This window comes from Acipenser ruthenus, chromosome 50, assembly GCF_902713425.1.
Source record: "Acipenser ruthenus chromosome 50, fAciRut3.2 maternal haplotype, whole genome shotgun sequence".
NCBI classification, from domain to species: Eukaryota; Metazoa; Chordata; class Actinopteri; order Acipenseriformes; family Acipenseridae; genus Acipenser; species Acipenser ruthenus.
The window spans coordinates 2,644,090-2,788,268 of NC_081238.1; the positions used below are offsets into that span (position 1 = coordinate 2,644,090).

Genomic DNA, 144,179 nt, shown 5'->3' on the forward strand with positions numbered 1-144,179 from the left:
AGCATGTCTGGACTGTAGGGCTTGGGGCTCCTCACCTATGATAGAAGCATGTCTGGACTGCACAGCTAGGGGCACCTCACCTCTGATAAAAGCGTGTCTGGACTTCAGGGCTTGGGGATCCTCAACCTCTGAAGATAGAAGCGTGTCTGGACTGCACAGCTTGGGGCTCCTCATCTCTGAAGATAGAAGCGTGTCTGGACTGCACAGCTTCGGGCTCCTCACCTCTGAAGATAGAAGCGTGTCTGGACTGCACAGTTTGGGGCTCCTCGCCTCTGAAGATAGAAGCGTGTCTGGACTGCACAGCTTGGGGCTCCTCACCTCTGAAGATAGAAGCGTGTCAGGACTGCACAGCTTGACACACAGGCATGCAGGTGCAATAATGAAATTATCAAAGCTTTCATTTTTAAAGTTTGTGAAAATCCACTGTCAATACAGATAGATATATGTATATTTATAAATAATACACATTGTAATATAATGCAATTCAATAACATTATTTAGGTCAATTGCATAATGGCATAGACCATTATGTACAAGACAATCTGTAACAAACTAAATTGGATCTGAGTATCTCTGATTGTGTATAATGGCATGTATTTGCAGGTTATGTAAAGATCTTTAACACAAGACTGATATGTTGAAGATGCAGACAAAGGTACTGGATAAGAAATGTAATTAGCTGGAAGAAATTAGAAATGGGCAGACTCATGGCAAATTACATTTAATAGAGAAAAGTGTAAGGTACTGCACGCAGGCAATAAAAATGTGCATTATAAATATCATGGGAGATACTGAAATTCAAAGAAGGAATCTATGAAAAAGACCTAAGAGTTTGTGTTGACTCAGAAATGTCTTCATCTAGGCAATGTGGGGAAGCTATAAAAAAGGCCAACAAGATGCTCGGATATATTGTGAACATTGTTGAATTTAAATCAAGGGAAGTAATGTTAAAACGCATTAGTAAGACCTCATCTAGAATATTGTGTTCAGTTCATTACAAAAAGGATATTGCTGTTCTAGAAAGAGTGCAAAGAAGAGCGACCAGAATTTTCCCGGGTTTAAACGGCATGTTGTATGAGGACAGGTTAAAATAATTGAATCTTGAACAAAGAAGACTACGCGGTGATCTGATTCAAGCATTCCAAATTCTAAAAGGTATAGACAATGTCGACCCAGGGGACTTTTTCAACCTGAAAAAAGAAACAAGGACCAGGGATCACAAATGGAGATTAGATAAAGGGGCATTCAGAACAGAAAACAGGAGGCACTTTTTTACACAGAGAATTGTGATGTTGTTGAAGTTGACACCCTGGGATCCTTCAAGTAGCTGCTTGATGAGATTCTGGGATCAATAAGCTACTAACAACCAAACAAGAAAGATGGGCCGAATGGCTTCCTCTCGTTTGTAAACTTTCTTATGTTCTTATGTTCTTATGTTATATGCACTGACATCTTCAGCATTTGATCAGGAATATATTGTCTGAGCTTATAAAATGTGTTCTTTTATTTAATACATGAGGTAGGAACCTAGACTGTTATTCATGTTCTTCAGTCAATAGTTACCATCCAAAAACACTGAATTTAACGCATTCACATTTGTGACGCATATTTTACCCTTATTTTTATCGTTTTTTAGTCAAATGAAGACAATATTATGTATTGGGTCATAAAAATGCATATTGTTGCATTTGTTGTTTTACAAGCAGCACATTCATGCCATTTCATTCTCACATAGTAAGAATTCACAAACATGATCCAAATGTTAGAGTTACTTGTAATGTGGCCATCTGTGCCTATTCTACTAGAAGATGGAAGACTTACAGGAGTCACTTAAGTAAGAAACACACAGGAATAATAGAATCCACTGATAGTGCAGATGGTGAGTTGTGTGAAGATGAAAGTCCTGGTAATTGAGACAAATGCTGCGATTCTGATGTACCGAGTGAAACAGACACTTTAATGCAGCTTTTGCATTAGCCTTACAAGCACAGCATAAACTTTCATAAAGAGATATTCATGAAGTTCTCTCATCTCCATCATTTCTTGAAGTTGAACGTCTTTCTTTTTTAAGACAAACATTGATTAATGAACTTACATGCACTGTGCTGATACACTGACAACCTCATAGTTTAATGAAAGAAATACAAAAAAATACCCGAACTGAAGTTATTCTCAGAGTTTATCAGCACACTTGTTGTATAAAGAAAGAGAGTCTCATGGCATTTAGTATTTAAAAAAAAAACTTACAGGGCAGAAATACAATAACCCAGAAAGGAAGAAAGATGTGGTGTGCTCGAGCTGGCTCATGACATCCAGTTCACAAACTATATTTATTAACGTGGAGGGCAGACACGCGTTGTCTTTGGACATAGCTGGGATCAAAAAAAGGACGGGAATTAATTCAGTTAGACATTGTGTTTAACTTTAGCATAGTTTTTACAGCAAGGGTATTCTCAAACAGCTGCTTTAATACTATAACAAGGGCATAACGCAGTTCATGGTAAGTGGTTTTATACAGAAATGTAAACCCACAAGAGGTATACAACATGACAGTCCAGACATAGCAAAAAACAATAATAAAAAAAGCCCCCCGCATTATCATTAAGGTGAACTACACCACTGCTAACCATAAAATCCCCCATCAGCCACTTCTTTCTGCCATCTTGGAATCCACAGTAACAACTGACCTGCTCCCTTGCAATACTTATAGTTAAGGATGAACACGCTCATTAACATTTACTCGAGTAAATGAGATTTACCCAAACGTGCACGAGCATCGCCATTTCACATGTAAATTGACCCAACATGGAAAACCCATGATTGTCTTTCTGCTGGAAAATTTCATTTGTACAGATGATAGTCAAACATTTTGCATATAGTATGGCAATTCTGTGTACTTTTTGTTTGGCAAATTTTGTTTGTAGCATTATAAACATATGCTGTTATTACCTTTTAGTTACTGATAATAATAATAATAATAATAATAATAATAATAATAATAATAATAATAATAATAATAATAATAATAATGTTGAGAAGCTGTGAAAATTGTTGTCGGTCAGAATACAATAAAAAGATTCTACTGATGCTGAGGGCTTCAGGGGCCCCCACGCCTTCTGTCCTTTTTTTCTGCCACCCCACTGTTTTTGGTCAGCAGCCGCCACTGAATTCCACTGCACACTGTACTTTGGCTTTTACCAAGATGTAACACCGTAAACTTTCAGGCCTCTTGCTTTTTTATTCAGTACCAGCTGTCTATACCTTTTTGTACAGGCAGCCTGCAGCGCTGCTTCACAGTGCCTTGCTGCACAATGGTAAGTGCCAGTGTCTTCAATGGTAAGGTTTCTGATTTGCAGTGTGAACTGGTTTTCAGAGCTGCTGTGGGTCATTTTGAAACGATCTGCAAAGCCTTGACCATAGCTGGCAAACTCATCACAAATAAACTCAATTGCTTTCCCAGACTGCTGTTGTTTGTACCATAGCATGGTATAGCTGCTCATAGCAGCACCCTTGACGCTGCATTGGAGGACTGTGGAATTCCATACAGGTGCTAAGATTGCCTGTTGAGACTGAAGAACAAGCTGGTTGGCCAAAAGGTCTGTGAAAACAGAAAGCAAAAAGGAATTGAATGCATTGTTTTTTTTGTTTTGAATTAAATATTCCAGGATGCACACACACGCACATAGAGTATCACTGTATAACCAGAGATTTAAGAATGTTTAGTTAATTATGTTTTGTTTAGTTCTGTGTATTTCCAGCATATTACAAATTGTTTTAGAAGTGGTAGCTTGGCACCGTTTAAAGCAAAACCAGAACCAGGGTCTGAAGAATGGGGACGTTATGTTTTTTATTTGTTTTTTGGTGGATAATTTGTTTCAGAATTATTACCAATAGTTAAATCTGTCACTATTGCACTGTACATAATAATAAAAAGAATTAAACAATGGCTACATTGTAGTGCTATTATTCCTGAAAAGAAAATCCCTTGATCCTGTCCTTATTTATTATGACGTGCGTTTACAATAAACTTTTAAATGCTGCTCCAGAGGGTCATTTTATGATAATTAAAGAGGCACTGTGCTGATACTTCAGAGATCATGCATCACAAGAACATACCAATAATTAAACACGCTCTGCATTAAAAAGGGTGTTTCCAAGGACTTTGTAAGATTTTAGAATTATATTCCAGAACTTGTATATTGCATTTCTAATGTATATGTGCAGTATAAATAGATTAACCTGATTAATAATCTATTGCCCTTTTTCTTTCCTGAAAAGATATACTTACGTGATAAAAGATTAAAAACAGAAAGAAGGATCAAAACTGTGTGCATGTTTTCAGAAAGATCTCCACAAAGTGCAGCTGAGGCAGTCTGAGGGGAAGCAGTTATCACTGTGGGCTGTTTTAAGTTAAACAGGAAATTAGCAGGGTGAGCATGCCATTGGTTCACTGTCAAGCACGATAAACAGATCCTGTCAGATTGCTCTGAAGCAGGCCAGCTATGAATCAGAGCGGTTCAGCACCTCAGTAATCACGGTGCTATAACTGATCAATCCTAGCACCAGCAGCCGGGAGGGAGGAGGCACTGCAGTGAACTGCAGACACTGAAGCACATAAAGTGACAACATTACATTTCAGCTGTGATGCCGCAGAGGACTTTGACAATCATTGAGGTTTGTAAAACTGCAAAAGTAACCACCTACTCTGAGCCAACACCAACCTGGGTCACAAAAGAGTAAGCCAATACTGTGATGCTAGGATGTAATCATACCTCACCAGGTGCAACACTATACAGGGAGTTAAACTGAACATGTTTATGGCCTCAGTGCTTACGCAAGCTGCCTACCCAATGTGTTCACTATGAGCACTGTGCTTTTCCATTGATTGCACTTCCTTTGCTCTGCATTAAGCAAGTTCATCCAGGTCTCAGTATAGGAGTGGCTGATGCATGCTGAGAATCAGACTGAGGACTCAGAACAGGAAAAGGGGTCAAAGTTGTGGCTACAATTTTTAGTGGCGTTAGAAGGGGTTTATAGATCTGTGATGAGAAATTTCTTTCAATTCGGCTTAGCTCTCCACCCCCACCTATTGGTCATTTTTATACATTACACTAAATAGAGACAGCAGTCCTGGAAAGTTCAATAAAATGTTACTTTTAAAACCAATTTTGCACTGTGTTCCTTAATTTACCATACTTCGCTAATTTGCCACACCCGTCGGGGTTTTGCAATTCTTAACTATACTTTACCATGCTTTCACTATTCTTTTTTTTTACTTTTTGTGTTGATAAAAACACTTTTTTAAATAATAGCTGCTTCTATCACTAGAAAAACTGGAAGTTTAAAGCAGAGTGGATTTAAAAGTTTTGAATTTCCTGTGCGTCTCTTGATTTCTTACTGCCATTACCTTCCAAATGGAATTCAATGATTTCCTCCTGAAGATGTGCGACCAAGTCCCGTTCTGAAGGATTTCCTTCTGGGAGAGGCAAAGGTGTGTGACTACAGGAGAAAGGAGTCTTCTCCAATATTGATAAGAGACAACTCAAATTTCCTAAATCACAAACTAAGAAAAAAAAGTTAATCAGATCATGTCGGCGTTCTGGGTTGAAGCTGCCCTTTTCATTGTGCTCACCTGTGCTCGAGTTTACATGACATTGCATTTTAAGAAAGCTTGCCATGGGTTTAAGTTAATTCTCGAAACTCACATGTTATACTACAAACTATCAGCTCTCTCAGATACTGGTCAAATGCAAAAAAACTATAACTCAGAAGTCAGATTTTACTTAGGTACAAACTTGTCCTTATTGGTCTTCAAAGGCAGCACTGCAAATGTGGTTCAGAGTGGTTTGCTTGTTTCAGCAATGAATTGACAGTTTGTGTTTTGGCATATTAACAAGAATAAACACATGACTACATTAACATGTGCACTATAGTATGGGTATGTACAGCATGTCAGCCCAGGTGGAGAGATGTGTTCTCATGTTAACATTTGCTGTGGCTTGGGAGAGTTCTTGTACAGGAGAAAGGGGATCTGCAGCACTGTGCTTTGCTGGCTGCACAGTAGTAAATGCCGCTGTCTTCCTTTGTTAAATTAGAGATGGTTAAAAAACCCTTCTTTGCTGCTTCTCCTCTTATACTGAATCTTTCTTTAAACTTCTCTTCAAGGGATGGAGATGTCAACTGAAGATATCCGATCTGTTTGAAAGCTCCCTCTCCTCTTGATTGTTGATACCAGTACATGTAGTTATAGCTGCTATCATCATGATGGCACTCAAGCACTGCAGACTGCCGAGGTCTTTCACCCACTGGAGGGGACTGCACAATACTGATGCCCTCAGAGGGATCTGTGTACAGAAAGGGGATTGCAATGTTACTACTAATTATAAACCAAATCTCACCCAAGTTCATGTAATTTAAAAGCTCTTACTTGGAAGCCAGTGTAGTAAAGCAGTTAATACAATGAAAACTCCTGCCATTGTCATGTCTCAGTGCTGGAGACAGAATAACAGCAACGCTGCACTGCCCTGAACTTTCCTTCCTATATACTGAGACAGGAAATGACATCAGAGCAGGTGTGGGAGTCAATAAATTACATTACATGTTCCTGCACATTCCCTGGAACTTCATTCCACATTCATATTAAAAAATACTGTCTTTAGCATCGAACCTTAACTTCAATTCTGTAGAATTAGGGGTGTTTTAGTGTGGGCCCCACGGTGATTTGCGTCCAATGGGACCCCCAAAAAAGCATTTGTTAATGATGTTACTACATTGTATAACTTGCACTGTAATGCAGTATTTGTATATTTTACATCATCTATTAAGCATCTCTATTTGTATGAGTAAAGAGCTGGTTGTAGATGCTTAGGTGCAAGAGGTTCATTCTTTTCAGAAGCCTGATTCCCTCTTATTTTCTTTCCTGGAGTTAGTGCCCTCGCTGTCACCATGGTCAGTTATTTATTTTATTTATATAGCATCTTATGTCATAGACCCCAAGGTGCTTTACAGAAAACATAATACACACAGCAAAATAAAACATTAAAATAGCATAAAGATAATAAAACGTCTATTTCAAATAAAAGTAAAGACATTTCCAATCATATTTGTTTTAAAAAAAACAGTAATAATAATACAAACAGCAATTAAAAACAGCAAGACTCTGAGCTTCTCTGACAAAAAATGCAGAGCGTTCCATGATGCAGGAGCCTGATAAGAAAAGGCCTTCCTCCCATACTACCCTTGCAATAACCAAGAGTCCTGCATCCTGAGATCTAAGATTCCGCTTAGGAATGTATGGGATCAACAGCTCTTATAAATAACGGGGTGCTAATCCATTAAGGGCTTTACAAGTTAAAAATAAAATCTTAAAATCAATTCCAAACTGCCAGTGTAAGGAGGCCAAGACAGGAGTAATATGTTCACCTTTTCTGGTTTTAGTTAGAATTCTTGCAGCAGCATTCTGAATAAGCTGCAAGGATGAAATGACCGCTATGTCAGATATTCATGCTTAATTCATATGCAAAGCTGAGACAAAAGAGCACAGGTAAGATATCCTGATGGGGTGACTTCATTTTCATTTGTTTGGTGATGTTTCCGCCTGCTGGTTACTGCCTTTACTACATACAAATCAACCTGCCTGGTACATGAGACTGCATACAAAACTTATGTGAACGCTGGTAAGGTTGTAGCTTGGGAGAGTTTTTGTAGAGGAGACAGGTGATCTGCAGCACTGTGCTTTGCTGGCTGCACAGTAGTAAATGGCGCTGTCTTCCTTTGTTAAATTAGAGATGGTTAAAGTGCCTCTCTGAGTTGTTTGTTTAGTGAAAGTGAATCGTGTTTTAAAATCATCTTCATTTGTTGCTGGTTGTGTCTGAAAAGCATATCCGATCAGTTTGAAAGCTCCTTCTCCTCTTGATTGCTGATACCAGTACATGTAGCTATAGCTGCTATCATCATGATGGCACTCAAGCTCTGCAGACTCCCCAGGTCTTTCACCCACTGGAGGGGACTGCACAATATTGATGCCCTCCGAGGGATCTGTGTACAGAAAGGGGATTGCAATGTTACTACTAATTATAGAAATAATGTATCTTTTGTTAGCAAACCAAATCTCACCCAATTTCATGTAATTTAAAGGTTCTTACTTGGAATCCAGTGTAGTAAAGCAGTTAATACAATGAAAACTCCTGCCATCGTCATGTCTCAGTGCTGGAGACAGAATAACAGCAACGCTGCACTGCCCTGAACTTTCCTTCCTATACACTGAGACAGGAAATGACAGCAGAGCAGGTGTTGGAGTCGATACTGAAGCACATTTCAAAAGAGCTGGCAGCAGATATTGAGAAAGTCTGAATAGGAAAGGGGGAAGCGGTTACAACAGTGAGCTGGAATGAATATGGAGTCAGAAGGATAAATATGACAGGGTCCCTCAGTTATATGCTTAACAACAAGTGACAGCAGAGGTCTCCCTAGTGTAGCTTTAGGAGGAGGTCATGTGACTATCAGGAAAACTCATTTAAACATTCTTTTTTTAATAACATACTTCTTCCCACATTGTTATTCTCTGTCCAAAGGCAATCATGTTGTGACGCATGACCAGCACAGGAAGTCTTGTTTGTGTATTGTCATCATCACTGCTGGTAACATTGTGATAGTCTTTTCATATGTACAAGAAGCCTTGATGTTCCTTTGTGAAATGTAGTGGGAAAGGCAGGATCTGTGGTACTTGGCATCAGAGGTAAATCAATGTGAGTAAGACAGCATTCTAACCAGCACTGCTTCACCAGACCTCTTCTCTGCAGTCTCCAGGGCTTTTGATCTTGTTGTCTGCCCAGTACCAGTGCTGATTCTGTCAGTCTTACTCTGCGTTTGTCAGGAAGTCGATGGGCCACATATGAAACAATGCTCTTGTATGTTGAAGTTTGAGGTAACATATCTGCTCTAGTCTTTGTGGCTGGGAGAAAGAGGCCTCTTCTCTGATTGGCATTGATAGCTTGTGATGCTGAACATTACATTTTGCTGCCCTACATGCTTTGTGATAGCAAATTTTGCATTTTATTATTATTATTTTATTTAGCAGACGCCTTTATCCAAGGCGACTTACAGAGACTAGGGTGTGTGAACTATGCATCAGCTGCAGAGTCACTTACAATTACGTCTCACCCGAAAGACGGAGCACAGGGAGGTTAAGTGACTTGCTCAGGGTCACACAATGAGTCAGTGGTCAAATTTCAAAATATCACTGTCCTGGTCACAACAGCAAAGTTTGTGGGGAATAATAGCCATTTTCTATACTTTTGAGGCATAAGCAATTAGGAAATAACACTTACTACCCAGGAACCAAAAAAAAAAAAAATTGTTACACGGTGTAATCAAATACAACATAACACAGGGGCGGAGGGGGACCCCGTTCTAAAATAAAATAAACAAATCAATGTACAGGGCACCTCGTGTTTTAACGTGAACTTCCCTTTCCAATCAAATCCTTCTAGATTACTGTATTTACTGTTAAAGTAAAACCCCAAATACTTCCATGGTCAGGCTCTGCCTCCAATACATGGCTGAGAGATTGTCTTTGTAAATGTGTCTTTGTTGAGCTATTGAGTGGAGAGACAGAGAGACTGCCCTCACTAACCTGGCACTTGTGGATTATTAGTCTATCCATTATACAGAGTGGGTTGCCTTTGGCAGATGTCATTTTTTAGCTGTGGTTAAAAGCTGTGGTTATTCTTAGTGGCTTTTAATGTTTATCTCTACATGATTGTAAGTATGTCCTAAATTGTAAAGGCTGCTAACCCAATGCGGCTAAGGGTAGGGCTTGTTAATGTCATAATCTTCAGATCTTTCATTCACATTTATGCAGAGCTAAAAAAAGTCATTCTTTTTTACTTTACTAATTGAAATAATAATTTCAAATACTGGACTCATAACTGTATAGTAATAGGAAACTAGTAATAACTAGTCGCCTGCAAGGTACACAGTGCCATCTAGAGGAAGTTCCAGCAGTAGCATTTGTTTCAGCTTCATTTGCTGAGATGCACTCATTAACTGTAAATTTAACTTCACTTTTTTCTTCATTATTTTACTGCTTACCCCTTTTGGGGTGTGTGGAAGTGGGGGGGGGGGTATTCACTGACACGGGAGACAGAAGATTTTAGTTGCAAACACTACACTGTGCCTATACGCCGGGGTTGGCCTGGGTTCCCCGTACTTCTACACACGTCCCCTCGGGTACGTGTTTATTTCTATTGCTCTGTGAAAATTAGTTTTGGTTTTTACGAAAGGCTGCCCCTCAGCCGGGCTCGCCTGCTCCTTGTTTCACGCTGGCCTCTTCTGCCAGCGACACTGTATTTCCCCCAACACAGCCACCCGAACGCATAACCAAGCCAGTTCTTATGAGCCGAGCAGTCTCCCAAGGCCCGCCCCTCAGCCACTCAGAGAGAGGGAAAGCACACACACCCTCTTCCCCACCTCTCCGTGTCATCGCCATGACCGACAGGCGGATCCCACGAGACTGCTGCCCTCTACCTGCAGTAATACGAATGTGCCAGACAGTCAGTCCAGATCTCCCCTGTTACAGGGTGCAACCCCCAGTTTGACAAACACTGATATAAATGTCATGTTTTTTGGTTGCAACTTTATAGTATCAAAAGTGTAAATGGTGCTGCTGGGTGCATTTAGTAATTCTATCAATTATTCATTTCATATCCTACACAAAACCAATGTAAATGGTCATTATCAGTTTTAACATGGAGACCAAATTGCCTCAAATTCAGATCTACATGTGGGACAAAATTGATTGCCTGTATAGTGAATTGTAACAGGGGAGATCTGTGCTGACTGTCTGGCGCATGCGTGGTACTTCAGGAAGGGGGCAGCAGCCTCGTAGATCCGCCTGTCAGTCATGGCAGTGACACGGAGATGTGGGGAAGAGGGTGTGTTGGATTTCCCTCTCTCTGAGTGGCTGAGAGGCGGGCCTTAGGGGATTGCCTTGGGGGATTGCTGACCCAATAAGATAACACTCTGTTGTTGCCTCAGCTGTGCCTCTCTAAGATGAAAAACAAACCAGCGGAAGCACTGCTGCCGGACCAAGCACAGCCGAAGTGGAACGAGAACAAAACAAGATAAAAAGAAAGAAAAGGGATTTTTTTTTAGTATCAGGGAAAAAATTGGGCAGACCCCAGAAAGTATCCGCATAGCAGGGTGAGGGAACGGGTGAGCGTAGGACGGAGACCCGGGCCCTGCGGATAGCAATGGTCGGGGTAACGCTGCAAAGTGCAGCACCTTTATTTTGTAGTTTGTTAAAAGTGTTTTGTTTTCTCCTTTCCCTTTGTACCTTCTGTTTTGGATGATTTATTTCTGACACTTGCATGTGCACCAAAGGTGACCAAGTAACCTGCTAATACCATCGTTGGTAGAAGCAGTACCACAGTGCCACCTTGTGGTAAAGAATAAATAGGGCATCCAAGTTGTGTTAAGAACTCCAACTTTCTGTCTCTCGTGTGTGTCAGGGAATTGCCCACCACCCTTCCACATGAATGAATATTAAACCTTGAAAATAATCATGGGTTCATATCTTGGTGAAAGACAAAATAAAATATTTAAAATAACAAGTAGTAGCTTGTGATGGAAATATAATGAGTTCTGGTCGTAAATCTCCCTTTGGACAGGTTGTCCTGACAGTTCATTCCCTGGGTCGGGAAGTCAATCAGCCTGGAAAAAGACGAGACTCCAGTGCGAGAATGTATTGACCTGGAAGGTAAACGAGGTAGCAGCTGCAGGCAATAGAGTCAGCTGTAATCGTTTACCAAGGGGTCATGCATAATTGCATAAAAGGGGCTGGAGAATTGTAAATCTTTTCCTTCGCTTGGGTTTTGACGTGGAAACTGGAAGGACCGGGAGATTGCCCAAAATAATTAAAATAATTAAATAATTCGTGAGTGTTTTGTTTGTTTGTCTGTTTAGTAATTGTCTGTGTTTGTTATCACCAGACGGCTAAACACAAATCCGGAGCTGTCACCAAGGGCCAGCACGAAACCGGATCACCACTGCACCACAGTCACGAATAAACATTGTTAGCAGCACCTGTTTCACTAAAAGCACGTATTATATAGTACTTCACCACAAGCACTGAGAGCACTCACTTTGGAACAGTGATCGTGTGTGTCTAATTGTGTGTGTTTTGTACCGTGTTTTTCATTTGCGGGACTGCAACCCTTTGTTTCATCACTGCGCAATACACATTGTTGTGTATTGCCAGCTCTTTATTATTTACTGGCAGGTCATCAGACCATTGGATTATAAACCATTAAAACATTTTCACCCGTACTTTGTTGTCTGTGTGATTCTTGGAATTACGGTGTCTGCACTGCACCTGCTGTACACCTGCTACCACTTACCACTTTGCCACATAGCTGTACTTTACTTTCATTTCATTTTATTCCGGCATAACCTATTTGTATTTGCATGAACATACACTGTAGCTAAACAGTGCCTACTTTTCCCAATTAGACATACAAAGTTATAAAAAGGGTGTTTGTTTTATGGATGCTAGGATTTTCTTTGATTACACATAGATGTAATTACTAAAATGTTTCCTTGGGTCCAAGTCTTGATTGTTTATCTGTTTACTTTGCTTGCTTACTTGCATAATTTACTAGATGCTCAATGTAAACAGTTTTAGTGAACTAAAAGGTGCATTCATTTAAAGGTGTTTTTTTCTTAACACAGCTAAAGTTTGTTTAAATGGATTTTGTGGTCCCAGTTCAGTGCGATATCCAGCACTGATATCTGAGAGAGAGAGGACTGATTTGGGTCCATGTTGTGGTTAACAGAAGGCAGAATGGTGTGAACAATATGTAAGGCTCCCAGCCCTTGGGTTTTGTATTCTCTGTTCCGTTATTATATATTATTTTTTGTGCAGGTGTCTATGTGTTTTGATCATCTTTGCCTCCATCCCATTAAAAACATGTTTAAATATGTTTGCCTAAATGCAGTGTTTATTTTGTGTCAATAGATGGCAGCTTTAGTTTAATGTATTGCAGTGCACTCATAGTAACCTGTATACAGCACTATTTGCAGGTCTCAAATTGAATCATGTACTATAACATGACCTTAGCTTGTATTATAACATGTTAATACTCTCCAGAAATCTGCAGGTACAAGTCAATGGGACACATTTGGATAAATGTGCAAACCTAGCAGCACTTGCATTGCATTGTGCTTTGCTTCCCGATCCTTTCACCAAAACTACACAAGATGACAATCTATTGTGACGACTCAGGGGCGTTGCAGAGGCAGAAGGTGAGTTGCCACAACCCTTGGCCGGAGGAGAAGGTGGTCTTGGGGCGAGCTGATGGGGAGAGAGCTACCTGCCAATATCTGCTGCGGAGATCCAGCGAGGAGAACCACCTCGACCCTGCGACCAGGTCCAGCGACTCGTCGATGCGGGGAAGAGGGTAGGAGTACTTTGCAGAGGCTTCGTTCAGTTGCCTGTAATTGATGCAAAAACACCACTTGCCGTCTTCCTCACTATCACGACACGGGAAGACCAGGGGCTGTCAGACGGCTCGACGATCCCCACGGCTCTCATTTCCTGCATGATGTGGCCTGCAGCCCCTGGCGGGCAGCAGCATGTGGCTGGGGTGTTGCTTGACAGGTCGGACGTTGTCGGTCTCAATCTGATGTTGCACCAAGTATGACGGGAACCTGGACGAGAAGAAGAAGAAACAGGGTCGGCCTGGGCCCGGGTGAAGGTGGGTGGGGCCCTGTGGTCCCTCGGTGTCAGTGGCCCCAGCTGAGGCTGGGGGTGGTCCCCAGGGAGGGCTGAGGTCCCCAGGTGACGGCAGCCCTGGTGAGGTCTGAGTTCCCTGGGGCTGTTACATCAGAAAACAGGGGTCGGGGAGGCGTCTGTCCCTGCTGAACAGGGGTGTCTCACTCCTGACCCCCCGGAGTTAAAAGGGCCAAGCTCAGGCCCCCCATTAAATGCGATGTCCCAGACTGCAGGTATCGTTCTCCCTGCCACCTCTATCGCCAACCTCCCCTCTCCCTGCATGGGAGCCACCTCTCCTGTCACGGTGCTCAGGTGTACGGTCATCGGTTCCAGCTTGGCTCTGGCAGGCAACACATCGGTGCGTACTAGTGTGACCGTGGACCCTGTGTCTATCAGGGTGTTGCAAGGAACTCCCTCAATCTTGATGAAGGCGTGGCAATAATATCCTACAGAGGTCTGCCACACTACCAGTGCAGGCCTGTGAGGGTGGCTGTCGGAAGCTCCTGGATGGGGCGTGGTCCCATCCCCTTGGCTTGGCGGTTGGACCCGAGTCACAGGCGGATTGAAGGCCTGGTGGGTGCTGGTGGAACTGTCGGAGGGGCCGGCGGCGTCTCTCTTACCCCGGCCCCTGTTGGTTTCCCTGCTGCTGGGAGTTCTGGAGTGGAGAAGCGGCCCCAGCCACAGGGCAGAAGCGCTGGATGTGGCCAGGCTTGTCACAGGCCCAACACAGCCGCGTGCGGGGCTCAGCCACATGGGTGGGTGGCCTGAGTGCCATCTTCAAGAGCGCTACCATTTCAGAGGCATGCAAGAGTGACATCGTCCTCAGCTCTTTCAGAGACCTGTGGTCTGGCGTGCATGGACCTGGGGAAGGCTGGGTTTCTTCTCCCACTTGCCCTCCTCTAGCATGGCCTCTATCCTTTGGGCGTGGGCCAGGGCGAGCTCTAGGGAGATTGGAGCAGCAATCCGGACCTGTTGGCACAGGGCTTTAGGGTTAAGCCTCGGTTAAAGGCCTCGGTGGCCAGTTCTTCCTGAGCTGCAGGTGTAAAGCTGGAGTATCCCTACCGGGCAAGATTATTTATTTCTTAGCAGACGCCCTTATCCAGGGCGACTTACAATCGTAAGCAAATACATTTCAAGTGTTACAATACAAGTAATACAATAAGAGCAAGAAATACAATAACTTTTGTTCAAGCAAAGTACAAGTGTGACAAACCACAATTCAATAATACAGCAGATAATAGTGATAGTTACATCAGGATATGATTAAATAGTGATAGTTACATCAGGATATGATTAAATACAAAGTACTACAGGTTAAACACTTGGCAGATTACAGTATTCTGAAGTACAGGATTTAATGCAGTAAAATAGGGGGCAGATAAGAGCAAAATAAAGCACATTTACATGAAGGGTGATAGTGTCCCAGGATACAAACAGAGGAGTTCTACAGGTGCTGTTTGAAGAGGTGAGTCTTAAGGAGGTCATTCCACCACTGTGGAGCAAGAGTGGAGAAGGAGCGGGATCTGAAGGCAGGGGAGCGTAGCGGAGGTAGAGCTAGTCTTCTAGTGCAGGCGGAGCGGAGAGGTCGAGTGGGGGTGTAGGGAGAGATGAGGGTCTGGAGGTAGCTGGGTGCAGTCTGGTCAAGGCATCTGTAGGCTAGTACAAGAGTCTTGAACTGGATGTGATCGGAAGATACCGCACGTCTGCGACCAGCACACCCAGCTTCTCTCCCATCTGCCAAAAACGAGTTGCCATGGTTTGGTGCAGAGCAACAGCAGTTTCAACCCCTCCATAGCGGGGTTCCAGAGCAGTAACAACAGCCTGGTAATCTGTCAGCTCCCAGGTCTAGCAGGACTTGTAGTGCCTCCCCTTCTAGCACTGCTTCCAGCTGTCTCACTGCCACTCACTCACTCACTCACTCACTCTCACACACACACACACACTCACTCTCACACACACACTCACTCACTCACTCACTCTCACACACACACACTCACTCACTCACTTACTCACTCACTCACTCACACACTCACTCACACACTCACACTCACTCACTCACTCTAGCACAAAATTGTTTGCCTGTATAGTGAATGAATATTGAACTGTGAAAACAATCATGGGCTAATATCTTGGTGAAAGAATCATGGGTCAATACCTTGGTGAAAGACAAAATAAAATATTTAAAATAATAAAAAATCCAAAAGCAGCTGTACTTGTCTTTCATTTTTCAGTTTATTCCTGCATAACCTATTTGTATTTGCATGAACATACACTGCAGTTAAACAGTGCCTACTTTACACATTTATACATAAAAAAATTATACAAAGGGGGGTGTTTAAGTTGTTTTATGGATGCTAGGATTTTCATTGATTACACAGATGTAATAATTACTAAAATGTTTCCTTGGGTCCAAGTCTTGATTGCTGATATGTTTACTTTGCTTGCTTACTTGCATAATTTCCTAGATGCTCACTGTAAACAGCTTTACAGTGAGCATCATTTAAAGGTGTTTTTTGCTTAACATAGCTAAAGTTTGTTTCAATTGATTTTGTGGTCCCAGTTTCGTGCTGGCATCTCCATTGCGATATCTAGCACTGAGGGAAAGGACTGATCTGGGTCCTTGTTGTGGTTACAGTTTTTCTCGATTGCTAAGTCATTGTGAATAAAACTGGTCCACATGACCAACACCATAACCTAAACAAGCAGAACAGTACACATTTTTGCAAAACAGTAAATCATTTATGGTTGCTTTCACACAAAATGCAAATGCCAAGCACATTTTTGCAAAACAGTAAACACATCTCTCTACACATGATACAAAAATCAATTGGGTAAGTCTTGTCAAACAAAATTAGATCATTTGTTCACAGCAAATAGCACTTACTCCCAGAAGTATGAATCTCTACTGCACATGTCCAAATCCTCATTGCTCAATTGTTCAATCAACAATCAGTCCATAATCACATATACAAGAGGGTACCAGTGAGTTGGTGTTGGCGAGAAATGGTGCAAGTCAGAAAGCAAAGACAAAGGAGAGAAAGAGGGGAACCACAACCAGGAGCCCATAGAGGAAGAGGGGTTTGCATGCGCAGTGGTACAGCAGCTCAAAGGGGAAGACGCAGAACAGATGTTTCCAATGACATACGTGCCACTATCGTTGACCATGTGATAAATCATGGCCTTTCAATGCGAGAGGCTGGGCAGAGGGTGCAACCCAATCTAAGCAGGTCAACTGTGGCATCAATAATTAGGATATTCAGAAATGAGGATAGGTAAGTGACCATATATTACTTCACTGTATTACAGTACTATACGATATACATGTAAGGAGTTTTTCCATCATCCTCCTTGACCATCAAAATTTCATTATATCCATTTATAGAATTGAAAGACAAGCCGGCTCTGGTAGCCGAGGAAGAGTCTTCAACGCTGAACAGGAGGCTGCCATTGTAGATAGGTGGTTGCAAACAATACGTTTGAGGGAGATCCAGACTACAATTATGCAAGACTGTAACAGGGGAGATCTGGACTGACTGTCTGCCACATTCGTATTACTGCAGGTAGAGGGCAGCAGTCTCGTGGGATCCGCCTGTTGGCCATGGCGATGACACGGAGAGGTGGGGAAGAGGGTGTGTGTGCTTTAACTCTCTCTGAGTGGCTGAGGGACGGGCCTTGGGAGACTGCTTGGCCCATAAGAAATGGCTTGGTTGTGCACTCGGGTGGCCGTGTTGGGGAAAATACAGTGGCGCTGGCAGAAGAGGCCAGTGTGAAACAAGGAGCAGGCGAGCCCGGTTGAGGGGGCAGCCTTTCATAAAAATAAATAAATAAATAAATAAATACGCACCTGAGGGGATGTGTGCAGAGGTACGGGGAACCCTGGCCAACCCCAGTGTATAGGCACAGCTGAGTGTAGGACGGAGACCCGTGCTGACCGGCTTAGCGGCAGTGGGGGCACTGCATAAGCAGCACTTTTGTTTGTAGTTTTATTACTGTGTTTTATTTCCCTTTTTCTTTCGCCTTCTGTTTTCATTATTATTTTTGAGCACTTGAAGGTGCACGGATTGGGATACCTGTGTTGGTAACCCCGTGGTCCTGGTTTATTGTCGGCAGTATCCAGACCACGGACAACAGCGCCCTCTGCGGGCTAAACTAAATAAAAATAAACAAGTAAAATAAATAAATCTGGGCACCTGTGCAGTGTTTCCAAATAAAATCTTCTGTCTCCCGTGTCAGTGAATACCCTCACCCTTCCACAAAGACCATAACATTTTTCAGAATGTATATAGTGTCAGTCTGGCAACTATTGACCGGGTCTTGAAACAACACCAACTAAGGATGAAACAGCTATACAGGGTGCCTTTTGAAAGGCATAGTGAAAGAGTGAAGGAGATTAGGTTCCAGTATGTACAGGTAAGGGTTCATCACAGTAATATATTTCCTTACAATATTTCATTGCAGACAGTTGGAATGGCTACCCATATTCATTTTGTGTTTCTCTCAGAGAATAATGGAGCTTGAGGCATATGTGTTGCCACATGTCTTCATATACGTGGATGAAGTGGGATTCAATTTGTCCAAAGTGAGGAGACGTGGGAGGAACATCATCGGTCACAGAGCCACAGTCAATGTGCCCGGCCAAAGAGGTGGGGATATTACCATGTGTGCAGCCATCTCAAGAGAAGGTGTTCTTTCCCACATCCCCACTGTTGGACCATACAATACAGCACACCTAATTGCAATGCTTGATGTCTTGTACAATAGAATTGTATCCCCTGAAGAGAGAGAGCTGGTGAGGCCTGATATGCCAAACTTTGTGGTCATATGGGACAATGAAGCATTCCACCACTCTCGTCTAGTAAGAGAATGGTTTGAAGCCCACCCACGCATTTCCGTGCAATTCCTCCCTCCATACCTCCCTTCATACCTTTTCTTAACCCTATCGAGGAGTTATTTTTGGCCTGGCAATGGAAGGTGTATGACAACCATCCATATGACCAAATGTCGCTTCTCAATGCCATGAATGTGGATTGTCTCTGCAGAAGATTGCCAAGGATGGCTCCGACATGCCAGGAGGTTCAGTGTGATGCGGATGAGAATATGTGGCCTGACAGACAGCAAAGAATGGATTAATGAACAATTACACTGAGGTTTTTGTTGTTGCTTTTTTTCTGTAATATTTTTTTTGTCGTATCTACCAGCTCCGTCCTGAGTATCTTCAGCGGACTTGATTTATGTTTACTGTAAAGTGTTTCCAGCATCATTCCATGTATCAGGAACACTACTGTAACTACAGTTTTTCTTGTTTGCTTCAGCACATTTGTCCAAACAGAATTCACTTTTTCAAAACAATTAACACGCAGCCCCAAAACTGAAACACGTTGGCCAAAATGACACATTTCATTTGCAAAATGCACTAAGACTCTCAAAACATTAAATACATGATACAAAATCAACTACCTCCATCAAAACATACAACTTGTTATCAAATGAAAAGTTATTTCAATCAGTCGTTACACAATGGCCCAATAAAAACTAACTACAACTATCAATATACCCTAACATGGTTAACCCTCTTTTATGAGTCTGTGCCATTTGTTGATACTATAATTATAGTATGCACCATAAAAGGCAAGTAAACATATTATCACAGCATGGGCTGTATTCTTTTTTCCTAAAATGATTTTACCAAAGATGACCAATGCAGAAAGAATGTCACTCAAGAGCATGAATATCCAGAAACAAAAGGCTTTATTTTACCTTTTTCCATTTTGTCCTTTACAAATTCAATGTTGGTGTATATACAGAGAAAAAAAATAAAATACACCAAGCTAACAAATCACTGCAAAAACAAAGCAATGTCAAAAAAGGCAACACAAATACAGTATACACCACATTCAGTTTATTAGTTCTTGTCGATCAGACCACATGTTTTCATCAACATCACACTGGATCCTACTTGGCAGTCCTGTACAGTGATTGCCAGACAACCGGCATTCATTGCATCTAGGAGGGACATCTGGTCATGTGGACGGTAATCATAAACTTTCCACCTCCACGCAGACAAGAATTCCTCGATTGGATTGAGAAAAGGAGAGTATGGCGGGAGAAATTGCATCATCATTCGTGGGTGGGCTGCAAACCATTCAGTAACCAGACAGGAGTGCTGGAAAGCAACATTGTTCCATATGATGACGAAGCGGGACATGTCAGGCCTCACCAGCCCTCTCTCTTCTGGTGGTACCACTCTCTGGTGCAATGCATCAAGAAATGTGAGGAGACATTCTGTATTGTATGGGCCAATTGTAGGGATGTGGCAAAGAACACCATCGCTGGAGACAGCGGCACACATGGTGATGTTGCATCCCTTTGCCCTGGCACATTTATGATGGCCCTCTTACCAATGAGGTTCCTCCCTCGTCTCCTTACTTTTGAAAGGTTGAAGCCGGCTTCATCCACATAAATGAATGTATGGGGTGTTGCGTTTGCTTCAAGCTCCATTATTCTCCAAGATAAAAATACAATAGAAACACAGTATTTATGTATACATAAAGTAAATACATTGTAAAATATTCCAGCTGCATGCAATGCAATGTTTTACTGTAAGAAAAGGCATTACAGTGACAAACCCTTACCTGTAAATACTGGAGTCTAGTCTCCTTCACGCTGTCACTGTTTCTTTGGAATGGTACCTTGTAAAGTTGTTTCATTCCCACTTTGTGTCTTTTAAGGACCCGATCAACAGTAGCCAAACTCACACTGTTGAAATTTCTGAACCCCTTTGAGCTACTCCACCACCACGCATCTGAACCCCTCTTCCTCTATGGGCCCCTCTACCTCTCATTTGTCCTTGCCTTTGCCCTCTTACTTGGTCCATTCTTGCAAACAGCAACTCAGAGGTGACCTCTTTTATGCATGAATAAGGACTGATTGCTGATTGAACAATTGTGCAAAAAAGTTTTGCACACGTGCAGAAGAGGTTCACATTCATGGAAGTAATTTGTATCAGCTGTGACCAAATGTTTTAATCTTGTTTGACATGATTTACTCAACAGAGTTTTGTATCTTTTGTAGAGAGTTGTGTTTACTGTTTTGTAATGTGCCCAGCATTTGTGCCCAGCATTTGCATTGTGTGTGAAAGCAATGAGAAATGACTTACTGTTTTGCAAAAAAAAATACTGTTGTGCTCATTAGGTTATGATGGAGATTAAGTGGACCCCAGTTTCATTAAAAGCGTCTTAGCAATCGAGAAAAACTGTAAATAAAGTAAAATCTTTTGTCAAAGTATTTTTTGCTGTTTAGTAAAATTCTTTCTACTTCGGTGTTCTTGATATAAGTAAACTCAGAGAACATGAATACAGCTTATGCTGTGTACCATTTGCGATTATATTACCAACAAGCAGACCATAGACACAGAGAGCATGTACTCAGGGTCGACCATGTCATATTGATGCTCATACTTAGTATTTATTGTGCCATTGTGAAATGGCTGATAGAAAGATACTGTTTTGATGGACTTATTTGATTTTGTGACATGTATTTGCTGTTTTGAGAGTCTTAGTGCCTTTTACAAATGAAATGTGTCATTTTGCAAAACATGTTACAGTTTGGGGCGTTGTATTAAATGTTTTGAAAAAGTGGATAATGTTTCGAGAAATGTGCTCAAGCGATTGAGAAAAACTGTAACAGAAGGGAGTGCGATGGGACCAATATATAAAGCTCCCCAGCCTTGTTTTTTGTATTCTCTGTTCTGTTATTAAATATTACTTTTTAATGAAATACTATTTATTGTAGCTCTTTGTGCAGGTGTCCATGTGTTTTGATCATCTTTGCATCCATCCCATTAAAAACATGTTTAAATACTATAACATGACCTTAGCTTGTATTATAAAATGTTAATACTCTCCAGAAATCTGCAGGTACAACTCAGTGGGACACATTTGGATAAATGTGCAAACCTAGCAGCACTTGCATTGCATTGCATTCTGCTCTTACCCAAACTAAACAAGATGACAGCGTATTAATAAAAGATTATTGTTTAACATTGCTGCACAAATATTGTTTAATCTTTTAATTAATTTGCATTTGTTATTTAGTCATTAAAAACAGTATAATGTGTAGAATGTATCTTTGTGTATAAATGCACTGATTTAAACTATAGATTGCTATAATAACAGACATCTCACTGGTATGTATGTTCTCATCACTTGATATAACCAGCATTTATCTAAAATGCTGCATTTAAACAGTTCATCTTTTCATTCCTTCTGCCGTTCAGCTGCACACTGGCAATGGGAGCAGTGGAGATGGGTCTGGAGCTAATAAGTTTAATACAAATATATCATTGTAGATTTTACAAGCACACGAGAAACACAACATATACTATATACAGTCTATCTAAACAGCTTAAAATGAGTTAAATAGCTTCTCATTAAAATATCTTCCACAGGAATCGAAATATGCATCATATCTGTAGGACCTGCACCACTTTCACCTTGACTGAACCAAGTCAATTAAAACAAATTATTGGTCAATATATATATATATATATATATATATATATATATATATATATATAGTTTTTCTTCCCTTTAATGACTTATTAATACAATCATGAACATATTATAATCAGTCCAAACTAGTTCAGTTTCAAAGTTCAAAAGTGTGTTTTTCACCATTATCCAACAGCTTTTTGTTTCCTTTTTGAATCTGGGAGTAAATGGAGGCACACAGTTTGCTGCCTGTATGTCAAAGGCACATTTTTACATGTACATAGAGTGGATATACCCTTTCTGTCCACTTTATTAGCAGCTGTCTGGCCCATTGGATCTGGCATCGCCATGATGTAGGCCATGTTCTCCTGGTATATCCTGGATCCCTTGATTACTGAGCAAATGCTGTAGGTTTCTTAAACACTGCTGCAGATCAAGTGCACCCAAAAATGCTGCACTTGTACTTGATGCAGATGATAATGCACCCATGCACCGTGCCAGAAGCAGGGGCAGGAGCATGACAGAGACTACAGACATCTTTCATGGCCACCACAATCCCCAGATCTCAATCCAATTGAAGAGATTTGGTGGGAGCTTGAATGATGCATTCATATGTCACGTCAAGTCAAGGCTGTGATTACTGCAAATGTTTTTGCAACTCGATACAGGGTGCAGGTCCTAATAACATGTCAGGGTGAAGTAGGTCACAGTGAGAAACTTTTCATGTTACTGATGGATCTCATTTTAAATTTACATCCGGTCATGCTTGTAATTTCTGCAGAAGAAATAAAGACTACATTTTCTTAAGACCACAGTAGCGCTTCAATGCACACTACCCTTGCAGCTGTATTTTCAGCTTTAAACCACTTCCTGAGGTGGTCTGAAAACAAGCCTGCATTGATGAAAACAGGTAATTAATGATTTTCTTATATATATTGTAACAAAACTGGTAGTGTGACGCTACTCGTCACTGATTTTTCGCTCCCACTGACTGGCATGGACTCACTGAGTTTTCAGGTAAGTGTATTTATTTTACAATATGTACACAATAAAAAAGTTTCTTCCATAGACTGTTGCCCAGTACGTTCCACTGACTGACTCACTTCTTCACCCCTCTCTAAGCTACTTCAAGACTACCACAGTACTACAGGCTTTGGTCTGTACAAGTTCCAACTGGATGGCACCAAGTCCACAGGAGTGTAGAGGTTCCCTCTGCTGGAGTGAGTCAGTCCGCTGGTAAATGAAGAACCGTTCCCTCTGGTTGAATGATCCTGTAACACAGGTAAGTGCATGACAGGCTCCCTCTGGTGGAGTGATCCTGTAACACGGGTAAGCGCAGGACAGACTCCCTCTGGTGGAGTGATCCTGCAACACAGGTAAGCGCAGGACAGGCTCCCTCTTGTGGAGTGATCCTGCAACACAGGTAAGCGCAGGACAGGCTCCCTCTGGTGGAGTGATCCTGCAACACAGGTAAGTGCAGGACAGGCTCCCTCTGGTGGAGTGATCCTGCAACACAGGTTAGCGCAGGATGGGCCCCCTCTGAAGAAGGGATCCAGGAACACAGGTAAGGTGTCCACAGACGCCAAGAGAAGTGAACAAGGATCTTATATAATTGTATCCGGGCTGTGGGGAAGGGTCCCCTGCAGCCAAGTCCCCTGACGTCCACGGATGGAAGTTGAATCCCTAAACAGAAGCATGGTGCCCGTACTTCCCGTGTAAACTATATGCAATATGAGTCTTGTCCATCCCACAATAAATAATGTCTTGAAATAAAGTCTGGTGATTCAGTTATTTCTGAGTACAGTTCGCTGTTCCTGCAGCGCGTGAACAATCAATACACATCCGGGTCCCGCGTCATAAAACACAACACTGAAAAAGAACTGTTGCTATGACAGCGCACAACCAAACACCGCGGCACTCCGCGGGACCTTTTTAACTTAAATACTGTACAACTAGTACGAACTCCAGCTAGAAATCACTTCAGAAAATAAATAAACTTAACAAAACAAAAGACTACCTCACCAAGAGGAAAAACACACTCGGCTTTAAACTGAATACTGAACTATTATTGAAATGCAAGCGTTCACTTTACCTTACGATATTTTCTGATACCAAACAGACTTTTCAGGCTTCTCTGAGCAGGACAATCAGGTGGTGTTCCCCACGACCACACATCGCCCCGATTGTTCTGCCCTGCTTCCTTATAAAACCAGTAACCCCTCCCTACCAATTGGTGCTCGGGTTTCTGGCTTGTGTAGTTTCATCAATGGCGCTGCCATTTCTTAAAGGCGACGCCGCCCTTTCCTCACAAAATATATATATATATATATATATATATATATATATATATATATATATATATATATATATATATATATATATATATAAAGATTTTTTTACATTATTGGCTTAGTATTTGTTCCCACTTCGTGACATTGCAGAGTTTATTTACTTTTATTTTATTGATATAGGGAGTGTCATTTATTTTATTGATATAGGGAAGATAAGCGTTTTACATTTCGACGTTAACAATTCAGTCACAGACAGTTCCACATACAGTGGTAACGACTGTTGGGATGATAATCAATAATTATATAATATAAGGCTGAAAGGGTTTGAATTGTTATATTATTGCATTTCTCTTTTTTTTTAACTTGTCATCCCATGTGTGTAATAACCAAAAAAAAAAGAAAAGAAACCCTGCAAACTCCACGGGCAAAATTCCACAAGTTCATAATGCTTAAAGTAGTTGTAATATTTGGTTAATTAACTCCAGATTTAGTATTCTCAGTAGGTTGTTATAGGTGTTCATAAAAATATACTCAATTTATCACTAGCATACATATATACATACACACGTGTAACACAGCCTCACTCTCGGTCGTTCGTTTGCCCCTTTAAAATGATTGCTGTGTGGAGGCTGTGTGGTCCAGTGCTTAAAGAAACGGGCTTGTATCCAAGAGGTCTCCGGTTCAAATCCCACCTCAGCCACTGACTCATTGTGTGACCCTGAGCAAGTCACTTAACCTCCTTGTGCTCCGTCTTTCAGGTGAGATGTAATTGTAAGTGACTCTGCAGCTGATGCATAGTTCACACACCCTAGTCTCTGTCAGTCGCCTTGGATAAAGGCGTCTGCTAAATAAACAAATATTAATAATAATAATAATAATAATAATAATTGCGACCCGGCACAAAACTGGAGGTTTAGTGCTTTCGCACACTTTTAAAATAAAACAAAACAAACAAACAAAAACCTAACTCCCACTCGGAGTACTAACTGAACAATGATGCAAGTCCCTGATTAGCTCGAAGGACGACTAAGCTATTTACCTGACATAAAATAAAAAAAGTTTTCACACAGTACCTTGATGCGATTGAGCACACTATCAATCACACAGAAGAATGAATGAACTAACTCTGGGGTTTATATGCCAGAGAAACAAGTATAAGCAGCTGGCTCTAATTTATAAATAATGGGGCCAATTGCCAAGACAATAAAACAGTAAAAACAAATTAACAATAACACGCATTTGCAAGCCCTTAAGCTTGCCCGAGGTACTCAAAAAACCCTCCCTCGACCCGGCTGACTCATCTAATTTCCGTCCCATCTCCAATCTCCCTTTTCTTTCAAAAACACTCTAAAGGGCTGTAGCCAGCCAGCTGATGCCCTGCCAGATACCTCCATCCTATGCACAGCACACCTGGCCGCAAACGGCTCCCTTCCCCCCACTAAAACACCAACCCCCTCCCCTCATTTCCATCTTTCTCCATGACTTTATGGATGGGTTGGAGGGACGGCTGGTCCCGACCCCAGTGCCTCCCCCAGAGACCAAGAACTGGTGAAAAGGGACCCAGCAACATGGACAGGGCACTGGGAGCGCAGACCAGCAACCAGGTAGGTGCCTCAGGCAGCAGAGGTGTGAGCCCCAGCGACCGTGGAACGACGTCTGGGCCACCAGGGTGAGTGAAACAGGAGACTAGGTGACTGCCTGTACCTGGTGATGCAGCAACCTGGGAGCTAGGATCGAGTGTTCCAACCCACCAGCACTGGGTCAGGACATAGAGGTGGTGGTCAGGGCTTTGGTGGAGGTGGTCCCCTTGCCTCCTCCTCCGGCAACGGCAACATGACAGCTGAAATGCTGGCAGTGGCGCGGGGCACTCCAGCAGTGACCATGCTGGCAGAGGCAACGCTGGCATGACTCCCCCTTCTAGGGCTCTGAAGACGACTTGTCCTTCTTTGGCACTCGGGCAAGCAGCTGATCCTCCTCTGGGAGGGGTCAGTTAATCACCAAGTGCCCCCACTCCTCGCAGATGAGGCAACAACTTGAGGCCTTGTGTGGCCTCTCAGCTGACCTCCTTCTCTGGCTCTTGGGCAAGCCGCTCCTCCCTTTCTGGTACTCAGGCAGGCAGGTCAGTTGTCATATGATGTACGTATCCAGAGTTCAGACTCGCATGTATCTTGTGCCATCAGTTGAAGCGAAACAGGCATGTTAAGCTTATAAAATTGTACTGTTTATTTAGGGTAGTAATGAGCAAATGGAAGCAGATATACGTTTAGTTTAAGGCCTTCAAAAAGATCAAACATCTCTCTTGTTCTGATCCAGAATCAGTTAAAGCACCGAACCGTCTGTTTCTGGCAAATACGTCAGCGGCATCAAATGTTAGTACCGTACTACTGCATGAGCTAAATTCTGCTGCTCTTCCCGGATTCAGCACGGTACGTACATATTTGAAGTTTCATTTGTATTTTAATAAAATGCTGACGGTCCAGGTAATAAAGGAACTGCCTGATTTGTCATGTGTAACTGTGACAGAGAAAGAATGATTCTTGGTGATAAATCTCCCTCCTGACCTGTGAGGGCGCTGTGTAAAGGGAACAGAGTGCCCTGGACTAGATGGCGGACCTACGGTACACAAAATCATTAACCCGGAAGGGAAACGATGTGGCAGCCGCGGATTGGAGGAACGCTTGGACTCGTTAACCAAGGGGTCATGATTGATGGTACAAAAGGGAATGTAGAGAAGTGATCTGTTCCTTTGTATGGTTAATGCTGAACCAGAAGGAGAACCCGTATTGTTATCATGAGTGTTTTGTTTGTTTTTGTCGTGTCTAAAGAATTGTTTGTTGTTATTAGACGGCTAACACGACCCAGAGCTGTCGCTAAGGCCAGCACTTACCCAGACAACACTGCACCATTGTTCATGATTAACTGTATTTGCACCACGAGCACTACAGCACTCACTGTGGACTTGTGATTGTGTTTTGTTACTTGTGGGTGTTTAAATTTTGGGACTATTAGTCTATTTATACTATTCTATTTATACTATTTGTCATCAGACTTTGGATTATAAAAATAAAACAGCATTGCACCTGGATTATCGTTGTCTCTCTGTTTATTGATCACCGCAGCACAGGAGGCTGTGTGGTTCAGTGGTTAAAGAAAAGGGCTTGTAACAAGAAGGTCCCTGGTTCAAATCTTGGCTCAGTCACTGACTCATTGTGTGACCCTGAGCAAGTCACTTAACCTCCTTGTGCTCCGTCTTTCGGGTTTGATGTAATTGTAAGTGACTCTGCAGCTGATGCATAGTTCACACACCCGAGTCTCTGTAAGTCGCCTTGGATAAAGGCGTCTACTAAATAAACAAATAATAAAAAAAACTTGTGCAGATTGTGGCCGAGGAGTAATAGAATAATTGCTAGCTAGTTAAACCCCACAGCCACAGTATAAAAAGCCTGCAGCTCTCCAGCTCAGGGTGGGTGTTTAAGAGGAGGAACGAGAGCGGAGAGAGAGAGCGCGAGCAAAAACGAAACTAAACTAAAAACTCTAGGAACAGTGAAGGCAATTGCCCAGCCTGTGTGGTTGTAGTGTTCGTGATTATCTTTTGCGATATATTGCCCCCACTCGGGTTCGATGCCCCTTTAAATTGACCCAGACACAGAAATTGGGGTTCAGCGCTTCCGCGCACTTTTAATAATACAAACAGAAACACAAAACAAAAACAAACACCTAGCTCTTTACGAGCACTAACTTAACTTTCAGGAACACCCTGACTACAAGTAGGACGGCTAAGCCATTTCCCCACCAAACAAAACCCAACAAACTAAAACCACACAGGTTTGACACAGCACTTACTTCTGTATGACTGCTTGGAAGCAGAGCACACCTTCCTGCCTCCTTCTAGACAGCAGCCATGAGCAGACTAGCTGCCTCTCTTAAATACCCTGCACCTGGTCCTAATTTAACAATAATTACCAGGTGCAGGGGATAATTAACAATTAACACAATGTGCATTCGCACATGTTTTCTTCTATGCAGGGAGGATTAACCCCCTCCCTGCTGTGTTACACTTTGTTTACCTTTTTTATTTCGCTCTGTGAGTTCAGTCTTTTTGTTTAAACCTTTGATTTATTTTTGTTATTTGAAAATAAAACAGCGCGCCGCATCATTTACTTTAAACTGCAGTGCCTGGTGTCAGAGTTCTTCCTTCCTGCTTCTGCCGTGACGTCACTGCCCAGCCACCCTGCCACAGTTATACACATGTATATCTCCATATATTAATGAGCAAAACAGTTCAATATTCTACACGTGAAGTATGGAAAGGGTGCTCTCCCTGTCCTAAGAAGTGGGGCGGGGCGCTCCCCCCGACCCCCCAGCACTACACCTCTGGTTTTATGAATATAGCTGGTATTACCAGGTAGGGCTGCAATGCGTTGGTATGCTGGTCACTGATCATTGTGTAATTCAGTCCCTGGTCTCACTACCTTGGTGATGATCAGTAGGAGTATTAAAGAGTCTCGCCTCTCAACAAAGATAAAGCACCTGAGCTGGATATCTGGTTGATAAATGTCGTTTTATGGGTTTTTCTGGAAGCAGTAACTGACACAGACAGAACGTTGTTGGCCCCCTATTATTCACAAGCTAAGTTGCTTGGCCCCTTATTCTCCACCTATGCCAAAAAATGCTTAGGGAATGAGTAATGATAGTTGTAGCGATTGTGACAGTAAAATGATTAGAACTGCAACTAGCATTTGTTAGCTAGTTTTTGACCCAACTTAAGTTTTATTTCAAATAAGTTTATTTGTAGCTTTTATTGTTGTTTGGCTGTCACTGTAGTTGTTGTTCTGTCTTGATGGCAGAGCGCTGTGTTTATTGTGTGTTTTTAGAAAGGGAAACAGTGATGAAATTTGATTGCAGTTTTCTAATGTGACAATGTAGGTGCTGTGAAACTCAGGAATGAATAAAAATGCATCACCTTGATTGGCTGAAACACTTTCCAGCATGGTGCTGCAGAGTCTTTATGAGCATGAGAAAGGATGTTGGTGTGGTTCAGTTGTGGGTTATTTGGGGGCGCTCCTGCGGAGAAGTCACAGGGGCATAAACATATTTTTTTAACCTACCAGACATTATTTTATTTCCGAAATTCACCTCAAACAATAGCTGCTGTATGCTGAACTATAAGCTGGTATAGATTTACCGCATGGAAACCCCATGAATTTCAGTTAAATGAAGTTGCTGTTCGGTAACGCTCCCATGTCTAGCACTAGTAGTAGGTTTTTCAGTTTGTACTCCTGTATCTCTACTATATACAGTCTATATAAACAGCTGAAAAAATGAGTTCAGTAGCTTCTCATTAAAATATCTTTCACAAGAATCAAAATATTGATCATATCTGTAGCACCTGCACCACTTTCACCTTGACTGAACCAATTCAATTAAAACAAAATCTTGTTCAATATATAAGCTTTTCTTCTTTTTTACTCACTTTGAGTGAAATTGTTAATACACTCATGAACATATAATAAATTGGTCCAAACTAGTTCAGTTTCAAAGCTCAAAAGTGTGTTTTTCACCAGCATCCAACAGCTTTTTGTTTCCTTTTTGAATCTGGGAGTAAATAGAGGCACACAGTTTGCTGCCTGTATGTCAAAGGTACATTTTTACATGTACATGGAGTGGATATACCCTTTCTGTCCACTTTATTAGCAGCTGTCTGCCCCATTGGATCTGGCATCGCCATGATGTAGGGCATGTTCTCCTTGTATATCCTGGATCCCTTGATTACTGAACAAATGCTGTAGGTTTCTTAAGCACTGCTGCAGATCAAGTGCACCCAACAATGCTGCACTTGTACCCTGATGCAGATGATAATGCACCCATGCACCGTGCCAGAAGCAGGGGCAGGAGCATGACAGAGACTACAGACATCTTTCATGGCCAGCACAATCCCCAGATCTCAATGATGAATGATGCATGCATCTCTCCAGCTTGTTGAGTCTATGTCACGTCAAGTCAAGGCTGTGATTACTGCAAATGTTTTTTCAACTCGATACAGGGTGCAGGTCCTAATAACATGTCAGGGTAAAGTAGGTCACAATGATCTACTTTTCATGTTACTGATGGATCTCATTTTAAATGTATATCTGACCATGCTTGTTATTTCTGCTGAAGAAATAAAGACCACAAGTACATGTCTAGACCACAGTAACGCTTCAATGCATGCTGCCCTTACAGCTGTATTTTCAGCTTCAAACCACTTCCTGAGGTGGTCTGGAAACATCTTAAAATAAGCCTGCACTGATTGGTCTCAATGTGTGAATGTCAAAGTCAGAAGGAACAGGGGCAGCTCTTCCTCTCTTCATTAGAGCACTAGCTATGGAGATGGAACACATTTACACTGGGCCGCAGACACCAGACCAGGATATCCACTCTGACGTCTCACCAGGGTTGAAACAGCCTGGAAGACACACAGGTAATTAATGATCCTGGATTTTCTCATATATATAAAAGTGTTTAATATGTATATCTCTGTTTCCGCCACGTGACATTACACAGTTTATTTATTTTATTTTATTGATACAGGGGAGGTCATTTTTTTATATATACAGAAGATAAATGCTTAACACAAGTTAACAATTCCGTCACAGACAGTTCCACATACAGTGGTCACGATGATGATAATCAATAAATCATCAACCTGAAGAGAGATTCTGTGAATCTATCCCGCTGACAAATAGACCAAAGCCAGGAAACAACATAGCCGTGCTAGTATCAGATGCCTCACTATTTTCAAAATCTCAATCTCACCACTTCTAGCTCGACTCCACGTGTTTGAAAACCAAGCATGGAAGCATGGATGGGCATGACCTAGCAAAGCTTGTTTTAATGAATATTTTTTATTTGCCTTCCCATGTGTGTAATAACCAAAAGAAAATACCTGCAAACTCCACGGCAAAATTCCACAAGTTCATAATGCTTAAAGTAGCTGTAATATTTGGTTAATTGACTCCAGATTAAGTATTCTCAGTAGGTTGTTATAGGTGTTCATAATGTAAAAATATTCTCACTTGCTTTATCACTAGCCTGTTTATACACACACACACACACACACACACACACACACACACACACACACACACACACACTGTATTTGCTTGAAATAGCCAGGTTCTTATTTTCTCAATCTTCTCTTCTCTGGTTGGTTATTTGGAGAACGGCTTTTGTTTGACAGTAGGTGGTAATTGACCACTGTGAAATTATTGCTGCAGCACCACTTAAGTTTTGTGTTACAGTTAATTTGTAAAATCAGTAAATCTATAAATTATCCAGTAAGACGTACATTTACCAGTCCATCGGGAGCCGCAGAGGCAGGAGGGACATCGCCCCACCAGCTCTGAGTCTCTTCAGACATATAACAGGTGTATCTGTATATTAAAGATTGGATCGATTTCCTTTAACCTGAAAAATACCAAAATACAGTATTTTCTTTTATGTAGACTTTTGTTCTGCTTGATGAAAGAAAATCTCCGTTCTGTACACACCCTCTGAATGCTGTCTGTCAACGTCAGCAGCAACACAGTAATCCCAACAAGAATAACAACTAGTCTCTGCTTTGAATGACAAGTTGTAGAAATGCAGACTGCAGACTGATTACTTTGAATACACTTTATGTACACACTGTAAACAAGTTACTGAACAAACAGCATGATCACCACTAAGACACGTAGACTACTAGATATTTTTAATTACTAAAACCCTTTTTTTTCATTTTACTTTCGCTAATAAATGTTAGCACCTTCACAATATTCATTCAACTCCTGATTATAAAATAAAAAATCACCGGTACTTTTATTCTTAAAAGTTCACAAACCATGTTCATGTTTATGTAGGAGGTACCTGAACTGAAGTGAAACGCTGTTACACATATTTGGGTACATTTATTAATGTATTATTTACTTTTCTGAAGCTTGAGCCTTAGTTCTCTTTTATTATTATTATTATTATTATTATTATTATTATTATTATTATTATTATTATTATTATTATTATTATTAATAACTAAAAGGTAATAACAACGTACACATATAATGCTACAAACAAAATTTGCCAGAACAGATATTAATACAGAAATTTGAATCTTTCTAAACTTTCTTACATCCCTTATTGCAATATTATTATTATTATTATTATTATTATTATTATTATCATTATTATTATTATTATTATTATTATGGTAGTCTGGCTAAGAGGACACCCCTCGGGAAGCAGGCAAAGTGTTCTCTTAGCTCAGAGTTGACCACCGTACACAATATGCCAATCACAATATGAATCAATAAATACAAATGTATTTATTACTTATGTCATGATACACGTGCATCAATATATGAGATGAACAGAATAAATAAAATAAAAGCAATAGACAAGTGTATGTTAATAAACCATAATAACAAGCTAACATTAATAACAATTATTATTATTATTATTATTATTATTATTATTATTATTATTATTAATAATAATAATAATAATAATAATAATAATAATAATAATAATAATAATAATAATAATAATAATAATGTTTTGTCCCCTAATATAACCTAAGGAGGTATAACTGAAGTGTACACAAATGAAGCAATTTTTTATTGTATATATTTGGGGAATACTGGGGAAACACAGTATAACAAATTAAAACATCCTTTTTTGCCATTGAACAGTGAATTGTATTTTCAATTAGTGATACATGATTCAATTGAATTATTTGACAAATACTGTACCCTGTGGAATCCTTCGAACATATGAAAAGGTTTATTTTTTTGGATGTGTGCAAAATGTTTAAATCATTTAAAAAAATATCAGAAAACAAATAAATGATTTTTTTTAAAGTGAAATAATATTTTAAATATTAAAACCTTGTATGTACATTTTAAAAAAAGAATCAATAATTCACTTGAAATTGGACCACAAATCTCAATTTCGATTATTGCAATTTATTTGTATTGCCAAAAAAACCTCTTGTGTTAACTAGGCCTGCAAGAATACAATCTTCTTTGACACAAATACAGTATTTTTCAATATTAATAAAATGCACATGTAGGACTAGAACCCCATGAAAGTAGTAAAATATAATTCACATTAAAATGACTTCAGCTGCCTCTCAGTGGACAGAAAACTATGTTAAGCCAAGTACAAATCAAAAAGGGTTTGTTTTAGACACTCAAATATGAGTTTTGTACCACTTTGGAAATACACGCGCCAAACACAGATTATAATTCTCTAGCAAGCAGCCAGCCTTAAAGAGAAAAAGGTTATTATCACATTTTGACCAGGTTCTCACATTCTGCACCAGGCAGACATCTGTGTACACCTGATGTAAACTTAAAGGTTACCATGTACATAAGTGGGACTAACTGCCCAAATAGTGCAAATTTTAGGGAGTGTTTATTAATTATTCACTATTCTTTGATCTGCATTGTATCGCACCTCCAAGAGACAACTGCCCCGTAACAAGCTACGAGGCATAGCCAACAGAACCACAGGAGAAAAGCCTTGATGACTTCATCTTATCTTTTGATATAAGTAGCAGGAGTGTGTATATTTCTTGTTCATATTATTTGTTTAATCTCTTTATAAATATGATTTATAGTGTTACAAAACACCCTGCAAAGTTTATAAGAAACACATCACATTACCTTTGCTGTGTCCCGTTCCTCAGCGCTATTGCCCACTCTTTTAAAAATTGAAGTCACATCTCATAGATCATACATCAAATGGGCAATACATTTAAGAACATAAGAAAGTTTAAAAAACGAGAGGAGGACATTCGGCCCATCTTGCTCGTTTGGTTGTTAGTAGCTTATTGATCCCAGAATCTCATCAAGCAGCTTCTTGAAGGATCCCAGGGTGTCTACTGGGGAGTTGGTTCCAGACCCTCACAATTCTCTGTGTAAAAAAGTGCCACCTATTTTCTGTTCTGAATGCCCCTTTATCTAATTTCCATTTGTGACCCCTGGTCCTTGTTTCTTTTTTCAGGTCAAAAAAGTCCCCTGGGTCGACATTGTCAATACTTTTTAGAATTTTGAATGTTTGAATCAGATCACCACGTAGTCTTCTTTGTTCAAGACTGAATAGATTCAATTCTTTTAGCCTGTCTGAATACGACATGCCTTTTAAACCAGGGATAATTCTGGTCGCTCTTCTTTGCACTCTTTCTAGAACAGTAATATCCTTTTTGTAACGAGGTGACCAGAACTGAACACAATGTTCTAGATGAGGTCTTACTAATGCATTGTAAAGTTTTACTAGTGCACTGTGTCAAGAGACTGTTGCATGATCTTGGTTAGTTGTTTGTAAATAAATTATTTCATTTCTTTGAGTACTATTGGGAGGATCACATCTGGCCCAGAGGATTTGTTTATTTTAAGAGCTCCTAGTACCTTTAACACTTCTGTCTCTGTTATGCTAAAGTTGTTGTCCGTATCCTCCTTTGTAAAAACTTGTGAAAAGTAATCATTTGATATATTTGCTATTTTTTTTCTTCGTTTATGGTTTTGCCATTTGTGTCTCTTAGACATTTAACCTCCTCTTTGAATGTTCTCTTGCTTTTATAGTATTGGAAAAACATTTTGGAATAGGTTTTAGCCCACTTAGCAATGTTCATTTCTGTCCTTGGCCTTTCTAACTTCCTTTTTGACTTGCGTTTGCAGTTCCAAGTACTCTTTATGTGTACTTTGTTTTTAGTCCCTTTTAAATGCTCTGTAAAATGTCTCTTTTTGTGAATATATTTAATATATAATATAGATATTAAACCATTTTGGCCATTTTGTTTTCGATTTGTCAACTTTTGGGATGTAATTGTTTTACATTACATTTTTTTAAAAAAACAGCCATCCTTTTTCTGTGGATGTGTTCTCTATTTTACTCCAATCTACTTCTGTTAGTCTCTGTTTCATACCGTCATAGTTTACTTTTCTAAAATTGTAAACCTTAGCTTTAGTCATTACTTTTGGGGTTTTAAAAATCACTTCAAATGAGACCATGTTGTGGTCTGAGTTTACCAGTGACTCTCTGACCTCTGTTTTAGTTATTCTGTCTTCGTTATTTGAAAATACTAAATCAAGGCATCTTTCCCCTCTAGTTGGTGCCTTGACAGATTGCGTTAGGAAGCAGTCATTTGTCATTTCCACCACTTCAATTTTGTCCGTCATGCTCGCCACCAGGTTTTCGCATTTTATATGGGGAAGTTTAAATCCTCCATTATTATGGCTTCTCCTTTGCTACACGCATTTCTAATGTCATTGTATAACAGATTATTTTGCTCGCAGTCTGAATTTGGCGGTCTATAGCATGCTCCTATTATTATGCCCTTTAAATTTTTGTCCATTATTGACCAATATTAATTTGCCGTTGTTTTCTTCATCCAGATTTAACACCTAGGCTTCAAGACTATTTCTTATGTATAGCGCTACCCCTCCGCCTCTTCTGTCCTGCCTGTCTTTCCTATACAGTGTATACCCACTAATATTATATTCGTCTCCATCACTCTCAGACAACCAAGTTTCTGTAACACCTATCACATCGTAGTTACTTGTTAGTGCAGTGGCTTTAAGTTATAACATTTTGTTTCTGAGACTTCTAGCATTAAGATAAATACATTTAATAGTTGTCTTACCTGAGTTGTTGCCCTTGTTTTGATGTGGACTCCCTTCTGTTTTTTTGTTTTCTCAAATGAAGATGAAGCCTTCCTGTGTGCACCACGATTTCAGTCATGCATTTTGATTTTGTATTTCCAGCTGTCCGTATGCTCGTTTGCAAGGTGCCGGCAGTATCCCAGAAAATACCACAGTTTTGGTCTTATTTTAATATCCTTCCTAACTCTCTGAATTTGTTTTGCAGGGATCTTGGCCTGTCTCTCCCTATGTTGTTTATACCGATATGGACGACTACTACCGGGTCGTCTCCTGTTTGTTCTAGGAGCCTGTCCACGTTCTCAGTGACGTGCGTGACAGAGTCTCCTGGAAGGCAGCACACTGTTGTAGTAAGGGGGTCCAAACTGCGAACTGAACTTGCTGTGTTTCTCAATATGGAGTCCCCAACAATCATGACCTCCCTTCTTTTTGCTGTCTGGCCAGCACTGTTTATAGTGTCCTGGATGTTGTTCCTTTCGTTCTCTTGACGTTGGTTTTGATCATCTAAATTTTGAAGTGGCTTGAATTTGTTGGATGATTTCTGGTGGTTGTGTTTGACGAAGTTTCTTTTTTACCTGAACCCAACTGTTTTGACCATCTTCCATCTCCCTGGTGGCTTTCAGTCTGCTAGGGGTGCTGACTTCCATTAATTCCATGAATTGTGGGTGTGCTAGCTCCTCAAGCTCCTGTTGCTGTCTCATTTCCTGCAGCTTCATTTCTAGCATACTTACTAGTTTAAGCAAGTCCTGGATCGTGCAGCACTTTACACACACTTGGTTGAGCTCTGCTGGGTTTTCTTGGATTTCCCACATCATGCAGGTGTTACAGATTACTGGCTTGAAGACCATGTTAAATTTTCTTTTTGGAAGTTTAGTTTAGCTTCTGCAGTTGTCAACCTGCTTTCAAACTGCTTCTAACTGCTCTGTACTTTTCCACGACTGTACTTCTCCCATGCTGTCGCTTCCTAAAGATCTCAATGTATCTACATTAGCAAAAAATAAATACAACTCAATTTGTGTTTCTTTTTTTTTAATGTGCCACTACCAGACCAGGCAAGCACCATGGCTTCACATGTAACAACAGCTGGAGGGTTTGCTATTGTTACTCACGCTTACCCCCTGAGCAGTGCTGGCCAGGCTGCACCAGGAACAGTGGCAAGCCAGCTGCCAGGGCCGATGCAGACATTTCTACGAGGACAGCCCAAAGCTTTGGGGGTAAGTCAGCAATTATATACACATTGTGTGCAGCGATTTCTTAAGCTTAGAGAGCACACTACTGTACTGTAGCACTGTATATGGTATGCAATGGAAAACATTTCTTCCATGGGTTGCACAGCAGGAAAGCAATATATTGAAATGTTAAACTGCATGTATAGTACAGCAAATGTAATGTTCTCATCTCTGTGAATTCATTCTAGTTGAATAAAAAGTCACTTTAGATGTTTTTATTTTTGTTATGTTTTTTATTGACCAATAAAACACATTCTCAAGAGAGTTCTATAAGATGCAGTACTATAATACTATAGTGTATATGTGAAGAATACAGATCAAACCCTTGTTAACAGCTGTTCAATAACTCAAACAGTGCACAGCAATCCAGTTGGCAGCAGGTAAGTCAAGCACAGGAGATGAAGGTGAAACTGATTTGATTATCGGTGACACAATGTGCCCCAGTCTGTGTCTCAGGTCTTCAAGAGCTATGAATCTTGAGCCTTTCAATGTCAGTTTCAATGTTATAATACAAAAGCTTGAATTGGAATTGGATAAAATAATTATATTCTAAAACGCGGCCAATTCTACTTTTAAAAATCCAATTCCCAGATGCCCCTTTCACCCCAAGTGCGTCACGTCAAAACATCAGCGTCCGGCGCAACACTCCTTCATTAGGATGTCATGGAGGCTTTCACACTGGCCACATGGCATTCATTCAACATTGTACAAAACAGATCTGTAAATGTATTTCTCTAACCAATCACAGTCCAGCACGCTACCCCTCACATCATCGTCACGGCAATGAACATCATCATGGGCACCATTAGAAGTGATGAATGTCCAACTGAGCAGTTTTCAAAATATCAAAAATGATAAAGATATAGAGAGAAAAGAAGACTGGGGTGAGATCAACACTGAGGTTTTAAATCATGTAAAACCGTTTTAATCTAGTAAACAGTATTTCAAACAGTGGCTTTTGGTATTTAGCTTTAGACCCCCACTCCCCTCTGAATAAATCATCTTCATCTATACAAATGCATATATATGATGGAAACACTACATTTTAGTGTGATGGTACATTTGTTACAGTAGTCTAGTTAATTAAACATATTGGCTATGGCTTGAAGCAGTTGTTGCAGTGCGCAGTCACTGTTCCCAGTCAGTAGACAGCTCTGCCTTGCACACACATGGAGCACAGACTGGCAATCAGAACACGCTGAGCCCGTTTAGGGTCAAGTGCTTGCTTTTCATGAAAGTATACTGGTTTGCATTGATTTAAAAAAAAAAGTTTAATAAATGAAATCCAGAGCTTGCATTAGAACTATCAAAGTTAAAAAAACAACAAATTCAAAATGTTGTATTTAATTTCAGTACATATATTTAAAAATGATAGTGGAACATTGTATCTTTAATAAAAGATGTGGTTACACTGTAAGTAGACTTGTATTCTATAAGGGGGTGCTACAGAACACTAATGTGCCGTCGACTGTGTAAATATGTATATGTATATGTGGCAAAGTGGTGAGTGAATACAGGTGAGTGCAGTGCAGAGCAAATATGAAACAGACAGACAATGATTTCCAGGTGCAAGGGTGTTTATTGATTTAATTAATAATGTCCAGAGCCTTATGGCAAACACCTGTAAATAATAATGTTGGAGTGATACAGCGGTGTGTATCACTCGGTATTTGTAATTCCCCGGGTTTGACCCGTAACCAAAAAGTCCAGTTTTACACACCAACACTAAACACAGAACACAAACACAGTATTTAGTGATAGTGAATATGTCCAAGTGGTGTAATACAGTTCTCCGTGAAATGCAGGGGTGAAAGTGATGTCTGGGTTTATGCTGGCTTTCGCTACAGCTCCAGATCGTGCAACTGGTAGTCTATTAAAAACAGACGACAGTTAACAAAACACTAACAAACACAAGACAAAACTCACGGTTCACGAAACAGCACAGACTCCTTGTAGGTTTTCAACACTAACCATTTACCAAGGAACAGATCACGTCAGCTATGACTCCTATTTATATCCACGCTCATGACCCCTAGGTTAACGAGTGCATCTGCTCCTCCAATCCTCAGATGCCACACCGTTTACCATCTGGGTAATTGAGTTTGGATACCGTAGCTGCACCCCTTTCCTAAATGACCAACTTCCACCTACCCTACGGAATAAATTGTCGTGCCATTTAGTTAAGGGTACTCTGTTCCTGTTACACAGTGCCCTGACTGGTCGAGAGGGAGATCTAACACCCAGCACCATTCGATCTCTGTCACAGTATACTACTCTCCTCAAGCAGATGGACAGACACTGTCTGGACTGACAGTAGTTAGTATTTATTTTTGTTTTTATGTTTGGCCCAACCATGTCAAGTTGCTCAGCAAACCTGGCTCTGCTCATTCTGAAGAACGTAAAAAAAAAAAAAACACATATCATTGTCCAGTTTCAGCTCCTGCACAGGCCCTGCTATTCACCCAGCATTTTCGATGTTATAAACCACAAAGACACCGACACCACTGCCCCACATATAACAATAATGTCTTCATCGCTGCCTCCTTCTTGATCTCTTGTGCTTCACAGATTTACCTTCTCTTTGCAATACAACGATTTTAACGCATTTGCCAAATGCTGACGCTTTGACACTTGGTGTGAAAAGTCCTTTACTCTCAAGTTGCAAGGACACAGAAACAGGGCAGACTTACCAACACAATTCTAGCTGATTTGCTGGTTTCTGAGGACCAGCTGCAAGATCTGAGCAGATCTTCGACTATGCTTGTCTGTAAAATCTTGGAAACAAGTGCATTTCACAGTCTGAGTGGACCCTAGAGTATAGATCCTACATCTCTAATACAATCTAAATCAACATTTGAATTCATCGTTTATCTCTACGATTTATACAACAATATGTAATACCAATGAAATGTTTTATTTATTTGCAAAATGTGTGAAATGTTAAAATTCCTGAGTTTTCTTATCCTGAAATCTGCTTTTGTTTTGTAAGGTCGTGCAAATAATAATTGGGATTGTGAGTCTGCTGTTTGGTCCTGTCCTGGTGAATGCGTACACGTTTGCAGGAATCATTGGATTACCTTTCTGGACTGGTGTATGGGTAAGGAAAATAAGTAATACCTTTGTTTCTTCATGGATTTTACCCCAGATTTTCTTCACAATTTGAAATGTCCAATTCAAATGTCACAGAGTATGCTCCAAACAGGGCAGAGAAATAAAATACTCCTTACATCCAGGATCAATTCCAGAGGAGACCCAATAGTCCATTCTGTACATTTCTAGAAGATTGCTGTCAATTTACTTGAGGTAGGCACAGAATATCCTGCATCTTCAGAAGATTCTCAAGATCCAAGGGTAACAGTCCCATGCATGGCTCTCTGCAGGATCTTACCTTGCTAAATATATTGTTTGTCTTTCATGCAGCCTGCTTTTAGGGGAGCTGAAGAAGAACATTTGTGCACACACATTTAGCAAGTAACAGTGTTTCCATAAAAATAAACAAACACTTTTCATTGATATAGATTTTTTTAAACCTTAAAAGATGGAAACCCAGTTAGTGGTACTTTTCCACTTTAACCAAAATGTACAACAAAAATGTCAATATAATGCAGATAAACTTGTCTAATCATGTGGCCTGGTTTTCCACTGTGGCAAATTGCCCACGTACCACATTTACTATGACACTGGCAGTTTGCTTGCATTTTGGCCACAGTGGAAAATATAGGCCAAGGACTTACTCAGTTTGGCAGAAGTAGCAAATACTGTGTTCTGTTCTACTTGACTTCAACAACAGACTAGAACAGTTTCACAAATATCACATTCATTATTATTCAAAAAAAAACTTTGAAAAATCAACAAATAATTCCAGAGTTAACACGTGTGGAAAGGCTCCTGCTGTGGTATGTTGTGTTTTTAATAAATACATGTGTGTTCACTTTATGTTTTATAATTTCACTAGTTAATTCATTTTGGTAATGTTTACATGTTCATATTTACATTTTAGTGTTGGCTTGTTTAGTTGGTAAGATACTATTGCACCGGAGGGTAAAGGGGCTGCACTGCAATTGACTCACTGATCTGTTTGATAGTTCACAATTGTCTTAGTGGTTGTCTTATTTAAACTGGCTTGGCCCAATCACTCCAGGGTAAAGAGGGGAGGGCAGAGGCTGAAGCGAGGCGAGGCGAGGCGTAGGCTCTGCGGATTTGACCCAGATGGTCTCTTGTCTATTTGGACTGAGAGTGTGGTTCTGCCATGCTGTATTTATTTTTCTAACTACTTTAGTGTTTATATTTAAATCTCAGCCATTTGAATTAAATCTATACTTCTGGATCTATTTGAGGTTAAATTGGAGAGAGTGTATATTGTAGGGAATCGTATTTTATAACCTACGATTCAAGTCCAAACGATGATTAAAACTTAAATATAGTTCCCTTTATGGTGACACACATATTAATAACATTATCATTAGCAACTAGCCATTACAGAAGTCGGGTATTGATCAGTTTGGCCTTTCCCTCTGGGGGCACTGGCACACACCTTCCAAGTGAACAGGATGGACTTGGGATGCATCTCAAATAGACATCTGCTCTGCTGGTGTTTATACCCAGCTATCCCAGAGCCTACATGAGTTTTAACTCATTTGCTGTCTTCCTAATTCTGGCTGACAGCAGTAGTCTGGCAAGCCACTTGCTTCTCTGTTCTGCTAAATGTGTTCTTCTAGTTATCTGGAAATGTCCCAACCACAGGGCTTAAACTGTCGTTGCCTTAGCAACCTATTTCTGTCAGCGTCTGTTCAGCTAAGACTGGTTTCCTGTTCAGAGTACAGTGGTTTGCTGAGCAGGCCTTATTAGCAGACCTGTTGCTGGCATTATCATTGCTATCCTTACATAGATTTGAACTACAAACATGTTTCTCTAAATGGCGCCTTCAGATACTTTTCAAAAGGTATTTTCCTACAATATTAAGTGTTTATTTAAGTGATAGTGCCCATCGATGTTTTTATTAAACAAATGTTTTACTTGTCAGAGTTGCTTATAGTTTATCTGAACAGTGCTAGATATCTGAACAGCACAATGTTACTGAGCGCCAGTCAAGCTGACAGACTATGATTGGCTGACTCTGCAGGTACAGGATTGGTTGCTTTGCTCTGTGCAAAGAATTGATTGACTGGTTTTGCTCAATAATAAAATATATTTGGACCAATTGTCTCTGTTTAGTATTGCTGTCCAATAGATATGAACTGACCTTTCATTATGGCAAGTCAAAATGAAAAAGCCGGCACTTGTGCAGATTGATTTTGTTTGATTCACAGTAGATGCCGTGACGTTCCAGAGGGCATCTACTGTCTGATAGAAGCCAGCTAGAGCTGGAAGCTGATTCCCTGATGGTACTGAAGTGTTTTCTAATATTTGATTCAGAACTGCTATTTATAATTTATTATAAGCATGTAATGCTTAATGTGGTGTCATAATGTAGCCTAATATTTGCATTTTTTAAAAAAAATAATGAGATATTATTATTTATTTCTTAGCAGACACCCTTATCCAGGGCGACTCACAATTGTTACAAGATATCACATTTTTACCTACAATTACATTATTATTATTATTATTTTTTTTTTACACATTATTTTTACATACAATTACCCATTTATACAGTTGGGTTTTTACTGGAGCAATCTAGGTAAAGTACCTTGCTCAAGGGTACAGCAGCAGTGTCCCCCACCTGGGATCGGACCCACGACCCTCCGGTCAAGAGTCCAGAGCCCTAACCACTACTCCACACTGCTGCCCCTGAGATATCTATTTTACTTTAAATCGAATAGGTCATATATTTTGCTTTATATTCAGTATCACTACGAAATGACTAAAGGTTCTAAACTAATTTATTAAATCACTGCAAAAACATATAATGGAAATGATAAAAGTGTGCAGGCTACATTAAAGTTTCAAATGTCACTCCCAGCTCAGCTTCGAGGCGTTTCTTTTCCCCGTGAAGAGAACATCGTTTGCCGCACACAGCAGGATCAGTTTTAGGGTCTCTTCCTCTGTCCCTGCATTTCATAAAAAATAATAATAATAATTTTTAAATATATTACTTATATCATCTGCTAGTTTTGTAGCTACCTATCTAGTTCATTAATTGATAGATAAGTAATTCCAGCAATCGATATGTACTGAAAAGATTTTTTTGCTGTACTTTCTAATCATATATTTAAATCGTGATCATAGATTTAAAAAGATACATTTTATTAGCTAAGCGACTCAATACAACATATATTTCACAAATAATTTGCTTGTTAGATAACTTAACAATATCTACAATTTCCTAGCTAACTACAGTTACATTGCATTTCTGTGCAGCCACGTCTGCCATATTTGCAAATTGTTCCCACTTGTCTCCACCTTTAATGCAAAGAGTTCTGGGACTTCAGCACAAACACTTCCGCAGAAGACAATTGTTTTGTACACTCAGTCGAAAGGTGCGATGAAGGGCACATAAAACACCTTTCACTTGTTCCCTAAGGAATTGGGACAACCCTTAAGATGGTGAACATAGTACATCTGCCCCTCAAGGGAAGGTAACGAGTGAGCAAGGGTGCGGTTTGCAACGCAGCCTAGGTTCAGTGCATAAACAAAGTGAAGGAACAGATTGTGATTCTCCGCCCCCCTTTTATGCCGTCACACATGACCCCTTGGTAAACGAGTGCAACTGCCTCTCCAATCTGCGGCTGCCACGTCGTTTCCCTTCCGGGTCAATGCATTAGTGCAACGGAGTCCCGTCCTCTTTCTAGCTGGCCGACTTCCCTTGAACCCTGGGAAAGAACTGTCAGGCCAGCCCGTCCAGAGAACTCTGTTCTCGCCGCTTAGCGCCTCACAGGTCGGGAGGGAGATTTACAACCAAGAATCATTGTATTTCTGTCACAGGTTTTTATTGGTGTCTTCACCAGGTAGTTAATTTACATGCACTGAGAACTATTATTATTATACAAGTGTGTCTGTGAACTTGGCATCTCCCATGAGCTTTAACTAATTTGATTGTTTCTTCCAGTGCTGCTATTGACTGTGTCCTGCCTGTTGGAATCCCATACTACTGAATCTTTTTAAAGGTCTCAGTTGTTGTTTATAATCATGGCTTACAATGGAAATCTTACATGTATCTCTTACAGTATATTATCTCTGGATCCCTGGCTGTTGCAGCTGAGAATACCCACAGAAGAGGTCTGGTCAGTATACTGATACACAAATAGAAATACCTGCAAGCTGTAACACACACTTTTTGTGTAACTGAACTTTTTCTAAATCGACTGATTCATTTCTTTTTTATTTAATATTAAGGCTCTTTCTAAGTCAGCATTTCTCAAATGCAGCCATCAGTGTTATTTTGTGCAGCCACAGCCACATAGTTGATAGATATTAGAAAGATGGATCTCAAATTAAAACTGTTCATTACTGTTCATACATACCTCTGCTTAACTTACCAGCACTTCAAGTTGATGACGCCCTCATCTTTGTAAACACTCATATGTGCAGCTGTCCACATAACTTTCACGTGTCATTGTACAGTGCGTCAGTCGAGGTGAAATGTTGCTTACAACTTTAAGAAGTCTGCATTGGCACCTTAATAAAAATGAAAGGGTACATTTATGCAAATAGTTAAAAAGGAGAAAAGATACCTGTAACAATAGCCAACGACTTCTGGCACCCAGAATGCAGCGTTCTTCTGGAATTGTGATGTCATCATATCGTTATCTTACTATACTTTTCTAGATTTTGGAAACGTGGCTGACTAAGTTATCGTACTTGTCTTACTATAATTATAGTAGCTATGACCTTTCTTTGACAAAGTAATTGATTTGGAGAAAAGAATCATAGATCTTTTACCAGAAAAAAATGTTGTTTTAACTTAAAACTGTACAAATATGACAAAGAGTGAAGCTATTGATACTGCTGATCTCATTGCTGATGAGGGTTAATTAAGCACATGAAACACATTAACAGCACACATGCAATTAGTAGTAATGGAAACGTTTAACAAATAATGACACGTAGCCATCCTCTGAGACCAGTAGAACGAGCCAGTTCCACCTGGTAACCTGGAGGTACACTATTAGGTAAGTACAATGAGAACTTGTGTAATATCATTCACATCATTATTGAAAACCCATGTCACAATAAAAAAGTACAAGGGTCAAGTAGATTATTTTTTAGAAATAATAGCACTACACTCAGTGTGCTTGTTGTAAATGTAGCCCTTGTGAATATGTGATCATTTAAGAGGTATCGTAGACCCTAGTTCTGAATGTATTGATCTGATTATGCATTGTATTAAGAATAAAACTTGTATTTGTAATGTTGTTGTTTTATTTCACTTCTAGGTGAAGGCATGTTTAGGGATGAACGTTGTCAGTTCTGTTTTTGCTGGAGTTGGATCCATTCTCTATTCAATGAGAGTGTCCGTAGTATCTTTCCACATGGATTACTTGAACAGACCTCCAGATTATTATGACCAGTTATCTAACCACATGGATTACTTGAACAGATCTGCAGAGTATGAGTACCTCCGTAGATACTCTCTAACCATAGTAAGTGTTTACACCGCCTGCAATCTTCAACCTCTCTCTCTTATCATTTTAGCCTTTTTCCTTTTTACCACCTCCTTTTCAACTCTTGTGTCTCATTCACAGGTTTCTCTTTCACTGTTTCATTGTCACTCCCTCACATACAGCACCAGAACTTTATTGTGAGGTTTTTACCAGTTTTTATTCTATATGATTTCTACATACCTTAAAGAGTAAGTAGCAGGGTTCCAAAAAATATGTATTAACAAAATATAGCTTAACACGTTCGCACATGTTGCTACAACTATTTAAATAACGTACTTGTAATTTTTATTATCATTATTAACATCCTGACAACTACACTTAAAACTTTAAAGTCTGTTTCAAAGCTCTTTTCAAAATGGTCTCTCTAGTGCACAGATAGTGTAAGGATTATTGTTCAGAGGCAACACAGCAGTAATGATCCATGATGTGGTACGGAACAGAAAGCCAGAGCACTTGTTATGTTAGTTTGTTCGTTTTTTTTTTAATCGCTCTACCTGCAGTGATTTAGAAGATCTCAAACCCTAGTGCACTAGAGCAGACATTTTGAAAAGAGCTTTGAAACAGACTTTAAAGTTATAAGTGTAAAAAGTTGTCAGGATGTTAACAATGAAAATGAAAATGACAGGTATGTTATTTAAATAGTTGTAGCAACATGTGATGTGTAATGCTATATTTTTCTGTACCCCACTACTTACTCTTTAAAATTGAGTTTTATAGTTATAGATCATTATTGTAGTTAAAATCCCATTGTATTATTATAACTGCCTTGTATGTAATATTTAATATTATCTATAATATTACTATACTAGGATGCATAGTACGGACATAACACCCCTTAAATGCAGCCGAATCTGTAACTATTGCATAAAGTTAAGATCATTGTTGAGAAAAGACTACTCCACAAAGTCCTGCATCAGATCTCCGGATTCACTATCTTATAATGGACCCCAGCATCCAGAATCCAGTATATCCTATAATAGGCTCCATTCTTGTTATAATGTGCTGTCTAGACAATGGCTTTTGAATGAACTGATTTGTGTTTTACAGCATGTAGGCATTCTGGCAGTTCTTCTGGTGCTGAACATTTTGGAGATGTGCATCGCTATCGCTACATCAGCCTTTGGATGCAAATCTGAATGCAGTTACACTGCCATGGTAAATGTGTATCATATTCTACATAAACATGCACCATCATCCTATTCACACTACCTGAACAATGGGTGAATAATCATGCTGCTGTGTGTTTTCTTTAAGTGTAATGTAACAAACTTAATAATATGGCTCTGATGTTCATTTCTATGTAAGAGCCTTCGGTTTGGCTAGGATAAAGGGCAATTGAAAATATTTACACACCTATGGAAAAAAGTAGAAAGCAGGGATTGTGTATGATTATAGATGAGAATGACAGAGAGAGAAACTCTTCTAAGTTCAGTAATGTGCATTTCATTGTCTTTTTCAGCCGGAGGTTGCTTTTCAACAGGCATGAATCCAGTGACCTGGGTGCAGATTTGCTCAATTTAACTATAAGAAGCATGCAGTCAAGAAGACAACTGTCCCTCTGCCTCCTCTAGCAAAGCTTAGCCAGCGCTAAAGACTTCATCTCTGCAAGGTGTTATTATCAGAACAAGTTAAACAACAATGAAATCCTCCCATGTGTAAACTGTCGGGGAATTTGTATTGATATGAAAATGAAAACGTGGTAATTTGCTTTGGATCATTTGTTTGTTTTTGCTTATAATTTTAATAAGATCATTTGTATTTTGAAGTGTAAGTTAAAAGTTGTTCAGTTATGATATTGTTTTTATATTTTAATATGTTTTCATAACAATAATGAAAAAGAAGCATGGTATACAGAAGTGATACATTGAGCTATCTTTTGGTGTTTTATGATATATTGCTTTGCTTAAGAAAAAATAAAAAATAAAAACTTCTTTGAATTTTGAAATGCCATCCCAGGCAAACACTTTTAGTCTGGTTCTATTTGTATCTAAAGGTAATTTATATCATTTTACCTGTTAAACCTGGGGTGGAATAGCCCTCCAGGACCGTGATTGGACCCCTGCTCTAACACTAGGGCACAATGCGCATGCACCTCATTTTGATGAGCACACTGCCTTTGCCCTGTAATGCAATTGTGGTGACATGCTTTGCCCCATCCTTTACTGTCTCCGTTTGTGCCAGTGGTCGGCATAACTCTCTAGGTGTGGCCTCATTTGCATGTTAACTTTGAGTGATTTCGATGACAGCACAGACTTGGTCAACTACATATCAAACTAACCAGGTAAGGGGAAGTTTATCTGAAACACATGGGCAGCTGATGCCATTACAAATTATATATATATATATATATATATATATATATATATATATATATATATATATATATATATACAGTACAGTGCAAAAGTTTTAGGCAGGTGTGAAAAAATGCTGTAAAGTAAGAATGCTTTCAAAAATAGACATGTTAATAGATTATATTTATCAATTAACTAAATGCAAAGTGAGTGAACAGAAGAAAAATCTAAATCAAATCCATATTTGGTGTGACCACCCTTTGCCTTCAAAACAGCATCAATTCTTCTAGGTACACTTGCACAAAGTCAGGGATTTGGTAGGCATATAGTCAGGTGTATGATTAAACAATTATAGCAAACAGGTGCTAATGATCATCAATTCAATATGTAGGTTGAAACATAATCATTAACTGAAACAGAAACAGCTGTGTAGGAGGAATAAAACTGGGTGAGGAACAGCCAAACTCAGCTAACAAGGTGAGGTTGCTGAAGACAGTTTACTGTCAAAAGTCATACACCATGGCAAGACTGAGCACAGCAACAAGACAAGACACAAGGTAGTTATACTGCATCAGCAAGGTCTCTCCCAGGCAGAAATTTCAAGGCAGACAGGGGTTTCCAGATGTGCTGTCCAGAAACGGGCAACGTTGAGGACCGTAGATGCAGTGGTCGGCCAAGGAAACTTACTGCAGTAGATGAAAGACACATCATGCTTAGTTCCCTTTGCAATCGGAAGATGTCCAGCAGTGCCATCAGCTCAGAATTGGCAGAAAACAGTGGGACCCTGGTACACCCATCTACTGTCCGGAGAAGTCTGGTCAGAAGTGGTCTTCATGGAAGACTTGCGGCCAAAAAGCCATACCTCTGACGTGGAAACAAGGCCAAGCGACTCAACTATGCACGAAAACACAGGAACTGGGGTGCAGAAAAATGGCAGCAGGTGCTCTGGACTGATGAGTCAAAATTTGAAATATTTTGCTGTAGCAGAATGCAGTTTGTTCGCCGAAGGGCTGGAGAGCGGTACACGAATGAGTGTCTGCAGGCAACAGTGAAGCATGGTGGAGGTTCCTTGCAAGTTTGGGGCTGCATTTCTGCAAATGGAGTTGGGGATTTGGTCAGAATTAATGGTCTCCTCAGTGCTGAGAAGTACAGGCAGATACTTATCCATCATGCAATACCATCAGGGAGGCATCTGATTGGCCCCAAATTTATTCTGCAGCATGACAACAACCCCAAACATACAGCAAAAGTCATTAAGAACTATCTTCAGCGTAAAGAAGAACAAGGAGTCCTGGAAGTGATGGTATGGCCCCCACAGAGCCCTGATCTCAACATCATTGAGTCTGTCTGGGATCACATGAGGAGAGAGAAGCAACTGAGGCTGCCTAAATCCACAGAAGAACTGTGGTTAGTTCTCCAAGATGTTTGGGCCAACCTACCTGCTGAGTTCCTTCAAAAACTATGTGCAAGTGTACCTAGAAGAATTGATGCTGTTTTGAAGGCAAAGGGTGGTCACACCAAATATTGATTTGATGTAGATTTTTCTTCTGTTCACTCACTTTGCATTTTGTTAATTGATAAATATATTAACACTATTAACATGTCTATTTTTGAAAGCATTCTTACTTTACAGCATTTTTTCACACCTGCCTAAAACTTTTGCACAGTACTGTATATATATATATATATATATACTGTCTATATATATACACACAGTGCCTTGCATAAGTATTCAACCGCCTTGGACTTTTCCACATTTTGTAGTGTTACAACCTGGAATTAAAATGGATTTAATTAGGATTCTTTGTCACTGATCTACACAAAATAGTCCAGTCGAAGTGGGGAAAAAATCTACATATTTTTCAAAATTATTTACACATAAAAAACTGAAAAGTCTAAATTGCATAAGTATTCACTCCCTTTGCTGTGACACCCCTAGATAAGCTCTGGTGCAACCAATTGCCTTCAGAGTCCATCTGTGTGCAATTAAAGGGTCACATGATCTCAGATTAAATACACCTGTTTCTGGAAGTCCCCAGAGTTTGTTAGAGAGCATATCTAAACAAACAGCATCATGAAGACCAAGGAGCTATCAAAACAAGTCAAGGATAAAGTTCTGGAGAAGCACCAATCAGGGTTGGGTTATAAAAAAATATCCCAAACTTTGAACATCTCCCGGAGCACCGTTAAATCCATTATTAAAAAATGGAAAGAATATGGCACAACCGCGACTCTGCCTAGAGAAGGCCGTCCACAAAAACTCAGTGACCAGGTAAGGAGGGCATTAGTCAGAGAAGCAACCAAGAGGCCAATGGTAACTCTGAAGGAGCTGGAGAGATCCACAGCTGAGATGGGAGAAACCGTCCATGGGACAAGTATAACCCGGACGCTCCACAAAGCTGGGCTTTATGGAAGAGTGGCGAGAAGAAAGCCATTGCTGGAAAAAACCACATATCAAATCCCGTTTGGATCTTGCCAAAAGGCATGTGGGAGACACAACAAACATGTGGAAAAAGGTTCTCTGGTCTGATGAGACCAAAATTGAACTTTTTGGCCTTAGCGCAAAACGCTATGTGTGGTGCAAAGCGAACACTGCTCATCACCCTGAGAACACCATCCCCACAGTGAAGCATGGTGGTGGCAGCATCATGTTATGGGGATGCTTTTCATTGGCAGGGACTGGGAAACTGGTCAGGATTGAGAGCAAGATGGATGGAGCCAAATACAGGGAAATTCTAGAGGAAAACCTGTTTCAGTCTGCAAGAGACCTGGGACTGGGGTGGAGGTTCACATTCCAGCAGGACAATGACCCTAAACACACAGCCAAAGCTACACTGGAGTGGTTTAAAAACAAGAACCTGAATGTCTTAGAATGGCCCAGTCAAAGCCCAGACCTCAATCCGATTGAGAATCTGTGGCAAGACTTGAAAATTGCTGTTCACCAACAGTACCCATCCAACTTGACAGAGCTTGAGCAATTTTGCCAAGAAGAATGGGCAAAAATTGCAGGATCCAGATGTGCAAAGCTGGTAGAGACTTACCCAAAAAGACTCACAGCTGTATTTGCTGCCAAAGGTGCTTCTGCCAAATATTGACTCAGGGGGGTGAATACTTATGCAACCAACAAATGTCTTTTTTTTTGTTTAACCTGTCAAAACTCCAGCCCCTCACAGATAATTTCCGCCTGGGGGGCTGTGCCCTGAAATAAATCACAATATCTTCCAAAGTATAGACAGCACAGGCATGGTTCAGGGCTTGAATTCAAGGTAACCCCTTGGGCATCAAGACTAAAACCTCAGGTATGATAAAAGTCTTACTCAGTACCACACTGGAAGGAGATATCCAGAAAAAATACATAAAAAAACAACAAACGCTTTTCATTTTTTTATGTTCTATAGTCATTTTTTCAACTTGTAGCATATGAAAAGAGCCAGATTTTTTTCCAGTGCTTCACCAACATGTCTAATATACTGGGTAAAAATTTGGTTGAACAAAGGGATCAAATTCTACAGGAGTTTTTACAAAGCTAAGCCCAAGGGTCCCCAAACCTCTCCAAAAATAAACATTGAGTGATTTCGTCCTTTATGTCAATTGATATACTAAGTTCTAAAAGGGATGTTATCTTCTGGCACCTCACAGGCTAGCCATTGCCACATGCATTTGCCTTTGAAAGGCTTTTTTCCCTTATCTCATTCAAGAGGTGGGCGTGTTTGTTTGCACATCGATTACTCTGTGATGGATTGGGCTACAAACAAAGTAAAGGTATGAATGGAAAGCTTGTGACCTCCCCTACAACATGATCAGGGAGACTTTATCGTCATTAAGGTTGTGAGACCAGAGCAGAAAAACGCAAGCTAGTCAATTGCTTTTGTTTTGAATGCAAGGGGGTACTAGACACATTGTGAATGGGATATCTCAGCGGTGAAATGACGGATTCGAAAAATTCCTTTGCTGTTTGACGGTAGGAAAACAACGATTTTGATATCGAGTCAGCTTTTTTTCTCTTTTGCTTTTGTAATAATATTACAAATGAGTTATGAAATATAATATTTACGTGCAGTTCCGTGTTCCGCCCACGGGGCTAGAGATTAACTTTTGTGTCACAATAAAAAATATTTTGCACCTTCAAAGTGTTAAGTATGTTGTGTAAATCAAATGGTAAAAATCCCAATTAAATCCATTTTAATTCCAGGTTGTAACACTACAAAATGCAACTTAGGATTGGAGGCCTGGCCTCTGGAACAGGAGAGAGAGAAAAGGATGGACCAGACTCCAACCGAGAGAGCCTTCCTTATGGAGTTGAGGCTAGCCCTATCCGCCTCCGGGCTCCTGAAAATACAGTCCTCTGACTTCTCAGAGAGTCGTTACAGGCAGAGACTCAGGACTGGCTCCCAGTTACCAGCCGGGTTCGGCTCTCAGACGATGGAACGGCTCATATGAAGCCTTGACGTAAGGAAGAGATGAGAATCTGAAACACACAAATAATTGATAGTTATGGGATTCAAGCACTAAGAGTATGAGGTCCACTTCCCAGGAGGATCATTGAGGAAGGCAAGATGTAATAATTCCATTCACCTATTAACAGGGAGCAAGATTTCAAGCAGTTAAACAAGGTTCACATTAATGAGGTCATGTATTAAAGTGCAAATGCAACAACGCTGCTACCCAGCAATAAAGTGGAGATACACATTCAAAGACACAGTAAAACTGTCATAACAAAAACAATACCACTGGACAAAAGTACAAATACCCACACACCGCACACACACACACACACACACACACACACACACACACACACAATGTCCATGCAGGGGAGGGAACACACACACAGAGCGAGAGAGAAACCAGCATCGCAATATAGCCTATTCTGTGCACTTCTTAAATTCCAATCGACTACCAAACAGGCTAAAAACACTCATGTCGTTCGCACTCATTATTCAACACCGGAATACAATCAGCCCAATACTTATTGTCGAGATGCTCCATTTACTGGTCCGTTTCCGTCTCTCTCACATGTCTGTCTCCTGTCTCCTGCACAGACATACAAACCCCAGGATGGCTTAGGTGCTCAACAAGGCAAACATAGAGAAGCGGGTGGAGAAGCCAACATAACGTGATACAAATCAATTATCAAAAAGTGCCAGACAACATAAAGCATGCACTAATCACATCACTAATATAATTTTATAAAAACAATAACACACACATTTAAAATAAATTTGAGCAGGGCATTCTTGATATACATATACACTATATCTAGACTTGCTACTATTCGATTTTTATTTTTTTGCCAAATCGACGATTTATATCGACATTTATTTTAGAAAGAATTTTCGATCTTTATTTTTCCATTTAAGCAGAGAATGGGTGAAATCAACCGTTATGCTTTAAAAAAAACACAGACTTTTTATTCCATTGAGAAACGTCTTATTTAGTGAAACTCATCAATCATATTCAACGTGCAACAAAACCATGGTTACCAACATTCGAATTGAAATAACATTTGGTCACAGCAGAGCTATACCTTGTATAGCAAATCCTACACAAATTAAAAAAAAATGTCTAAAATAAACCATGGAAAACACAGCATACAAAAGTGTGTTACAAAGACATTTATGGCATAAATTTACAAGTAAAAATAATATGCACATAACAAAACATTAGATAGTTGAACAGAACTAACTTGCACTTGTTTTCAGCACAGCCAGACTCAGTCACTGGAAGGTAAGGCAGACGGGCCCGCTTAGTCCTGCCATGGAGATTTCAGCTGTCTGTTACGGTATTGTGCACAATATTCATCAAGTGTTTTCCTCTTGCACCCCATTTTCAAATCAAACTAGTAACTGTCACCGTATACCTATAGCAAAAGCCCACCTACACCTTAACCTGCTCATTTCAAAGTAGGCGCTTTGAATGACAGGCACTGTAGCTGGCAAATGAAAGTGCACAGTCGGTGCAGGTCATGATGTTTGACAGTCATTTAAGCGAATGAGAGCATTGTAGTGGTGGTTCATTCAACGAGATCTAGAACAGGGTGAAATGAGAGTGACAGTGAAACTACAGTACTAACGGACCACTGAGATGATTGACAGCGACCCCTAGCCATTCAGGGAGGAAAGGAGATGGGACAGACAGTAAGTATAAAAACTACACCAACAAGAGATTATTTCTAAATGATTATTTTTACCGATTAATATAGAAAAGTAGCAAGCCTATATATATTATTATTATGGAGTTCTGGTTTTTAAGTCTACATGATCTTGCCCCTCCCCCAATAATGGAATTTATAAAACTTTGTTCAGATTATAATAACAGAATTACCAGAACAGCTGTTTAAGGTAACTGTATGGAGGCAAAACGACGTACAGAATTTGCACCAACTGCATTTTCTCTTAAAGGTGTAACTTTCTGGAATTCTTTGCCAGACGACATTAAAGGTCAACATGAATTTAAAGATTGTACTTATAAACTAAAAGTATGGTTAAAACAAAAACAAATCTGTGATCACTAATTCTAAATATATTATTTTACTGGATTGGCACTTTAGTATCTTATTAACTGTGGTATATTAGTAGATTTGGGAAATTGTTGTACTGCGATTATTAAAATCGGGTGGGAGGATAATTGTTATTATTATGGTCCTATGAATTTTAGCTGTTTTCTTGTCTTTAGTATAACTATGTATTTGTTTGGAGAGAATAATTGCAGTATGTTTGAGGAGACAACTTAAAGTTATTAAATATATATTCAAATATAATATAAATATATATTGTGAGATATATTGCTTTTTATTACTAACATAACATCGTGAAGTAGTTGGAAATAAAAGCAGTACATCTCACTTAAGTGTGTATTTGGTTTAAAAACAGTTTATGTACGATTTTAGTGGAATACGCCTTTAAGAAATGGAGGAACAAATTACACTGAACAGGCCCGAATGAGAGTGGTCAGTTTTAACTGTGGCGGGAATGCTCAGAGCTTAAAAAGAGGCCAGGCTAACACAGTAGGAAGAGAGGTCAGTGTCAAGTTCAGAGTTACAAATGTTAAACTAAGAGTGCAGAGCTGAGCAGTGAAACGTGCATGCAAGGGCAGCATGAAAAAGGATTAGTTTTGTTGTTGCGGTCTCGTGTGTGTGCGTGTGGAGACGCGGAACAGAAGAACTGCAATCAAACATGGAACAAAAGCTTGAAAACAATCTCGGCAGGATAAAAGAAATCGGAAAGAGTCAACACAGGAGCAGATGCCATTTGGAAACAAGGAGACAAACGTGAGTCGTTGGTACTATTTGTATGGACTGTTTTAGGCTCAGTGTGAGTGTAGCGCTGAGTGCTTCAGATAATTTTAAACAAGACTCTGCAGAACCGTCTGTAGTAAGGGAAGGAGCTGTGGACTGTTTGTATTCCCATGCGTGTGTGCTATCATTGGGAAAAATAACAAACAACCTGAAATATCAAAGAGAAATAACTGAAAATATAAACAATTGCTAAGAGTGCTGGTTTATACACCAGCACGAGAATTATTTGTTATTTGGTTGGCCAACGTGCCCTCTTGTTTTGTCTTGTTTAAAATCTTTTGTTTTATTATTTAATAAAAGAGCTGAACGGTAGTGTTTCAGTTTTGCCCTGCCACTTCCTGTAGTTGATTCTGTTTTTCTGGTCTGACATCACCCCTGCAAAGCCATCACTATCACAGCTTCTCGGAGAAAATAGATTGTAGACCCAGGCTAATATAATCACACAAAGTTGATGTTTTATATAAAACAACATCTTTTAATACACATATAAACTTGTATTGTAGCAAAGATCCTATGAACTTTGGTTCACCTGACTTTTTAGAGAAAGGAGGGGTTGAAAATGAGAACCATGAGATCATGTTCCAATATATTGGAAAGGTGTTATATCCAATTAATTAAATGTTTTTTTTATATAACTCCAATTAGTTTTAAAAGGAGTTGACTGGATTATTTTGGAATATATCATTAACTCAAAGATAAGAACTGTCAAGGCATATTGATGATTAGATTTAATTGGGACTCCTGATGTATTCAATGGAGGGAAAATCCTATGTAAGCCCAGAGCAAGACTCCATTTGGAACCATTGAACTTGATCTTGCAAGCTGACGTGGTCCATGCTCTGAGTGTCTCTGAAAAACTGATTGCTGTTTGATCAAAGTCAGAAGTCTGACTTTTGAAGTCAGTTCTTATACACTACACTTCCATATACTAGAAGGTAAGCATATATTTAAATTTATATCTTTTATATTTGATGCATTGCTATAAGGTATAGAAATTATGTGTTAGTTTTAAGAGATAACCTGAATATTCTAGAATGTAGCTGTGGGTGCTCTAGCTTTTTGCATGACTAGCCTTAAGGCTAAATTAATAACCATATTTGTATTACTGTATTTTGAAGTACTAATGCTGTTAAACCTGATTGCTTATTACTTGAGATTTACGGTGGTCTGAGCAACCAATCCACTTTTTTTAAAGCATTTAATAAACCGAAAGGGCACTACTACTGCGCTGATTTGTTAAAACTTCATATTAAATAAGTGTGTGATTTTCTTGATTATTAAAGTTGTCTGGACACATAGCATGCCCAGAGCACAGACACAACCACTTACAGGAGTTTAAAGCATTTCTGTCCTCCTTAAATGTCTCCCCTGAGTTTGTGTGTGTGTATATATAGATAGAGTACATGTAAATCTGACAGTACTGTACCACCAGCGCTAGAAGGGGAGGGAATGTGCTTGCTGTTCACACTTATCTGCGAGCAAAGGGACAGAGTTCATTTGCATGCAAGCTAAAGTTCGTTTTTTTTTTTTTTTTTTTTTTTTTTTTGGTCCCTTTCTGTTTTTTTCAGGACTGAGTTCGTTTGTGTTCACAATGCAGTTTGCAAGTGCACTCGGCTCTTTTATGGTGTGTGAATCACAAGTTTACAATATCCTGCAAGGCATATTGGAAGATGGGAGCTCCGGTTCTTGATAGCATGTTTTAGATTCTTGCATATTGCTGTGGAAGAAAGCACTGGGGGAGCACTTTGCTAATTTAATGAATACATTTCTTGAATGCCTACAGGAGAATGCAGTTTACACAATTCTGCACGGTTCTCCTAATGTCGACATTAAATGGTAATGAATAGAATTTAATGAGTGAGAATGAATACAATTGCAATAATAAAAATGGAAATCATGAACTTGCACACTGATTGCAATTATGGTGCCCCATAATGTTTACTGCCCTGTCATAAATTAAGCCATATTTGATGTCTAATTTGTTATCACACCTGAGTAAAGGAGTACCGGTAAGTATTTTAAATCCAACAAACAGATGGGTAAGAAACGTGCAGATTCTTTCTTACACCAATTATTTACTAGCCACATTAATAATATTAATAAAAAAAAACACAAATTAATCAACAGATCACACCTAAAATTTAGGGTTACTGTATAATAAACTGATTCCTACAGGTAATTTTCCTTGCTCTATATGAGAATTTAATGCAAGTAATTCATCCATGATTAATTGCCTGTATAGTGAATTGTAACAGGGGAGATCTGTGCTGACAGTCTGGCGCATGCGCGGTACTTCAGGAAGGGGGCAGCAGCCTCGTAGATCCACCTATCAGTCATGGCAGTGACACGGAGAGGTGGGGAAGAGGGTGTGTTGGATTTCCCTCTCTCTGAGTGACTGAGAGGTGGGCCTTGGGGGGGGGGGGGGGGGGGGGATTGCTGACCCAATAAGATAATGCTCTGTTGTTCCCACAGCCTGCCCCTCTAAGATGGAAAACGAGCCAGCGGGAGCGCCGGACCATGCACAGTCGGAGAGGAATGAGAACAAAACAAGATAAAAAGAAAGAAAAGGGATTTTTTTTTTTTGGACCCTGGAAAGTATCCACATGGCAGGGTGAGGGAACGGTTTTTCTCCTTTCCCTTTGTACCTTCTGTTCTGGATGATTATTTGTGGCACTTGCATGTGCACCAAAGGTGACCAAGTAACCTGCTAATGCCATCGTTGGTAGAAGCAGTACCACAGTGCCACCTTGTGGTAAAGAATAAATCAGGCACCCAAGTTGTGTTAAGAACTCCCACCACCCTTCCACATGAATGAATATTAAACCTTGAAAATAATCCTGGGTTCATATCTTGGTGAAAGACAAGATAAAATATTTAAAATAACAAACAGTAGCTGTACTTTCTTTCATTTCAGTTTATTCCTGCATAACCTATTTGTATTTGCATGGACATACACTGGAGCTAAACAGTGCCTACTTGTCACAATTAGACATCCAAAGGTATAAAAAGGGTGTTTGTTTTATAGATGGTAGAATTCTTTGATTACACATAGATGTAATAATTACTAAAATGTTTCCTTTGGTCTAAGTCTTGATTGCTGATCGATTAATTCTTTGCTTGCTTACTTGCATAATTTTACTAGATGCTCACTGTAAACCGTTTGAGAACTAAAAGGTGCATTCATTTAAATGTGTTTTTTTTTTTTTTCTTAACACAGCTGAAATTTGTTTAAATGGATTTTGTGGTCCCAGTTCAGTGCGTTATCCAGCCCTGATATCGGAGAGGGAAAGGACTGATTTGGGTCCATGTTGTGGTTAAGAGAAGGCAGAATGGTGTGAACAATATGTAAGGCTCCCAGCCCTTGGGTTTTGTATTCTCTGTTCTGTTATATTATATATATTTTTTAATAAAATACTATTTATTATAGCTCTTTGTGCAGGTGTCTGTTTTGTTCATCTTTTTATAAAAATGTGTTTAAATTTGTGTGTCTAGATGCAGTGTTTATTTTGTCAATAGATGGCAGCTTTAGTTTAATGTATTGCAGTGCACTCATAGTAACCTGTATACAGCACTATTTGCAGGTCTCAAATAACATGACCTTGGCTTGTATTGCAACATGTTCATATGCTCCAGAAATCTGCAGGTCAATGGGCCTGTGACAGGGTGGCTGTGCGGTGACGTCAGGTCAGAAGCAGGAAGGGAAACACTCCGACACCAGGGAAGTACTGCAGTTCAAAATAGACGCGGCGGCGCGGTTTATTTAAATAATACTAAAATATTTTAAACACAACACAGTGCTCACCGAGCAAAATAAAGTTTCAAACAAAATCACGAACACAAAACCCTCTCCTGACCCCATCGCCCCAGGGCAAAGGTGGGCCCCCTCAGAGTCGAAAGGGCCAAGCTCGGGCCCCCCATTAAATGCAATGTCCCTGACTGCAGGTCTAATTGCCCCCCCCCCCCCTCCCCCCATGTAGTGGATGAAGTCCAACCCCAAGATGCATGGGTCCTGCACCTCCGTAACCCAGACGGGGTGGTGTATCGTTCTCCCTACCACCTCTGTCACAAACCTCCCCTTTCCCAGCATGGGAGCCACCTCTCCTGTCACGGTGCTCAGGTGTACAGTCGTCGGTTCCAGCTTGGCTCCGGCAGGCAACACATCTGGGCAAACTAGTGTGACCGTGGACCCTGAGTCTATCAGGGTGTTGCAAGGAACTCCCTCAATCTTGATGAAGGTGTGGCAATAATCTCCCACAGAGGTCTGCCACACTACCAGGGCAGGCGTGTGAGGGTGGCTGTCGGTAGCTCCTGGATGGGGCGTGGTCCCATCCCCTCGGCTTGGCGGTTGGACCCGAGTCATAGGCGGATTGAAGGCCTGGTGGAACTGTCTCTTACCCCGGTCCCTGTTGGTTTCCCTGCTGCTGGGAGTTCTGGAGTGGAGAAGCAGCCCCAGCCACGGGGCAGAAGCACTGGATCTGGCCTGGCTTGTCACAGACTCAACACAGCCGCGTGCGGGGCTCAGCCGCACGGGTGGGTGGCCATGAGTGCCATCTTCAAGAGCGCTACCATTTCAGAGGCCCATACAGGACTGACATCATCCTCAGCTCTTTCAGAAACCCGGGTCTGGCGTGCATGGACCAGGGGAAGGCTGGGTTTTTCTAGCATGGCCTCTATCCTTTGGGCGTGGGCCAGGGCAAGCTCTAGGGAGATTGGAGCAGCAATCCGGACCTGTTGGCACTGGGCTTTGGGGGTTAAGCCTCGGTTAAAGGCCTCGGTGGCCAGTTCATCCTGAGCCGCAGGTGTAAAGCTGGAGTATCCCTACCGGGCAAGATACCGCACGTCTGCGACCAGCACGCCCAGTTTCTCTCCCATCTGCCAAAAACGAGTTGCCATGGTTTGGTGCAGAGCAACAGCAGGTTCAACCCCTCCATAGCGGGGTTCCAGAGCAGTAACAATAGCCTGGTAATCTGTCAGCTCTTCAGCTTCCACGTCTAGCAGGGCTTGTAGTGCCTCCCCTTCTAGCGCTGCTGCCAGTTGACCGGTCTTTTCGAGTAGGTCCCAGCCATTGGCCAGCGCTACCATCTGAAATTTGGCCAGGTAGGCCTCCCACGGAGATTGCCCACTGTAGTGCCCCGCCTTGACCACACTTCCCCCCCAGGCCTCCTCTCCGGCCCACCTCTCTCATTGCTCCACACACTGTTGTGATCGGCACAACACCCATCTCGAGGTTTATCTAAACCTACATTTACACTCAGACATTCATCCAATTTGTTTATCACAGTCTTGAACTCAGCAGATGATGCATCAATGACAGGCTCTATTTTTTTAAATGTATCTGGATCCAAGCAAGCTATTAGTAGTGTCTTAACCCTATCAGTCCATCCCTCTAAGCTGGCCACTATTATAAATGTATTCCAGTCGGCCTTACCAGAAAAATGGAGCGGAGTGTAGGTCCCTTTGTTTATATCTTCACCAAGATGTCCGCCGTCCTCCTTCCTGAATGACGTCATTGTCTTTTCTGGCCGCTGTGCAGATCCCCAGCCCGGCGCTATCTTGCTGCTCCACCACTGGTGTCTCGTCTGAACTCCAGTCCACTTGTCTGAGGCCCTGTGGCAATGTGCCCCGCCCCTGTGTGCATTTGTGTGTTATATGTTGTATGTTGCGTGTGTTAATGCTGGTGTATAGAGATGGCTGCACGGGATATAAATGGGTGTGTGCAGCACGAGTTATTTAAGATGTAGAATTGTATTTAGGCACGAGGATGGCACATCACTTCACGTGCATTTAAAGTATTTAATATGTGAGCACGAGGTTGCACATAATTAATTCACGTGCTGGGATTCAAGTGAATAATTAATTGGTAATTGAATCCCGGCACAACAGTATATATAGATGCACGTTTTACTCACTCGGGGTTGTGTGTTCGGTGAGTGGAGAAGGAGGTAAAATAAAATATAACAAAAAGAATAATAATAATAACTGTTTGACTCACCGTGTTTGTTTGTCTGTCCGTCCACCGTTTGTTTAAGCGTCAGTCCGTTTTGTTTATCTGTTTTATTTGGCCTCAAGCGCCGTGTCCTGTGTTTTGTTTTGTTCAAACCTTTTATTTCACAATAAAACGGCGCAAGCAAGCGCATTTACCGTCTGTCTGTGTACTCCTTTCTGGTCTGACGTAACCATTAGAGCCTGCTTGTCACAGGCCCTCTCATAGCAGCTCGATCTCCTCCTGAAAGCTGTCTCCCTCTGCCATCTCCCGGCCACTCCTCTGTCGCAGTTGCGATGCCAACTTGTCCTGCAGCTGCGGTTTCCCTGTGCCAGCGTTCAGCTCTGCCCGCGCCTCCATCTTGTTGAACAGCGTGGATTCTTCATCCCGTTTCTGACACCAATGTGACGACTCGAGCTCTCAACAGGATGGATGACACTGGAGACAAGGTGTGCAGGGCTAAATGACAGTAGTGTATTGCTTTGAACAGAACTCAATACTGTCCCGAGTCCCTGTTTGGGCCAGGACCACGCCACAAAAGTAACAAACTCCCCTGTCACTGTCTAAAGTGTAGTTCCCTCTCCGTTCCTTACGCACTCCCGACCTCAACACAGACCCCCAGCCTCTCACTCTCTCATCTGTCACACTGCAGGTTAGGTAACCTCAGACTCGCTCTGTTGCTCTGCGAGTCAATCTTGTTATCTGTCTCGCACACTGTCTCGTCCACTCTCTCTCCCCCCGGTTTCGTGTGTCCCAGGTATTTATACCCCTGCTGCTCCTGCGTCCTTGTCCAGTCCGGCCAATTGCAGCTCTCCCTTGCACACACACACACACACACACACCATATCTAGGTGGCGTGGTCTGAACCTTAACAATACACAAAACACCAAAAGCACAGGACACACAAACAGGACAAACAACCAGGACAACACAAAAGACCAACAAGGTCCCCTTTCAGTTGGCTGGGTCGCTACAGTATTAATAAAAAATTATTGTTTAACGTTGCTGCACAAATATTGTTTAATCTTTTAATTAATTTGTATTTGTTATTTAGTCATTAGAAACAGTATAATGTGTAGAATGTATAATTGTGTATAAATGTACTGATTTAAAATATAGATTGCTATAATAACAGACGTCTCACTGGTATGTATGTTCTCATCACCTGATATAACCTTTAAAGGAACAGCATCTCACTAAAATGCTGCATTTGAATAGTTAATCTTTTCATTGCTTCTATAGTTCAGCTGCACACTGGCAATGGGAGCAGTGGAGATGGTCCTGAAGCTAATATGTTTAATACAAATATATCATTGTAGATTTTACAAGCACAAGAGAAACACAACATATACTATATACAGTCTATCTAAACAGCTTAAAATGAGTTAAATAGCTTCTCATTATCTTCCACAAGAATCGAAATATGCATCATATCTGTAGCACCTGCGCCACTTTCAGCTTGACTGAACCAATTCAATTCAAACAAATTAATGGTCAATAAATATATATATGTGTTAGATTTTTTTTTTATATATATATATATATATATATATATATATATATATTATAATCAGTCGAAGCTATTTCTGTTCCGAAGTTCAAAAGTGTGTTTTTCACCATCATCCAACAGCTTTTTGTTTCCTTTTTGAATCTGGGAGTAAATGGAGGCACACAGTTTGCTGCCTGTATGTCAAAGGTACATTTTACATGTACATAGAGTGGATTTACCCTTTCTGTCCACTTTATTAGCAGCTGTCTGGCCCATTGGATCTGGCATTGCCATGATGTAGGGCATGTTCTCCTGGTATATCCTGGATCCCTTGATTACTGAACAAATGCTGTAGGTTACTTAAGCACTGCTGCAGATCAAGTGCACCCAACAATGCTGCACTTGTACCCTGATGCAGATGATAATGCACCCATGCACCGTGCCAGGGGCAGGAGCATGACAGAGACTTCAGTCATCTTTCATGGCCAGCACAATCCCCAGATCTCAATGATAAATGATGCATTCATCACTCCAGCTTGTTGAGTCTATGTCACGCCAAGTCAATGCTGTGATTACTGCAAATGTTTTCCAACTCGATACAGGGTGCAGGTCCTAATAACATGTCAGGGTAAATTAAGTGACAATGAGCAACCTTTCATGTTACTGATGGATCTCATTTTAAATTTACATCCGGCCATGCTTGTTATTTCTGCAGAAGAAATAAAGACCACATGTACATCATAAGACCACAGTAGTGCTCCAATGCACACTATCCTTGCAGCTGTATTTTCAGCTTTAAACCACTTCCTGAGGTGGTCTGAAAACATCTTAAAACAAGCCTGTACAGGGTGGTCAAAGTGTGTGGATGTGTGAATAGGAACATGTGCAGCTCTTCCTCTCTTCATTAGAGGACTAGCTATAGAGATGGAACACATTTACACTGGGCTGCAGACACCAAGTCAGGATATCTACTCTGGCACCTCACCAGGGGTGAATCAGCCTGGAAGACACACAGGTAATTAATTATCCTGGATTTTCTCATATATCTATATACAAATATAAACATGTTTAATATTGATATCTCTGTTTCCGCCCCGTGACATTGCAGTTTATTTATTTTATTTTATTGATACAGGGAAGGTAATTTTTATATATATATACCGAAGATAAATACTTTACACAAGTTAACGATTCATTCACAGACAATTTCACATACAGTGGTAGCGACTGTTGGGATGATAATCAATAATTTTATAATCTCATGCTAAAAGGGGTTCATAATACAAAATACTGCATTTAAATATTATTGCATTGATTAGTTATTGCGATGACGGCCATATTATGTAATAAAGTACACAATCATAAAAAGACTATAATGAATGCTTGTTTGATCTGTAGAAACATCAACCTGAAGAGAGATTCTGTGAATCTATCCTGCTGACAAATAGACCAAAGCCAGGAAACAACATAGCTGTGCTAGTATCAGATGCCTCACTATTTTCAAAATCTCAATCACACTACTTCTAGCTCAACTCCACGTGTTTGAAAACCAAGCATGGATGTGGCACAACCTAGTAAAGCTTGTTTTAATAAATATGTTTTATTTGCCATCCCATGTGTGTAATAACCAAAAGAAAATACCTCCACGGGCAAAATTCCACAAGTTCATAATGCTTAAAGTAGCTGTAATATTTGGTTAATTGACTCCAGAATTCTCAGTAGGTTGTTATAGGTGTCCTTAATGTAAAAATATTCTCACTAGTTTTATCACTAGCCTATTTATACACACATATATATAACTGTATGAAATGAAAATAAATATTCAACAGTTCTTGTTCAATTGTATATTAGAGAAGATTTTTGTACATAAAGGTTGTCATGCTTTCATATATTTTTACTTTCAAATTAATATATATATAGGGACCACAATGAGCATTACACTGACAGGAAACCAAAAATGTTCAGAGTTCAAGGTCAAAATCTCAGAATGAGGATGATGAAGATGAACATGAGTGATAGCTAAAAAAATCTCTAATATGTGTTCCGAGAATTCTCTGCTGGCTGACTTCACCTTTCAAAATACTGCTTCTCTCAACTAATTGTGTAGCACTGACAGTTAACATAACATGCTTGCAAACTGAAGGTTTCAAATCCCACATATACCAGACCTTTTTATATTTATATAAAGAAAGATTTATCTGCAGGCAAATATTCCATTTTAAAACAGAAATAAATAATGTAATATAAATGATATAGATGTCATAATAACAGGTGGAGGCCAATGGTAAGGTAATTGTGTCCTTGTTAGGGCAATTTCTTTCATCGGTGTAAACTGGGAGCTTCCACAGCACAGGGGTTGAATACTTATGCAAGCAAGATATTTCAGTTTTTTATTTTTCTTAAAAATATTTCCCAACATAAAACCAATGTCACCTTACAATAATTGATTTTGAGTTTCAGTGTTTTAAAATAAAATATCAAACAGAATGAAATTTCAATGTACCATTTGTAATTCAGTAATATGAGAGAATTGGTCAGGGGTCTGATTACTTTTGCAAGGCACTGTATATATACAGTGGCTCTCAAAAGTATTCACCCCCCTTGGACTTTCCAACATTTGTGTTACAACATGGAATCAAAATGGATTGAATTAGGAGTTTTTGCCACTGATCAACACAAAGTCCATAATGTCAAAGTGAAAAATAACAAATACAAAACAGAAAATAATTGATTGCATAAGTATTCACCCCCTTGAGTCAATATTTGGTAGAGGCAGCAATTACAGCCATGAGTCTATTTGGACAAGTCTCTACCAGCTTTGCACATCTGGACACTGCAATTTTTGCCCATTCTTCTTTGCAAAATTGCTCAAGCTCCATCAAGTTGGATGGGAACCTTTGGTGAACAGCAATTTTCAACTCTTTCAACATATTCTCAATTGGATTGAGGTCCAGGCTTTGACTGGGCTTGTCCAGGACATTGACCTTTTTGTTTTTAAGCCACTCCAGTGTGGCTTTGGCTTTATGTTTGGGGTCATTGTCCTGCTGGAAGATGAATCTTCTCCCAAGTCCCAGGTCTCTTGCAGACTTCAGCAGGTTTTCCTCCAGGATTTCTCTGTACTTTGCTGCATCCATTTTGCCTTCTATCTTCACGAGCTTTCCAGGCCCTGATGCAGAGAAGCATCCCCATAGCATGATGCTGCCACCACCATGCTACACGGTAGGGATGGTGTTCTCAGGATGATGTGCAGTGTTAGGCTTGCGCCAAACATAGCGCTTAGTGTTGAGGCCAAAAAGCTCTATTTTGGTCTCATCAGACCATAGAATCTTCTTCCACTTGGTCTCAGAGTCTCCCACATGCCTTCTGGCAAACTCTAGCCGATATTTGATGTGAGTTTTTTTCAACAATGGCTTTCTTTTTGCCAATCTCCCATAAAGGCCAGTTGCCGTATGCACAGTGTCTCCCAGTTCAGCCGTGGAAGACTGTAACTCCTTTAGAGTTGCCATTGGCCTCTTGGTGGCCTCCCTGACTAGTGCCCTTCTCGCCCGGACACTCAGTTTTTGAGGACGGCCTGTTCTAGACAGATTCACAGTTGTGCCATATTCTCTCCATTTCTTAATGGACTTTACTATGCTCCGGGGGATATTGAATGCCTTGGAAATGTTCTTACACCCTACCCCTGATTGATGCTTTTGAAGAACCTTATTCCGGATTTGCTTTGAATGTTCCTTCGTCTTCATGATGTAGTTTTTGTTAGGAACCAACTGTGGGACCTCCTAGACACAAGTGTATTTAACCTGAAATCATGGGAAACACCATATTTGCACACTGGTGGACTCCACTCAACTAATTATGTCACTTCTAAAGACAATTGGTTACACCAGAGCTTATTTAGATGTGTCATAGCAAAGGTGGTGAATACCATGCAATCAATTATTTTCTGTTTTATATTTGTAATTTAGAACAATTGTAGATTTTATTTTTCACTTTGACATTCTGGACTTATTCTAATTAAATCCATTTTGATTCCATGTTGTAACACAATAAAATGTGGAAAAGTCCAAGGGGGGGGGGGGGGGAATACCTTTGAGAGCCACTGTGTGTGTGTGTGTGTGTGTGTGTGTGTGTGTGTGTATAATATATTTTTTAATGAAATACTATTTATTATAGCTCTTTGTGCAGGTATCTATGTTTTGTTCATCTTTGTATAAAAACATGTTTAAATATGTTTGCCTAAATGCAGTGCTTATTTTGTGTCAATTGATGGCAGCTTTAGTTTAATGTATTGCAGTGCACTCATACCTGTATACAGCACTATTTGCAGGTCTCATATTCAATCATGTATTAATGTACTATAACATTGTATTAAAACATGTTAATACGCTCCAGAAATCTGCAGGTACAAGTCAGTGGGCCTGTAACATGGGGAGACCTGTACTGACTCTTCTGATATTCAAAGTGCTGCTGGAAGTGTGTTTTTCACCATCATCCAACATCGTTTTGTTTCCTTTTTGAATCTGGGAGTAAATGGAGGCACACAGTTTGCTGCCTGTATGTCAAATGTACATTTTTACATGTACGTAGAGTGGATTTACCCTTTCTGTCCACTTTATTAGCAGCTGTCTGCCCCATTGGATCTGGCATCGCCATGATGTAGGGCATGTTCTCCTGGTATATCCTGAATCCCTTGATTACTGAACAAATGCTGTAGGTTACTTAAGCACTGCTGCAGATCAAGTGCACCCAACAATGCTGCACTTGTACCCTGATGCAGATGATAATGCACCCATGCACCGTGCCAGAAGCAGGGGCAGGAGCATGACAGAGACTTCAGGCATCTTTCATGGCCACCACAATCCCCAGATCTCAATGATGAATGATGCGTTCATCACTCCAGCTTCTTGAGTCTGTCACGTCATGTCAAGGCTGTGATTACTGCAAATGTTTTTTCAACTAGATACAGGGTGCAGGTCCTAATAACATGTCAGGGTAAAGTAGGTCACAATGATCTACTTTTCATGTTACTGATGGATCTCATTTTAAATTTACATTCAGCCATGCTTGTAATTTCTGCAAAAGAAATAAAGACCACAAATACATCTCCAGACCACAGTAGCGCTTCAATGCACGCTGCCCTTACAGCTGTAGTTCAGCTTTAAACCACTTCCTGAGTTGGTCTGGAAACATCTTAAAACAAGCCTACACTGATTGGTCACAATGTGTGAATGTGGAAGTCAGATTCCTCTTAGGAACATGCAGATGTAACACGTTTACACTGGACTGCAGACACCAGACCAGGCTATCCACTCTGACATTCCACCAGGGGAGAAACAGCCTGGAAAACACACAGGTAATTAATGATCCTGGGTTTTCTAATATATTGATACAAATATAAAAGTGTTTAATATTTATATCTCTGTTTCCACCCCGTGACATTGCACAGTTTTATTTTATTGTATTGATACAGGGAAGGTCATTTGTTTTATTGATATAGGGAAGAGAAATGTTTTACACAAGTTAACGATTCAGTCACAGACAGTTCCACATGCAGCGGTAGCGACTGTTGGAATGATAATCAATAAATCTATATCACGCTAAAAGGGGTTCATAATACAAAATACTGCATTTTTATATTATTGCAATGATCAGTCATTGTGATGAGTGACTTGTCATGTAATAACCTACACGATCAAAGAAAGACAATAATGAATGCCTGAAGTGAGATTCTGGAAATCTATCCCGCTGACAAATAGACCAAAGCCAGGAAACAACACAGCCGTGCTAGTATCATCTACCTCGCTATTTTAAAAATCTCAATCTCGCCACTTCTAGCTCGACTCCAAGTATTTGAAAACCAAGCATGGATGTACTGCCTTGCTGTGTCTGGTTGGTACTCCTTGGACAATCCATTCCCCAGTAGAGTCAAGGTCGTGGTCCCGGGAGACGGCCAAGGGCGAAAAGAGAACATTATTTTATTTGTACTTTGATCATTTCCAGAACTGCTTAAACTTTTTTCATATTTTTGTACTTTGCACTTACCTACGCAGAGCGATCTTTTTGTAGTCCTGCCAGGACACGCCTAAGGTCTGCCAGCGTTCTACTTGCTGCTGTCCCAAAGTTCGAGGTCCAGCATCCGGGACCGGAGATACTTACTTACTTACCAGTCAGCGCGGAGGGTCAAGGTCCAGTGCCGGTCTCCAGCGTGCCACGTCGGGGTTCCAGGAACGACGGCGAGAGAGAAAGGAGACACGCGGGGTTTAAAGATAGGCTAAGGGGAATTAACCAGAACCCCTGGGTAGAGGTGGTAATTCTACTTACCTGAGTGTACGTTTCCTGACAGCCATTTTCTTTGCCCTGCTCCTTTCCAGGTTCATCGAAGGTGTTGGAGGTCCGGGCGGTGGGTGTGGTGAGGTCTGAAGCAGGTTCGGGCTGCGAAGGAAGCGGACGTCGGGGAGAGGGGTTTCTTGGGACCCCCCGGAGCTATCAGACTGATTCCTTCTTTTTGGCTTATCCGCTATTTTGGACAATAACCTTTCCTTTTTTTAGAGAACTACCAACAGGAGGGGACTGCCTGGTGTGGTGTTTATTTTTTGTTGCTTTCTGTATTTTCTGTTTTTCTTTAAACTGGTTACTGTGGTTTTTAGTATTTTATTTTAACCCTTGAGAAACAATAAAAATTGTTTTTACCTATCCAAGCTTCAGTGTGTGTATATTGGAACCCGTGGATAAAAAGAACCTGCATAGGGGAAATTACTATCTACTCGGTCATCATGGTCCTTGCCAAACCCAAGATGGCGTAGTCATTACAAATTCTACAAGCGGGTTTACTACGGTAACCCCTGGTCACCCGACCCGTGACAAATGCATCAATATAAAAGAGATAGATTCAAAATAGTTCTTACCTTCCAAAATATATATGGAAGTGTAGAATATAATGCAAGGACAGAAACTGTCTTCAAAGGCAAAGACTTCTAAATACGACACTAACAGCAATCAGCTCTATCGGAGATCTTCAGAGCAGATCCTACTACATGCCTGACACAGACTGGTACTATTATGCTTTGACTGAAGTTTTTACTTTAATTTCTGTACTATATTCTCTTCTGTTAAAATAAAACATTTAGACTTTTATATTCTGTTTGAATTATTCTAGAATACCTGTGTTTAGCTTAGACTACTTTCAGATCAAGCTTACTTCTTTAAATAAGAGACTTGACTGAGAACATTTGAGTTAATTAAATGAGATTCTCGTGTCTGCTTTTCTCCTCAAGGTTATAAACCGTGGCTTCAGTAGCTCAGACAAAGACAAGCTTTTAGCCTATTTCACAGGTGTGTTTTGGTCAGTGTGCCCCCAACCTAGCTCCCTTTTTACTCAGACTTAAAGATACAATAATATTTGTCACTGTTATAACAGAATAAACAGGAATCAACTCGTCCCACAGCTGTGGTTTCCCTGTGCCAGCGTCCAGCTCTGCCCGCGCCTCCATCTTGTTGAACAGCGTGGATTCTTCATCCCGTTTCTGACACCAATGTGACGACTCGAGCTCTCAACAGGATGGATGACACTGGAGACAAGGTGTGCAGGGCTAAATGACAGAGTATTGCTTTGAACAGAACTCAATACCGTCCAGAGTCCCTGTTTGGGCCAGGTCCAACCCACCAAAATAACAAACCCCCCTGTCGCTAACTAAATTGTAGTTCCCCCTCTGTTCCTTACACACTCCCGACCTCAACACAGACCCTCAGCCTCTCTCATCTGTAACAGGTTAGGTAACCTCAGACTCACTCTGTTGCTCTGTGAGTCAATCTTGTTCTCTGTCTCTCACACTATCTCGTCCACTCTCTCTCCCCCCTGGTTTTACATGTTCCAGGTATTTATACCCCTGCTGCTCCTGTGTCCTTGTCCGGTCCGGCCAATTGCAGCTCTCCCTGGCATGCATGCACACACACACACACACACACACACACACACACACCATATCTAGGTGGCGTGGTCTGAACCTTAACAATACACAAAACACCAAAAGCACAGGACACCCAAACAGGACAAACAACCAGGACAACACAAAAGACCAACAAGGCCCCCTTTCAGTTGGCCGGGTCGCTACAGTATTAATAAAAGATTATTGTTTAACGTTGCTGCACAAATATTGTTTAATCTTTTAATTAATTTGCATTTGTTATTTAGTCATTAGAAACAGTATAATGTGTAGAATGTATCCATGTGTATAAATGCACTGATTTAAAATATAGATTGCTATAATACCAGACATCTCACTGGTATGTATGTTCTCATCACTTGATATAACCAGCATTTATCTAAAGTGCTGCATTTAAACAGTTCATCTTTTCATTGCTTCTACAGTTCAGCTGCACACTGGCAATGGGAGCAGTGGAGATGGGTCTGGAGCTAATATGTTTAATACAAATATATCATTGTAGATTTTATAAGCACACAAGAAACACAACATATACTATATACAGTATATAAACGGCTTAAAATGAGTTAAATAGCTTCTTGTTAAAATATCTTTCACAAGAATCAAAATATTGATCATATCTGTAGCACCTACACCACTTTCACCTTGACTGAACCAAGTCAATTAAAACACAATCTTGTTCAATATCTAGGATTTTCTACTTTTTACTCACTTTGAGTGAAATTGTTAATACAATCATGAACATATAATAAATTGGTCCAAACTAGTTCAGTTTCAAAGCTCAAAAGTGTGTTTTTCACCATCATCCAACAGCTTTTTGTTTCCTTTTTGAAGCTGGGAGTAAATGGAGGCACACAGTTTGCTGCCTGTAAGTCAAAGGTACATTTTTACATGTACATAGAGTGGATATACCCTTTCTGTCCAATTTATCAGCAGCTCTCTTCCCCATTGGATCTGGCATCGCCATGATGTAGGGCATGTGCTCCTGGTATATCCTGGATCCCTTGATTACTCAACAAATGCTGTAGGTTACTTAAGCACTGCTGCAGATCAAGTGCACCCAACAATGCTGCACTTGTACCTGATGCAGATGATAATGCACCCATGCACCGTGCCAGAAGCAGGGGCAGGAGCATGACAGAGACTTCAGGCATCTTTCATGGCCAGCACAATCCCCAGATCTCAGTGATGAATGATGCATTCATCACTCCAGCTTTTTGAGTCTATGTCATGTCATGTCAAGGCTGTGATTACTGCAAATGTTTTTTCAACTCGATACAGGGTGCAGGTCCTAATAACATGTCAGGGTAAAGTAGGTCACAGTGATCTACTTTTCATGTTACTGATGGATCTCATTTTAAATTTACATCCGGCCATGCTTATTATTTCTACAGAAGAAATAAAGACCACAAATACATGTCCAGACCACAGTAGCGCTTCAATGCACGCTGCCCTTACAGCTGTATTTTCAGCTTCAAACCACTTCCTGAGGTGGTCTGGAAACATCTTAAAATAAGCCTGCACAGGGTGGTCAAAGTGTGTGGATGTGTGAATAGGAACATCTGCAGCTCTTCCTCTCTTCATTAGAGGACTAGCTATGGAGATGCAACACATTTACACTGGGCTGCGGACATCAAATCAGGATATCTACTCTGGTATCTCATCAGGGGTGAATCAGCCTGGAAGACACACAGGTAATTAATGATCCTGGATTTTCTCATATATATATATATATATATAAAATAAATGCTTTACACAAGTTAACAATTTAGTCACAGACAATTCCACATACAGTGGTAGCGACTGTTGGGATGATAATCAATAATTCTATAATCTCACGCTAAAAGGGGTTCATAATACAAAATACTGCATTTATATATTATCGATGATTGCCATATTATGTAATAATGTACACAATCAAAGAAACACTATAATGAATGCCTGTTTGATCTGTAGAAACATCAACCTGAATTTATCCCGCTGATAGATTCTCAGTAGGTTGTTATAGGTGTTCATAATGTAAAAATATTCTCACTTGCTTTATCACTAGCCTGTTTATACACACACACACACACACACACACTGCATTTGCTCGAAATAGCCAGGTTCTTATTTTCTCAGTCTTCTCTTCTCTGGTTGGTTATTATGAGAAGGGCTTTTGTTTGAGAGAAGTTGCCACTGACCACTGTGAAATAATCGATGCAGCACCACTTACAGTTAATTTGTAAAATCAGTAAATCTATAAATTATCCAGTAAGACGTACATTTACCAGTCCATCGGGAGCCGCAGAGGCAGGAGGGACATTGCCCCACCAGCTCTGAGTCTCTTCAGACATATAACAGGTGTATCTGTATATTAAAGATTGGATCGATTTCCTTTAACCTGAAAAATACCTAAATGCAGTATTTTCTTTTATGTAGACTTTTTTTTCTGCTTGATGAAAGAAAATCTCCTTTCTATACACACCCTCTGAATGCTGTCTGTCAACATCAGCAGCAACACAGTAATCCCAACAAGAATAACAACTAGTCTCTGCTTTGAATGACAAGCTGTAGAAATGCAGACTGCAGACTGATTACTTTGAATACACTTTATGTACACACACTGTAAACAAGTTACTGAACAACAACAAATACTAGATATTTTTAATTACTAAAACCCTTTTTTTACATTTTACTTTCGCTAATCAATGTTAGCACCTTCACAATATTCATTCAACTCCTAATTATAAAATAAAAAATCACCGGTACTTTTATTCTTAAAAGTTCACAAACCATGTTCATGTTTATGTAGGAGGTACCTGAACTGAAGTGAAATGCTGTTACACATATTTGGTACATTTATTAATGTATTATTTACTTTTCTGAAGCTTGAGCCTTAGTTCTCTTTAATTATTATTATTATTATTATTATTATTATTATTATTATTATTATTATTATTGTCGTAGTCTGGCTAAGAGGACACCCCTCGGGAAGCAGGCAAAGTGTTCTCTTAGCTCAGAGTTGACCACCGTACACAATATGCCATTCACAATATGAATTAATAAATACAAATGTATTTATTACTTATGTCATGATACACGTGCATCAACATATGAGATGAACAGAATAAATAAAATAAAAGCAATAGACAAGTGTATGTTAATAAACTATAATAACAAGCTTAAAAACTATAATAACATTAATAAACTAACTTAAACTCACTTAATACATGTAATAATAATAATAATATCGCAAGTTCAGAAAGATTTGTCAAATGTATATAATAATAATAATAATAATAATAATAATAATAATAATAATAATAATAATACTAATAATAATGTTTTGTCCCCTAATATAACCTAAGGAGGTATAACTGCAGTGTACACAAATGAAACTATTTTTTATTGTATTTATTTGGATGAATTTTGCATGTACTTGCAAACTGAGGAAATACAGTAAATGAAACCCCCCTTTTTCTGCCATTGAACAGTGAATTGTATTTTCAATTAGTGATACATGATTAAAGTTAATTATTTGACAAAGTTTTCATTTTTTTGGATGTATGCAAAATGTTTAAATTATTTAAAAAAAAAAAAACTGTTTTTAAAGTGAAATTATATATGTATATTCAAATTATTCCACACCTTCAAATAATTAACTTGAAATCGGACCACGAATCTTAACACATATCAATTATTGCAATTTATTTGTATTGCCAAAAAAAGATTCTTGTGTTAACTAGGCCTACAAGAATACAATCGTTTTTGACACATATACAGTATTTTTCAATATTAATAAAATGCACATGTAGGACTAGAACCCCATGAAAGTAATAAAATATAATTGACAATTAAAATGACTTCAAGTCAAGTACACATCAAAAAAGGGTTTGTTTGAGACACTCAAATATGAGTTTTGTACCACTTTAGAAATACACGCGCCAAACACAGATTATAATTCTCTAGCAAGCAGCCACTGTTGCGCCGGACGAGAAAAAGGTTATTATCACATTTTGACCAGGTTCTCACATTCTGCACCAGGCAGACATCTGTTGTACATAAACACCCACGGATATCATCAGCAAATAGCATGCTGTGTACACCTGATGAAAACTTAAAGGTTACCAAGTGTTTAAAAGTATTTTGTAGTTAATCATATCCTGATGTAACTATCACTGTTATCTGCTGTATTATTGAATTGTATTTTGTCACACTTATACTTGCTTGAACAAAAGTCATTGTGTTTATCTTGCTCTTATTGTATTATTACTTGTACTGTAACACTTGAAATGTATTTGCTTACGATTGTAAGTCGCCCTGGATAAGGGCGTCTGCTTAGAAATTAATAATAATAATAATAATAATAATAATAATAATAATAATAATAATAATAATGTACATAAGTGGGACTAACTGTACAAACTGTGTAGGTAAAATAGTGCAAACTTTAGAGAGTGTTTATTATTTAGTTACTGTTCTTTGATCTGCACTTTACCGCACCTCCTGGAGCCAACTGCCCAGGTAAACCAGGAGCCAAAATCTACACCTGTAACAAGCTACGAGGCATAGCCAACAAAACCACAAGAGAAAAGCCTTGATGACTTCAGCTGATCTTTTGACATAAGTAGCAGGAATGTGTATATTTCTTGTTTATATTCTTTGTTTAATCTCTGCATAAATATGACTTATAGTGTTACAAAACTGGTCAGACACATGACAAATTACATTTAATAGAGAACAGTGTAATGTACTGCACGCAGGCAATAAAAATGTGCATTATAAATATCATATGGGAGATACTGAAATTGAAGAAGGAATCTATGAAAAACCTAGGAGTTTATGTTGACTCAGAAATGTCTTCATCTAGACAATGTGGGGAAGCTATAAAAAAACACCAACAAAGATGCTTGGATATATTGTGAAATGTGTTGAATTTAAATCAAGTAATGTTAAAACTTTACAATGCATTAGTAAGACCTCATCTAGAATATTGTGTTCAATTCTGGTCACCTCGTTACAAAAAGGATATTGCTGCTCTAGAAAGAGTGCAAAGAAGAGCAACCAGAATTATCCCTGGTTTAAAAAGCATGTTGTATGCAGACAGGCTAAAAGATTTGAATCTATTCAGTCTTGAACAAAGAAGACTACGTGGTGATCTGATTCAAGCATTCCAAATTCTAAAAGGTATTGACAATGTTGACCCAAGGGACTTTAACAACCTAAAAAAAGAAACAAGGACTAGGGGTCACAAATGGAGGTTAGATAATGGGGCATTCAGAACAGAAAATAGGAGGCACTTTTTTACACAGAGAATTGTAAGGGTCTGGAACCAACTCTCCAGTAATGTTGTTGAAGCTGACACCCTGGGATCCTTCAAGAAGCTACTTGATGAGATTCTGGGATCAATAATCTACTAACAACCAAATAAGCAAGATGGGCCGAATGGCATCCTCTCGTTTGTAAAATTTCTTATGTTCTTCTTATGTTCTTAAAACACTCTGCAAAGTTTATAAGAAACACATCACATTACCTTTGCTGTGTCCCATTTCTCAACATTATTGCCCATGTTATTGCTCTTTTAAAAATTGAAGTCACATAGGTCATACGTCAAATATTACCAAAAAATGACTACAACTCAATTTGTGTTTCTTTTCTTTTAATGTGCCGCTACCAGACCAGGCAAGCGCCATGGCTTCACATGTAACAACAGCTGGAGGGTTTGTTATCGTTACTCACAAGTACCCCCTGAGCAGTGCTGGCCAGGCTGCACCAGGAACAGTGGCAAGCCAGCTGCCAGGGCCGATGCAGACATTTCTACGAGGACAGCCCAAAGCTTTGGGGGTAAGTCAGCAATTATATACACATGGTGTGCAGTGATTTCTTAAGCTTAGAGAGCACAGTACTGGCAGAAATACTGTAGTACTGTATATGGTATGCGATGTAAAGTGTTTCTTCCACGGGTTGACCAGCAGGAAAGCAATATATTGAAATGTTTAAACTGCATATATAGTACAGAAAATGTAATGTTCTCATCTCAGTGAATTCCTTCCAGTTGAATGAAAAAAGTCTCTTTAGACATGTTTTTATTTTTGTTATTTTTTTATTCACCTAAATAACACATGTTCAAAAGTTTTATAAGATGCAGTACTTGAATACTATACTGTATATGTAAAAAAATATAGATCAAACCCTTGTTAACAGCTGTTCAGTAACTCAAACAGTGCACAGCAATCCAGTTGGCAGCAGGTAAGTCAAGCACAGGAGATGAAGGTGAAACTGATTTGATTATTGATGACACAATGTGCCCCAGTCTGTGTGTCAGGTCTTCAAGAGCTATGAATCTTGAGCCTTTCAATGTCAGCTTCAATGTTATAATACAAAAGCTTTAATTGGAATTCAAAGATCATGAATAACGCGAGGATAAAATAATTATATTCTAAAATGCAGCCAATTCTAATTTTAAAAATCCAATTCCCAGATGCCCCTTTCACCCCAAGCGCGTCACGTCAAAACATCAGCGTCCGGCGCAACACTCCTTCATTAGGATGTCATGGAGGCTTTCACACTGGCCACATGGCATTCATTCAACATTGTACAAAACAGATCTGTAAATGTATTTCTCTAACCAATCACAGTCCAGCACGCTACCCCTCACATCATCGTCACGGCAATGAACATCATCATGAGCACCATTAGAAGTGATGAATGTCCAACTGAGCAGTTTTCAAAATTTCAAAAATGATAAAGCTATGGAGAGAAAGAAGACTGGGGTGAGATCAACACTGAGGTTTTAAATCATGTAAAACCGTTTTAATCTACTAAACAGGGTTTCAAACAGTGGCTTATGGTTTTTAGCTTTAGACACCCACTCCCCTCTGAATAAATCATCTTCATCTATACAAATGCATATATATGATGGAAACACTACATTTTAGTGTGATGGTGCATTTATTACAGTAGTCTAGTTAATTAAACATATTGGCTATGGCTTGAAGCAGTTGTTGTGGCGCACAGCCACAGTTCCCAGTCAGTAGACAGCTCTGCCTTGCACTCACATGGAGCACAGACTGACAATCAGAACACGCTGAGCCCGTTTAGGGTCAATGCTTGTTTTTCATGCAAATATACTGGTTTGCATTGATTTAAAAAAAGGTTTAATAAATGAAATTCAGAGCTTGAACTTGAACTATCAAAGTTAAGAAACAACAAATTCAAAATATTGTATTTAATTGCACTTCATATATATTTAATAATGATAGTGGAACATTGTATCTTTAATCAAAGATGTGGTTACACTGTAAGTAGACTTGTATTCTATTAGGGGACGCTACAGAACACTAATGTGCAGTCGACTGTGTAAATATGTATATGTATAGTACTCTCCTCAAGCAGACGGACAGACACTGTCTGGACTGACAGACTCTCAATAGTTGGTATTTCTTTTTTTTTTTTTTAATGTTTGGACCAACCATGTCAAGTTGCTCAGCAAACCTGTCTCTGCTCATTCTGAAGAATGTTAAAAAAAGAGACATATCACTGTCCAGTTTCAGCTCCTGCACAGGCCCATGCTATTCACCCAGCATTTCCAATGTTATAAACCCCAAATCCACAAAGACACCAACACCGCTGCCCCACATATAACAATGATATGTCTTCATCGCTGCCTCCTTCTTGATCTCTTGTGCTTCACAGATTTACCTTCTCTTTGCAGTACAACGATTTTAACGCATTTGCCAGACGCTGACGCTTTGACACTTGGTGTGAAAAGTCCTTTACTCTCAAGTTGCACGGACACAGAAACAGGGCAGACTTACCAACACAATTCAAGCTGATTTGCTGGTTTCTGAGGACCAGCTGCAAGATCTGAGCAGATATCCGACTATGCTTGTCTGTAAAATCTTGGAAACAAGTGCATTTCACAGTCTGAGTGGACCCTAGAGTATAGATCCTACATCTCGAATACAATCTAAATCAACATTTGAATTCATCGTTTAGCTCTATGATTTATACAACAATGTGTAATACCAATGAAATGTTTTATTTATTCGCAAAATGTGTGAAATGTTAAAATTCCTGAGTATTCTTATCCTGAAATCTGCTTTTGTTTTGTAAGGTTGTGCAAATAATAATTGGGATTGTGAGTCTGCTGTTTAGTGCTGTCCTGGTGAATGCGTACACGTTTGCAGGAATCATTGGATTACCTTTCTGGACTGGTGTATGGGTAAGGAAAATAAGTAATACCTTCGTTTCTTCATGGATTTTACCCCAGATTTTATTCACAATTTGAAATGTCCAATTCAAATGTCACAGAGTATGCTCCAAACAGGCAGAGAGATAAAATAGCCCTTACATCCAGGATCAGGTTCCAGTGGAGACCCAATAGGCCACTCTGTACATTTCTAGAAGATTGCTGTCAATTTACTTGAGGTAGGCACGGAATATTTGGGTTACCGTTCCAGAAATGAAAGCTCACATCCTGCATCTTCAGAAGATTCTCAAGGGTAACAGTCTCATGCATGGCTCTCTGCAGGATCTTACCTTGCTAAATATATTGTTTGTCTTTCATGCAGCCTGCTTTTAGGGGAGGTGAAGAAGAACATTTGTGCACACACATTTAGCAAGTAACAGTGTTTCCATAAAAATAAACAAACACTTTCATTGATATAGATTTTTTTAAACCTTAAAGATGGAAACCCAGTTAATGGTACTTTTCCACTTTAACCAAAATGTACAACAAAAATGTCAATATAATGCAGATAAACTTGTCTAATCGTGTGACCTGGTTTTCCACTGTGGTAAATTGCTCACGTACCTCATTTACTATGGCACTGGCAGTTTCCTTGCATTTTGGCCACAGTGGAAATATAGGCCAAGGACTTACTCAGTTATGCAGAAGTAGCAAATATTCTGTTCTGTTCTACTTGGCTTCTTCAACAACAGACTAGAGCAGTTTCACAAATATCACATTCATAATTATTCAAAAAAAAACTTTGAAAAATCAACAAATAATTCCAGAGTTAACGCGTGTGGAAAAGCTCCTGCTGTGGTATGTGGTGTTTTTAATAAATACATGTGTGTTCACTTTATGTTTTATAATTTCACTAGTTAATTCATTTTGGTAATGTTTACACGTTCATATTGACATTTTAGTGTTGGCTTGTTTAGTTGGTAAGATACTATTACATTGGAGGGTAAAGGGGCTGCACTGCAGTGTTGATCCTATTTGACTCACTGATCTGTTTGATAGTTCACAATTGTCTTAGTAGTTGTCTTATTTAAACCGGTTTGGCCCAATCACTCCAGGGTAAAGAGGGGAGGGCAGAGGCTGAAGCGAGGCGAGACAAGGCGAGGCGTAGGCTCTGTGGATTTGACCCAGATGGTCTCTTGTTTATTTGGACTGAGAGTGTGGTTCTGCCATACTGTATTTATTTTTCTTTATATACACTACTTTAGTGTATATATTTCAATCTCAGCCATTTGAATTAAATCTATACTTCTGGATGTATTTGAGGTTAAATTGGAGAGAGTGTATATTGTAGGGAATACGTTTCAAGTCCAAATGATGATTAAGAGTTTAATATAGTTCCCTTTATGGTGACACACATATTAGTAACATTATCATTAGCAACTAGCCATTACAAAGGTCGGGTATTGATCAATTTGGCCTTTCCCTCTGGGGGCACTGCCACATACCTTCCAAGTGAACAGGATGGACTTGGGATGCGTCTCAAATAGACATCTGCTCTGCTGGTATTTATACCCAGCTATCCCAGAGCCTACGTGAGTTTTAACTCGTTTGCTGTCTTCCTAATTCTAGCTGACAGCAGTACTCTGGCAAGCCACTTGCTTCTCTGTTCTGCAAAATGTGTTCTTCTAGTTATCTGGAAATGTCCCAACCACAAGGCTTAAACTGTCGTTACCTTAGCAACCTATTTTTGTCAGCGTCTGTTCAGCTAAGACTGGTTTCCTGTTCAGAGTACAGCGGTTTGCTGAGCAGACCTTATTAGCAGACCTGTTGCTGAGCATTATCATTGCTTTTCCTAACATAGATTTGAACTACAAACATGTTTCTCTCTATAAATGGCACCATCTGATACTTTTCAAAAGGTATTTCCCTACAATATTAAGTGTCTATTTAAGTGATAGTGCCTGTCGATGTTTTTATTAAACAAATGTTTTACATAAGAACATAAGAAAGTTTACAAACGAGAGGAGGCCATTCAGCCCATCTTGCTCGTTTGGTTGTTAGTAGCTTATTGATCCCAGAATCTCATCAAGCAGCTTCTTGAAGGATCCCAGGGTGTCAGCTTCAACATCCTTACTGGGGATTTGGTTCCAGACCCTCACAATTCTCTGTAAAAAAGTGCCTCCTATTTTCTGTTCTGAATGCCCCTTTATCTAATCTCCATTTGTGACCCCTGGACCCCTGGTTTCTTTTTTCAGGTCGAAAAAGTTCCCTGGGTCCACATTGTCTATACCTTTTAAAATTTTGAATGCTTGATTCATATCACCGCATAGTCTTCTTTGCATACGACATGCCTTTTAAACCCGGGGTAATTCTGGTCGCTCTTCTTTGCACTCTTTCTAGAGCAGCAATATCCTTTTTGTAACGAGGTCACCAGAACTGAACACGATCTTACTAATGCATTGTAAAGTTTTAACATTACTTGATTTAAATTCAACACTTTTCACAATATATCCGAGCATCTTGTTGGCCTTTTTTATAGCTTCCCCACTTTGTCTAGATGAAGACATTTCTGAGACAACTTAAACTCTTAGGTCTTTTTCATAGATTCATTCAATTTCAGTATCTCCCATATGATATTTATAATACACATTTTTATTGCCTGTGTGCAGTACCTTCTCTCTATTAAATGTCATTTGCCATGTGTCTGACCAGTTCTATAAGAGTTGCTTATAGTTTATCTGAACAGTGCCAGATATCTGAACAGCACAATGTTACTGAGCGCCGGTCAAGCTGACAGACAGACTATGATTGGCTGACTCTGCAGGTACAGGATTGGTTGCTTTGGTAAGTGCAAAGAATTGATTCACTGGTTTTGCTCAATAATAAAATATATTTGGACCAATTGTCTCTGTTCAGTATTTTCTGTCCAATAGATATGAACTGAGCTTTCATTAAGGCAAATCAAAATGCAAAAGCTGGCACTTGCGCGGATTGATTTTGTTTGATTCACAGTAGATGCCGTGACGTTCCAGAGGGCATCTACTGTCTGATAGAAGCCAGCTAGAGCTGGAAGCTGATTGGCTGATGGTACTGAAGTGTTTTCTAATATTTGATTCAGAACTGCTATTTATAATCTATATCATATTTATATTCAATGCTTAAATGTGATGTATGTTTATTGCATGTTTATTAAGTCTTACCAATTAAGGGTATGGATTCAAGTACTTCAGTTCTATTAATTATATGTAATACACATTTCCATGCTTAAAGCATTAAATACATGTGTTAGTATTAGGCCTTTGCAGTCCATTTATTAAGTGCGTGTCAGACGCGTCCAGTCCAATTTATTTTCACACGCACAGTTAATTTTAGACGCGCTGTTTAAAAGTATTTTTTTTCCACAGTCAAACTGGTTTAAAAGGCCCTGCATATCAACAAAGCACTCACTAGGCATCTCCAGCCCCGCCCCACCCTTTCGTTCGCTATCGCTTTCACATATGCTAAGAAATAAATAATAATAATAATAATAATAATAATAATAATAATAGTCGTACATACCGATCAATCATCGCCTGATCACTGGTTTTATCACCAAACGCCTCAATAATGTGATCCGAGTCATTATTTTATTACTATAACATCTCAAAAAAGCTCTGCAAATGTCTGTGATATTCTCTGAGCACTGATGCAGTTACAGTCAGCTTGTTTCCTTATGACCGCCGTTATCTGATGCCAGGGGCAAGTATGACTATTCATGAGATACACCCTTTTTTATCGGCTTGTCTCGGCTCCTCTCGCTCCCACTCGGCCATTGAATGATTTTCTTGTCTTTTTCCAGAGAAAAAACGACTAGAAACCTGTTTTTTGCGTCTTTTTGATTATGTCAGACAGGGTCCGACATTGGACCGGATAGGAATAATTGCAATGTCGGACCAGGTCCGACATAGGACCGCAAAGGGCTTAGATTTGTTTGTTTTTTAATAACTGTCAGTAAATGACTAATTGGCTGTATAACAGAACATCTTGAATTGTGTGATTTTATTATCTTTGTTGACCAAACCAACCACCATCCTCTATTGCAAATAACCTGGCATTAAACATTTTGGAGTAAAGTTCAAATCTATAAATAATATTCTCGGTGTGGGCCCTTCCCAATGCTGTAGTCGGCTACTGGCTTGTTCTGCTAATTTGGGTCATTATTAATCTCGCACTGAGTATTTGCAAACCTGCACATCTTTTTAAAGGTCTCAGTTGTTATTTATATTCATGGCTTACAATGGAAATCTTGTATCTCTTACAGTATATTATCTCTGGATCCCTGGCTGTTGCAGCTGAGAATACCCACAGAAGAGATCTGGTCAGTAAACTGATAAACAAATAGAAATACCTGCCATCTGTAACACACACTTTTTGTGTAACTGAACTTTTTCTAAATCGACTGATTCATTTCTTTTTTATTTAATATTAAGGCTCATCCTAGGTCATCATTTCTCAAATGCAGCCACCAGTGTTATTGTGTGCAGCCACAGCAGCCCCTAGCAAGCCCTCTCTTAATTAACCTTTACTTTAATATCCAGCTGTCATTCAGCACAGTTCATTGCTGTTACTGTTTAAGCTTCAATTTCAATTCCTGATAGTGTTTCTGTTTGCTGCTATCTCTTAGCTGCTTGTGAATAACCTTAGCCATGCCCATGACATCATCACATTAACCTGTTTATACACTAGAAATGGGTTTTAATGGAAACCCATTTTTTTGCTGTTAATGGGCACAGCGTTTGTCGAATTTTAGATGCACAGGTTTGAGATAACATTTCAAAGAAAGCATAGCCATAGTTACTGTCGCGAATAAGATGGATGAGAAGAGGCTTTAGTAGTATGACATGAAAATAGCGGTAAGGAATAATATTATTTTTGTTAGTGCTGGGACAAATATTCAAATATTCTAACAAACATTGCTCCACCTGTATGCTAATAAACATTGCACCACATGTCTGTATCCACCATAAATTACATAGTTGATAGGTATTAGAAAGACGGATCTCAAATTAAAACTGTTCATTACTGTTCATACATACCTCTGCTTAACTTGCCAGCACTTGGACAGCACACTGTCATCTTTGTAAACACTCATATGTGCAGCTGTCCGCATAACTTTCACATGTCATTGTACAGTGTGTCAGTCGAGGTGAAGTGTTGCTTACAACTTTAGGAAGTCTGCATTGGCACCTTAATAAAAATGAAAGGGTACATTTATGCAAATAGTTAAAAAGGAGAAACAATAGCCAAAGACTTCTGGCACCCAGAATGGAACATTCTTCTAGAATTGTGATGTCATCATATCGTTATCTTACTATACTTTTCTAGATTTTGGAGACGTGGCTGACTAAGTTATCGTACTTGTCTTACTATAATTATAGTAGCTATCACCTTTCTTTGACAAAGTAATGGATTTGGAATAAAGAATTATAGATCTTTTACCAGAAAAATGATATTTTTCTTAAAGCTGTACAAGTTTCACAAAGAATAGTGAATTGCTATTGATACTGCTGATCTCATTGCTGATGAGGGTTAATTAAGCACATGAAACACATTAACAGCACACATGCAATTAGTAGTAATAGAAACGTTAAACAAATAATGACATGTAACCATCCTCTGAGACCAGTAGAACGAGCCAGTTCCACCTGGTAACCTGGAGGGCCACTATTAGGTAAGTAAAATGAGAACTGGTGTAATATCATTCTCACATCATTATTGAAAACCCATGTAACAATAAAAAAGGACAAGGGTCAAGTAGATTCTTTTTCAGTGTGCTTGTTGTAATTTATCACTTGTGAATATGTGATCATATAAGAGGTAACGTAGACCCCAGTTCTGAATGTATTGATCTGATTATGAATAAAACTTGTATTTGTAATGTTGTTGTTTTATTTCACTTCTAGGTCAAGGCATGTTTAGGAATGAACGTTGTCAGTTCTATTTTTGCTGGAGTTGGATTTATTCTCTATTCAGTAAACCTGTCCATAGTAACTTCAGGTTATTATTACTCCCATAGTTACTCGACAAACCCAGTAAGTGTTTGCACCGCCTGCAATCTTCAACCTCTCTCTTCTTTTATCGTTTTATCTTTTTCCTTTATATTACCTCCTTTTCAACTCTTGTCTCATTCACGTGCTTCTCTTTCACTGTTCCGCTGTCACTCCCTCACATACAGCACCAGAACTTCTGTTTTTGTCAGATTTTTACCAGTTTATTTTCTATATAATTTCTACATATTTAAAGAATAAGTAGCGGGGTTCCGAAACATATAGCGTCACACGTCCCCACATGTTGCTACAGCTGTTTAAATAACGTACCTGGAAATGTTCTTTTCATTGCTAACATCCTGACAGCTGTTTACACTTATAACTTCAAAGCGCTTTTCAAAACTGCCACTCTAGTTCACAGTAAGGATTGTTGTTCAGAGGTAACAAAGCAATAACGATCCATGATGTGGTATAGAACAGAAAAGCCAGAGCACTTGTTTTTATCACTCTTTCTGCAGTGATTTAGAGGACAGATCTCAAACCCAAGTGCACTTGAGCAGACATTTTGAAAAGAGCTTTGAAACAGACTGTAAAGTGTAAAACGTTGTCAGGATGTTAACAATGAAAAGAACATTTACAGGTATGTTATTTAAACAGTTTTAGCAACATGTGGGGATGTAATGCTGTATCTTTAGGAACCCTGCTACTTACTCTTTAAAATTGAGTTTTATAGTTATAGATCATTATTGTAATTAAAATCCCATTGTATTATTATAACTGCCTTATATGTAATGTTTAATATTATCTATAATATTACTACACTAGGATGCATAGTACGGACATAACACCCCTTAAATGCAGTCAAATCTGTAGCTATTGCTTAAAGTTAAGATCATTGTTGAGAGAGGACTACTCCACAAAGTCCTGCATCAGATCTCTGGATTCACCATCTTATAATGGACCCCAGCATCCAGTATTCAATATATCCTATAATAGGCTTCATTCTTGTTATAATGTGCTGTCTAGACAATGGCTTTTGAATGAACTGATGTGTGTTTTACAGTATGTAGGCATTCTGGCAGTTCTTCTGGTGCTGAACATTTTGGAGATGTTCATCGCTATCTCTACATCAGCCTTCGGATGCAAATCTGAATGCAGTTACACTGCCGTGGTAAATGTGTATCATATTCTACATAAACATGCACCATCATCCTATTCACACTACCTGAACAATGTGTGAATAATCATGCTGTTGTGTGTTTTCTTTAAGTGTAATGTAACAAACTTAATAATATGGCTCTGCTGTTCATTTCTATGTAAGATAGCCTGAGGTTTGGCTAGGATTAAGGGCAATTGAAATTATTTAAACACTATTGGGAAAAAAGTAGAAAGCAGGGATTGTGTATGATTATAGATGAGAATGATAGAGAGAGAAACTCTTCTAAGTTCAGTAATATGCATTTCATTGTCTTTTTCAGCCAGAGGTTGCTTTTCAACAGCCATGAATCCAGTGACCTGGGTGCAGATTTGCTCAATCGAACTATAAGAAGCATGCAGTCAAGAAGACAACTGTCCCTCCGCCTCCTCTAGCAAAGCTTAGCCAGCGCTAAAGACTTCATCTCTGCAAGGTGTTATCAGAACAAGTTAAAGAACAATGAAATCCTCCCATGTGTAAACTGTCAGGGAATTTGTATTGATATGAAAATGAAAACGTGTTCATTTGCTTTGGATCATTGTTTTGCTTATATTTTCAATAACATAATTTGTATTTAAAAGCTGAAATGTTTCACATGTTCAGTTATGATATTGTTTTTATATTTTAATACGTCACAGTAATGAGAAAGAAGCATGGTATATAGAGAAGTGATACATTGAGCTGTCTTTTGGTGTTGTATGATATATTGCTTTGCTTAATAAAAAATAAAAAAATAAACTTCTTAGAATTTCCATCTTCCATCCCAGGCAAACACTTTTAGTCTAGTTCTATTTGTATCTAAAGGTAATTTATATCTTTTTACCTGTTAAACCTGGGGTGGAATAGCCCTCCAGGACCGTGATTGGACCCCTGCTCTAACACTAGGACACAATGCGCATGCACCTCATTTTGATGAGCAAACTGCCTTTACCCTGTACTGGATTTGTGGTGATATGCTTTGCCCCATCCTTGTCTGCGTTAGTGTCACAAGGTGACCAAGGCAAATTTAGAGGTTTGTTTTGTATTGCACAAATGTTTTTTTATGTATTATATTTATGATTTTATAAGCACTTTGTGTGTTTCCTTTTTCTATTTGTGATTTAATATTATTTTGGCAATATTGATGTTGGCTTATTTGGGTTTGATTTGGTAAATTATATTTGTTTTGTTGCACGAGTGTATTGGTGAATGACATACCCTCCTGAGATGGATTAGTACTACCAGCTGAAACTCATTGAAAATTTAAAGGGGATTTGATTGAATGTGACCAGGGATTGGATTAACGTGGCCAGGAGGCCACAGTGATTTTTGTATTTCTAGGAAGTAGCAGTGGATATAATATGCTCGTTAAGAGAAGAGAAAAGCAATAACGAGAGACTCGTGACATAAAGAGAATGGACAAGAGATACTGAAACGAAAACGAAACTGCAATTGAAACTTAGACGGGGAAGAGCTGCAAGACGTAAGCAATACAGAGATAGAGCTAGAGAGGGCGAGAGAACAGCTATACTGGATGTGGGACAAAGCCGGTCAGGAAGCGAGCCATTGGAAGGTTATATAATGAGAGAGAGAGAGAGAGAGAGAGAGAGAGAGAGAGAGAGAGAAAACGAACAACACTATGTGTTCTCTCTGACCCAAGTGTTCACTTGTTGATTTGTATGTTTGGTGTAATTGGGTTTATAATTACAATATTTTATTGTTTACTTAGACCTCGCTTATGTGTATTTGTAAGTATAAGTGCTTGACATGCAATGTGTAGGTAATTTGCACACGGTTTTATTTTAGAGAACTATAATCAGACTATAAGCGACGCTACGTGTTTGCTTGGAGTGAAGTATTTACTTGATAATTATATGCTTGATATCGTTGGGTTTCAAACTATAGTGCTTTATAGTCTAGTTCAGCCTTGTATATGTGCACTGTTTGGTATGCAATGCTTAGGTAATTTGCACACTGATTTACTATATAGAATGTAATCAGAGTATAAGAGAGTAATAGAGAAGTGACAGACTTAATTAACACACCTAGAGAAAGAGATTGTGTGCATGCCCCTAGCAGGGAGGAGGGAGACTTCAGACCACACAGGTAGAGAAACCTGGGTGACTGTGGGTCGAAAGGGAAAGAAAGGGCATGCACGGCGTACGGGGGAGACAACTCCAGAGATTGTTGTGTCCAACTGTTATCAGTCCTTACTGGATGCGGATTTGGACTCTGACAGCTCGGAGAGAACTGGGAGGATAAATGGGCCCCTGGGCACCCAGGAACTTGCTACAACCAGAAAAAGGGAGTCAGTGTTTGGGGGCAATTCAATTCAAATTAGGAACCTCTTCAAAAAATGCACATTTGTATTGCCTGTGTGCAGTATCTTACACTTTTCACAAAAAAAAAAACAATATAACAAGGACTAGAAACATTCAGTTAATCTCCACGTGATTTCCCCTTTGAATTCTTCTCCAGGTAAGTAAGTAAGTATCTGTGAACAGTCCTTGTAACAGTTGTATTCCACGGTTTTGTGCCATCTCCTTTTAATCCACCTTTTTCTTTCAGGTCTTTGTATACAGGTAAGTTCCCAGATTTTGTCTCCCTCTGCTGGAGACCACTTGTACTGCAGTCTGTGGTCCTGGTCCGTTCCAACTTCGGACTCCCTCTGCTGGATCACCCGGTGACTCAGTACAGTTTAATAAATCCTGGTTCCAAACTTCAGTTTGACTTTGTCAGTTTCTTTTGAAACAGTTCGTACACAAGGAAGATTGCTTGTAGCAAGCACACCAGATAAACAGTTCTGTGTTAAAACCACCTCAACTCGTCTTTGAGTACTTTTTGGGATTCTTCATTCACCAGGTTAGCACACCCCCGGTAAACCACACAGCTTCAAATATTACATTTATGTCTGCTACAGTCCTCCTGAACTGCTGGTTACGTTTTGGTTTACAGCGCTACACTCCTGCGCTGAACACAGGCACTCAACACACACCGCTCTTCTGCAGGTTTACTATTAGTGCGTTCCAATACTGTATATAATCCCACACAGGTAAAAGCTTGTTGTACAAGAGTACCCTTTCAACACAGTCCATACAGATTTCTGTTAGCTTCTGCAATTGATATTTCAGGTTGTTTGTTATTTTTCCCAATGATAGCACACACCCATGGGAATAACAAACACAGTCCACAGCTCCTTTCCTTACATATTGTTCCCTTTCAAGTCGAAAATAACCATCAAGGTATGGGATATTGCCGTCAGGCAGTAGCGATTGGCTGAGCTTTTATAGCAAAGCTGCCGATAGGCCTCTGCGCGAGCTGCCACGTAAGCCCGCCCCCTTGGGAGCTTACTATACGCAGCGCGCAGAGACTCACTTCCTCTTTTGTCTTCAGCATTGGTAGCGGTAGGTATTAGAGCCCGTAGCTGATTGTACTCAATAAGCTTAAAGCTTGAGAAGCTGGTTATTGCCCCTTCTCGGAGTTGATTTCAGTTACAGGAGTCGTTATTATTATTATTTAAGGATTTTATATATTGTGTATATTTTTATATATTTTATATATTCCTTCACGCTTTGCTTGCATCGCGTTGTCTCGTGGTCTCCCGTCTTTCCTTTATTAATTAATTTTGATTATTGTGTTGTGTTTTGGGTTGTATTAAAATATATATTTTTCTGTGTGTATTTGTATATATTTGTGACGCACGTTGTGTTGGCCTTGGCCGCGCGCGTGTCTGCAGCCCCGGTCTTGCCTTGGTGCACGCACCTCGACGCTCGGCGCTCGACGCTCGGTGCACGCACCTCGACACTCGGCGCTTTGACGCCTTGACGCTCGGTGCACGCACCTCGACACTCGGCGCTTTGACGCCTTGACGCTCGGTGCACGCACCTCGACACTCGGCGCTTTGACGCCTTGACGCTCGGTGCACGCACCGCGATGCTCGGTGCACGCACTTCGGCGCTCGCTCGGTGCACGCACCTCGACGCTCGGCGCTTCGACGCCTTGACGCTCGGTGCACGCACCTCGACGCTCGACGCTTCGGCGCTCGACGCTCGGCGCATCGATGCCTTTACGATCAGTGCACGTCCACGATTCGGCAACCATGTCCGGGTTCCACCGTTGCGTCACCTGCCAGGCAAAATTGCCAGCGAGCGATCCCCATGAGGACTGTGTGGCGTGTCTGGGGCCAGAGCACGCCACATCCGCGTTGGCGGATAGGGCTTTTTGCCAGCTTTGTGCTGGTTTCCAGACAGGCACCCTCCGCCAAAGGGCGAAGAAAGCAGTGGGTGGGCGCTCTCCTTCCTCGGGATCGTCCCACACCATTTCTGCCCCGCCGTCATCTACGGCGACGCCGCCAGGGCGGCTGCAGCTCTCCAGGAGCCCATCCTCCCAGCTAACGGCTGGTCAGAGGTCCCCCACCAGACGCGCTCGGGAGCGCAGCCCCTCCCCTCGTAGGGTACGCCCCCGTCGGGAGTCTAGGTCGCACTCCAGATCGCCTCGACGGAGAGAACGCTCTCGTTCCCCTCGTCAGGACAGGCGATACAGAGACAGGTCGGGGGTGGCAGAGCTAACCTCCAAAATGTCTCAATTCATGGAGGTTATGATGGGGCAGCAGTCCATCCTCATGTCCCTAGCAAATGTGGTGCCTCCAGCCCCAGGACAACCGACTGGGCCCATTGCTAGTCAGCCAGTGGCCCCTCCACAAACTGCACCGGTCGTCGCTCTTCCAGTGCAGTCTCAAGGGGAGTGGGATATCGATGCACTGTCTAGAGACGCATCTAACATCCTAGAGGGGGACAGTACAGAGGCTGAGGTAGCCTCCCAGCACTCTGAGGACGAGCTCCACATGCTAGACACCAATGACCCTACGTGGTCTGTGGTGGACAGGGCAACCTGCCACTTGGGCGTCGAGTGGCCGATGGCGGAACCACCTCGGCGCTCCTTGTTTGAGTCGCCTTCAGCCCAGTCCAGTCAGTCCAGGATGCTTCCGGCATTCCCAGACTTTATTAAGGAGGTACAGTCCACCTGGGGGGCTCCGGCCTCTGCCCCTGCGACTTCTCGCAAGGCCTCGGCCTTTAACATGCAAGGGGCAAGTGAGGCTGGGTTGGCGTCCTTTCCACCTGTGGACGCTGCGTTCGCCGCGTTGGTGAAGACGCCAACATTATCGGGGCTGACGAAAGATCCTGCATGCCCCAATAAGCAGTGCAGGACCACTGAGGTACACCTCAAGAAGGGGTACGCTGCGGCCACAGAGGCGGTCAAGCTCTCTAATGTGGCCAGCTTGCTGACGGTCTACCAAGCGGCACTGATCAAAGACCTGCCTGAGTGCCCTTCGGCGGCCCTCAGAAGCGAGTTGGGGACCGTCAGTCAACTGCTGGTGAAGCTGGCCCAGCTCAACGCGAATGCTCAGGGCAGGAGAATCGTGTCTCTGGTGGTGGCCAGAAGGCAGCTCTGGCTCTCACAGGCGAGAGTGCAGGAACCTGATAAGGCCCCGTTGCTGGATGCCCCAATTACACCGGGACACACATTTGGTCCAGCGGTGGAGGAGATGCTGCAACGCTCCGCCAAGGCGCGGGAGGCGTCGCAGCAAATGGCGAAAATGTGGCCAAAACCGTCGTTCCAGCCGAAGCGGCCTCAGGAACATCAGTGGCGCAGGACACCACCACAGCACCAGCCACGGCCAGGGGGTACTAAGACCTCTCCCTCAAGCACAGCAGCGCGCGGTCAACCTCCTTTTTCAAGACCGCAGCGCGGAGGGTGGCGCCCTAGAGGTGGTGCCAAGCCACGCCCTCGGGGCTCTGGCCAGGCCCCTCGCGAACGAGCCCAGCCCAAACAGCCCTGAGAACACCAGGCAGCTGTTAACCCTCCCCTACACTGTCTCCCAGCTCCAGTTCTGGCAACAATGCACCAACGACATCTGGGTGCACAAGACTATATCCACCGGGTACACCCTTCAGTTCCAGTTAAAACCTCCCCCCTTTCGGGGAGTGGTCGTAACTGCAGTGAAGGACTCGGTTCAGTCCTCAGCTCTGAATGTGGAAATACAGGCATTGCTCAGCAAGCGTGCCATTCAACAAGTAGACCCTGCTTTGATCGACCAGGGGTTCTATTCCAAATACTTCCTGGTGCCCAAGAAGGACGGCGGGCTCCGTCCTATTTTAGATCTGCGAGTACTGAACAAATACCTGCGGGTGTTATCTTTCAGGATGCTTACGCACAGGCACATCATCCAGTCAGTCCGACACGGCGACTGGTTCACCACCGTGGACCTGACAGATGCGTACTTTCACGTTCCCATCTGCCCGGGTCACAGGAAGTATCTGCGTTTCGCATTCCAGAGCAGGGTATACGAGTTTTGTGTCCTTCCATTCGGCCTGTCACTAGCTCCTCGAACCTTTTCGAAATGTATGGATGCCATTCTAGCTCCCTTGCGGGCTCAAGGTGTCCGACTGCTGAATTATCTGGACGACTGGCTCGTCTGCGCGCAGTCGAAGGAGCAGGTGGCACAGCACACAGTGATGGTTACAGACCATCTTCGGCGGCTAGGTCTGAAGATCAATTCAGAAAAGAGCCGCCTAGTGCCGAGCCAACAGACCGAATTCTTGGGTCTGCATCTGGACTCAGTGTCCATGGAAGCGACCCTGTCAACACAAAGAGTTGCCTCAATAGAGCGGTGTCTTTCCCTATTCAGGTTGAGACAAACAGTCAGCATGGAGCTGTGTCAGCGCATGCTGGGGTTGATGGCTGCCGCCTCACAAGCCCTTCCTTTGGGCTTACTACACCAGAGACCTCTGCAGGCCTGGTTCAATGCCTTCGCCTGGCATCCGCGGAGAGACAAACACCGCAGGCTAAGGGTATCCCAAGCCTGCTGGGAAGCGCTACGCTGGTGGAGAGTTCCGTCAAACCTCCGCCAAGGCGTACGCTTGGGTCCCATTTTCAGAAGGCAGGTCATCACGACCGACGCTTCCAACCACGGTTGGGGAGCAGTCTGGAACGGGACAGGGACCCGTGGAGTGTGGTCAGGACCCTGGAGGTCAGCCCACATCAACGCTCTGGAGCTCAGAGCGGTGGACCTCGCCCTCCGGCACTTCTTGCCAGTGCTTCTAGACAAGCACGTGTTAGTGCGGTCAGACAACACCACAGTAGTGGCGTATATCAATCGCCAGGGCGGATTGCGGTCCCCCGGTCTTCACCAGATGGTAACGCGGCTGTTGCTCTGGGCTCAACCGCGTTTAGCCTCTCTGCGTGCAGTTCATCTGCCGGGCAGAGTCAATTACGCAGCGGATCTCCTGTCCAGAGGAGGTCCTCTTGCGGGCGAATGGCGTCTCCACCCTCAAGTGGTGGAGCGCATCTGGGAATGGTTTGGCACAGCGCAGGTCGATCTCTTCGCTTCGCGAGAGACCACGCACTGTCCCCTATGGTTCTCGGTGAAGGACCTCGACAGCCCCCTGGGGGTGGATGCACTGGCTCACGAATGGCCGCCAGGGCTCCTATGTGCCTTTCCACCGATTCCGATGCTCCCCGCCTTCTTGGAGAAGGTCAGGGTAGAGCGAGCGACAGTGATTCTGATCGCTCCTCGGTGGCCTCGGAGAATATGGTTCCCGAGTCTAGTGCAATTACTGCACGGTCGCCTGAGGGAGCTCCCTCTGCGAGCGGACTTGTTGTCCCAAGCTCAAGGAGAGCTTTGGCATCCGAACCCCAAACTCATGCAGTTGTGGGCTTGGCCCCTGAGCGGGAGCGCCTGTCAGCCTTAGGGCTTTCGACTGCAGTTATATCGACCATCCATCCTCTACTAGGTCGCAGTATGCGTATAAGTGGCAGTTGTTTCAGAGTTGGTGTCTGGCTGAGAGCCATGACCCAGTCTCCTGTCCTATGGCAGTAATATTGCAGTTTCTGCAGAAACTGCTGGATGAAGGGAAATCTCCTTCTACACTTAAAGTGTATTTAGCCGCCATTTCGGCTTGTCATGTACGCATTGATGGTTTATCACCTGGTTGCCATTTTTTGGCATCTCAGTTTCTGAAAGGCGCAAGACGCTTGCGGCCTCCAAGAACGACCAGTTTACCATCGTGGAGCCTTGATGTGGTGCTAGAAGCCCTTACCAAGGCACCGTTTGAGCCTCTCCACAGCGTGGATATGAAGCTCATATCTATTAAGACTGCATTTTTGCTGGCTGTGGTATCAGCAAAACGCGTGAGCGAGTTACATGCACTTTCAGTGCATCCTTCTTGTACTCGTTTTGCAGGAGACGGTTCTAAGGTCTCCATGCGCCCTAATCCGGCCTTTTTACCAAAGGTTATATCCCCGTTCCACATGAACCAGTCAGTCGAGTTGATGGCGTTCCATCCTCCTCCTTTTTCTTCCCCAGAGGAAGAGCGGTTACACATGCTCTGCCCCGTGAGGGCATTGAGGTGTTATATTGACCGTACAAGGACTGTGAGGCAGACAGAACAGTTGTTCATATGCCATGGTTCTAGATCTTTGGGTCAGCCGCTGTCTAAACAGCGCCTTTCCCACTGGATAGTGGATGCTATTAGATTAGCGTATGAATCTACAGGCCTTCCACCACCAGGGCAGTTGAAGGCGCATTCTACCAGGGGTATGGCGACATCCTGGGCCCTCTTTCGAGGGGTGCCGGTGTCTGATATTTGCGCGGCAGCCAGTTGGGCTACGCCGCATACTTTCATGAGGTTTTACAGGTTAAATGTACTGGATTCCTCTGCTCCACTGTTTGGAGCATCTGTTTTACTCTCTATGACGCCTCAGGATGCGGACGTATAGAGTGGTTGATAGCATGGTGTTGACTGTTCCACCTTTAAGACAGGTGTCATTACGAGCATAGACGCTGAGGCGCAGCTCCGCATATGCCTAGATGTACTGCCTACGCAGTTGCGTTATGACGTAAGTCTGTCCTACTGCCGAGAATCCTCCCTCGCGACGGCTTGGGTACACTGTTCCCATACCTTGATGGTTATTTTCGACTTGAAAGGGAACGATAGGTTGCGGATGCAACCCCGGTTCCCTGAAAGAGAAAATAACCATCAAGCCGCGTGGTCGCTTCAGAAGCCTTCACGGCCTGAAGAGCAAAAGAGGAAGTGAGTCTCTGCGCGCTGCGTATAGTAAGCTCCCAAGGGGGCGGGCTTACGTGGCAGGTCGCGCAGAGGCCTATCGGCAGCTTTGCTATAAAAGCTCAGCCAATCGCTACTGCCTGACGGCAATATCCCATACCTTGATGGTTATTTTCTCTTTCAGGGAACCGGGGTTGCATCCGCAACCTATCGTTCTGCTGAGTCCTGTTTAAGGATATCTGAAGCACTCAGCGCTGCACTCGCACTGAGCCTAAAACAGTCCATACAAATAGTGCCAACGACTCACGTTTGTCTCCTTGTTTCCAAACGGCATCTTTTATCCTGTCGGGACTGTTTTCAAGCTTTTGTTCCGTGCTTGATTGCAATTCTTCACACGCACGCACGCACGGACGCGACCGCAACAATACTAATCCTTTTTCCTGCGGCCCTTGCATGCACGTTTCACTGCTCAGCTCTGCACTCTTAGGCTGTGTTCCATTTCAAAACCTCGGAAATCTGTATGGACTGTGTTGAAAGGGTACTCTTTGTAATGTATTGGGTATGCATTATAATTGAACAGTGTTAGGCTGTAATGGTTAGATACTGACATCTAGTGGTTACTAGATGTAAGTTAGAGACAAGGGTTACTAGCCTGGCGTTCCGGGTGTTGTATTCAGTTTACTGAGAGTTAAGATGGCGATCACCAGAAAATAAACCACGTTGTGTTTATGCAATACCGTGTCGAGTAAATCCTTGAAGGTATTATCAAGGACACTACACTCTTGTAAAAGTGTTTCAGTTGAAACACACTTCAGCGTCATCATTCACAGCCAGGAAAAGGCGTCATCCTAAATCAGCACTGGAAATGTGTACAGACAAGAAGATGTGAACTCGGGAGGTCATTGTCATTTTTGTTTGTTTATATATGTGTAGGAGAGTAGCTGTTAAATATTGCTATGCTTAAAGTAGCTATCCATTTTAAAGCGCATGCTAATAAAACATTGACTTTTTGTGTTGTCTTTAATATGCGTGCATGTGGCTTTTTTCTGGGGATGGCAAAGTGTGCGTGTGTTTGTGTGTGTGTGTGTGTGTGTGTGTGTTTTGGTTGGGGGGGGGGGCGGTGGTACTTTATTAGCAGAACTACAATAAAAAACGTTAGCTAGTTATTTATCAATTAAGTTATTTTTATTTTAATGTCCTCTGCTCTTCAGAGTCTTGGCGCTCAAAATGAAATGCGAGCGCCGAGACTGGAGAGCAGAGAAAAAATGGAGATAATTTAATTGCTGTAGCCGCAATAGCCTCGCTATATTTTTAATAAATGAAAATCGGAAGATGGGATCTGCAATCTGAAGGAGAGCTTATCACCGTCGTCGTGCAGGGGCATTAATGAGGTTGGCCAGAGAAGTAAGTTGTTAGTTAATTAATTAATTGTGATTTTATGAAGTGTTTATTATTATTATTATTATTATTATTATTATTATTATTATTATTTATGAACCTGAGGCAGCCCTATATACAAATGTACCATGGCTTGATACTTGTGTACCACTGGATTTTGAAAACAATCTAATACGATATAATGTTATCCGTGTGAAAGTACAATGGTACTGTATAATATATGTATATATCCTATACCATCAATGTACAATACTGTATTGGTACTATCATGCAGTGTCACCATAATACATTAGCATTGTAGCCTACTTTTTATTTCTAAGATAAGATGGTATCTAATTGCAACACTGTACTGTCTCTAGTATAGTGTAGCTATATATATATATATATATATATATATATATATATATATATATATATATATATATATATATATACACCATTGTATTATTATGGTTGGACTGTATTATAGTACCATAATAGGTTACAGTGATGGTATAGGATATATACATAAATGATACACATGTAAATTAAACCATTGTACTTTCACACTGATACCATGATACCATTGTACCCTGTTCCACAAATCCAGTGGTACAAGTACCATGGTACATGTTTCATAGGGGAGAGTATCTATCCATCTACTTTGGATCTTCACTACAAAAAATACACCAATAAATCATAAAGTAATAATCATAATAATGAGTATTGTTATATGGTAAATAAATGCTATGTATAATACTGTCTATTAAACCAGTCGGAAGATACACGTAATAAAAGAGAAATTCCAGGCTGAATTAACCCGCGTATAAAGAGTATTAAAAATGTAATTCTAATTAGTATTCCTTTTTTTAAGGGAGACTCAGCCAAGAAGGCATCAATACCAACATACACACGGAACAAAATACTAACCAATACAACTGAGATATGCAAATATACATGTTGTCATTTAAGATAAACATAATAAAGTGAAAACAGTAAAACCAGGCGGAGTTAACAGACGTAGAGTGAAAAATGAAATTCCAATTCAAATTATTAAAATGATTCCTTTTCTTAAGGGAGACTCGGACAAGGCGGCAGTTACCTTCTGCATTCAATAACAGCAAAGTATGCGCAAATACTAACCAATACAACTGAGATATGTAAATATACAAATCAAATAATTAAAAGTGAATATAAATATTAAAACATGTATTTAAAATTAAAACCAGAAAACAATTTAACCTAGAGCATTAATTTATTTATCAAATAAGAGTTATTTATATGACACAATAAACATTATAATATTTTTATATATTATATGATTGATAAGACCGTGTAACAATTTTTTTTTTTTTTGGTTCCTGGGTAGTAAGTGTTATTTCTTAATTGCTTATGCCTCAAAAGTATAGAAAATGGCTATTATTCCCCACAAACTTTGCTTTTGTGACCAGGACAGTGATATTTTGAAATGTACCTATTTCCAATGAGAAAACGGGCGAATTTGTGTCTTTTCGTTCACATAAAGTAAAAAAAAAACAACATATGAATCCAAATTAACATGTATTTATACTAAAGTAATACAAAAATGACTACAAAAGATTTAGAAGTGAGTAGTTTTTCGAGATTTACGATTATACTGTAAATCACTTTCACGAATCAGCCCCCAAATGTAGTCTCCCATCATGTTCTCGTTATACTGTCCTTGGTAGCGGCGTTCAAAGTCCAGTATATCCTGGTGGAAGCGCTCGCCTTGCTCCTCCGAGTACGCTCCCATGTTCTCCTTGAATTTATCAAGATGAGCATCAAGGATATGGACTTTGAGGGACATCCTACAGCCCATTGTGCCGTAGTTCTTCACCAGAGTCTCAACCAGCTCCACATAGTTTTCGGCCTTGTGATTGCCCAGGAAGCCCCGAACCACTGCGTCAAAGCTGTTCCAAGCCGCTTTCTCCTTACTAGTGAGCTTCTTGGGGAATTCATTGCACTCCAGGATCTTCTTATCTGTGGTCCGACGAAGACACCGGCTTTGACCTTTGCCTCAGACAGCTTAGGGAAGAAGTCTTGAAGGTACTTGAAGGCTGCCGACTCCTTATCTAGAGCCCTGACAAATTGTTTCATAAGGCCCAATTTGATGTGCAGTGGTGGCATCAGCACCTTCCGGGGGTCCACCAGTGGCTCCCACTTGACGTTGTTCCTTCCTACAGAGAACTCGGTCCCTTGTGGCCAGTCCAGCCTGTGGTAGTGCGCCTTGGTGTCCCTGCTGTCCCAAAGGCAAAGATAGCAGGGAAACTTGGTAAAACCGCCTTGGAGACCCATCAGGAATGCCACCATTTTGAAGTCTCCTATGACCTCCCAGCCGTAGACCTCTCGCAACATTTTTCATATATGATATATATTTTCAATAACATTGAAAATTGTAAAACATTTTAAAATTAAAAACGTTTACAACTTTAAATATTTTAACAAATTTTATAACATAAAATTCTGAGCCTCAATTGTCCATCTTACCTTCCAGAGTTTTTTTGCAGTGCTCGCAGGTGAAATGAGGTGCCCAGGGTTTGTCTTGATCCCCGACAGGCATGCTGAAATATGCCTTGTAGGCCTCACACATCTTAGCAGATGCTTCCACTGAGTACTTTTTCGCTCCTGTCTTGATAAATTGGCTGCAGACATAGCAAAATGCATCTGCTGGATGCTTGCAGCCTCTTGATGCCATCTCAGAAAAATGCAGATATGTATCCACTTAGGCATCTGGAACTAAACTGAACTGGTGGGCTTAAGGCCCCTGTATTTATACTACTATTTATATTACTGGAAAGTTCTAAAAAGTTCTAGAAGTTACTCCAAGTTTACTCAGCACTGAATCTATCTGGAATGTTTTGGAAAACAGGTAAATTTCAAAATATCACTGTCCTGGTCACAAAAGCAAAGTTTGTGGGGAATAATAGCCATTTTCTATACTTTTGAGGCATAAGCAATTAGGAAATAACACTTACTACCCAGGAACCAAAAAAAAAATAAAAAATTGTTACACGGTGTAATAACATACCGCACATACACACACTTGGTCTCAGCCACGCGTAAAAGGGCTTTATCTCCTCAACCACAGCAGCTACAGCGCTCAAACCAACTTTAATTTAAAGGTTGCCACATGTGAATTGTTTCACAGCTTCTGTTTTACATGTGAAGCCTAAGAATAATTTGTGAAAAAACAAATAGTTGGGGATATCAAGCCATTTTACGCATGTCGGGCTAAGTGTGTGCGCATATGCAATATGTTTTGTTTTTCACATATTATTCTTAGGGTTCACATGTAAAACAAAAGCTGTGAAGCAATTCCCAACTGTTCTTCTTTAAATTAAAGTTGGTTTGAACGCTGTAGCTGCTGTAGCTGCTGATCCAGGAGCATCGTCTGATCAACAGCACCAAGAGGTGGTTGCATTGCATGCCGAATTTCGGCGCACTATACGATTCCTTTCCTGTAAACCCATTGCATGGGACTGAAGGAGTTCTTCCCATACAAGACTTAATCTAGCCAGTGTTTGTCTGCGTCTTCTCCATCCATCCATTTTTGTCACAACTACGTTGTAAGTAGGCCTATGATTTTATATACCTTTATAACTAATTAGCAAATACACACAAATTATGTATTTATTATATTAACAGCGTTTGTGTAAGTTTCCACATTTTCTGCATAATTAATTTTAATATTTCAACAAAGTACCTGTGTTTGAAACCAACACATCATGAGTTGTTTTTAATATATTTGTTCCACATTAACGCATATGTGTGATTATTGAACGCATAATCCTTTTGTTTAGCACATTAACAGTTACGCAGTTGGCTAAGACTAATATATATGGGTGTGTGAAAGGACATCAGTAGCCTAAGAAGCATAAGAAAAGCAGTAATGGGAATTGGTGAGTGCTGTCGGTTTTTGTACACATGCTACTTCTACCATTTCTAGAACAACTAATTCTAAACAATAATAGTAATAACTATATTATTTTTTTCTTCTTGGCAGCATGAACCATTTTAACTGCAAGCCTTTTGCATTCTAGACAGATGGGGGGTAACCTTCTCTTCATCTCTGCCTAGCGCGTAAAGCCTCATGTAAACCCCTGTGTATTTGAACGATATCCTTTATCGCGCAGCATCTCTTTTCAGTGCGTTTGGTGATATTTAAATAAACCCTCCCATTATTTTATTATTAATGAGGTTGTTTGCATTTGGACGACTAAATTCTGTCTCTAAAATAAACTCTCATGTAAACGTGGAAGCAGAACTGTCATCACCATAAAAGCGCGAAAGATCTGTTGTCACGCTTTTCAGTTTTTGCTTGTAAACTGCCCTAATGTTTGTGTTGCATGTTACTTATATGCAACACAAACATTCTTCGGAGTGTGTGCAGACGACACTCAAATCTATATTAATTCTAAACCTGATATCAATGTTGCTGCCTCTGCCCTAACTGCCTGTATCTCTAATATAAAAAATTGGATGTCGCAACATTTTTTACATCTTAACTGTGACAAGACTGAGGTAATGCTGTTAGGTACTCCCCGCCAGCTAGGAAAAACCAATGCTTTAAATCTGCATGTTAATGGAACATTGCTTGAGTTCAGATCTAAGATGAAAAATTTGGGTGTGATTTTCGATCCTGGGTTAACTTTTAAGACATGTGTTGAATACTGTCAAGGTTTCTTTTTTTCACCTTAGAAATATTGCCAGACTGTGTCCCATGCTTTCTCTACCTGCAGCTGAAAAACTGGTTCATGCCTGTGTTTTCTCCAGGATCGACTACTGTAACACCCTGCTTGCTGGGGTGTCTAATAGCATCCTCACTAAAATTCAATTTGTCCAAAACTCTGCAGCCAGAATTTTGTCTCGGTCCCGCTCAAGAGATCACATTACTCCTGTCTTGGAGGCCTTGCACTGGCTGCCTATCAGATTCAGAATTGATTTTAAAATTTTAATGCTGACATATAAGGATCTTCATGGGCTAGCTCTGACTCATCTGTCAGATCGTTAATCTTTTTACACTCCTACTCGCAACCTCCGCTCTGCTGATCTCAGACTGCTGTGTGTCCCGCCTGTTCGCCTGCGCTCTATAGGCGACAGGGCCTTCTGTTGCTATGCCCCCAAATTATGGAACTCTATTCCACTAGAGATCAGGGACTCGGCTTCTTTTGAGTGTTTTTAAAGCTTATTTAAAGACTTACTTTTTTTAGAATTTTTATGATTTTTATGATTGTTTTATTTCCTTGTGCTTTTTATGTATAATCTGTTTATTTATTGCTGTACTATTAATTGTGAAGCGCTCTGAGATGATTGCTTTTAAGGGCGCTTGTGGCGGACTGTCCCGCCCCTATGTATTTATTTATTATTATTTGTATTTGTTTCCGGCGTGGATAAAAGTGCTGCGTCTTTTATTATTTATATTTAAAAACCCTGTGAGGATGCATGGCTGATCAGCTACTGATTATGTAACTAGCTGACAGTCATGCATCCTTACCAAACGCGTTCAGACTCTGGCCGAGGGGTAATAAGATAATTAACAACTAGTTAACCCCTCGGCCAGAGTATAAGAACCTGCAGCTGTCCGTTCTGCACGGTTGGAGTGTACAGAGGTGTTTAGAGCTCTTTGTGTCTTTAAGGTATTTGGCAGATCGTTTCACCTCCACTAAACCTCCTAAGAAACTTGCTTTCAGCGATGCTTCTATATTCAGAGCAGATGATTTATCCTCGATGGAATCAGAGGCAATGATCTGGAACTCTGTGTTGTGTTGAGATCGCAGGTCAACATCTTTTTTAAGTGTGTCCATGTCCCACAATGTCATACCTACAACAAAATATGAAATTTGAAACATTATTATCAGGTGTTCAAATAAAAAAAAAAAAAAAAAAACACTCATATGCGGACCGTTAATTATTTTGGTCTGCATTGAACCACTTGCAAAAAAAAAACAAAAAAACACAGACTTTAAATCCATGCTTGTATTTATTTACAGTATTTTGAAAAGCCATATATGGATTTTAAGGTATGACATGTTTTTGTCTTCACATGCTTGACAAATAAACAAATAATAATAAGAAAAATCTGACACATTAACATAAACTAGCCCAACTCAAAAGTAAAATGTATTGTATGATTATATAATAATTATATAAATAATTAATTAAATATTATATAATAATAATATGATTATGAAGATGATGACGGGTAGTGAACTGTATCCCTATACGATGACTATGAGAACAATCGCTTTGCAGGGAAACCAGCTCATGTATGTGCGGAAGGTCTGTCCAAAAGCTCTAAAGAGAAGTAAAAGTCGGATCAATATCACAGTATATGAGTTTAGTGAACAGGAAGATTGTGATTTAACACCTGAGAAAAAGCAGATGATAGGTTAAAAAAGGAATATATTTAAACCCTTGTATACTTTTCTAAAACTATAAGACTTTAAAAGAAGGTTTACCAAATATAGTATTAGTTATAGAATCATTCCCTCCAGTTGCTCTGTGGTTGTTAAGAAAACTCAAGGGGCTTGCTTAAATAATCTTATACGTATCCCCGTTTCATATATGTATCCCTGTTTCATCAGTTCAAACCCCTGCTGAATCAATCAACTTATGTTTAGCATTGTTTAATACTAAAGGGAAGATGTACTAAGATGAGCCAGTCGCAGCCCAAACATACTGCAATTTGCATTTTTGTTGCAACACTTAGCAAAGTATACATTGTGTTGTATGTACTAAGAGTAAATATGTTAAAGGAAAGAGCCACAATATGCTAATTGAAATATTTGTTGCAACTTCTTAGCGAGATCTCTAGCATTGCGAGAGTTGTGTGGCATTGTTCAAATAAACAGCTGAGTTGTGGTTTGCTGCAGAAGATGGTGCCCGAAGGATAGGCTAACGTCTATACATGCAAGGGTGCAAGAATCAAAATAACATTGTTTTTGTTAAATGTAAACCTCATCTGTTCCATCTCCATTTTACCTATTTTAATTCTGTTTATATATATATATATATATATATATATATATCTATATATAGATATATATATATATATATATATCTATATATATATATATATATATATATATATATATATATATATATATATATATATATATAAATGAAAGGCAGTTTAATCCCATCTGATTCTATAGTGGAGCCCCCACCTTCACCACCAAATAAAAAATGTGTTTCTATCAAAAAGCTTTTCATACCCACACAGTAGCCCCTCGCTAAACCAGATATGTTTGTCTGACATAGGAGGTGTCGGGTTTAAAAGAAATACAATAAAAATCGCACACACATACATTTACAGTTATTAATATATTTAAAATATAAATCATTGTGCTGAAATAACACTAATGTGTTTTGGGTAGGCTGTACATTACATATAAATCTGTACAGTATGCCTATACAGTACAGTATTAAAATCAAATGAATACCCAGCGCACTTTCTTTTTACTTTAGTACCGGTATGGTAACACAAAATAAACCATGCTGCTGTATTGTACACATTATTTTCAATTGAAACTAAATGATTTTAGCATTTTTTTAATTATTATTATTATTATTATTATTATTATTATTATTATTATTATTATTATTATTATTAACTTGGCCGCCTAGACAATTAACATACAATAGATCATGATGCCGCATTGACAAGTTATGATACTTACAGGAGGACAGTTATTCTCATTAACACGAATTTCATAGGACCAGCAACAAATTTTGCATCATACCACTAATTCGTATTATCATGAGTAGCCTATAAACCAAATGTGTACTGTCGATTTTTATTTAAGTTAGTCAGTGGTGCAGTGCTGAATTGTGCACAATTACAAACCACCTGCACATTAATAGAATAGTGTTTCCTATTCCTATACAGATGTTCAGAATGAGCAGCAGGGGTTAGTGGCACATGTGTGCAGTCTATTGTTCCCAACATGCTGGGGAAACCAGAAATGTCATAGGAATTTGTTTTCAAGGCTTGTAAGTATTCCCTGCTTTTAGGGAAAAATAGGTATTTGGGTGTTCGTCTCAAAAATTCATTGAGCACAACTGGCAACACACGAGAAAAAGTGGACTGGGAAATGCCAGCAACAATTGTGACTTTTTAAAACATGCTTTCAAAAGTTCTGAACAAATTGATGCAATTGTAAGTGTTGCAATTGCCTGCAGCTTTCGTACATTTCATTATAATATTTGAGAAGCCTCATTTGCACTATATCTGACCCATTTTTGCGAATTTATGCAGGAGCGCCCATAGTTACATATTCATGTACGCTTGAACCACAAACAGAACTTACTGCTGCAAAGTATTCCCTGAAAAGTTGCAAATAGCATTGCGCTTGTTTAGTACATTTCACCCAAGACTTCCGCAACACTTTAGTGCACCTACCCCTAGATCTTTATCCAATAAAGCTCCACTAATTAATGAGTTTATTAAAGATCATAAACTTTTATTCTTCACAGAAACCTGGCATACATGCCGACGAAAAGAGCCTGATAGAGGCATCTCCCCCAAACTATACATTGTTTCAGAAGCACGCCTTGTGGGGCTGGGTGGGGGACTGGCTTCCATTCACTGCTCTAATTATAATGTTGCACACATTTATTACTGAAAGTTATTCCTCTTTTGAATCATTAGTACTAACCTTAACTTTAAAAGGTCAATTAATGGTGATTACTGTAATTATTTACCACCCAAATCCAACCTACTTCAGAATTTGCTGGATGGGCCGAACAGCTTCTTGTTTGTAAATGTTCTTATAATATCACTTTAAAACTTAATTTCCATTCTCCTGGAGTTTTATTTGGAACAAAAATGTTGTCATAACCTTCATTGTTATGGTGCTGTGAGGGTGATCTATATTTTAAAAAGTTAGTGAGATCAGGATAATGTGTCAGAAGACCGAAGTCAATTTAGAATTGACCTCTACCTCGTTCCTGTTTGATGGGTGTTTTGTATTTCCCCTTTAAGTACAAGGAGGGTGAACTGCCTTCTCACTAAAAAGCTGCAGAAATTGACTAAAACAACTGAGATCTGCTGGAAAATAAACAAATAAGCATACTGTACGACATCATCTTTCAGTTATTTTTTTCAAATGATTGTCATTTTCAGGTGACTCCTAAAATGATGGTGCTTTATTGTTTAGTTGTTTTAATATACAAGGATATAAAAAATGCTAAATATACTACAAAAAAAGCAGCCCTTTGCAAAGCCCAGAAAGATATTTTTTGTTATTTCCATGTTTGTGAGCGGATAGCTAAGCTTAAGATAAGATGCAATTAATGTTACACTAGCCTTAACTAGCATCTATCACGAGTACCTAATAAGAACCAAAAAGTCACGTTGTACCCCCAAATATACTGCATTAAAATGAGCATAGCTGGGAATTCATGCCAGTGGTCTCCTATATTATTGCTGTAGGCTACTGACCTCAGCACCAGGCTTGAGCGACCGTGTATAGAGTTGAAGTAAAATCTCTTAATCCTAATTCATAGGACAAGATGTGTTTCACAAGCAAGGAAACATGAAAAAGAAAAGAAAAAATCAGCTTGCTGCAAGAATTACAGAATGAAGTAGCATCACTTTAAGAGGAATTTGTTGAGCTTGAATGGGATACCAGTATACTGTAATACTAATAACAAAAAAACAAATATAACAACATTCTACTAGTGAGAGCCTTGAACTGTCCCTGCAGAATTCTGAATTCAGATTCATTTATTTATTATTATTATTATTATTATTATTATTATTATTATTATTATTATTATTATTATTATTATTATTATTATGTGGGTGAATAGGGTAACCTATGGTATATTTGCTATCATAAGGATCAGAATTGCTGAAGCTACCTTTCTGTAGGAAAACTTGAATATGTATGTGTTATATATATATATATATATATATATATATATATATATATATATATCTATATATATATATAGATATAGATAGATATATATATATGTATATATATATATATATATATATATATATATATATATATATATATATATATATATGCAGTCAAAAATCTTTATTAATAAAAATAATTCATGGGTAGTAGAAGGTATTTGTGTAATGTTTTTATTTTGCTTTATTTTTTTTTTATTTTTTTTTACGATGGCCAAATGAGGCAGGCTGCTCTTGCGATTTTTCAACACAATCTCAACAATTCTTGTAAACCCACTTTAAGAACACAATATCAATAGTCACGCAAGGCCAAATTGGAACACCGACAGAAATATTTAAATATACCCTCCCATATTTTAATGTTAATTAGGTCGATTGAATTATATGTACCTATTCAGTTGATCCTATTAAATGAGTGTAAATACCAATGTTAATAATATTTGCTCAATTCCGATCTCAAGTCCAGAATCAAATCAAGCAGTTGTGTAGGGTAGGGTTTCTGGTGTTCAGTGTTTCCCCTCTGTAAGAGGTTTGATTTCTTCTTAAAAATAAATCAGTCTTCAGGTATCGATCAAAAAGAGTTTATTCAGGAAATAAAATATAAACGGGAACAAAGCAAATGAAATGTAATGCATGCAATTTACGACAGCCGTCAGCTGATGGTTTTCTGAGCTGCCATGGCGACAGAGATAGCATTTTTGCGCAAGAGAGCTACAGGTCAATTTACAGGTCTCGACAGATGGTTTTCAAGTTCCAAAACAATAGTTAGTCATTGATATAGTAAGCAGGTTTAAGTCCCACGGGATGTGGGGTTCTAACCCAAAAGAGGTGTAGCCTAATAATTCGTACCAATCGCAGATCTGACCCCCTTCTGATAGGAGGTAGAGTTCTGTGACTATATTGCGTCATTTAAGTAGAAGTTTGTGGTTTGGCCATATCATCACAAATAGATTTCTGAACAGGGGTACAAGCTGCATGTCTGGTTTTATCGGACAGGCTTGTGGTTTTTCTATAGAAACGAGGAAACAGCTTTTGAAGCGATAACATCTGTGACAAACAGAAACGAGGCCCAAGGTTAATCATCGTAGGTGTTAAGTGTGTACGTGCAGAATTTCATGGTTCACAAATTTGGGCCATGTTAAACAGTGGTTCGAAAAGCTTAACATTAAACACAGGAAAATCACACAATGTTTAAAGACAGACTTTCAATGATTTATCACCCTCATCATGGAAAGAAACAAACAGCTGAATAAACAATAAGAGCTTGTGCAATTTAACTGGAACAGAACAATGTGTACACCGCACTGTACAAGATGTGTGTTTATCAGAAAAGGTCTACGTGTTCAATTTGTATAGTGTGTGATTATTTCTTACACCTCTGACTTTTCAACTTGCCATTATTCAATTGATCCCTGATAAGCCATTTGCGTATCTCAACTACAACTGAGAAATGTATTCATAATACAATTGGTTTAAAATTGTATTTTTAAAATAGTCCAAGACTTATTTTTTTATTTACAAGCAGAACATGGTAAGATTTTATTTAATAAGCGAGTAATCTTAACTAAAGTTATAATGAAAAAATATTATGCTAGACACTATTATAATCGCTGTGCATAACTGCAATAATTGGCATTGATAAAGACTAGTCTCTTATTAAAATGTTACGCTGACATTTGAATAATGTTTATTTGATTGCATTTCATGATTCTGCTGGTTTAAGTCTTGAACGATTTAAAAGACCATTCACCACAAAAACCCATAAATGAAACCAACTTTACTATAAATATATTTCTCAGTTGTAGTTGAGATACACAAATGGTTTAATTGTTAATGGAGAGTAGACCAGTAATTTAAGAAACCGTATTAATTTGTTTAGTAAATATATGTATCACACGTAGATATGACAATCAAATTAACTTATTGTTATTGTGGATTTAAAACAAACATGCATGCAGTTAGTACAGCTCCAACGTTTACCATAGACAAATGCATTGCAAACTTAATGCTGCATATTGAAGCAGTGAGGTATGGTACAGCATATTAAAAACATGGTAAATGCACAGGAGAACTATTGGGGGGAAAAATGCAAATTTACTGTTGTAACTTAAAGTTTACATTTACCGTATTATAAGAACGACATTTCTGAAGCAAAAAGTACGCGTTTGTCAAGGAGTGATTTCAACCACACACAAATATAAATAACTAATGTCATTTTTTTTAAAAATTATACATACCGGTATTTATTTTTTTGCTAAAAGCTAATTTAATTAAATATTCAAATACAGACATTTGTTAAAGAATTAAAAAAAAAAAAAAAAAAAACATATTTGAACTGTGCGATCGATCTCATGAAGATAAAAATAAATTAAACATTAATTTACTTTACAAATATATAGATAAGATGAGAAATGTTTTTTTTGTGTGACATTTGTCATCTTATCTATACAGGTATAGTATATCTATATAACTGTAATTACTGATGTGTTTTGTACAGTGTTGGAAATTGCATTTAAAAAGTAATTGTTACAGTTAATGGAACACAATTGTAACAGCAGTAGTTACAGTAACTAGTTACAGCTACAGGTAGTTAGTTAGACACAGATTACATTTTACACATATTTTTTGTTTGGTCAGGCTGTAGCTCGAAATATTCTTTTGAAGATCTATCTATCGAACCTACTTGTTCCCTCCTCTGACACCATGAAAAGTGCATTCATGTAACATTGTAAGGTTTGGCTTGCACTGTTGAAGCACTTTCTTATTTCCATGTTATGCATTAGCCGTCGTCTTAAAAAAAAAATCACATGAAATGTAATGCGTTACCACATTTCATTAACTGTCTGAAAAAGGAACCATTACAGTTACAATTACTGAACAATATAATCAGATGACATGTAATGGGTTACTCCCCAACACTTACATTTAAAAATACTACATTCTTCCAAATGTTATACATACACAAGTGGATGTATTTCGACTTGTGGTATTATTTATTGTAAAACATACAAGCATCCCATTTACTTTATGACAGTGTAATTAACGTGATTACCTGGGATGAGGGAGTCATTGCGACAGTCATACAGCATTCCAAGTTGGAATGGTCGACCAAGAGTTGCAAGCTCTATAGTTATCCTTTCTTCTGTTGTCATTGTTCCAGGTTTGCAGATGTGCCCTGTTAAAATAGTGAACAAATACCTGGTCAATTGAAATATGAATATTTATATAACAAAAAGTCATTGATATTAAAAAAAGTCTACATTTCAAGACAAAAGCTCTATATTGCAGTGTCCTCAACTCTAGGTTATTATTAAATTATCTTCTTAAGTCCTTGATAGAGTATCAATTAAACCAGTGTAATCATTTAGACCAGGAATACACAAATCCAGATTGAGATCTGGAGTCCCCTGGATTTTATTGGTGTTAATAAATGAACTGATTACCACTTGGAAAGAGGTTACCCTCAGTAATTTAGGGTACAGGTGAAACGAAGGGGGGTGGGAGATACCTTCAGTCAGTAATATTGCTCTCTGATTAGAACAATTAAAAATGGCTATGTGTGGTCATTTGGAACCTCCTTATTAACTAAGCCTTTAAAAGATAAATTGAACATGCTTGATCTGATTTGTAATAAAAACTGAAAAACTATTTGACGTAGGAAAAGGTTTGTGAAACAAAGCACTGTGAACCAGAGAAAGTGTGTGCAATTTCGGAAAATGCTGAGATTTGGGAGTATTTAATAAAAATGCATTGTCATTTCCTTTCTTTTGGATTGAGACTGCTAAAACGGACACCAAAAAGTTCCTAAAATGAGTCTCACTCCAAAAGTTTTTGAATAAATTGATTAGTAAATTAATTATGAACTCTTAGGTACTCAGAACTGGATGAATACCTGAGACATGGGAACAGTACGACATGTGATGAAAGACCAGATCACATTCAAAATACTACAGTCGCTTTTATTTGTGATTTAATATGATTTAATTTAAAATGATTTACTGTGGACAAGTTGCGCAAGGGATAAACAACGATAAGTGTTGAATTGGTAAAAATAGTTCACTGTTTCGAGAAACTGGATCATTTTCTTACTGATTTCAACACTTTGGTTGTTATAGACTGATGTTATAGACTGATGGAGTGACACAGCAATTGGTTTAATGTGACTTTTTTTTTTACATAGATTTACTAAATTCATTAATTGCCGTTGTCTTCATTTGAGGACCAGCTACTTTGTAATTTTTGGAGCATTTTTAACTGGCATCTACCTGTTATTTTAATTCTCTTTAACTATATTGTTCTGATAATTTACTCAAATTTTGTTAACTGCAAAAGTTAAATCTAAATGTAACTGCTGATTCTGCAAATACAGCAGAACCTCAGAGTTATAATTAACACTCAAAGCCCCGCGGCAGTCATTTTGGCGGTTTTTGGTTTTAAAATATAATTTTCTCCAGTCGTGTAACACATATGGGGCTTTGAATTCATGTACCTTTCTGTCTGTATGTATTAAATATTCTCACAAAGCATGAAACGCAGGAGTGCAGAAATGAAGGAGATATATTACATTATACCTAAAAGCCCCGGGAGCAGTCACATGGACGGCCAAACAGAAAACAAATTGTATTTTGATTATACAGAACGATATTCTACTTTATGCCAAGTTAGCAAGTGCAATAAAAATAAATCTTCGGACAGCTGTGCCCTGTGCAGAAAGGCAGCGTGGAGAAGAGCATTATCTGTGTTGATTGTGAACAGCCTTAGACTTTTATTTATCTACGTTATTCAGTTGCTTTTGCTCATCTGATAATTTACCGATTGCTGTTGAAAAGATAAAAATGTATTGCTATCGTTTCAGTTTTATAAATATGTATGTTGTAGACAAATGTTTGTTCAGATGTTTATTTACATTTTCTTGTTTGATTTGTAAAATAAATGTGTTCTCATATATATATATATATATATATATATATATATATATATATATATATATATATATATATATGCTTCAGTTGTTCAGCTGTTTATGTGACGTGCTCAATAAAAAAAAAAACTAATTACATCCGACTGTTTCTCCGTTCGTTATACTATTTTCAGTGTTTTGAATACAGCCGTCAGAAAGACTGCTGCGGGGCTTCTAGGTATGAATATATCTCCGGTCCTTCTAGCCAGGTAAATAGAAATGTAGAAATGATTTACCTGCTGAAGCGTGTCAGTGCTGCATGCCCGTTCTGAGAAAGGAGAGAGGAATGGACTTTAGGATAGGTAGAACCCTGTTCAAAAGGATTTGAATAAAATATGCAACCAACAATTACATAAATAAGCCACTAGTACAGTTTCAAGAAATGGGAATCTTCTTACCTCAGTCTTAAAGATGTTTTCAAAGTGATCTACACAGTAACACCAGGGACTTGTTTTATACCACAACCCCTGAATTATTTCCTCCTATTGGCTGAACTTTTTAAAAACGAAACTCAACTGATTGGTTAAGGGGGGAGGGGGGTATTAGTATTAGTATTATTAGATGATACTTGCCCTCCACCTTATTTGGAAGTGACCTAGATGTTACTTAAATGCCTGCTAACTGCTAAGAACATGCTTGTTATGCAACTGTGGAAATGCTTTGTAAGCATTAAGCACTTGTTAGACCTTAGCATTTACAAAACATATGATATTCAGTGTACAGCCCAAATATACAAATGATGAAAAGCTTATTTTTAATGTGCTTAGAAAGTGCTTATACTAACTGATTCTATTAATCTGTCTCAGTTCCCTCTTTTAGGTTCATTAAAATAAAATACATTTTCACTGTAAATATTTTTAGGGGCCTGTCACAAAGAGATTTGTAAATGCTCTCTGAAAGTTGTTCAGAGATGACTTGGGCCATGTGCAAATTAAGCTAGTTCATTCAATACATGGAATATCCCTTTTACAATACCTGTTCATTTTTGGTTCTTCTAATCTTGTTTAATTTAAGGTTCGACTTAATGGGAAAATGATCACCGGCTGTCATAGCTTTAAAGGCGATTTAATCAGGCAGTATTATGGACACCCTTGCAAGCGGTTATATATCTTGAAAGAGGAGCATCGGGGCTTTCAAAGGATGCATTGTTTGTTTATTTCCCGTGTTGTAACCAATTCTTTATCCCCTCAGAATCCTGTATCCCCTGGCACAATGCACAGGTGCAAGAGGACGAAAGAGTAAATCAAGTAAACCTCCCAGGCAGATCGTTGACCCAAAATGCATCTTTCTGTGATGTCGCGTGCAAGTCCGCCCACCTGTCGACAGTTCAAATGAATTTCAGTGAGGGTGGCAAATCCGAGATTGCTGTCGGAGAAAAGGAGGTGAATTTGTATCTTTAAATCGACAGTATTAACGTTTGGAGAAAAGGAGGTAGGTAACTTCCTATAGTAGCCTGCTAGTCCCAAGAAGGAGCGCACCTGGGTTTTTGTCATAGGGATTGCCAGTCAGCTAAGGCTTTCACCTTTGCAATCAGTGGTCTGATCTGGCGACTCACTACTCGAAACCCCAAATACTCTGACTCACTCTTCCCAATGGCACATTTCCTTGGGTTAGCAGTGAGCCCAGCCTCCTGCAAGAATTGCAGTACTGCCGCTACCTTACACAGATGACTCAGCAAATCCTCACTGTGGATAACCACGTCATCTATGTAAGCAGAGGCGTCCTGCTGATTGTGCTGCAAAATGCGATCCATCATCCGCTGGAAAGTGGCTTCTTTAAATCCAGTGTCGTCATAAAGTGAGCCGTGCCTGGATGCTGCAGCAACTCATCCACCTGGGGCATGGGATAAGCATCAAACTTCGATTTTTCATTGACCTGAAGTTAATGCAGAATCGAGTCGACCCATCTGGCTTATCCACTAAAACAATTAGACTGTTCCAGTCGCTATGGGACTCCTCTATTACTCCCAGCTTGAGCATCTAATCAATCTCCAATTTTATTATTATTATTATTATTTATTTCTTAACAGATGCCCTTATCCAGGGCGACTTACAATTGTTACAAGATATCACATTATTTTTAGATACAATTACCCATTTATACAATTGGGTTTTTACTGGAGCAATCAAGATAAAGTACCTTGCTCAAGGGTACAGCAGCAGTGTCCACCACCTGGGATTGAACCCACGACCCTCCAGTCAAGAGCCCTAACCACTACTCCACATTACCTACCGTTTGCGTTCAGTTATGAAGTACGGCCTCTGGCGAACTGGCGCCCCTGGCTCAACTTCAATGTGATGGTGTACTACTCGAGTCTGCTCCGGGATGGGAGAAAATGCATCAGGAAATTCTGCCACCAATGTCCAAGTCTGATATTTCTGTGTTGCTGTCAGATTGTCTGCAATCTCTACCGACCCTGTTTTCGCCAACACAGAAAGATCAGGTCCCAGGTCGGTGACGTCATCTGCTTGCACCACTAGCAATGTCTCTCATTGCAACCAGGGCTTCAAGAGGTTTACATGATAAATGTGCTTTTCTCTCTGTCGCTCCGGCTGGCAGATCTCATAGTCCACTGCCCCAATCCGGCGTGTAACCTCAAAATGTCCTTGCCACTTCGCCAGAAGTTTAGACTCAGAGCTGGCTAACAATAGAAGCACTTTATTCCCTGGGTGAAATGTGGGTAACCGGGCTCCTCTGTTGTATTGGGTCTCCTGGCTATGTTGAGTCTGCTCTAAATTGTCATGCGCCCACTTTCCCCACAGACTCAAGACGTTTGCGCAGGTCCAACACATACCAGACAGAATTATCCTGCTGCTCCTTCCACATCTCTTTGACCAGATTGAGCATACCCTGGGGTCTCCGCCCAAACAGCAGCTCAAATGGAGAAAACCAGGTAGAAGCCTGGGGCACCCCCCTGATCGTAAAGGAAAGGGGAGGAATCAGCTGGTCCCAGTAGCGCACGTCACTAGTAATAAATCTGCTTAACATGTTTTTGAGGGTCTTATTAAAACGCTCCACAAGACCATCTGTCTGAGGATGATAAACCAAGGTCCTAATGGTCTTAACCCTTGTGGTCCTATGTCAGACCAGGGGTGGATCTAAGCAACACACATAGCCCCGGCACCACAGAGATAACACAGACATAAACAAACAAGATAGCTGCTTCTGCATCCAGCGCTCAAAGAATATCACGGACATTTGCAGAGCTTTTTGAAATGTTATAGTAATAAAATAATGACTTGGATCGCATTATTGAGGAGTTTGGTGATAAAACGAGTGATCAGGAGATGATTTATCGGTATGCACGACTATGAAGAGGTATGTGAAAAATACAGCGAACAAGGACTGGGGCAGGGCTGGAGATGCAGTACTGAGTGTCCTGTTGATATGTAGTGCCTTTTAAACCTGTTTTACTGTGAAAAAAATACTTTTAAACAGCGCGTGTAAACTGTGCGTGTGAAAATAAATTGGACCCGACGCGGAGACGCGCCGAATAAATGGATCGCCAAGGGTTAAACAATCAGTAGCTGATCAGTCACGTATCCTCATGAGGTTTTTAAAATCAAAAATACAAAACAATAACAAATAATGGCGGCAGCTTTTCGTCCACGCTGTAAACAATAATAATACAAAAAACAGCGCACATATATATTTATATACCTAGAGGCGGGACACTCCACGACACAAAAGGCCACCTCCCCCCTTAATCCCAAAGTCCCGGTTCACCGTCCCGGCCCAGGAACAAGGGCAGCAATGGGCCAAGGGTGGCAGCCATGGTGGGAGGTCCTACTCCCACCCCGACAGCTGTAGTGGCCAGGCTGACCGCACACAGGCCAGCTCCTCCGGCCAAGGCAATCCTGGCAACTGCCCGGCTGTCTGTCAGGAGACCTCCCCCCACCTTCTCTGTAGCCAGCAGCTCCCTCTTGTGGATCTCCGGCCACCAACTTTCCTGCAGCGAAAGTGCTGTGTGGGAAGGTGGTCTCTTGACCTCTCCCCCCTTCTTTGTATCCGGCAGCTCCCTCTTCTGGGGGTCCAGCCACCGAATTTCCTGCAGCGAAAGTGGAGCTGGCAGCGACCTCAGGTGAAGCGGAGCGGGCAGCGATCCTCCTTAATAAACCAGCACGTTTAGCAATTGTTATCTCTCTGTGTTTTTACGTTATTACCTCCTGTCCACACTTGTTCTCCACTCTGAACCCCCTTCTCCAAACAAGGAAAGCTGCAGGCTTTTATATTCTGGCCGTGGGGTTAACTAGCTATAAATTATCTTATTACAACTTGGCCATAGTCTGCAGGAGTTTAATAAGGACGCGTGACCGTCAGCTTGTTAAACAATCAGTAGCTGACAGTCACGCATCCTCACAAGGTTCTCATATCAAAAATTCAAAACAATAACAAATAATGACAGTGGCTTTTCGTCCGCGCCGTAAACAATAATACTACAAAAAACAGCACACATACATATTTATATACCTAGGGGCGGGACACTCCGCCACATTAACACATAGATAAAACAAAAATAATAAGGTGTAATTTTCAATATAATTCCCTAAATTACTTATTCTGCATTTTTTTCTATTTGTAATTCTGCACACTTTTCAAGCACACAACTGTAAACATCAAAACATTTGAAAATCCAGGCCATGAGTTGCTGTGATGAAGTCCTAGCACTTTTTTTTATTTGGTCTGTGGCAATCCTGATGGTTTCCCTGCCATTTCATAAAAAAAGTACTGTTTAACAGAAGCAATTCTTACTGCACTAATTAATATACTAGTTATATTAACATTGATTACATTAACCGTACATTTAATAATACAACTGGGATACTACTAGCTACTTCTAGCATTCTATCTTGTTAAAAAGGGTTTAATAACTGAAACAGATTAGACATCCAGCAGAAGCAATGATCATCCTAGATAAATTCATAATTAACTTAGTTCAAAAGTGTTTAGATTAGATTTTTTTTTTTAATCTACCATATGTGCACTTTAAACACCACAATACACTTGATCACACAACATTGCAGGGAGTGGTAATCGGATTTTAGGTTTTTATAAAACACTTTATAAAAAAAATAAATAAATAAAAGAAACTATATGGTAACAAACGTGTCTGCTTCTACAGTACACCCTCGCTATAACACCCTTTATTATAATGAACCTCCAGCTATAACGAACCTAGCCCTAAATAAAAAATAAAAATAGATAATATAAACAGAAACACACACTGTCAACATCCCGGTCTGTAAGCACACGATGCCACCAGTGAAGTTAACTCTTTTGTCTTAATAAAAAGCTTGCACTGTGTAACTGTGCCTCCGAAACGAAAATCATTTCATGTTGCAACAAAGCTGGAAATTATATTGATTGTTTGAAAAAAGGAGTAACGCATGCATATCTCTGTTGTAAGTATAGGTTGTTAAAAAGCACTCTGTTTTTTGGCTTGATCAGCAACCATGCGGCAAAGCAAATTTGATTAAAGAAAAAACCACCATCACTATCTGATGAACTTTTCATGTCAAACTTTTCATGATGGGCAGCAGTGTGGAGTAGTGGTGAGGACGCTTGACTGGAGGGTTGTGGGTTCAATCCCAGGTGGGGGACACTGCTGATGTACCCTTGAGCAAGGTACTTTACCTAGATTGCTCCAGTAAAAACCCAACTGTATAAATGGGGAACTGTATGACTTGGAATAAAAACTCAGTTTGGGATTTTTGCATGTTGGGTTAAGATTTGGTGCACTTTGAAACTCTTCGTGTCAGATTGATTTTAAATAAAAGTTCAGCTTCAATTCGGCATTTTTGGTTTTTGTACTGTGTTTTATTTTTTTGGGGGGGTGTAGTTTTGGTGTGATTAACAGCATGATTTTCAAAAAAGATATGTGACAGAGATTGAATGATTCTTTGTGTTAGATCTCCCTCCTGCCCTGCGAGGCAGCTGTGTAAAGGGAACAGAGTACCCTGGACTGGTTGGCCCGACAATTCATTCCTAGGGTTAAGTGGAAGTTGGCCAGCTAAAAAGGGGACAGATGGGAAACGGCGTGGCATCCGTGGATTGGAGGAGCGGATGCGCTTGTTAACCAAGGGGTCATGGTTGATGGTATTGAAGGGGATGTAGTGATCTGATCTGTTCCTTTGTGAAATAGTTAATTATTATTTCATTATTGGAAAACTTTGCCCTCTAACTCAATGACCCTATTTAGAAGCAAGCACAAAAGCAAAGACCCAATTTCTCAAAGGAATAAAACATTTTTTTGTTGTGTAAAACAAGAAACAATTCTTAACTGCTCTGTTCTGCAAATGTATAAAGTTAAGATTATTTTATTCAGCTAAAAAATATCTTTGCATTTGTTTCAAAATGAAGTTTTTTTTTATAGAAAACTAATGCTTCTGACACGGCAAGTATTTTGAACTGCTATTTATATTTACTTAGAAACAGAACTTGGTGTTTGTGTTTGTTTAGCCCTTGCATTTAAAAAGCTGCATGTATAGCATTGTGCAGAGATGCCATTGGTACTGGCGCTACTTGCATGTATTTGTAATTAGCACATGCTCAGTAAGTACATATTGAAAATTTTATGCTGAAACGCCTGCCCATTTTTGTCAGCTTGAAATGGGTAAAACCGTAACTTTACAACAGCAAGGTTTGCAAGATTACTTAGAGCTTCTCAATCATAATAAAAAATAAAATATAAAAATCTGCTTCGCTACGCTCAGCACTGTAGTCCTTCAATTCCCCCCCCCCCCCAAAAAAAATACTTTTCTACAAAGTTAGATGCCTATGCACCACCACCCTGTAGGACAGCACAACTTCTGCAGTTACCTCTCAAATGGACCAGTCACTATCACCTGTTGGACATGTTGCCTAATAATGCAAATGGGTAAATGGTTAATAACTGTTCCTGTTAATGTGACCTGGCTGTTACCTAACTGACTGCTAACTGCTGAGAAAATGTGTGCAACTTTGGAAATGCTTTGTAAGCATTAAGCACTTGTTAGACATTAGCATTTACAAAACACTCCATAATCGGTGTATCACCCAAATATACAAATAATGAAGTTTATTTTTCATACGCTTAGCAAGTGTGTATACTAACTGCTTCTATTAATCTGTCATAGTTCCCTCTTATAGGTTCATTGAAATAAGACATTTTCACTGCTCTCCTTACACTGTTTACTGGTAGTTTTCCTTGTTAAAGTGGTGTGGTTAGGCACTGATAAGTACTGTGCCTCAACAATAAATGTAATTGATACCCAAACATGAGTGGTCAATGTTGGTTTAGCATAACATTTTGCAAACCAAAACAAAATCATATGTCTGTGTAAAATTAATATAGTGCATGTAGGATGGAGCGAATGAAACAGAAGAATGATTAGTTCAATATATGCTTGGTAGTTGTTAGTTTAGTTTGTTTTTATTCTCTATTAATTACATTCTATTCATTGAAAAAGGCAAGCGAGAATAAGACCGTTATTTTGTTTTTAAGTTGTCGCAGGTGACGCTGAACTAGTTATTCCATATAGTAAAACATTGACTCCTTTTGCATGGAGGATCTCGGTAGCTACAGCTGTTGGTTCATCAATTGAATCAGATTCAGTTGTATTGTGTCTGCCAACGGATGATGTGAGGCAGAACAGTAATTGGATACCAGAAAATATGAATAACAGTGAGTTTTGGCCTCCTTCAGTGTTCTGGATGGAAGGCGTACCTCGCAAAGTGACTCTGTGCGAACAAAAGGAAATATATAGAAATAATATTTACAGCTAAACGTGTCCAAGTATCTTATAGGAATGAAGTCAGGCCATGGAAATCCACACCTGTGATGCTAAACTTTGGATAAAGGGGCCTGTTGTCGTTTTCGCGGAACCAAACAGAGCTGAACCCGGCACAGAAGTTGAATCCTGCTGGGAACGCTGGGATATGCAGGACATGGACTAGGCAATTTCAAATATGGAATGTATTATAAAATGAAGTGTCAAAGATATTAGGAAGGATAAAGAAAGAGTATCCTTGTACCACTAGTAGGTGGCTCTCTTGCTCCATGAAATAGGTCAGTCCTCTCTTGTTTGGAATTACACATGTATTCAATTAAATACTTAGTGGTCTGAGAATCCCTAAGAAAATATATATAATGAATGATTTACCACTAGTATATCTTATCTTCAGAAAGCATGACGCTTGATAAAAAGCACCATTCCGGCTCAAAATGTCCTTGCCACTTCGCCAGAAGTTTAGACTCAGAGCTGGCTAACAATAGAAGCACTTTATTCCCTGGGTGAAATGTGGGTAACCGGGCTCCTCTGTTGTATTGGGTCTCCTGGCTATGTTGAGTCTGCTCTAAATTGTCATGCGCCCACTTTCCCCACAGACTCAAGATGTTTGCGCAGGTCCAACACATACCAGACAGAATTATCCTGCTGCTCCTTCCACATCTCTTTGACCAGATTGAGCATACCCTGGGGTCTCCGCCCAAACAGCAGCTCAAATGGAGAAAACCAGGTAGAAGCCTGGGGCACCCCCCTGATCGTAAAGGAAAGGGGAGGAATCAGCTGGTCCCAGTAGCGCACGTCACTAGTAATAAATCTGCTTAACATGTTTTTGAGGGTCTTATTAAAATGCTCCACAAGACCATCTGTCTGAGGATGATAAACCAAGGTCCTAATGATCTTAACCCTTGTGGTCCTATGTCAGACCAGGGGTGGATCTAAGCAACACACATAGCCCCGGCACCACAGAGATAACACAGACATAAACAAACAAGATAGCTGCTTCTGCATCCAGCGCTCAAAGAATATCACAGACATTTGCAGAGCTTTTTGAGGTGTTATAGTAATAAAATAATGATGCATTTCTGAGGAGTTTGGTGATAAAACGAGTGATCAGGAGGTGATTTATCTGTATGTATGACTATGAAGAGGTATGTGAAAAATAAAGTGAACAAGGGGTGTGGCGGGGCTGGAGAGGCAGTACTGAGTGTCCTGTTGATATGCAGAGCCTTTTAACCTGTTTCACTGTGAAAAAAATACTTTTAAACAGTGCGTCTAAAATAAACTGCGTGTGTGAAAATAAATTGGACCTGACACGCCTGAGACGCGCTGAATAAATGGATCGCCAAGGGTTAAACAATAAGTAGCTGATCAGTCATGTATCCTCATGAGGTTTTTAAAATCAAAAATACAAAACAATAACAAATAATGGTGGCAGCTTTTCGTCCACGCTGTAAACAATAATAATACAAAAAACAGCGCACATATATATTTATATACCTAGAGGCGGGACACTCCACGACACAAAAGGCCACCTCCCCCCTTAATCCCAAAGTCCCGGTTCACCGTCCCGGCCCAGGAACAAGGGCAGCAATGGGCCAAGGGTGGCAGCCACGGTGGGAGGTCCTACTCCCACCCCGACAGCTGTAGTGGCCAGGCTGACCGCACACAGGCCAGCTTCTCCGGCCAAGGCAATCCTGGCAACTGCCCCCTTCCCTGTAGCCAGCAGCTCCCTCTTGTGGATCTCCGGCCACCAACTTTCCTGCAGCGAAAGTGGAGCTGGCAGCAACCTCAGGTGAAGCGGAGCAGGCAGCGATCCTCCTTAATAAACCAGCACATTTAGCAATTGTTATCTCTCTGTGTTTTTACGTTATTACCTCCTGTCCACACTTGTTCTCCACTCTGAACCCTCTTCTCCAAACAAGGAAAGCTGCAGGCTTTTATATTCTGGCCGTGGGGTTAACTAGCTATAAATGATCTTATTACAACTTGGCCATAGTCTGCAGGAGTTTAATAAGGACGCGTGACCGTCAGCTTGTTAAACAATCAGTAGCTGACAGTCACGCATCCTCACAAGGTTCTAATATCAAAAATTCAAAACAATAACAAATAATGGCGGTGGCTTTTCGTCCGCGCCGTAAACATTAATACTACAAAAAACAGCACACATACATATTTATATACCTAGGGGCGGGACACTCCGCCACATTAACACATAGATATAACAAAAATAATAAGGTGTAATTTTCAATATAATTCCCTAAATTACTTATTCTGCATTTTTTTCTATTTGTAATTCTGCACACTTTTCAAGCACACAACTGTAAACATCAAAACATTTGAAAATCCAGGCCATGAGTTGCTGTGATGAAGTCCTAGCACTTTTTTTTATTTGGTCTGTGGCAATCCTGATGGTTTCCCTGCCATTTCATAAAAAAAGTACTGTTTAACAGAAGCAATTCTTACTGCACTAATTAATATACTAGTTATATTAACATTGATTACATTAACCGTACATTTAATAATACAACTGGGATACTACTAGCTACTTCTAGCATTCTATCTTGTTAAAAAGGGTTTAATAACTGAAACAGATTAGACATCCAGCAGAAGCAATGATCATCCTAGATAAATTCATAATTAACTTAGTTCAAAAGTGTTTAGATTAGATTTTTTTTTAATCTACCATATGTGCACTTTAAACACCACAATACACTTGATCACACAACATTGCAGGGAGTGGTAATCGGATTTTAGGTTTTTATAAAACACTTTATAAAAAAAAAAAAAAAATAAAAGAAACTATATGGTAACAAACGTGTCTGCTTCTACAGTACACCCTCGCTATAACACCCTTTATTATAATGAACCTCCAGCTATAACGAACCTAGCCCTAAATAAAAAATAAAAATAGATAATATAAACAGAAACACACACTGTCAACATCCCGGTCTGTAAGCACAGGATGCCACCAGTGAAGTTAACTCTTTTGTCTTAATAAAAAGCTTGCACTGTGTAACTGTGCCTCCGAAACGAAAATCATTTCATGTTGCAACAAAGCTGGAAACTATATTGATTGTTTGAAAAAAGGAGTAACGCATGCATATCTCTGTTGTAAGTATAGGTTGTTAAAAAGCACTCTGTTTTTTGGCTTGATCAGCAACCATGCGGCAAAGCAAATTTGATTAAAGAAAAAACCACCATCACTATCTGATGAACTTTTCATGTCAAACTTTTCATGATGGGCAGCAGTGTGGAGTAGTGGTTAGGGCTCTGGACGCTTGACTGGAGGGTTGTGGGTTCAATCCCAGGTGGGGGACACTGCTGATGTACCCTTGAGCAAGGTACTTTACCTAGATTACTCCAGTAAAAACCCAACTGTATAAATGGGGAATTGTATGACTTGGAATAAAAACTCAGTTTGGGATTTTTGCATGTTGGGTTAAGATTTGGTGCACTTTGAAACTCTTCGTGTCAGATTGATTTTGAATAAAAGTTCAGCTTCAATTCGGGATTTTTGGTTTTTGTACTGTGTTTTATTTTTTTGGGGGGGTGTAGTTTTGGTGTGATTAACAGCATGATTTTCAAAAGGGACATGTGACAGAGATTGAATGATTCTTTGTGTTAGATCTCCCTCCTGCCCTGCGAGGCAGCTGCGTAAAGGGAACAGAGTACCCTGGACTGGTTGGCCCGACAATTCACTCCCAGGGTTAAGTGGAAGTCGGCCAGCTAGAAAGGGGACAGACGGGAAACGGCGTGGCATCCGTGGATTGGAGGAGCGGATGCGCTTGTTAACCAAGGGGTCATGGTTGATGGTATTTAAGGGGATGTAGTGATCTGATCTGTTCCTTTGTAAAATAGTTAATTAACGTAACTGAAAAGAGAAACTGTGTTGGGATATCGTGAGTGTTTGTTTTGTTTATTGTCGTTGCTAAATTATACTTGTGTGTTATTATTTAGATGGTTAAACACCAGAAGCTGTCGCTAAAGGCCAGCACGAATCTGGACATCACTGCACTTTGTATCACCACTGAACTGTATTTTCACTACGAGCACTAGAGCACGCACTGTGGACGGGTGTTTGTGATTGTGTATGTGTTGTGTGTGAGTGAAATAAAACGGGACTGTTATTTCAGGGCCAACCCGCGGATTATAAATAAGCAACACACGCTGATGTATTGCTTCTCATTGACATTGTTTATTGTTTACTGTTGTTTGCCATCATGCCATTGGATTAAAAAAAAAAACATTAAACAACCTTTGCACCTGGATTATAATTGTCTGTCTGTTTATTGATCACCTGCACCTGCACACTGCTAACCACTTTGCCACACGTGGTGTCAGAACACGGCATGGATCACGCATTACTTTTAGTGCTGCTGGAGACGCTGGACAGCAGACGGGAGGTTGCGGAAAGATGGAGTGAGGAGCGGTACAAGGCACTGATCGAGAGGATTGTGCTGGTGCTACCGTCCATGGCACCAGCAGGACCCGTGGTGACGGCCCTAAAGGCGAGGGCGCAAAAGATGATGGCGGAGGATGACCCAGAAGCTTACCTGATTGCTTTTGAGCAGCTGGCTACCACCGCATCATGGCCCAAGGAGTTCTGGGCAAGCCAGCTGGGACCCTGCCTGATCTGGGAGGCTCAGGCAGCCTACCAGGCCAGGACTGACACCGGCCGCTCAGTACAACCTGGTAAAGCAAGTCATTCTGTGCCGTTTGAACGGGGGAAACACACCGTGGACAGCTCCGGGAGTACAAGAGGTCCCTGGATACACGCCCCAGGGTTGTTGCACAAAAACTGTGTGATCACATGGTGCACTGGCTAAACCCCGCCCAGAAAACAAGCCTACAGATGGGAGAGGCCATCATGTTTGAGCAGTTTTGCCATGTGGTTGGCGTTGATACACAGGAGTGAATACGGCGCCACAACCCCGAAACCCTGGAAAAGGCAGTGAAATTTGCCGAGTACTTCGAGGGCTCCCTGATTTCTGCCCAGACCGGCCTACTCACAGCTCCAGTACAAGAGAGCAGCCGAGTACCACCTCCTCTCTCTGCTCCACCATCACCGGGACCGGGTCCGAGACCTCCTAGACCGCCGACCCCAATGGGCAACCTTGCCTCCCCTCCATGGAAACCAAGGTTCACCCCCGGCTGGGGTATAGTTGCTGACCCTGCCCGGTTGCCATACCAGCAACGGGACAGATATTTAACCTCTGCTCCCTCCTTCCCCCCTACCTGTTTTAGATGCCAACAGCCGGGACACTAGGCCAGGTCATGCCCATTTGCAATGGAGTGTGACGTGGTGACGTGCAATTGGGCATCAGAAGCAGGTAAGCGAGGGGAAAATGGACGGGAGGGGCCTTGTATTGTTAACCCTTTGCAGTCCATTTATTCAGCTTGTCTCAGGCGTGTCAGGTCCAATTTATTTTCACACACGCAGTTTATTTTAGACGCACTGTTTAAAAGTATTTTTTTCAAAGTGAAACAGGTTAAAAGGCTCTGCATATCAACAGGACACTCAGTACTGCCTCTCCAGCCCCGCCACACCCCTTGTTCACTTTATTTTTCACATACCTCTTCATAGTCGTACATACAGATAAATCACCTCCTGATCACTCGTTTTATCACCAAACTCCTCAGTAATGCGTCATTATTTTATTACTATAACATCTCAAAAAGCTCTGCAAATGTCTGCAGCTATCTTGTTTGTTTATGTCCATGTTATGTCTGTGGAGCCGGGGCTATCTATATTGCTCAGATATGCCCCCTTTTTTTTCGGCTTCTCTTGGGTCCTTTCGGTCTCACTCAGCCATTGAATGTTTTTCTCGGCCGAGACTGGCCAAACTATAAAGAATTGATGAAATTAATGGCAGTCTTGACCGCACACGTAAATGTGGCAGAAAAGAAAGGGAAATAATTGGTGATGTTTTTCCCCTTCAAACTGAAATGTTTCCCCCCTTGTTCATCCAAGAAAACAAATAAAGAGAGAAGGATAATAAAATGGGAGGGAGCATTAATGAGACAAGGCTGAGGTTTGGTGGGAGAATGCTCCAATGGTAACAAACGCCAATCAAAGGGGGTCGGAACGCAGTGTGACCGAGAGGGCGAGGTTGTTGGGCCATCTAAGGCAGATGCTACTCCCACCCCTCTCAATATACCAGACATGTGGCACTCAAGCGCAGACATAGTGTGGGGCCAACATAATGACCCGTCACTAGTGCACGCTTGGGGACAGGTTCAGTCTATTGAAGGTAAGGATGTTGAAGGCGCTGGGGCACTAGTATTTCCACATTTCATCAAGGGGCAATTACTGTTTTGGGTAAACCTCGCCAAAGGCACAGGACAGCCTGTAACACAATTATTGGTTCCCCCATCTTGTCGACTGGAGGCACCTAGGAGCGGACAAGAGAAGGGAGTGGATATTGGCTTGATTTTATTGGGTAGGACTACATAAAGATGTGTCGAAATATGTAGCCACATGCCCAGACTGCCAGCAAGTAGTGCCAAGTCGAGTGCGCCCCGCCCCTTTGGTCCCACTGCCGATTATTTCCACCCCCTTTGAACGCATTGCAATGGACATAGTCGGCCCTTTGCTACCTTCTGACTCCAGGTATACGCATATATTAGTGGTGGTAGATTATGCAACACGATACCCGGAGGCAGTCCCATTGAGGTCCACTAGTGCCGCTGCGATAGCCAAAGAATTAGTGCAGATTATGGCTAGAGTAGGGATCCCCAAGAAGATCTTGACTGATCATGGAACTAATTTCTTGTCTAATACGTTACAGCAAGTATACAAATTACTAAAAATACGTCCCGTCAGGACATCTTTTTATCATCCACAGACGGGCGGTTTGGTGGAACGCTTTAATCAAACCTTGAAGGCAATGCTGAGAAGATTTGTAAATCAGGAGCAAAAACATTGGGCATCGCTTCTCCCCTACCTCCTTTTTGCAGTGAGAGAAGGGCTGCAGAGCTCGACAGGATTCTATCCCTTCAAGCTCTTGTACGGCCGACAGTCTCGCGACATTCTCGATCTGTTGAGAGAGGGGTGGGAGGAGCACATAGGCTCATCCAAAAATGTAGTGCAGCATGTGCTCCTACTTAGAGATGCCCTAGATTTGGTCGGTCGTTTGGCCCAGGACAATCTCAAATCGGCTCAGCAGCGACAATAGCAGCATTACAGTCAAAAGGTATTAATTTGACCCTTTCGACCTGGAGACAAGGTAATGCTGCTGCTTCCCTCATCAGAATCAAAACTATGTGCTAAATGGCAGGGGCCATATGAAGTGATTCGGGCTATAGGAAAGGTGAATTATGAAATTAGACAGCCTGATCGCCGTAATGAAAAATACATTTATTAAAGCCCTGGCAGGAAAGAGAGACCTTATTTATAGCCCCAGGCAATGCAGAGGGTGATTTAAACCCCAATCTAGAGACCTCTAGCACAAAGAACATTTTGATGGGGGAACAATTACTTCCTGATCAGCAACATGAGCTGTGTATGTTAATTGAGGAATTCAACAATGTTTTTTCTGACGTGCCCGGTAGAACTAACCTTGTTGAATATGCCATTGTCTCTCCCCCAGGTGTCACAGTGAGAGAGAGAGCTTATAGGATCCCCGAAAGTTGACAAGGTGGTGTTCGCAAAGATGTATGAGACTTGCTAGAACTTGGGGTGATTGAGCCTTCCAGGAGTAATTGGTGCAGTCCAATTGTGATAGTGGCCAAAAAGGACGGCACCAATTGCTTCTGCGTTGATTTCCGTAAGGTAAACGCTATTGCCAAGTTTGATGCCTATCCCATGCCTCGGGTCGACAAGCTTCTAGATAGACTTGGGACGGCAAGGTTTATTTCCACTCTGGATCTGACGAAGGGATATTGGCAGATCCCGTTAACTCGTAGTTCTAGAGAGAAAACCGCATTTTCAACACCAGAGGGGATGTTTCATTTCACAACGATGCCGTTTGGGCTACATGTTGCGCCCGCTGCCTTCCAGAGACTGATGGACCAGGTTTTCCACCCACATCATGAATATGCAGCACCGTATATTGATGACGTGGTTATTTACAGCTCCACCTGGCGAGAGCATTTGGCTAGGATTGCAGCCATCCTTCAGTCTCTAAGGGCAGCCCGGCTGACAGCTAACTTGCGAAAATGTGTGTTTGCCAAGAAAGAGACACAATACTTGGGATTTATAATGGGGAATGGCAGGGTGAAACCTATGATCACTAAGGTCCAAGCCTTAGTGGACGTGGCAATCCCCAAAACCAAGGCTCAGGTGAGGTCTCTACTGGGGTTGGCCGGTTATTACAGCCGCTTTATCCCAGAGTATGCCACAGTGGTTAATCCCTTAGTTGACCTCACCAGGAAGAGCGCACCAAATTCAATTAAGTGGTCAGAAGAAAGTCAGGGGGCATTTGATACTGTTAAGCAGAGACTTTGCCAGGCTCCAACTCTCATCACTCCAGACTTCACCAAGAGATTCATCCTCCACTCCGATGCGTCGGATGTTTGGGTGCAGTCCTGTCCCAAATGGTAGAAGGAGTAGAACATCCCATTCTGTACATAAGTAAAAAAATGCTCACTCAGGAGTGCAACTACTCTGTTTTCGAAAAAGAGTGATTGGCCATCAAATGGGCTCACTCTTTAAGACATTTTATTTGTTTAAATAAAGTTTATTTGTGTATAAAAACATCCTTATTTTGCATCCAGTGTCATATGAAATCGTAAGGTAATTAAAACCCTTTAGCTTACATAGTACCTCCCCGTCATTCTGAGCACTGTCAGCGCATGTCAAAGATATAAAATAATGTACCCGATCTGAAGCAAGTGCAAAACTAGCCTCAATAGTTAAAGTAAAAAATATATAAATATTTTAAAACTAGCAAGAAATGACTTGATTGCAGTAACCACAGTTACATTATTATTATTATTATTTATTTCTTAGCAGACGCCCTTATCCAGGGCGACTTACAATCGCAAGCAAATACAAATACATTCAAGTGTTACAATACAAGTCATACAATAAGAGCAAGAAATACAATAATTTTGGTTCAAGTGTGACAAACCACAATTCAATAATACAGCAGATAATAGTGATAGTTACATCAGGATATGATTAAATAGTGATAGTTACATCAGGATATGATTAAGTACAAAATACTACAGGTTAAACACTTGGCAGATTACAATATTCTGAAGTACAGGATTAAATGCAGTGAAATAGGGGGCAGATAAGAGCAAAATAAAGCACATTTAAATGAAGGGTGATAGTGTCCCAGGATACAACAGAGGAGTTCTACAGGTGCTGTTTGAAGAGGTGAGTCTTAAGGAGGCGCCGGAATGTGGTCAGGGACTGGGCAGTCCTGACATCTGTAGGAAGGTCGTTCCACCACTGCGGAGCAAGGGTGGAGAAGGAGCGGGCTCGGGAGGCAGGGGAGCGTAGCGGAGGTAGAGCCAGTCTTCTAGTGCAGGCGGAGCGGAGAGGTCGAGTGGGGGTGTAGGGAGAGATGAGGGTCTGGAGGTAGCTGGGTGCAGTCTGGTCAAGGCATCTGTAGGCTAGTACAAGAGTCTTGAACTGGATGCGAGCGGTGATCGGGAGCCAGTGGAGCGAGCGGAGTAGTGGAGTAGCGTGGGCGAAGCGAGGCAGAGAGAACACCAGGCGGGCAGCAGAGTTCTGGATGAGCTGGAGCGGACGGGTGGCGGACGCAGGGAGGCCAGCCAGGAGGGAGTTGCAGTAGTCTAGGCGGGAGAGTACCAGGGCCTGGACCAGGAGCTGGGTAGCATAGTTGGTGAGGAAGGGTCGGATTCTTCGGATGTTGCTCAGGAAGAATCGGCAAGTGCGTGCCAGAGTGGAGATGTGCTGGGAATAAGAGAGGCAGGGGTCCAGGGTGACTCCAAGGTTCTTAGCTGAGGAAGAGGGAGAGAGTGTGGTAGATTCCAGAGGAACAGAGATAGAGAGATCAGAGGAGGGGGAGGAGGAGGGAAAGAAAAGGAGGTCAGATTTAGAGAGGTTGAGTTTGAGGTGATGCGAGTGCATCCAGGAGGAAATAGCAGACAGACAGGTAGAGATACGGGAGGAGATGGTGGAGTCAGAGGTGGGGAAGGAGAGGAAAATCTGAGCATCATCAGCATAGAAATGGTATGAGAAACCATAGGATGCGATGAGGGGGCCCAGGGAGCGGGTGTAGAGAGAGAACAGGAGAGGACCCAAGACTGACCCTTGGGGGACTCCAGTTAAGAGAGGGTGAGTTGTGGAGGTTGCTCCACGCCAGGTTACCTGGTAAGTGCGGTTGGAGAGGTAGGAGGAGAACCAGGCCAGAGCAGTGCCAGAGATCCCCAGGTCAGCAAGAGATGATAGTAGAATAGAGTGATCAACAGTGTCAAAGGCAGCAGAGAGGTCGAGGAGAATTAGGACAGAGGAGAGAGAGGCAGCTCGAGCACACTTAAGTGAGTTGGTGACAGACAGGAGGGCGGTTTCAGTGGAGTGAGCAGAGCGGAAGCCAGATTGGAGAGGGTCAAGCAGAGAGTGGTTGGACAGGAAAGCAGAGAGCTGGCGGTGTACAGTCCGCTCGAGGGTTTTGTTGAGGAAGGGTAGGAGGGAGACAGGACGGTAGCTCTGGAGGGAGGTGGGGTCGAGGGTAGGTTTTTTGATAGAGGCTTTTTTGAAGGCAGAGGGAAAGATGCCAGAAAGTAGAGAGGTGTTGAGGAGTGAGGAGATGAAGGGGAGTAGAGCAGGAGCAGCAGCTTGAAAGAGGTGAGTGGGGAGGGGGTCCAAGGCACACGTGGTGGGTTTGTGACCCTGGAGCAGGGAGGAGAGGTCAGAGTCTGAGAGGGGCAAGAAGGTGGAGAAGGAGGGCGAGTTAGTAGGGGATGTAGTGGGTGTAGGGGTTGGAGCAGGAGGGGGTGCGGGGGAGGGAGAGGTGTTAAAGAGTTTGCGGATATCTGAGATTTTAGAAGAGATGAAGGAGGCAAAGTCGTCAGGGGAGATAGAGGAGGGAGGAGGAGGGGGGAGGGTTTAGGAGGGAGGAGAAGGTAGAGAATAGTTTACGTGGGTTGTTAGTGGAGGCTTCGATTACAGATTGGAAATAAGCACATTTAGCAGAGGAGAGAGTAGAGGAGAAGGAGGAGAGGAGAGTGAGGTAAAGGTCTAGGGCAGCAGGGAGTTTGGTTCTCTTCCATTTCTTTTCAGCAGATCGCAGTGTGATTCTTGCCGAGCGGAGCGCAGAGGAGAGCCAGGGATGGGGAGGGGAGGGGCGAGCAGGTCGGGAGGTGAGGGGACAGAGGGAGTCGAGGGAGGAGGTGAGGGAGGAGAAGAGAATTGTTTTAAGTAATATTATTGTAATATTGGAAAACTTTGCCTAACTCAAGGGACCCTATTTAGAAGCAAGCACAAAGGCAAAGACCCAATTTCTCAAAGGAAAAAAACATTTTTTTGTGGTGTAAAACAAGAAACAACTCTTCTGCTCCATTCTGCAAATGTATAAAGTTAAGATTGTTTTATTCAGCTAAAAAATGTCTTTGCATTTGTTTCAAAATTATTTTTTTTAAAAATAGAAAACTAATGCTTCTGACATGGCATGTATTTTGAACTACTATTTATATTTACTTAGAAACAGAACTCGGTGTTTGTGTTTGTTTAGCCCTTGCATTTAAAAAGCTGCATGTATAGCATTGTGCAGAGATGCCATTGGTACTGGCGCTACTTGCATGCCTGCCCAATTTTGTCAGCTTGAAATTAGTAAAACTAAATTTACAACAGCAAGGTTTGCAAGGTTTCTTAGAGCTTCTTAATCATAATAACAAATAAAATATAAAAATGTGCTTTGCTACGCTCAGCACTGTAGTCCTTCAATTCCAACCCCCCCCCCCCCCCAAACATACTTTTCAACAAAGTTAGATGCCTATGACACCACCACCTTATAGGACAGCACAACTTCTGCCGTTACCTCTCAAATGGACCAGTTCCACAGCTGCTGATGGGCTTATTTTGGTTTTCAGAGCCAACATTTCACAACATTTCCTACACAGTTCAAGCCTGTACTTCACACAATGCTAACCAATTAAACATGGAGATTTCACTTTTGGCTTCACAATACGGCCATATCACCTTGAATAAGCCTAATCTCGTCTGATCTCTGAAGATAAGCAAGGTTGACCTTGTTTAGTATTTGTATGGGAGACTGCCTGAGAATATCAAGTGCTGGAGACATTTTCTTAAGATTAGAGTGTTGCTTCTACTCGGTTCCGGAGTACAAAAGAGTCCTACCCGAGGTGTTAGGAAGGAGGTGTACATTTATTTAAACTGAGGCACAGGATAATATTAGTATTATTAGATCATACTTGCCCTTCGCCTTATTTAAAAGTGACCTAGGTGTTACCTAAATGCCCGCTAACTGCTAAGAAAATACTTGTTAAGCAACTGTGGAAACACATGTACTAAAACATAAATGAAACATGTATTTTCAGTGTTTTTAATGACTATATAAGAATAATGTAGGAACTGCAAGTGCCTGCCATAAAGAAACCAAGCCTTTGCAGTCTGTGTGTGGTTTACTTACAGTAACTTGTTCAAAATGTCTGGAAACACTTTAGCTTAGTTTCATTATGATAAGGTGTATGCAGTTTGCTCCCATAAAAGGGATTATAAAACTTACGGTTTGTCTCAGACAATCAGGTTGCCAGGCAGAGCGGTCATTATCCCGTTAGATGTGTTGCCTAGTAATGCAAATGAGGAAATGTTTAATAACTGTTCCTGTAAATGTGACCTGGCTGTTACCGAAATGCCTGCTAACTGCTGAGAAAATGTGTGCAACAAAATGAAATAAAATACATTTTCACTGCTCTCCTTACACTGTTTACTGGTAGTTTTCCTTGTTAAAGTGGTGTGGTTAGGCACTGATAAGTACTCTGCCTCAACAATAAATGTGATTGATACCCAAACATGAGTGGTCAATGTTGGTTTAGCATAACATTTTGCAAACCAAAACGAAATCAAATGTCTATGTAAAATTAATATAGTGCATCTAGGATGGAGCGAATGAAACAGAAGAATGATTAGTTCAATATATGCTTGGTAGTTGTTAGTTTAGTTCGTTTTTATTCTCTATTAATTACATTCTATTCTTTGAAAAAAGGCAAGAGAGAGTAAGACCATTATTTTGTTTTTAAGAAAAATAAGGGATATTATTAAAAACAATTAAGGGAAGTTAGCAGGTTCGTGTTGCTGCAGGGCCATGAATGGGTTTAAGTTCAACAATAACTCTAAATAAAATGTTCTTACTGTTATTAAGCAGTCATAATAATCTGAAGCAGTGGTATTTCAAAATAACAAAGTAGGTTACATTGGGTTTTTTCATTGTTCTTTATTGAAATGAATGTTCAGCTGTCATGTTGAAGCTTTTTGTGTACTACTCCTTCAATTAAACCAGTTTAGGAATTTTCTTGTATCGTTTAAGACATTTTATTTGTTTAAATAAAGCTTATTTGTGTATAGAAACATCCTTCTTTTGCAGCCAGTGTCTCATGAAATCGTAAGGTAATTAAAACCCTTTTGCTTACAGTACCTCCCCGTCGTTCTGAGCACTGTCAGCACATGTTAAAGATATAAAATAATGTACCCGATCTGAAGCAAGTGCAAAACTTGCCTCAATAGTTAAAGTAAAAAATATATAAATATTTTAAAACTAGCAAGAAATGACTTGGTTGCAGTAACCACAGTTACATTACTGTTTTAACTAAAATTATTTCATTATTGGAAAACTTTGCCCTCTAACTCAATGACCCTATTTAGAAGCAAGCACAAAGGCAAAGACCCAATTTCTCAAAGGAATAAAACATTTTTTTGTGGTGTAAAACAAGAAACAACTCTTCTGCAAATGTATACATTAAGATTGTTTTATTCAGCTAAAAAATGTCTTTGCATTTGTTTCAAAATGATTTTTATTTTTAATAGAAAACTAATGCTTCCGACATGGCAAGTATTTTCAACTGCTATTTATATTTACTTAGAAACAGAACTTGGTGTTTGTGTTTGTTTAGCCCTTGCATTTAAAAAGCTGCATGTATAGCATTGTGCAGAGATGCCATTGGTACTGGCGCTACTTGCATGTATTTGTAATTAGCACATGCTCAGTAAGTACATATTGAACATTTTATGCTGAAACGCCTGCCCATTTTTGTCAGCTTGAAATGGGTAAAACCGTAACTTTACAACAGCAAGGTTTGCAAGGTTTCTTAGAGCTTCTTAATCATAATAACAAATAAAATATAAAAATCTGCTTTGCTACGCTCAGCACTGTAGTCCTTCAATTCCCCCCCCCCCCCCCCCCCCCAAAAACATACTTTTCTGCAAAGTTAGATGCCTATGCACCACCACCCTATAGGACAGCACAACTTCTGCCGTTACCTCTCAAATGGACCAGTTCCACAGCTGCTGATGGGCTTATTTTGGTTTTCAGAGACAACATTTCACAACATTTCCTACACAGTTCAAGCTTGTACTTCACACAATGCTAACCAATTAAACATGGAGATTTCACTTTTGTTTTCACAATATGGCCATATCACCTTGAATAAGCCTGATCTCGTCTGATCTCTGAAGATAAGCAAGATTGACCTTGTTTAGTATTTGTATGGGAGACTGCCTGGGAATATCAAGTGCTGGAGACATTTTCTTAAGATTGGAGTGTTGCTTCTTCTGGGTTCTTACTCTTAAAGATAACTCCAGTGGAGTACAAAAGAGTCCTACCCGAGGTGTTAGGAAGGAGGTGTACATTTATTTAAACTGAGGCACGTAATAATAGTAGTATTAGTATTATTAGATCATACTTGCCCTTCGCCTTATTTAAAAGTGACCTAGATGTTACCTAAAAGCCTGCTAACTGCTAAGAAAATACTTGTTAAGCAACTGTGGAAATGTATGTACTAAAACATAAATGAAACATGTATTTTCAGTGTTTTTAATGACTATATAAGAATAATGTAGGAACTGCAAGTGCCTGCCATAAAGAAACCAAGGCTTTGCAGTCTGTGTGTGGTTTACTTACAGTAACTTGTTCAAAATGTCTGGAAACACTGTAGCTTAGTTTCAAATGATAAGGTGTATGCAGTTTGCTCCCATAAAAGGGATTATAAAACTTAGGGTGTGTCTCAGGCAATCAGGTTTCCAGGTAGAGCAGTCACTATCACCTGTTGGACGTGTTGCCTAATAATGCAAATGAGGAAATGGTTAATAACTGTTCCTGTAAATGTGACCTGGCTGTTACCTAATGTTGGTTTAGCATAACATTTTGCAAACCAAAACGAAATCATATGTCTGTGTAAAATTAATATAGTGCATGTAGGATGGAGCGAATGAAACAGAAGAATGATTCGTTCAATATATGCTTGGTAGTTGTTAGTTTAGTTTATTTTTATTCTCTATTAATGAAAAGGCAAGAGAGAGTAAGACCGTTATTTTGTTTTTATGAAAAATAAGGGAAGTTATTAAAAACAATTAAGGGAAGTTAGCAGGTTCGTGTTGCTGCAGGGCCATGCTGCACTTGTACCCTGATGCAGATGATAATGCACCCATGCACCGTGCCAGAAGCAGGGGCAGGAGCATGACAGAGACTTCAGGAATCTTTCATGGCCACCACAATCCCCAGATCTCAATCCAATTGAAGAGATTTGGTGGTAGCTTGAATGATGCATTCATCACTCCAGCTTGTTGAGTCTATGTATTGCAAATTTTTTTTCAACTCGATACAGGGTGCAGGTCCTAATAACATGTCAGGGTAAAGTAGGTCACAATGATCTACTTTTCATGTTACTGATGGATGTCATTTTAAATTTACATCCGGCCATGCTTATTATTTCTGCAGAAGAAATAAAGACCACAAATACATGTCCAGACCACAGTAGCGCTTCAATGCACGCTGCCCTTACAGCTGTATTTTCAGCCGTAAATCACTTCCAGAGGTGGTCTCATAACATCGTAAAACAAGCCTGCACTGATTGGTCCCAATGTGTGAATGTGAAAGTCAGAAGGAACATGTGCAGCTCTTCCTCTCTTCATTAGAGCACTAGCTATGGAGATGGAACACGTTTACACTGGGCTGCAGACTCCAAGTCAGGATAAACAGCCTGGAAGACACACAGGTAATTAATGATCCTGGATTTTCTCATTCATATATATATATATATATACAGATGATAAATGCTTTACACAAGTTAACAGTTTAGTCACAGACAATTCCACATACAGTGGTAGCGACTGTTGGGATGATAATCAATAATTCTATAATCTCACGCTAAAAGGGGTTCATAATACAAAATACTGCATTTATATATTATCGCGATGATTGCCATATTATGTAATAATGTACACAGTCAAAGAAGGACTATAATGAATGCCTGTTTGATCTGTAGAAACATCAACCTGAATCTATCCCGCTGATAGATTCTCAGTAGGTTGTTATAGGTGTTCATAATGTAAAAATATTCTCACTTGCTTTATCACTAGCCTGTTTAAACACACACACACACACACACACACACACACACACACACACACACACACACACACACACACACACACCGCATTTGCTCGAAATAGCCAGGTTCTTATTTTCTCAGTCTTCTCTTCTCTGGTTGGTTATTTGTATAATGGCATCTATTTGACAGTAGGTGCTAATTGACCACTGTGAAATCATCAATGCAGCACCACTTAGTTTTGTGTTACAGTTAATTTGTAAAATCAGTAAATCTATAAATTATCCAGTAAGACGTACATTTACCAGCCCATCGGGAGCCGCAGAGGCAGGAGGGACATCGCCCCACCAGCTCTGAGTCTCTTCAGACATATAACAGGTGTATCTGTATATTAAAGATTGGATCGATTTCCTTTAACCTGAAAAATACCTAAATACAGTATTTTCTTTTATGTAGACTTTTTTTTCTGCTTGATGAAAGAAAATCTCCATTCTGTACACACCCTCTGAATGCTGTCTGTCAACGTCAGCGGCAACACAGTAATCCCAACAAGAATAACAACTAGTCTCTGCTTTGAATGACAAGCTGTAGAAATGCAGACTGAGGACTGATTACTTTGAATACACTTTATGTACACACTGTAAACAAGTTACTGAACAAACAGCATGATCACCACTAAGACACGTAGACTACTAGATATTTTTAATTACTAAAACCCTTTTTTTACATTTTACTTTCGCTAATAAATGTTAGCACCTTCACAATATTCATTCAACTCCTAATTATAAAATAAAAAATCACCGGTACTTTTATTCTTTTACATGTTTTACATTTTATTTAGGGGGTAGATAAAAAAAAAAAGTTCACAAACCATGTTCGCGTTTATGTAGGAGGTACCTGAACTGAAGTGAAACGCTGTTACACATATTTGGGTACATTTATTAATGTATTATTTACTTTTCTGAAGCTTGAGCCTTAGTTCTCTTTAATTATTATTATTATTATTATTATTATTATTATTATTATTATTATTATTATTATTTATTTTTAATACATCTAGCAATATTAAAATATTTTAATACATTACTTTAGAACATATATTAATACAGACATTTGAATCGATCTAAACTTCCCTGCATCCCTTCTTGTGATATTATTATTATTATTATTATTATTATTATTATTATTGTCGTAGTCTGGCTAAGAGGACACCCCTCGGGAAGCAGGCAAAGTGTTCTCTTAGCTCAGAGTTGACCACCGTACACAATATGCCAATCACAATATGAATTAATAAATACAAATGTATTTATTACTTATGTCATGATACACGTGCATCAACATATAAAATGAACAGAATAAATAAAATAAAAGCAATAGACAAGTGTATGTTAATAAACTATAATAACAAGCTTAAAAATTATAATAACATAAATAAACTAACTTAAACTCACTTAATACATGTAATAATAATAATAATATCGCAAGTTCAGAAAGATTTGTCAAATGTATATAATAATAATAATAATAATAATAATAATAATAATAATAATAATAATAATAATAATAATAATTAATAATGTTTTGTCCCCTAATATAACCTAAGGAGGTATAACTGCAGTGTACACAAATGAAACTATTTTTTATTGTATTTATTTGGATGAATTTTGCATGTACTTGCAAACTGAGGAAATACAGTAAATGAAACCCCCCTTTTTCTGCCATTGAACAGTGAATTGTATTTTCAATTAGTGATACATGATTAAAGTTAATTATTTGACAAATACTGTACCCTGTGGAATTATTTGAACATATGAAAAGTTTTCATTTTTTTGGATGTATGCAAAATGTTTAAATTATTAAAAAAATAAATAAAAAATAACTGTTTTTAAAGTGAAATTATATATGTATATTCAAATTATTCCACACCTTCAAATAATTCACTTGAAATCAGACCACAAATCTCAACACATATCAATTATTGCAATTTATTTGTATTGCCAAAAAAAGACTCTTGTGTTAACTAGGCCTACAAGAATACAATCGTTTTTGACACATATACAGTATTTTTCAATATTAATAAAATGCACATGTAGGACTTGACCCCCATGAAAGTAATAAAATATAATTGACAATTAAAATGACTTCAAGGCAAGTCCACATCAAAAAAGGGTTTGTTTGAGACACTCAAATATGAGTTTTGTACCACTTTGGAAATACACGCGCCAAACATAGATTATAATCCTCTGGCAAGCAGCCAGCCTTAAAGAGAAAAAGGTTATTATCACATTTTGACCAGGTTCTCACATTCTGCACCAGGCAGACATCTGTTGTACATAAACACCCACGGATATCATCAGCAAATAGCATGCTGTGTACACCTGATGTAAACTTAAAGGTTACCAAGTGTTTAATCTGTAGTATTTTGTAGTTAATCATATCCTGATGTAACTATCACTGTTATCTGCTGTATTATTGAATTGTATTTTATCACACTTGTACTTTGCTTGAACCAAAGTCATTGTATTTATGATGCTCTTATTGTATTATTACTTGTACTGTAACACTTGAAATGTATTTGCTTACGATTGTAAGTCGCCCTGGATAAGGGCGTCTGCTTAGAAATAAATAATAATAATAATAATAATAATAATAATAATAATAATAATAATAATAATGTACATAAGTGGGATTAACTGTCCAAACTGTGTAGGTAAAATAGTGCAAACTTTAGAGAGTGTTTATTAATTAGTCACTGTTCTTTGATCTGCACTGTACCGCACCTCCTGGAGCCAACTGCCCAGGTAAACCAGGAGCCAAAATCTCACCTTGAGTTTAGTGGCAAACACCTGTAATAAGCTACGAGGCATAGCCAACAAAACCACAAGAGAAAAGCCTTGATGACTTCATCTTATCTTTTGATATAAGTAGCAGGAGTGTGTATATTTCTTGTTTATATTCTTTGTTTAATCTCTGCATAAATATGACTTATAGTGTTACAAAACTGGGCAGACACATGGCAAATTACATTTAATAGAGAAAAGTGTAATGTACTGCACGCAGGCAATAAAAATGTGCATTATAAATATCATATGGGAGATACTGAAATTGAAGAAGGAATCTATGAAAAACCTAGGAGTTTATGTTGACTCAGAAATGTCTTCTCCTAGACAATGTGGGGAAGCTATAAAAAAACGCCAACAAAGATGCTCGGATATATTGTGAGAAGTGTTGAATTTAAATCAAGGGAAGTAATGTTAAAACTTTACAATGCATAAGTAAGACCTCATCTCGAATATTTTGTTCAGTTCTGGTCACCTCGTTACAAAAAGGATATTGCTGCTCTAGAAAGAGTGCAAAGAAGAGCGACCAGAATTATACCGGGTTTAAAAGGCATGTCGTATGCAGACAGGCTAAAAGATTTGAATCTATTCAGTCTTGAACAAAGAAGACTACGTGGTGATCTGATTCAAGCATTCAAAATTCTAAAAGGTATTGACAATGTAGACCCAAGGGACTTTAACAGCCTAAAAAAAGAAACAAGGACTGGGGGTCACAAATGGAGATTAGATAATGGGGCATTCAGAACAGAAAATAGGAGGCACTTTTTTACACAGAGAATTGTAAGGGTCTGGAACCAACTCCCCAGCAATGTTGATGAAGCTGACACCCTGGGATCCTTCAAGAAGCTGCTTGATGAGATTCTGGGATCAATAAGCTACTAACAACCAAATGAGCAAGATGGGCCGAATGGCCTCCTCTCGTTTGTAAACTTTCTTATGTTCTTCTTATGTTCTTAAAACACTCTGCAAAGTTTATAAGAAACGCATCACGTTACCTTTGCTGTGACCCATTTCTCAACGTTATTGCCCACGTTATTGCTCTTTTAAAAATTGAAGTCACATAGGTCATACGTCAAATATTACCAAAAAATGACTACAACTCAATTTGTGTTTCTTTTCTTTTAATGTGCCGCTACCAGACCAGGCAAGCGCCATGGCTTCACATGTAACAACAGCTGGAGGGTTTGTTATCATTACTCACAAGTACCCCCTGAGCAGTGCTGGCCAGGCTGCACCAGGAACAGTGGCAAGCCAGCTGCCAGGGCCGATGCAGACATTTCTACGAGGAAAGCTCAAAGCTTTGGGGGTAAGTCAGCAATTATATACACATGGTGTGCAGCGATTTCTTAAGCTTAGAGAGCACAGTACTGGCAGAAATACTGTATTACTGTATATGGTATGCGATGCAAAGCATTTCTTCCACGGGTTGTACAGTAAGAAAGCAATATATTGAAATGTTAAACTGCATATATAGTACAGAAAATGTAATGTTCTCATCTCAGTGAATTCCTTCCAGTTGAATGAAAAAAACATGAGTCTCTTTAGACATGTTTTTATTTTTGTTATTTTTTTATTCACCTAAATAACAAAAGTTTTATAAGACTATAAGATGTTGTACTTGAATACTGTACTGTATATGTAAAAAAAATACAGATCAAACCCTTGTTAACAGCTGTTCAATAACTGAAACAGTGCACAGCAATCCAATTGGCAGCAGGTAAGTCATGCACAGGAGATGAAGGTGAAACTGATTTGATTATTGATGACACAATGTGCCCCAGTCTGTGTCTCAGGTCTTCAAGAGCTATGAATCTTGAGCCTTTCAATGTCAGCTTCAATGTTATAATACAAAAGCTTGAATTGGAATTCAAAGATCATGAATAACACGCAGATAAAATAATCATTCATATTTTAAACGCGGCCAATTCTACTTTTAAAAATCCAATTCCCAGATGCCCCTTTCACCCCAAGCGCGTCACATCAAAACATCAGCGTCCGGCGCAACACTCCTTCATTAGGATGTCATGGAGGCTTTCACACTGGCCACATGGCATTCATTCAACATTGTACAACACAGATCTGTAAATGTATTTCTCTAACCAATCACAGTCCAGCACGCTACCCCTCACATCATCATCACGGCAATGAACAGCATCATGAGCACCATTAGAAGTGATGAATGTCCAACTGAGCAGTTTTCAAAATATCAAAAATGATATAGATATAGAGAGAAAAGAAGACTGGGGTGAGATCAACACTGAGGTTTTAAATCATGTAAAACCGTTTTAATCTAGTAAACAGGGTTTCAAACAGTGGCTTTTGGTATTTAGCTTTAGACCCCCACTCCCCTCTGAATAAATCATCTTCATCTATACAAATGCATATATATGACGGAAACACTACATTTTAGTGTGATGGTGCATTTGTTACAGTAGTGTAGTTAATTAAACATATTGGCTATGTCTTGAAGCAGTTGTTGCAGCGCGCAGCCACTGTTCCCAGTCAGTAGACAGCTCTGCCTTGCGCTCACATGGAGCACAGACTGGCAATCAGAACATGCTGAGCCAGTTTAGGGACAAGTGCTTGCTTTTCATGCAAATATACTGGTTTGCATTGATTTAAAAAAAAAAGGTTTAATAAATGAAATCCAGAGCTTGCATTAGAACTATCAAAGTTAAGAAACAACAAATTCAAAATGTTGTATTTAATTTCAGTACATATATTTAATAATGATAGTGGAACATTGTATCTTTAATCAAAGATGTGGTTACACTGTAAGTAGACTTGTATTCTATTAGGGGGCGCTACAGAACACTAATGTGCAGTCGACTGTGTAAATATGTATATGTATAGTACTCTCCTCAAGCAGACGGACAGACACTGCCTGGACTGACAGACTCTTTTTTTTTTTTTTTTTTAATGTTTGGACCAACCATGCCAAGTTGCTCAGCAAACCTGTCTCTGCTCATTCTGAAGAATGTTAAAAAAGAGACATATCACTGTCCAGATCCAGCTCCTGCACAGGCCCATGCTATTCACCCAGCTTTTCCAATGTTATAAACCCCAAATCCACAAAGACAACATCTTTTACAACACCGCTGTCCCACATACAGTACTGTGCAAAAGTTTTAGGCAGGTGTGAAAAAATGCTGTAAAGTAAGAATGCTTTCGAAAATAGACATGTTAATAGATTATATTTATCAATTAACTAAATGCAAAGTGAGTGAACAGAAGAAAAATCTAAATCAAATCCATATTTGGTGTGACCACCCTTTGCCTTCAAAACAGCATCAATTCTTCTAGGTACACTTGCACAAAATCAGGGATTTTGTAGGCATATAGTCAGGTGTATGATTAAACAATTATACTAAACAGGTGCTAATGATCATCAATTCAATATGTAGGTTGAAACACCATAATTTACTGAAACAGAAACAGCTGTGTAGGAGGAATAAAACTGGGTGAGGAACAGCCAAACTCAGCTAACAAGGTGAGGTTGCTGAAGACAGTTTACTGTCAAAAGTCATACACCATGGCAAGACTGAGCACAGCAACAAGACACAAGGTAGTTATACTGCATCAGCAAGGTCTCTCCCAGGTAGAAATTTCAAGGCAGACAGGGGTTTCCAGATGTGCTGTCCAAGCTCTTTTGAAGAAGCACAAAGAAACGGGCAACGTTGAGGACCGTAGACGCAGTGGTCGGCCAAGGAAACTTACTGCAGCAGATGAAAGACACATCATGCTTACTTCCCTTCGCAAATCGGAAGATGTCCAGCAGTGCCATCAGCTCAGAATTGGCAGAAAACAGTGGGACCCTGGTACACCCATCTACTGTCCGGAGAAGTCTGGTCAGAAGTGGCCTTCATGGAAGACTTACCTCCGATGTGGAAACAAGGCCAAGCGACTCAACTATGCACGAAAACACAGGAACTGGGGTGCAGAAAAATGGCAGCAGGTGCTCTGGACTGAGGAGTCAAAATTTGAAATATTTGGCTGTAGCAGAAGGCAGTTTGTTCGCCGAAGGGCTGGAGAGTGGTACACGAATGAGTGTCTGCAGGCAACAGTGAAGCATGGTGGAGGTTCCTTGCAAGTTTGGGGTTGCATTTCTGCAAATGGAGTTGGGGATTTGGTCAGAATTAATGGTCTCCTCAATGCTGAGAAGTACAGGCAGATACTTATCCATCATGCAATACCATCATGGAGGCATCTGATTGGCGCCAAATTTATTCTGCAGCATGACAACGACCCCAAACATACAGCGAAAGTCATTAAGAACTATCTTCAGCGTAAAGAAGAACAAGGAGTCCTGGAAGTGATGGTATGGCCCCCACAGAGCCCTGATCTCAACATCATCGAGTCTGTCTGGGATTACATGAAGAGAGAGAAGCAACTGAGGCTGCCTAAATCCACAGAAGAACTGTGGTTAGTTCTCCAAGATGTTTGGGCCAACCTACCTGCCGAGTTCCTTCAAAAACTGTGTGCAAGTGTACCTAGAAGAATTGATGCTGTTTTGAAGGCAAAGGGTGGTCACACCAAATATTGATTTGATGTAGATTTTTCTTCTGTTCACTCACTTTGCATTTTGTTAATTGATAAATATAAACTATTAACATGTCTATTTTTGAAAGCATTCTTACTTTACAGCATTTTTTCACACCTGCCTAAAACTTTTGCACAGTACTGTATAACAATGATATGTCTTCATCGCTGCCTCCTTCTTGATCTCTTGTGCTTCACAGATTTACCTTCTCATTGCAGTCCAACGATTTTAGCGCATTTGCCAGATGCTGACGCTTTGACACTTGGTGTGAAAAGTCCTTTACTCTCAAGTTGCAAGGACACAGAAACAGGGCAGACTTAACAACACAATTCTAGCTGAGTCTGTAAAATCTTGGAAACAAGTGCTTTTCATAGTCTGAGTGGACCCTAGAGTACAGATCCTACATCTCTAATACAATCTAAATCCACATTTGAATTAATCGTTTATCTCTACGATTTATACAACAATGTGTAATACCAATGAAATGTTTTATTTATTCGCAAAATGTGTGAAATGTTAAAATTCATGAGTTTTCTTATCCTGAAATCTGCTTTTGTTTTGTAAGGTCGTGCAAATAATAATTGGGATCTTGAGTCTGCTGTTTGGTCCTGTCCTGATGAATGGGTACATGTTAATAGAAGCCAATGGATTACTTCTCTGGACTGGTGTATTGGTAAGGAAAATAAGTAATACCTTTGTTTCTTCATGGATTTTACACCAGATTTTCATCACAATTTGAAATGTCCAATTCAAATGTTCCAGAGTATGCTCCAAACAG

At 40.1% G+C, this 144,179-nt stretch overlaps 3 protein-coding genes across 6 annotated transcripts; 2 read left to right on the forward strand and 1 right to left on the reverse strand.

Annotated features, from left to right (window-relative positions):
- Window positions 1–30,867: 30,867 nt before the first annotated feature.
- Window positions 30,868–47,962, forward strand: LOC117404752 (membrane-spanning 4-domains subfamily A member 4A-like). Its single transcript, XM_034914910.2, has 7 exons — window positions 30,868–31,011; window positions 37,271–37,437; window positions 40,442–40,549; window positions 44,619–44,675; window positions 45,828–46,034; window positions 47,103–47,210; window positions 47,515–47,962. Exons 1-7 carry the CDS (start codon window positions 30,915–30,917, stop codon window positions 47,539–47,541), a joined length of 771 nt encoding a protein of 256 aa, XP_034770801.2. The 5' UTR covers window positions 30,868–30,914; the 3' UTR covers window positions 47,542–47,962.
- Window positions 47,963–55,276: 7,314 nt separating this feature from the next.
- LOC117407886 (membrane-spanning 4-domains subfamily A member 8-like) lies at window positions 55,277–87,252 on the forward strand. 4 transcript variants are annotated; one of them, XM_059015467.1, is made up of 7 exons: window positions 72,595–72,752; window positions 76,718–76,884; window positions 79,157–79,264; window positions 83,532–83,588; window positions 85,174–85,302; window positions 86,321–86,428; window positions 86,736–87,252. In XM_059015467.1, the coding sequence occupies exons 1-7, from the start codon at window positions 72,656–72,658 to the stop codon at window positions 86,760–86,762; spliced, it is 693 nt and encodes a 230-aa protein (XP_058871450.1). In that variant the 5' UTR covers window positions 72,595–72,655; the 3' UTR covers window positions 86,763–87,252. The 4 variants fall into 4 exon arrangements, 3 of the variants coding, with proteins under 3 accessions (XP_058871451.1, XP_058871450.1, XP_058871449.1); XM_059015468.1 differs by lacking the exon at window positions 72,595–72,752 and adding an exon at window positions 55,277–55,619 and having other exon boundaries at window positions 86,321–87,252; XM_059015466.1 differs by having other exon boundaries at window positions 86,321–87,252.
- A 1,382-nt stretch (window positions 87,253–88,634) lies between these two features.
- On the reverse strand, window positions 88,635–109,988 carry LOC131721955 (neoverrucotoxin subunit beta-like). The gene is made up of 3 exons (XM_059015361.1): window positions 109,872–109,988; window positions 102,500–102,715; window positions 88,635–88,720 (listed from the first exon to the last, which is right to left on the reverse strand). Exons 1-3 carry the CDS (start codon window positions 109,969–109,971, stop codon window positions 88,635–88,637), a joined length of 402 nt encoding a protein of 133 aa, XP_058871344.1. The 5' UTR covers window positions 109,972–109,988.
- Window positions 109,989–144,179: the final 34,191 nt, after the last annotated feature.

What these genes read in the sequence shown, in the direction of transcription:
- LOC117407886 (XM_059015466.1), top strand. Translation starts at nt 72,656, where the DNA reads ATGGAGATGCAACACATTTACACTGGGCTGCGGACATCAAATCAGGAT. An exon ending in CTTTCTGGACTGGTGTATGG is followed by an intron (nt 79,265 to 83,531) that starts GTAAGGAAAATA and finishes TATCTCTTACAG; the next exon opens with TATATTATCTCTGGATCCCT. An exon ending in ATAGTTACTCGACAAACCCA is followed by an intron (nt 85,303 to 86,320) that starts GTAAGTGTTTGC and finishes TGTGTTTTACAG; the next exon opens with TATGTAGGCATTCTGGCAGT.
- LOC131721955 (XM_059015361.1), bottom strand. Translation starts at nt 109,971, where the DNA reads ATGACAACAGAAGAAAGGATAACTATAGAGCTTGCAACTCTTGGTCGA. An exon ending in CAATGACTCCCTCATCCCAG is followed by an intron (nt 102,716 to 109,871) that starts GTAATCACGTTA and finishes ATTTTGTTGTAG; the next exon opens with GTATGACATTGTGGGACATG. An exon ending in AAAGAGCTCTAAACACCTCT is followed by an intron (nt 88,721 to 102,499) that starts GTACACTCCAAC and finishes TTCTGGTTGTAG; the next exon opens with CAAGTTCCTGGGTGCCCAGG.
- LOC117404752 (XM_034914910.2), top strand. Translation starts at nt 30,915, where the DNA reads ATGGAGATGGAACACATTTACACTGGGCCGCAGACACCAGACCAGGAT. An exon ending in CTTTCTGGACTGGTGTATGG is followed by an intron (nt 40,550 to 44,618) that starts GTAAGGAAAATA and finishes TATCTCTTACAG; the next exon opens with TATATTATCTCTGGATCCCT. An exon ending in ATACCCACAGAAGAGGTCTG is followed by an intron (nt 44,676 to 45,827) that starts GTCAGTATACTG and finishes TTTCACTTCTAG; the next exon opens with GTGAAGGCATGTTTAGGGAT.